Below are 144,179 nucleotides of genomic sequence, written 5' to 3'. Positions count from 1 at the left end.
ACCCAGGGTTTTGGAGCCAAACAGGAAGCGGTGCTTTCTACAAGACAACGAGCTGCGCGGCTTCGCACACCCCTGCGCTGTGGATAATTAAGGAGCTGGCAGTAATTGAAAATATCCCTGCTTCTTTCACAGTAAGTACCTTGCATTACTGGTTGATGTATTGTAGCTACTGACACATGACAGAATAATTTGTCTTTTATTCAGCTCCAACACTGAATTATTGGAAGTTGGAGTTGTCTGTGGCCTAGAGGGAGACATTGTGCCAGTTTCATTTGCTGTTATTGAAGGCAAGAGGTTTATAAAAGTTAATGAAATACAGCCAGCAAAGAGACTGCAGAGGGTCTGAACCTCAGAAGCAGCAGCATACAGATGCCTATTGTTATTACACAAGGCAGCAAAAATGCATCAGTCTTTCTATGCTATGATACCATAGAAAATACTTAACATTTTCATTGAAACTGCTCATTTTCTATCATTTGACTAACCGCACTAGCTGCTCATTCAAGTCATGCATAGCAATGTTACAGAACAGAGACACTGAAATGAAGAAAACAGACCAAAGGTTTTCAATATATTCATGCCTTAAGAGATTAGCTCTCCCAATCCACAACTGCAATTAACTTACTTCAAAAATCTTAAAGATGTGTCCTGCACCATCCAGTTATTAGGGAGATGGTCTTCACCTGATGTGCCACTTGCACATAGACTCAGACTACAAAATGTGCAAATCATTTCTGAAAGAACTTTTTGACAGTTGAAAATTTAATCCTATGTAAGGCATAGAAACTCACACAATCCTAGTATATTATGAAAGGCACTTTGACAGGAAAAAGATTAACATTACTTTAGAGCTCTAACAGTCGAGCCATCGCTGAAGAACTTAACACCTGTTTACATGGCTTGGTTGTGGGGGTTTAAAATAAATCTCACTAATACTTTGAGAAAAATCATGATGCTATTTGCTTTCTGGGATCTAGAAAGAGATTAAAATGTCAAGAAAAGCATCAAGTTTTCTAAGATGCACTATTTACTGATAACGGCTAAATAACTTTCCCTCATTACTAAGGAAAATGATTCTGTAGCAAAATATCCATGGATGTCTGCATAAGCAAGTCTGAGGAACTTTTTTTTTTTTTAAAGCAGTAACATCTTCCACTAGTGTAACTTGAGGAAAGGAATTCTTTGCACTTTTTTCTTTTAAATGAAACAGAGGAAAAAACATTGACCTCGAATGTCCCTTTTATCACAGCATCTCCTTTAGGCTTTGTCATAAACCTCCAAGGTTGCCAGTGCTCTGGAACCAAATTATACTGTACATTGCAACCAGTGTTATTCTGGCTGCTGAACCTTCTTCTGACCTGGGCATGGAGAGATCAGGCTGATTCCAAGATATTTGCTCATTGTCTTTGCTATAAAAACATAGAAGCCTGCCTCTATACCATTGAAGCTGCTGCTTGCACAATGGAGCGGTGACTGAAGTTGTCAGGGAGATCCATTCCTACAACACACTAAACTTTTTTTTTTTTTCCCCACGTGAATGCTACCTCCATGAGCCTTCCTTGTGCTCAGCCTCTTGTGCACTCCTCGTCGCAGAGCTGGACCACTACCTAACCCCTTTTCCATCCCCTGCAGACAGGGCAGCCAATTTTCTAGCGCACAGGGAAGTTGTACGTTACAGTAACTCTTGCTCTGCTTTCCCGACCACCTCAGTAGAAGACATAAATAAAAGCATGGAAATGGCAGGGGACAGGTGTAAGCAGAGAAGAAAAGTATCCCTGATAGGAGGCCAAAGGGGACAATAGAAGAATAACTGTCAGAAAGAACAAACAGAAGGTGGGAGGAAGGGAGGGCATGCACATCGGAGGAGGGGGGGGAAGGAAGTGGCCAAGCAGCACTGCAGGTTAAAGCCTTCCTGCTGCTTTTGATTTCTCTTCAGTTATGAGCAAAGCTTCTCTACAGTTAAAAACCAAGATACCTCAAACTACTACAGAATAAAGTCCTACCCACAAAACCCCTTGAACGTCTCGGTCAACCTTTGGCGACACCTTAGTTCTAGTGCAGTCAGGTACTGCTGCTACAGCATCATCCGGTCAAAAAACCTCGACTCTCGTTCTCTGCCTTTGTTACCAATACCAACAGTTTGATACTTTCAAATATATTTATGGGTCCATTTCAGTCTTCAGTTTTCTCTTCAGCAATAATAGCAGCAAGATATCAAGCGTTATGGGTTTTAACTGGAAGGCTACTGTATATCATAGTAGGCATGCTCTTACCTTCGAAAAATTGGAGACTGTTCCTCACTTGATAACATTAGACCTTAAGTCAGGATGAAAATTTTCATTGCCAAGAATTTCCAAGGCAAAAGCAAGATTTGCAACAAGTTAACAGTACATTAAGAGCTGCAAAAAGAGCTCAGAAGTGAAAATCGTTCTATTGGAACTGACTTTACTTAGAAGCAAATAAAATTTGAAAAATAACTTTACTTTGAATTTGATGTTCTATGAAACTATTTTCTTTCACAGTTATGCTGCGTTTCAGATTCCCTTGGTACATATCAGCTAGTCTTTCCTCTGTTAAAATGTAATCCTACTCCCTCCAAGTAAACCAGATTTTTTCCTCCAGATTAAGCAGAATTGGACCCTTTTAATCACATCACCAAGAGTTAACAATGTATATTAAGCGCTGTTTTTAGAAATAGTTTTGTCAGTCTGTCAGTACATAATAGACTAAATGCTATATAAATCCATGGTAATGATTGTGTTAAACATCTTAATACTCTATATACTCCATTTTCACTATATCGAAGAGTGCTGCATGCATATTTGCTATAAGAGTAAGTGTTCTGCCTGAAGATGCTTGCTAGTTCTCTGCTGGTGGAGAAACATGCTCAGCGAGTCAAACAGGTTTCTGAAAAAATGCTTCTCCTTCAAGTTTAAAGCATTTTCTTGTTCATTCTTCAGTCCTTTGACATACCATCTTTATAAACTATCTGCTTTTATACTGTTCTCTAAACTTCTTCAAGCATTTGAGGGGCTTTGTTTTGTTGTGGGGTTTTTTTTTTTCCCTTCTACATCCCAGTTTTGTCTTACTTGTTCCAAGTTGTCTAGGTTCTCCTTTCTTACATTTTCCCCAGTTTTCTTCTATCCATGGAACCAGACTGTCTTCACATTTTCCAAATGCTACAATAGAAGCTCTGAAATCATGGGAGACTCCTGCACATTCCTTAGGTGCGGAAGCTTTTGTGCAATTGTACTGAATTTTGTTCGCCCTGAATAATACTTTATTAAAAATTCTGTAGGTTAGAACACGCTCAAAGCTGATGTGATACTCATATTTTTTTTTCTGCTAAGCCAAGCACAAATTAACATTGAAATGCTTTTCAGATTATTGAAAAAAATCCAATAGTCTTTCGTGAACAAAACTCACCTTGCAGAACGCTATCATGAAAAAAATCTTCTAGAATTTCCCCCCCGCCCCAGTTTAGCTTTATTTCATAATTAGGAAAAATATATTTCCATAGCATTTTGTTACTTTTTCTAAAACTTACATAGAAAAACATGATATACACATCATCAACCAGACACTACACACCGAATCAACAGTACTTTCTTAGTCTCGCACAAGGGATAAGGTTAATCCTATGTTCCTCATTTAATCTCATACTAAACACTATGCTGATGTGTGACTGGACATCAACAGCAAAACCAGAACAAACCTTACAGGCAAGACAACAAAATAGGCAATAAAACCCCCCTGATGCTTTTATTCAAGCACCCCAGACTCTGGGGCTTCCAAGTAGTTTGCCCATTTCCACCTCTTCCCCCTCCCTTTGTAGGGTGGTGTTTACCTCTAAGAGCGCTTACTACTCTCAGCAGCTAACGCTGACTGACACTTCTCAGGGCTTGCTGTTGACAATAGTTTTGCAAAAGCTAAACTGGTTGGAGTGTAATAGTCCATGCTCGACAAGTGCCTCAGGCCAGTATTTCAGCTGGAAGTTCCAGCTAGAACAGCCTGTCATTTTCAAGAAAGATTATATTTTTCTCTTCACCTTCTTTCCTTTTCTCCCCCACCCTAGAAGACTTTGTTTCATCCATACCGAAATACAGCTATTTTTACTCAGCTATCATCAGATTCCCATAAACACGCACAAGGGACTGGAGTTTGATAGTGTATGGTAAAGGTCACCTGGCCACAGATTAAACTAGTTTTTATGTCTACAACCATTCACCTAAATTCAGAAAAGCTGGATGGTTTTTTGGTTTGTTTGATTAGAAGCCTTAAGTCTACTTCCACTAAGTTCCCAAAGCACTCAGCTTTTTTAAAAAATTAATGTGCACTCGACATACAACATCTCAAAGTTAATCAACATTATTTGCAATTGTTTCTCCGGGGGAAAAGAGGTCTTATAGGAAAAAAAAAAAATAAAATTGTGTATGCTCAATATCATCAGGCAGCATTGCATTTAAGTTGCACAGGTAACACTCTAGTTGATCCTCCCCAGCTAGATACGAGGGTCGGCGTTTCAAAGAGGTGAGCAATGCAGTTCACCTACAGTTCAACATCTCTGTAAGCGACTTGAGTCCTGAAAAAACTCAATGTGTGGAATACAGTCTGAGTAATGCTGCAAAGCAATAGATATTCACAGCTCACTGCTTCTCTTTTCTCTTGTTTCTCCTTTCTTCCATTACTTCCCCCACCCTTTCCCCGCCCTCACCCCTCCACTCATTTCACCCTCCTACAGCATATCCAAGCACAGGGAAGAGCCACGACTGTTAATTCTTGACTAGGAACATGGTTACTCAAATACAGCCTCAGTATCTCTCCCTACTTTTTGGAAAAAATCAGTATTTTAAAATGCAAAGGGACTCAAACCAAAGCATGGGATCACTTGAGACCAGAAGATCTTCTGTTACATTTGACATTTACAAGGCAGAACATAGCTCAGGGTAAAACTAAGTACAAAATGCCTCTTCCCCCCCACCCAGGTAGGCAGATAGCTCATGTTTTAACTCGTAACTTAGAGCCAGGAAATATTCAGTCTAGATAACCGAGAATAAACTTGAGAAAGAGAGTAATCAAGTTTCCAGTTTCTTCAGAAATTTCATATGTTCGTTGCTTCCTGCGGAATTTTTTTTTCTAGTTCATGCTGAAGTTTGGGAATATAGCAAGAGTTGGAAGATAAAACTTAACGAATTACAGATATCTAAAAAAATAATTAAAAGAAAAAATTGAGGAATTAATTTGGTGTTTGGAACAACGTACAGGCAAGATCTCTGGGCTGAACGGTTTCTGAAGATAAAGTTGAGATCAGGTCAGAAATCAAACAGCCAGCAACACTGTTTTCACGGTTAGACTTATGTTCAGCCTGTGGAGAAGTTCCCTCACTGCAGCGGTTTTTGAATGCTTCCACACCTACTCTCTGAAGCAGACACTACCCTTTTAAAAAAACAGCTTTTCTGCAGTCTACTCCTGCATTAATTGTCAGAAAGATTTCTGATTTTCATTAAGGTTTCTCAGAGCAACTGAGTGGACAGTGCCTGAAGAATTTCATTAAGGCTTTGGCATAAGGGAAAAAACAACTGGCATTTAATATTCAATCAAAAATGAAGTGCTAGATTTCTCACTTGTGACATACATTCGTCAAACGTCTGACAAAACACAGCAGGAGAGAAAAGTTTTCAGAAAGAAGACTAAAAGCAATGCTTTTTTTCCCCCCCTTCTTTGCTCATTTAAAAAGTCCCATGCTTTTTAATACGCTATTATAGGCTCACAGTTATCTCTAAGAACTCTTCCCATGGCTATGCATTTGTGCCTGGAACACCTTTCATTCATAATTCAGTGCAGCCAGCCTTAGTGGAAAACTATGTTACCTCTTATCTAACTGATAACAAACAAGATACCAGTTTCCCCTTAAAACTGAAGCAGGCTCATATCTTCTTTTGACAAAAGCTTGTCTGCAGGGCTGGCAGGTGATCTCAGCTGAGACCCAGCAGCACAAGAGTTGGCTACTATCCCGTAATAGAGGAAAAGACAACCAGGTTTACTCCTCCTACAAATTCTGACTATGGCTACATTAGCTAGGAGCAGTTCTGAAAAAAAAAAAAAAAAAAAGAACAAAAACAAAAAAGAAAGAAGAAAAGAGCCTCACTCTTTCAATTAGGAGGTAGTATTTATTATTAGGTCATTAAAGCAAAGGTACTGACACCAACCTAGGACTACCAGAAAACACACTGCATCCTTTCACAATATGTAACATATTTAATTTTTCAGGCATCTTGGACATTTCCAAATGTGTTTGCCCTTCTTTGATTATTTATTATTTGCTGTTGCGGTATTTGCAAAAATTTTTTTAAAAGTTATTTATTGGGCAAACTTTAATGTAAACAAGGAACTCCTAGCACAAACATTTCAGAAGAGCTGAGGTTGCAGACAGAGTCAACTATCCCATCATTGTACAGAATTTGCTTCCAGAAGATGAAGCAACTGAAAGAAAAAAAACGTGCAGCAAGCATGCTTGGAAAACAAGATCTTAGAAGAAACATAAGCTTCTACTGATGAGGCTGCAAAGTAGTCCATACACATTTGCAGAAAAGTCATGAAGAAAGCTGTTCTCCTTTAAACTTTTCATTAAGTGCTCTACCTACTTCAGTTGAAAGCGAGTCTTCCACACTACAATGCACATTAAATTTTCAGTTACTGTAGCTTTTAGACTGCATGTCACAGGAGAGCGTTCTCAGAACTGACATTCTGTATGGCACTGTGTGCATTTATTTTTTATATTAAGCAATTGACAAACACCAATGCACAAGTTTTTAGCCAAATCCACAAGCTGACAATAAAGTGTATCTCCCTGCATGATAGAAACAATTGCCATTTTCAGTTCCACTGGGGCAATTAAGGAAAAATCTTTAGGTTCACCCTTATTTAAGATGGCAAACACTGGAAGTTCTCTCATATGCCTTCCTCTGTTATGGGTATTGCTTAGGCAGTGTGGTCAAAGAGCTGTCGGTTCCCATCAGTGGAGTATTTCCTTTCCGGAGCAAACCAGGCTGCTGCAGTCTACTTGAGCCATCTCCTCTCACCGGGAGAAAGAAGGGAGGGCTCAGAAGGAGACAGAAAAGTTTATTTGCGCAGCTTTCCCAGGCAGGGGATTTGGAACATTTTATCACCACCCATAATTGCTTCAGTTCAGTCAATACTTTTCTATTCTGGCTCTCAGAATCATATCCAAAAGGGAGAAATATGTTTTCTTTAGATAAAGATTCATTTTGCTGTATCAAACCCGGGGCCTCGTCCCAACTGCGCCTAGATCTGAGACTGAACGCAAAGCGGGGTTTGTAACAGGATCTGACCATGGGGAAACCGAGCTGCTTTCAGGGAGACTTGTTAAATTGGGAGAGGTCGTGAGCCTGAGCAGCCCAGATCTTAAGAGGGTCCTCCCCAACATCTTTTGAACTGATTTACAAGTCTGACTTGAAAATTCCCTGACACGTATTTAGAAGGAAGGCAGTAAGCCTTTATGGAATGTGAAACAGCATTAAAAAACCCAGGGCCCAAACATTTCAAGGCTCCAAGATAGTGCTTTCTTGACATAAAAGCAAGTTTCTTGTACTAAAAGCTTTAAAAGCTTGCTGTAATTTTTGCATTAATTCCACCCCCCACCAGTACACACTTCAATGACTCAGCCTCCAACAGTTACTTTGTACTTTAAAGATTGTAACATCAACTTTTTTGGGGAAAGAAAAATATTTTCACAGCCATCATACAAAATATTATGTCTTCCTTGCTACCAATACCAAAATCTTTTTGTCTATGTTTACAAAGGCTAGTTTTCATTTCCTTTCCCCCCCCCTCATTGTTTGTAGTTACAGCATTTGACCTAATTCTTATCACACTGGCTCACAGAAAGATAAAAAAAAAAAAAAATATTCCTAAGCAGACATTTGTATGCCAGTTTGCAGAAAACCCAGAACCTCCTGTAAACAACTTACAAATATTGGCATTAATTAAAGATAACTATGTACCTAAGAGGAAAGGACAGGCAAAAAGTAGGTAAGATGTTACTCAGTTGAGCAGATGCAATTTGCTGGTAAAATAAACACGCACTTTTTAGAGTCATTTAGAAGTGAGCTGCAAAAGCATTCAAGACAACAAGGCGAAAGCATTCAAAGCTGCTTCAGAATTATCTAAATTAGTGGGAAGAGCTTAAAAGTGAAGTATCTAAGAGGTCAACAGTTATTTAACATCATGAGCCTTATCCTTTCTCAAGAACATTTTTTTGGGGGGTGTATGAAAGTATCCCTAAGAAAATATGTTGATGTAACTGTGCGAGTTTACGTGATAGGAACTGAGATGACACCAGGATAAGGTAATTCTTGAAGTAGCAGCAGGGAAGGTCAGCCTGTGACTCTATGGGGCTGCTTTTTAATTTAGGTTCAACCTGAAACACCTGGCCGGCATTCACAAGCATTTAGTCTCTTGCTTTCAAGAGCAGCCCAAGCATTCCAGTATTAAAGTTGAAGATGCCAAACTCAACTTGGGCTGATATACCAAGATATTACACAGTACTACAGATATACATATACATTAAAGTCCTTTCAGTCACTTTCTTCAACTATATTTAATCCAAATACTGAGCATGTACTTCAGGACTGCAGGTATTTTGGAAAAAAAAAAGTAAATTCCCCATTACCAGAAGACAGACAAGAAGACTGCGTTAACTGGGAGGCAGAACCAACTAGACTGTTCAAACACACAAGTTAATGTCATCCTCCTAGTAGATTTGATCCCTCGTGCGTGGATAGCTATATTTCTGACATAGCCGCATGCTACATATGCTACTAAGAGATATGTTGGGGTGCAAAAGCAGGAGCCTACAGCTTCAGCACAAAACCAGAAATCCTGCTTTGGCCCACAGCGAAGCTGACAGCAACGCAGAGAGATAAGACCATACCAACACGGACATCCCCAAAGGACCCTGACTCGCTGTCCCCACAGCCCAGGTTGCCTGGAATCTCTGAAAGCCCCTGAACTATAGTAGCACACAGCTACACCCAGCACAGCCCACTGGAGAGGCTCCGGTACCCTCAGCAGAGAACAATCACTGCAACCCCATAGCAACCCATAACATCTCTTGCTATGAACACGAACAAAACTCATCTACCATGCCAATAAAACACACATACCTCCAGCATTACAAAAGATCCCGGTCATCCTTGTCTCACGTCCAACCAACTCCCACCACGTTCCCTCTAACAAAACTACCACCCTCAACTCCCAGCCCATTTCTAAGAGCCACTCCTAATTGCCTGATCTCCCACAACTGGGGCAGGTAATGAGATTCCCACAGCTGGGGCATATAATTGTCAGGCTCCTCAGCAGCCCTTGCCCAGACTGCTGCTCCTCCTTGTTATAGAGAGGGGAAAACAAACCCACCATGTGATGATCTGCATTATTTGCATTTCAAAATATACCTTAAGCGTATATACCTTCAAAATATACCTCCACTTCCTAAGCGACTTGATCTGGAACAGTCAATGTGCAAAGTCTTCTGCAAATGTGTAGGATCTTTACACTGTGTGTCATGTCAATAAGTGCTGCACCACGTCTGTGCTTTAGGACTGTTTTGCAAGTGGCAACAGCCCTGGTGCTGATTTAATTCAGCTGGTCTGCACACAACAGGCACCACCTTTGATGGGGTTTGTCCAGAGACTCTCAGCCTGTCTGCCTGTACATGGCTCTTTACCACAAAATACAGAAGTTGCACCAGCAATGATATTAACAGGATGATATTGTCTATTTAACAGGAATGACACTGTCTATTTAAAATACTTGTTACACTATCCTCTATTTGAGGGCTTGCTTCTAAATGTTTGTGTCACAAGGGACTATTATTCTCTCTGTGAACACGTATAACTCCCGTAATACTAACTGAGACTACGCTCCATGGTGTCACACTGACACATTCATCAACTATCCATCAGCACAAAAAGGAACTGACTCAGGAGATCAAAACAGAATGCAAATATAAGAATTTTCTAGCTGCTACGAAAGAATAAACATCCCAGAGATAATCCCTCTACCATCCTCTACCCACCTGGGATGTAGTGCAACGTCATAAAATTTACGAGTTTTTGTGGGCAACTTGCCGTTTTCATATGCGGTAAAAACTCAGAGACCTATTTTAGATTAAAGAAGGGAAAAAAGGGAGGGACAGATAACTGTCCCAAAAATGGACTAGCAGCACAGAAATATATTTATCAGTCTCTCAAGTTAAAAAACTGACCAATATCAAAGAATCATAGAATAATTTAGATTAGAAAAGACCCTTAAGATCATCCAGTGCAACTGCTAACCTAACACTGACAAAACCACCACTAAACCATGTCTGTAAGCTCCACATTTACCCATCTCTTAAACGCCTCCAGGGATGGTGATTTGTAAGCAAGTTTTCTATCACTCCTTAAACTTTGTCACAGTTCCTTGCCAACACCCAGCTTCTGAAAACTAGGCATTTCTGTATTGCCTTTGTTGGTCATACCAGCCTTCAGTCTTGAATTTGTCAGAGTACGGTACATACTTGGGTACCTGACTTTGCTCAGTCACCTACATCCCAAACACCACAAGCATCTTTATGGACTTGTATGAAGACACTAAACTGAGCCCAACTTGAGAGCGGGATCCATTTTGACAAAACCCCCAAGTGACCTGGCTGGCAGGGCCTGGCATCCCAAGCTGAGGGAAAAGGCTTGCCAGAAAGGTGCCACATGCCAGCCCGCAGTTTCCCTTTATTGATGACATTTGCCCTTTTTTTTTTGTGACTTCCCTTGTACCTAGGGCATTTATGATGTTGCCCTAAATGTCTTCTTTCAAGCATTATCTGGTGTGATGGGTGTGCTGACGCTGGCTGAGTCTTTGACATCTTAATTTTATATCATAGGCAGTATCACCATTCAAACCGTTTCAGCTTTATTAAATCACAGCTATATATTTAAAATCATATTTCCTAGATTGTTATGTCATAATGTCATTAGTAATAACAATATTTTGAATCTTACTACCTGTAACCTCACCCATATAACCTGGAAATAACAATCATCTCTAATTAAAGCATGGTAGGTGGTGACTGACTGCAAAAGGATTGACAATCCACTCTGAGAAAACCAAAGTCTTCACGCGGCAAAGAGTCTCATAGCTTTAATAGAGAAAGACTGCAGGATTTAGTAGTGTTTTGCACCCTGCAAAACTTAGCATGTTTTGTCCTCTGTGTTTTGCAGTGCTCTGCACATTGGGGAAAAGCAAAATTATTACCTGTTTCCCTAAGTTCCATCTTGAAAATTGGTACTTGAAAGACTAAACAGGATTATATAGGCCAAGATAAACCCAAGAGAACTGTTTTAAGTGAAGGTGAGAAAAATTAGACCCAATTTTGAAGGAAAGATTTACCAAACTTTCAGTCAATGCTTTTCACGGCAATTACTAGCGTAGTTTTTATGAACATCTTTTAAGATTGGTTTCCCTCAAAAGGACGATCCCATTTATTTGGAGATAAAGCTGATGGGATTAAGAATAAATCCACTACTGTGAATAATGCATCATATGATGAGTTATATCGGTTGAGTCTGAGTAACCTCTCTGTTAGAGGTAAATTTAGCACAGGAAATACTGCCTACCCACTTTGCAGAATCAAGTTCAGTTACATTAAATTTAATGTGTTACAGCAGAAAACATCAGGCATGGCTTTTCCAGCAAAACACGAAAAAGAAGATTGCAAGTTATGAATGCTTCACGTAAGTCAAGTTAATTCTAGCATTAAGAACTAGCTTTTTGTCGGTATGATGTACAACAGTTAGATTTCAGTCTGCGCCGCATTGGTTATTCATATATGCAAGGAAACACTCCATTAGTCAGCTCCCAGTAGGCCTCTTGTTTATTCCTGTGTTATAGTATTTTTAACAGCATATTTTTAAGTACAGTTTTCTCTCAGCCTTCGGGAACACCACAATTTGCAAGCAAAGCAGGAGTTTAGGGGTTAACATTGGAGGAAAAGGTACCCCCATTCTAATTGTTAAAGGTGAAGCAAATCCACATTTATCGTATGTTGGTGCTGACACCTAATTTAGGTGCCTCATTATATAATTTATAATATGTAATTTATAATAAATGAATTTTTAATTTATATAGACTCACAGAATCATAGAATTGTCTAGGTTGGAAGGGACCTTGAAGATCATTGAGTCCAACCTAACACTGCCAAAACCACCACTAAACCATGTCCCTCAGTACCACATCTACCCGCCTTTTAAATACCTCCAGGGATGGCAACTCCACCACTTCCCTGGGCAGCCTGTTCCAATGTTTGATAACCCTTTTGGTGAAGAAATTTCTCCTAATATCCAGTCTAACCTCTGATAGAGAGACACGTGGGAGCCATCCCCATGGCGTTTGGGCTGCTGAGGAGAGACCGGGGGCTGCCCCGAGCACAGTGCTCACCTCACCAACCGGGAAGGGGCCGAGGAGCACGGACCAACTGGAGCCGGCCAAAGGAGCTTCTCCTACCAGATGGGGAGGCGAGGACGAGCCCGGCACAGGGCGTCGTGTGGACGAGGTGCTGCCCTCGGCACGTGGCGGCAGGCAGGCCCTTCTCCAGCAGCGCACCGATCCCTCTCCTGGTGCTTGGCCTGGTGAGCACCCGGCGTGGGGCTCTCAAATGGCGGCAGCTCCTCTGTCAAGCCCCACATCCAGTAGGGGAACCAGGAGGGGCTCGGCCCCCCTGACCCATACAGTCAAGGCCCCAGCAAGCACCATCCCCGGGCCTAGGCCCCCGCTGAGGCCTGAGGCCTGCCCTCACCCAAAATAAGTTTGTAAGACATATAAATTCATAACTCATAATGTATAACTATATAGTCAATTTTTAGCTTCTGAAAGGAAGAGTTCATTTACATTATTACTAGGTACCTGAGAAATCAGGAAATTAGCCTGATCTATTTTGACTCAAATTATTTATAGTATTAATAGATGGTGGCACGTTATCTCCTGTGAAATGAAATAGAAGGCAGGATCTAGCACACATGAAAGTGATCTTGTTTAATTCATACAAGCCTATAGGTCTCAGGAACGGGTTTAAGATTTTCTTCATCTAATTTTATATCGCTTCTTCCCATTTTACCGCATTACTGTGCTCAAGGGGCCACAGCCCAGTGAAAAGTGGTTCTGTTTTGTTCACGGCGTTCTGGGCTTAGGGCCAAATGGAGCTGCACAGGTGTAAATAAAGAGCAGAATTTTTTTTTTCCCTGATGTCCCTTGGACATGACTTGGAGCTTAATTCATAAATAAGAGTAGGGAAAAAGCAGGCGTAACTCTTGCCTTATTTAATTCCCCAAGCGACTACTCTATTGTTTAATTACATTATATAATTGCAGATCCTGGAAAAAGACTTCAATTTAGTCCATTTCACAGGATTTTTCGCTATTAAATTTAGATCACTGGCTTGCTAAATACATCCTGTAGTTCTATGGCAAGGAACTGACCGTCTGTTAATCTATTTGCCGTTATAATTATTCTTGTCACTTAGTTTACAGCTTAAACTTTGAACAGATCAATTCGGAACGATACCTGCTCAGAGATCTTTCTGTTAACCAAGTACATGGTTTAGAAGGTCTAGAATATTACTGATGTACGAACCAGCAATTAAGTCCTCACCATATACATACTGGAAGCCACTGACTTATCTTCAGCAGTGGCAGCAGAAGTATGCCGAGCTGTAAGTCTGTGGCACTGCAGAGCCACAAACACTCGCATGTTCCTGAAGACACTGCAAGGTTTTTGAACACGGCACAACCGAGATGGAGTTTTCACCCCGAACACTGATAAACTGTGTCATGGTGGTAAATAGGACGCACAGCATAAATTGACTCCCTCTTGCACAGCTAGGAACCTAGGGGCGTCCTCTGCATAGCAGATGCTCATAAATATTAGAGGAAGTCTTCTCCATTAGAGTATCACACTAAGTGGTATTTCTGCTGCTGAAGAGACGGTGCTTTTAACTTTGTTATTGATGTTTTGTTCAGAGGTTTCCCATTCTGCGTCCTATGTCCTTTGTCATTCACCAATACTTTGGCGTATGAACTAACTGTAAGAACCTGGAGGATATAAATTGGTCCCCGGGGTCTTTCGCTCTTCTGTCTTGCTACTTTTCTAATGAGATCATCTCTTCTGGAGTCCTGACTCCAGGCGGACACAAGAAACTTCCAGTAATTTTAAACCAGAAGTACTAAAATCTTCCAAGAAACTTACTTATTTGAGAATTTGCATCAATTACTACCACCTAAAAGAAGATGAATTAGGGAAGAAATGGCGAACATACATTATGATCCTTTTCCTTGGACAGACTGAATAGTAAATGTCCATATATTTTTCGCAAAGGAAAAAAGGGTATCAGAAGAAACAGGCTTTTTTAGTTTTTTCCTTATAACTCCATAGGAGTTTTCAGTTTCAGAGAACAGCTACTGTTTTTATCGGGAAAAAAAAAAAAAAAAGCAGTTTAAGACCCATCATTCTTTGTCTCTGAGCAATGCATCCTTGTGCCAAGTTCTATCCAAACAAAGGAAGGAAAATATTCTTGTATTTTAGAATTTGCTCATTAAACATAATTATGAGATAGCAGACTCTGAACTTGAGCTACAGAGGAAGCAGAAATGGCTTCAACACCACCCACTGCAGCAATTTTGCTCCATGGGTATTAGTGTAGACAACATGAAAAAAAGTTTAAAAGTTCAGAATTGAACTTTTCTTGCCAAAAGAACTAATTTCACTGTGAGAGCAATTAATCACATTTTCAAAACTGGATCCTGGTCTCTATAGTGGAAAACACTATTGATGTATTCTTTAGCTGACAGGATGCAGTTTGCTTTTTTACATATAGACTCCAGTCAGTCTCTGTTGAAGAGGTACCTGAACTGCCTGGCATAAAAGCATATTCACCGGCTGTAATGCAAGACATCTTCAACTTCATGCAAACTGTTAATATTTAATTTAGGCATGCGTGGTGAGCAAATATGTAAGTGTATTAATTCCTTTGCAGTCTTCTGACATACACAGCAGCTGTGTGATTTGATGATTTGATTTGAATTGATTTTGCTGCTAACTCTGGTGACCTCCAATAAAAAATTGTTGCATTCGCCACAAAGTGATTTATGATGGCAGGACTCTCCATTATATAAATACTTTCCAATGCATTAATCAGAAATCCACTATCTTACTTCATTAAACCAACAAATATAATCAATTCTTATCTGATTTACAGGTTTTTATGTAAGGAAAAAAAGATTCTACTTTTATGCCAAATGGAGTTAAAATGTAGATACAAAATGTCTCTGCCTCGGCGCGTAAGTGCCACTAATCAAAATCAGAGTCCGTGTTCAAGATTTTAGCTCCGATCAAACTCTGGGTTGCACATTACAAGAATTAAATGCGGTACTTCAGCACTCAGAGCTAAACATGCATATGCATGCTTTGTTAATAAACAGGGCTGAACATTAACACTCTGCCCTTTTGTAGGTAAATAGCCACCCTAGTTTAATCACAATGGAAAATTAAAGGCATGGCTTAAATACAAGCATTGTACAAATGACATCAGGAGCAAAGTCTTTACTAGCAATACATTAGTAACATGCCTCTTATTTCGAAACATTCTGAAGCACTTTACTATTTGTCTGCACGTGCTTGTGCATGCTGATAAGTGCACGTTAAAAGTATTATATACGGGAATCGCTTCAATCACATCTGAAACATAGATATAGAGTTTTCTTCCTATACATATGGAGACAGAGAATAACACATTTTCAGAAGTAATGCATTTTTTTATTTAGAAAGATAGATGTGCTACTGAATCTATGGCTCCTTATTACAACACAAAGTCAATAAAAAGAGCTCTCATCCAACTACTGTGCGAGCCATCGATAATTCTGCCAGAACCACTGAACACTGCTTTGCCTGGAGTGTCCCTCTGGCCCATTTATTTGGATAATAATTTTGAAGTAAAATTTGGGAGATGGGGGGTATTTGGTCATTTTTTCAACATTGACCCTAGACCCTTGTGTTTAAAGTGTGGGGAACAATGAAGTTTTTAAAAACCTAAAGCAGAAAATGAAAATTATTCTATGTTTTCCATGCCTGAGTGATTTACTTATTGAGATGCTGTAAAGAGGTGAGTAGGAGCGGGATAGTTTCCCAGCGTGTGCTCTGTCTTTGGCAGCTGTGCTTTACAAAGAAATGAGTGAAATCGATGCTCTCATCAGTGCTTATCAATATCTAAAGGGCGGGTGTCAAGAGGATGGGGCCAGACTCTTTTCAGTGGTGCCCGGTGACAGGATAAGGGGCAACAGGCACAAACTGGAACACGGGAAATTCCACCCCAACATGAGGAAAAACTTCTTTACTTTGAGGGTGACAGAGCACTGGAACAGGCTGCCCAGAGAGGGTGTGGAGTCTCCTTCTCTGGAGATATTCCAAACCCGCCTGGATGCATTCCTGTCCAGCCTGCTCTGGGTGACCCTGCTCTGGGCAGGGGGTTGGACGAGATCATCTCCAGAGGGCCCTTCCACCCCCAACCATTCCATGATTCTGTGAAATCATCTCACCCCTCTGGAGATTTCCTCCAGGTTCATCAATAGAAGGAGACACTTTCTTGAGGAGCACCTTCACCATGACTAAACTCAGCATCTCCCGTAATTTGCTCTCAGTAACTGTGCGCTAGACAGCCTTATTTCAGGGGGCTGCTTCTTTAGTGTGTTGGCCGTGTTGGATTCCTTTAGGCAGTCAGCCAAATACCATGTTCCTGCAGTACTCAGCTGATGCTCACATCTCTCAGAGATATATAGCATGGGCACATCTTCACTGTAACCTTGTACTGTCTAGAAAGCCTACACAACCTGCACGGGCTCTGAATGCTAACACAAGGGCCCACTACCCAAACACAAGGCACTGTAGAGTCTAAGTCCTTTTTAAGATTCCATGCAAAGATGAATGATTAATAGCAAATCCAAGTCACGCTCGAGATTCTGCTGCTGATGCACATACACCTCCCACTCTCCATACTGAGCATGGCCCCAGTGTAAGAGAGGGTCTTGCCTGCTGCTGTGAGGGCTCTACATTTCTGTGACATTAATTGCATATATGCAAAGAGCATAGCACGTAAAAACGTGTGTAAGCCTAGTACAGTGGGCAGGTGCTGGCTGTATGCACACCTGCATCAGGCTCAGCAGGAATCACCTATTTGACTTTCAGCAACAAAAAAACATTCAGCCATCAACATCTGAGCTGAAGGAACAGCTCATGTAGCTAGCAATTGCTGGCGTTCCTGTTCTTTGTGGGCCCAGGTTAGACAGCAGTGGGAGACTATTATCAACAGACTGTTAGCATTACATTTAATTTGCTAGACACGTTATTTTTGAGCATTTAGGACTCGCAACACTTTCCACGGTACTTTTTTTTCTGTAATGAACTGTAGCACCCTATATAGATACCTGAAATATCACAGGACAGACATAGGAGTGAATTTCTTTTTCAGCCCCTCAAGGTACAGCAGTAACTCTGCTCAGGAAATAACAAGCCCCACTCTCTCTGAAGCAAAACATCTAATCTTGATCACAAAGTCCGTGCCCTGCACCACTAATTGAAAATCCAGGAAATATCTGATAGCTGGGAAGGCACAAAACCAGAACTCTTTGTGGTATTTACGAACTGTGCCTTCGGTTTCTGTTCTCTCTTCCTATGATGCAACAACAGGAGGAAAAGGATAAAAATAGTTGTATCAAAGGATTTTTCATTTCAGAAAGGGTGCATTATTGTCCTTACTAAAGGAATTCAAAGCATTTTCGATTCACCTAGACAGTTCAAGGATATGCACACCTACCACACCTATGGACTTTTTCCCGTTGGTATATTTTTATTAACCGGTGGAACGTTGGTCTATCTTCCAGGAGTTCCTAAACACTAAATTGCTGCTTCTGGAATTAGAGTTTCTTTTATACATACTAAAGAGGCTCCTTGCTAATGTTCCACTGATTCCAAGGCACCTACAGAATCCCATGGCAATATACTATGAAGCCATCTTCACAAAGATACAGTTAAGAAAGACACCAGATGAAAACACAGACGAAACCTGACTTACAAAACCAGAGTCCTTTGGAAGGCGATATTTTGCCTAGGCAAAGGGTTATTCAGCCTGATGCCCTGTCAGAGGATTTTCCTGTAAGACTATTATTTTTACGGTAACTTCATGTACAGAGTGTGTAATACATAGGTCAAAATTATTGTTTCATCTTTTCTTATGTGTGTCTCTATCCTTTTGACCCCCATTGAGCCATGGCACTATAGCTTCCACATTCTGCAGTGTCACACAGTAGGTGTCGAGGTGGGACAGAGATCAATGACACTCTCTTGATTACAAGGCACTTGAGGAGTGGATCAGGTTTTGTAAGGGCTGACATCTGCAGAGATATCAAGTCAGAACAGGAATTTACTCTTAATTTGGCATCCCCAACTTTGCAATTTAGCCTTAGTGCTGAACAGTTAAAATGAAAAGCAATGACATAAACAGTCCCCAAGGCTCTTTAAGCTGAGGCTGACCAGCTGTTTCAAACAAAGCTGCTCAATGGGCAGAGGGTAAAGAAAAAGGGAGAGGTTTTTAACTGCCACAAAATGCCTCGATTGTTGCTCGTCTGGCTTTCTTTTTCACTGATGAAAATCTGTACTTGAGGGTAACAAGTACTGCAGAGCTAAGTACAGGGCACTTGGCTGCCTTTCTAAGGGCAATGGCGGACGCGAATTAGATAGACTTGGGTTACAGAAACCCTGTTTTGAGAGTCCACTTTTGGCTATGCACATGCTGCAAAATGGAACTCACAAAAAAATAAATCTTCTAAAGATCTTCGTTAGAGAAAAGAACAAGAGGTTGTATGTATTTTCAATAAGATGAAGGCTTACTTCAAAGGTCTCGCCCATCTCGCCACTTGCATCCCAGTAATAGGTATCTTTGGGTGTCTTTATATATATACATAGAGGGGTGTGTATATATACATCTATATGCCTTCCTCATCTTTTCAGGGTAGGTAAGCCACTTAGCATGTCCTTAAAACGCCCTAGCAAAATATTGCAATAAAACGGGTAGTAAAGAAATTTGAAGTCAGTTGCAAAAAAGCAATGATTCATTGTGGGACTATGTGGGTAGCTTACCTTAGCAGGTACAGTACTATTACAGAGAAAGAAATGGCATTTTGAAACTATAATCCACACGCCTTCTTCAAAGGAAATAGTCGGGGTACAAAGAAAATACCCCAATGAATAATGAACCTCCGATTAGTGCAGTGTGCCTTGCATTTAGATGTTTGGCTAAAAAGATGAAATGATCACCTCCTTTGGTGGAGATCTTTTAGCACAGTGCTATAAAAAATCAAACAGAAGAAACTTCTTGGTGACCTAATAGTAACTTGTAGGTGAGCCTTATTTAAATGATATTTTGCTATGTGAAATGTATGTTTCTAGGTACTGTCTACAGACTTTTCTTTCAAATATCTTTTCTCCACCTTTTTCTATTTTCTACAAATGATTTTGTCCTCAGAATGAAGCGAGACCATTTATCTATTAGTTTCAGGCTTATCACATGAAATTAAGCACCAGAATGCTCAGTAATTAGAAATCACCTCACCCTGGAAAATGGGATAATGACAGAGTCCTTGAAATCAACGAAGGTTAAAGTTGCATGTTTATAATAACGTTTCTATAAACCCAAGATAAGATGTTGATTAGGATATTATATCAGCTACATAACAATTAAAAGTTATATTTAATCCTGCGGGGAGAGTTTATTTTGAGCACTGCATGACCTCACAAACGTATCCAGCAAATAAACCCCCTACTTTGATGCCAAAGATAACAAATACTGCACTTTGTTCAAACTTGTCCTATGTCCACACACTCCTCACAGCTAATCGTTCAGGGACATTAACTCCATGTGAGGTATTACTGAAAATAAGGAACAGTCTGCAGAAAATCGACAAGCCCAGAGTTTTTTCTCACAGGAACGTATAGAAGAGCCACACGTCAGCCAAAGCACAGGCAGAAGTTCCTAATAGAATAGCTACAAATTGTATGTAGGTCAGTTTTGGATCTACTGATTATTAAAACAAATAGATCTATTCTTCCCTTGTCCCCTCTGACTGAGAGGCTGCCTGACAGATTTTTAACAACCAAAGTCTACTTCAAAATTTAGAGGAATCTGGGCAACCTCATCTCCAGCATCTTTTCCCAAGAAACCTGACATATATAATCCTCAACAGTGAAAAAGTATGGACAAAGATGTCTGTTCTCTAGAGCATCAGATAATGGCTATTTCCTACCAAAATATGATTAGCCACATCAGCCTTAGACTGTTAATCTATATTCTATGCAGAAGTCATCACCAGGACTTCTATTTAGTTATTACTGAATAACATGATATAAAGAGTAGTCACAAGGAGCTAAAAAAAACCCCAAACCCCCCAAATTTACACATTTTGCTACCCAGTCTTAGGTATAGATTGCTCATGGCCTTTGTGCAGTGATGAAGACTTTGAGAAACAACAGTTCTCTTCCTGACCAGGGACCTCATAGTACTTGCCTATCTCCAGAACAATGGCCAGGAGAAGGAGAAAGAGAAGTCATGACTCCGTATGCCTCTGCCCGTTGCAAAGGGACAGAACACAATGCAGGCCTGGACACACTCCGTGCATAAAGATCTTCTTGCCAAGACACAACTTCTTTCCAAATTCCTTGAGGTCCCTTAATCCCTGACGGGGACACTTACTAGGACAAGGAAGGGAGAAACGTTGATCTCTTTTCTTCATAAATTTCCTTAAAGGTTAGCTGCTGTCAAAAAAGCAAAAATCCTCCAGAAAAAAAGATTTTCAAACTGACGTGATCTTGTGTCGAATTTCAAGCCAAAATATATGCCCCGGAATAAGCAAAAGGCAGCTCCTGAAAGTCAAGCTGGTGTGGCAGTAGTCTAGGCAATAAGGTTACAGTTATTGCTACAGGAATCAAAAAAAACCACTTGGTACAATTTAGAAGGTATTTCAACAGCTTTTGAGTTCATTTAGGAAAACCAAGCTATTTCCACAGATAAACTAGACCAACTTTAAAGCTCTAAAAGCATCTCCCTGACATTTTTTCTCCATCCTGATAAAAAAAATCCCTGGGTTACATTTGCAAATTAGATTAAGTTTTTTAATTAAACATTATAGTGAGTAATTTCTATGTAAACTTGGCAGAACTTTTAACTCTGAAGGCACATAAGGCATCAGAACCAACAAACAAGGGAAGGACTGAGTCAAGAACCTTAAATGCTGCAGATCTATAAATTACCGAACCTGTCAGATAAGAAAATACTGTAGCCTAATCTTTATGAAAAATGCCAGATGATAATTCTTTCCAGCGCAGAATAAGTCTGTTATTATGCCTTGTTTATGATTTTTAAGCCAGGGCTCATCTGTGCTTCTAAAGTGAATGTAACTCAACACTTGCAGCTAGAAATAGGGAAAGTTTCTATGTTGTGCATATTTCTATACCAGAAAATAAACAACCAAACATTCCTTTCTCAAACATACTGAGGGGAAGGTTATATTGTCTAAACAACAGCTTTAGACCCAGACAGATAAAATCAAAATAAAACACATTTGTTATTTTTTTCCGCTTAGCCTTATTATCGGGGTAATAACAAGATCCATTCTCTCAAATAAGTCAAAGCAGCAGCCTCATTCCTTGTGTTTTTCTGCTTTCGTTGGGTGGTAAGTTGGCAGCATCAATTGTATTAGAGTTTCTGTCAGCACCCACATTAAATATGTTTCTTTACGGGAGAAATCACATTCCAGCCTACTCTGGACATCTAAATTTATATCTTTCATCACATCCAGATTGAAATCCAGCTACCACCTGGATTCCTGTAGGGTTTATTTAGTGAAATGCTCAGAATACTTCTGTTCGAAATACCAAACTAAAAATTAACTGAAGTTTATATTTAGGCGGAACAGCCACTAAACCACAGACACTTTCTTCTTCTATCTTTCTGCTTTTTTGTATTGTTAGAGCAGATTCCCATAATGCAAATCAGAATTTGATACATCCCGTGCTTTTTTGATATTACTTTATGCTGTGTTTATTTTCCCTTGTTTTACAAGTTTAGAATGCCTTAGTGGTACTGCAGCCTCCTGCGCTGCTTTCCATAAATTTCTATGAACTTTAGAAACAAGATACATGAATTTCCACAGGGTCTTCTGGGATTTTCCTATGTATTAACTGGAGAGTTTAAGACTAGCCTTCCAGCTGAGGGTTAAATTTCCTGATGTCCGTAGAGTCTCTGTTCTGGCTTATTGCCTCATTCTAGGGAAAAATAAACTGGCTTTATGGGCAGAGGACCTCATGGAAGAGGCACTGATTCCTGCTTGATCTCTGCCCCTCACACCTCTGTGAGTGTTTTTGGATACAGGTGGTTTTACAAACCAGAAACCAAAGGTAGTTTAGACGTAGCTCTGCGGTCTGCGCAGAAAAGCATTCAAAAATTTAGATCTGCATCAGAAAATATGTGGGCTTTATTTCTACAGAAATCTAGACAGCAAGCTTACAAGAAACTTCCTCATCACTAAATATTCAGTCTTGCCTTGCTCTTGGTAGGGAGGAAGCTGGAGGAGGACTCCATCTATCCGGGGTGCCACATTCTTTCCCTTCTAGGTAAGACTGAAATCAGTAAGCACGCTTACAGAAATGCTGATTTTTTTCTTTTTAAGTTATTCGTATGCTTCAGAATGATTCTGGTTTCTAATTTTACTCACAAGGTATGACTGGTTTTATTTTTCTTGTCTTTCATTATTGCGACTAGAGCATAAACATCGTAAAACTAATTCACGCAGCATTCTGGGCAGGGTACTTTTTTTTTTCTTCTGGCAAATAGTTGTGGTTTCTGCTGAAACCGAGTGACACTGAAACACTGTCATCTAATCACTTTGAAAAATGCTGTACATCTTCCTTTAGAGTACAATTGTGTTTACGGATCTACAAGCAACAGGACCCATTATGACAAAATTGTATTAACTCCTGTATAACATGTTAATTTGGAACTGAGATCAATAGCTTCGGTAAAGTGCACCGTTGCAAAAATAATCAGATTCCGAGACATTAAGCAATGGGGAAGTTACTTTATCATTCTGCAAGTGAGTGAAAAAAAAATTACTACTTGGAGTCTTAAAAGTATGCTCAATAGTTTGCATTTGAGTTTTGTGAGCTCCAGATTTTAGCCATAGTTCTCTCTTTGGCTTTGTGTCCTTTAATAATATTAGAACACTGTGGGATCAGATTTAATCTTTTTCAGTAAGTAACTAGTTATGATCAGACCCTGCTCTTTGGGCTTTAGGAAGCAAATATATACCAGACACATGCCTACAGCAGTCTGAGGTCTATATATTGCATTTCACAATAGGCCATTACTGATTTTTATTCTGCTGTATTCAACATTTCTACGTCATTGCAGATGCCATTTATTCTTCAACTTCAGCAAAGTTATCTCATTTATCTGATATAGCCACAATCATTAACCACAATTATACAATGACACCTAAATCAGCCCCGAAAGGAAAGTCTTGCTGTGTATGGTTTGTTTGATGATTATTTTTTTTTTAGGTTTTTGTAAGATAAGACACTGTCAAAACGCTTTGACAAAGCCATGACCGGACTGAAACTAAGGTGTAAATTCTGTTCTTGTGAAACTCTACAACCTTATTAAAATTCCATCTGAAAGGTAAAATTAAGCACATGCTTAACTTCAAACATTTAAATAGACTTGTTCTGCTGAACTGAGGTCTAAAGCTCCCTCTTTATAATGGACAACATAATTTAACTTTAAACTCAGAATCACTATGAACGAGCTAATGCAGAAATCAATGCTAAAACCTAATGGAAAGCGAGAACATTTGAAGTTTCATTTTTTCTTTTGTTTCCTTTGAATATAATTATGCTCTTTTAGTACTGTTTTTCCTCAGTCCTCTCCGCCTACTATGTCATAATTATAAACCCACATTTTAGAACACTAATTAAGAACATATTCACAGCAAGAACAGTGGATGGGTGGACAGAGAGAAAGTGTTCAAGCACCAGAGAGCAAATTAATACCCGTGAAAAAGAAACAAAAACAGGAGGGAGGAAAGGAAAGGGAGAGAAAAGACAGCTTGCTATGTGCCAGTAAATAAAGGAAAACTGAAAATTACATTCTCAGATGTATACCTATAGCCTTTTCTGTCAGCATTGCACCACTATTACTGTCACGTGATTGAACATTAGATATACGTCTTGGAGTTTAGAAAATTTTATGTAAGCATCTAGGAAAAAAATTAAGCAACCCCCTCTGAGCTTCACCCATAAAAGTGCTGCGGTATCTGTTTTTGCCGAATAATAGGGTATTAAAGCATCCCTGGAAACGCCTGTTTACCTGCTAAATGGATGTGCGCAGTCCTAAGTGGAGATACAAATCCTCCAGGATCAGCGTTTCAGGTGTAATTTTAGGTGACGTTCGACAACAGTCCAGTGTGGCCGGGCAGAAGCCCAGTTGCATTGAGGAGGCTGAAGAGATGCAGGAGACTGAATACTTTTTTCCTGTTGTAAGGTCAAGAACCAGAACGTTTAATGTAAGAACAAATATTGTAGGTAGGCAATACATCTTAATCATTGCAAACAAGACAGCCATTTATAAGTAATTATGATTAAAAAAAAAAAAGAAAAAATATAGTCTTTCAATTATCACAGAATCTTCAGAGTTGGAAGGGACCTCTAGAGATCATCTAAGTCCAACTCCCCTGCTAGAGCAGGATTGCCTAGAGCACATCCCTCAGGGCTGCATCCAGGCGAGTCTTGAAAATCTCCAGAGTAGGGGACTCCACAACCTCCCTGGGCAGCCTGTTCCAGTGCTCCGTCACCCTCACTGTAAAGAAGTTTTTCCGTGTATTTGAATGGAACTTCCTATGTTCCAACTCGTGCCCATTGCCCCTCGATCTGTCACTGGGAACCATTGAAGAGTCTGGCACCATCCTCCTTCAACCCACCCTTTAGATACTTGTATGCCATAATAAGGTCTCCCCTCAGCCTTCTCTTCTCCAGGCTAAAGAGTCCCAGCTCTCTCAGCCTTTCCTCACAAGGGAGATGCTCCAGTCCCTTGGTCATCTTAGTTGCCCTTCGCTGGACTCGCTCCAGCAGTTCCCTTGTCCCTCTTGAGCTGGGGAGCCCAGAACTGGATGCAGTATTCCAGTTGTGGCCTCACCAGTGCAGAGTAGAGGGGAAGAATGACCTCCCTCGACCTACTGGCCACGGTCTTCCCTATGCAGCCCAGGATGCCATTGGCCTTTTTGGCAACAAGGGCACATTGTTGGCTCATGGATAATTTACTGTCTACCAGGACCCCCAGATGCTTCTCCTCAGAACTACTTCCCAGCAGGTCCACCCCTAACCTATACTGGTGCTTAGCATTCTTCCTCCCCAGGTGCAGGACCTTGCACTTGGTTTTGTTGAACCTCATTAGGTTCTTCTCTGCCCAGCTCTCCAGCCTGTCCAGGTCACGCTGGATGGCAGCACGGCCCTCTGGAGTGTCAGCCACCCCTCCCAGCTTGGTATCCTCAGCAAACTTGCTGAGGATACACTCTGTCCCATCATCCAGGTCATTAATGAATATACTGAACAAAATTATCTTCTAGAACACTTGCTCTGAAGTTTTATTTATGGACAAAGATATTTGTATTCAGGTATGTTGATTTGCTAACATGGGATGAGACCGCTGCATCAGGTGGTTATGAATATTTGGTTAATTGAAATATAAAAATGTGATGAAGATCAGGAAATAAAGAACAACCCCATTTTATCCTATTTGATTTCAAGTCTTTTCTTAGCCTGTTCAAAAATATGACATACCATATTCTAGACACCCATGTAATCCAGGAGACTTGAGCTCAGTCTTTGTTTCACGTGGGATTTAGAGGTGGAAACCAACATTTTGTTAAAATTTAAGTGCCTGGGAAAACAGCTAAAAGCCAAGAATCGTATATATCGTAGAAACAGTGGCGCTCTGTTCAAACTCAACAAAGTCAAGTTAACAGGCACTGTAAAAACGTTATTGTTATTCCAAATGCTTTTGAAGTCTCCAAAACAGTTTCATAGTGACCATCACAAGTTTATTAGCTGTAAGAAGATGAAACGGAAGGTCAATACTTAGCGGATTATGCATGAGAGATTATGAATATGACAAGGCGAGTTTTTACACACCTTTAGGGACCTATGTATGAGAGCAATTATAGAAGGCATCACCACCAGAAAACACAGATGCAAAGGACAGTATGCTGTAAAAGGTGTTAAAATGCTCCCTGAAAAAGTATTGACTTTTTGGGTTTGGGTTAGCAGTTTACCTAAATGCTAAAGCTGTGAGCTATCAGCAAACCCTTCCACTTAGCTCTCTGGGTCTAAGGTTGCTTTAAAATAGTGGTGCAGCTTAAATAACAAAATCCGTTCAGCTGGAGCTGTGTCCCTAGCTGGAATTAAAGCTAGAGGAAGCAGTTTTACTTGAGGCCCATTTTGTCCTAGAAAAGTTAATGAGTAAATTCCCTTTAGGGTAATGACACCTATAGGTTGAGCAGAGTAATAGACCCTACTGCATACTCTTCTAGCCAAACAGACCAGTAATAAGCTTCCCAAGGAACACCAAACCACAGAAGAGACCCTTGCAATGAAAACACAGCCCTCCTTACTGACGCTCAGCATTTTCCACACCGCACTGATATCTTCACGTTCATTTTACAAGAACTAAGGCTGTCTGCAGCAAGGGATGGTTTTGAGTCCCCGAAACTTTGACACCCAATTTGTGAGATGTTGTAGAGGCCGTTCAAAAGTGCGAGTGTCCATTCCCTGAAAACCAGCTACTTTGAAAATGCTGTAAGTTGAGAAGCCACCACAAGTGCCTTAAAACTTGAGGTAGCTACGCTTTATTTAGTTTCTAGTCATGAATGTGAAAGATAAAGTTTTTCCAATCTTTACATTTTTTTTGCAGATATATTGGCAGTAAACTTTTTATATGCTAAGCCTGACTCTGGAAAGCATGTGGAATACAGAAATTAGCAAAACAACCAACCTTGATTTACTTCACATGTAAGCTGTACCAAGTACAGGGGTGAGTCACGCAGCTGTGAAGACGCAGCATGGCTCTATAATCTTTCCAGGCTCTTTGCAGGAGATACCAAGGAGCTCAATTTGAAGTTAGATATTTGGTATTCAGTCTTCTTTCTGGATAATGAAATTTAAAGAAAGTTAGTTTAATTCCTTGGCTTCAGATTATTCACAAGCAACCAATATTCAACACGAAGTACATTTTGATCAAACATTTGGTGCTCCTGATGTGGGTTCCTTCCTGATTGTATGCAAGTTCTTAGAAAACCAGAGTCCTGATGTTTGCATTCACAATTCCAAATTTAATTGCTGTAACTGTTCTGCAATTGTTGCTTTAAACCGTCTGGTTTGACTAATGCTCATTGCCCAGCTCATAATCCCACTAGATGAACTAACACAGTTGACTCAAATATGAAAGAATTTGGTGATGGAGGGTGAGGGACATAAAATACCCTCCATCAATTCTGATGACAGGTTTCTACAATAAAAGTCCAAGGGTCATATTCACCAGGGTTGGCACAGAAAATCACATTCGACAGCTCCAAGGATAGATTCATCTCTGAGAGGAAATTCCCTTCTACCTGTACTCCACCTTCCTGCTTACCCTGTTTCCCACTTGTGAGCGCACACTTTGCTCAGAAAAAAAACATACCCAACTGGCGTGCCCTGTGGCAGCTGTGTCAACGCGACGGCTCCTTCTCACATCTGGGACAGCAGCAGCTTCTCAGCCTAATGTTTTTCAATACTGTTTCTACCTTTTTTTCCTTCTACCTTTCCTTTCATTTGGAGACTTCCAGTACAAACATGACTCTGGCTAGCTGGTGGAAAGGTGAAATATATCATTAAGTTAGTTTTGCTGTACAGAAGTAAACCACAATTCCCTAATTGTAACTCTTCGAACATGCAAGTAAAGTAGAATAATTTGGAATCAGGATCTTTTCTTTTTCTTTTCTTTTTTTCCCCTCTCTCTCCATTGTGTGTTATTGATAGGTGAAAGGCTAATTTAGTCTCAAGAGCGTTCTGTGTCCACCCCAACTATTTCACTTCAATACATAACCTTGCTGTGAATACATTTTAATTAGTGATTTCGTACTTCGAATTGCACAGTTGTAATACAGTAGGCGTGAGGATCTATTGAAATAATATAAAAAAAGGCATAATTATTTTCAAAAGCTCTGTTGGAATAGTGCAGGTAAAAAATTCCCCTGCTGGTGCCTGTTTTCTGTGTCCAATGTATCATTAGCACTTCACATTCTTCCTGCATTCATAAAAGGGTAGATGCTTGGACTTCAGGTTGTACAGGATGCCCCCACAGCCCCAGAGACTTTTCATTCTGTTGTTTGCTGTTGCTTGCTGAGACCATTGTAATGAAGACAAGATTTTGACTTCATTTGATAATTTGGGTCTAATTGACTGAAAGATATCACTAAGAAAAACGGAAGCAAAACTAAGAGATTCAGAAGGATTTTCAGAACTCTATGGGCCTGGCCTGGGAACTTTTAATGCAATGTGGAATAAAATAAAAGTAGGGCCCAGGAACAAAACATCAAAACCTTGTCATACTGTTGAAGGCATGCTGACAGCGGAAGAGTTTTGAGTAGCAGTGAAAGAAAAATCTTTAAAAACCATAAGCTCATTTCAGCACCAAATCTAAACTCACAAACAAGATGCTGGGTTTCAGCCTAGAAGAAAATTAAAGGGGGTGACAATGTATAACGTGATTAAATGAGGCATTAGTTACATTTACTAGGAATGCTGTTCAATTAATTTGGCCGTTGCTCTCAGGACACACACTGCAGCACGGAACAAAAAGACTGATAAAGGCCAAATGGATTTTTAAACACTACATTGAGTTGCATTTGATGTGCTAGTTCCCTTGAAGGAACTTTTTTTTTTTTCTTTTGCAAAATTATCATGTTTAAGAAAACTACCAGAAATTCACTGGCACGTCAATGAAAACAAGTAAGTGTTCTTAAAATGTAGGCAATTTACACCTACTTACAGTGACTATAGTTAAGGAACACATACATATAAAGCTGTCATATCTGCTCCCTTCAACTCCCTCACAATGTTGATGTGGCCATCTTGGCAAGTTTTCTGACCCGCACCTGATCTGAACGAGTAGATGAGATATTAGGAAGAAATTTTTCACTATGAGGGTGGTGAGCCCCTGGCCCAGGTTGCCCAGAGAAGCTGTGGCTGCCCCATTCCTGGAGGGGTTCAAGGCCAGGTCAGACAGGGCTTGGAGTAACCTGGGCTGGTGGGAGGTGTCCCTGCCCAGGGCAGGGGGTTGGAACTAGATGGTCTTTAAGGTCCCTTCCAACCCAAACCATTCTGTGATTCTACGATAAGTAGCTGTAAAACTTGGATCCAGTCCATGTCTCAAGCCTGGACCCTTCTCCGACACAAACGCTGAAGTCTCAATCAGCTATTGAGCATGATGGTGGTTCAGATCTGCCATCTGTGCAGCTCTGCTCGCCCTACGGAGGGAGCACACCAGTCCTCAGGCTCTGCTCAGCACTGGGCTTGAAGCGGCAGCTGTCACTTAATGTAGTGTGGTAGCATCCCATAGAATGCAGCTGGCTGTAGTAATGTCTTAGCCGGTGGCGTGATTGTTTTGTCACAGAGATACTGTGTTGATAGCTCCAGTGAAGTACCTAACAACAGACAACGGGGAGAGAAAAGCTTATGGTCTCAAAACAAATTCATAGGGAAAGCGGCAAAATGGGAGTGTTGATATTCCATTTGAAATTTTACTAGTTCAGAAAACCAGACTTTTAAACCCTTGTAAAATTACAGATTACAAAAGCAATTTACTGAATTGGCCATGCCTTTAAATGCATCTCTCACTGAAAAGGCTTGACAATGTCTCTGCTTACACATCCTGTTGCAGTGCAGACCCGGCATCTGCTTTATTCGTCCCTCATTTGTATTCACTGTTTCACGATTGCTCCTGACCAGTTCTTAAACTTCTTAAATCTTAAACACCAGGGTCTCAAATGAGAGGAGCCTGGCTTCCAGGGAGAAGGAGCTTACTTCTGTGTAGCCTCCTCAGGCAAGCACAGCAGCATCCCTCCCTGTGGCAGCATATTGCTGCTAATTAATTACCTATACGTTGCTCTAGGCCGGAAGGCGCTTTCATCAAGAGGACCAAACAAGTAGTAGTTTTGTTTCCAGAGAAACCTCAAGGAATAATTATATACAGTAGGTGTCATGAGATCACTTGCCTGAATTCATCAATATTAAGGGCCTCCAAAGAGGGGAAGTAAGGTTGGAACATGAGGTCACCTGAAAGACAACAGCCCTCTACAGCCTGGGGTCAAAAACAGGGGGAAAGGCAAAAATTTAAAAGGAATCCCAAGCATGAATGTTTAGTTGGTGATGGAAGAAATTAAGACTGAGGTGTATTTTTGTGGGCTTTTCTATGGGATGCTTGGGAAGAAATCTGAGAAACCTGCATAAACTTGAAAGGAGCACATAAGAATGTAACAAGACAGTAGAGAGTTTAAGGACTAGGGAGGGGTGGATGAAGAGATAAGATATAAAGGTCACTGTGCAAGGACCTCAAATTCTGTATTGTGTGCATTCTTGACTATCCAAGTTTTAAAAGGGGAAAGAAGTACGTTGATGTTACAAAGTGGAACGGAGTCTGGTCTGTTTTGTGCAGATAAAGCCTACAAAATGTTGTGTATCACTGAGGAAAACAAAGCACAAAAGAAAGTCCTTCTGGGAGAAATACAGATTGAAATCAAGAAATAAACAGGAAATAACAACGTTTACTCACACTTGCTGCCTTGCAGTTGCTGGAAATTGAACATCTTGGATGCGTCTATCCGCACTGGGCAAATAATTGCCGTTTACTGTCCTAGGGGAAAGTCTGGAAAGTACAGGGAAATCAAAATCCCTGAGGCATATCCTTCCTTCTCATAAAGTACAGCCAACGAAGCTATGATCACTTAGAACACCTGATGATATGCCTCCCCTAGTAACCAAGCTTCCACTTTTCCCAGATACGGCAATCTTAAAAATAGAAGAGCAGGAAAATTGTCCATTCCATTTATACTGCTAAAATCTGAGTTAGAACAGATACTTATCCCCCAGGAAAATGGTTTCCGTTAATATTGTGAGGGATTCACCCTTGGGAAGCATGTGTGCACTCCACAAAGCTGTTCAAGAAAAGGCAGAGGGACACACTGCCTTTTTTTCCACCTCCCACTCCCTTCTTCATTTGGCTCGCTGTGCATATTAGGAGTAAAAGAGAGAGGCCGGGTTTTACTCCTGCCTGACTTCTTCAGTTTTCCAGAGATGAGCAACTACCCAAGACTGCACACCGATCTTGGGTCACAGCACACCCTGGTCCTATATAAAAATTACTCCCCTTCTCCTTGCACTTCATCAGTGGAATAAGTAGACGATGGTCCCGTGTGGTTGAACACAAGGAAGGCAGGTTGGGGAAGTGCTCTCTGCATTAGCACAGCTAGCCTTTGTGAGTCTCCAAATTAGGATGCAGAAGAAGAACGCAGTCTCTGCCTTAGCCAAATGTAAAGGGAACCTTTCTGCATATTTTTGATGTGATCTTATCAGCAGACAGCTTTTTCTTTTCAGTACAATAAATCCTTGTAATTCCACAGTACAGAAATCTGACAATACAGAAAGTAATCTTTATGATGGCTAAAAGTCTTTGCACAGCATATATTGCAGCTTACGATAATTATTTATTACTGGTGTTACCATTACTGAGTGCTTAATGCACTTGTGGCCAGTGGGCAGAAAATAAGCAATACCCGGTGACAAGAGCAAGAATGCACTTCTTCTCATGGCAAGTAACTTTTTAAAGTTCCTGTCAGGCTGTAATATTTTTTCTGCTCCATGCAAGAGTATTAAAATAAAAACTTTGGATATATAAATCAGAGTAGGGTGAGTTCACTTCTGTGCCAAGAGGGAGCCAAATGAATCCTATAGATGTTAAAGCTGAGAGGGGCCTCCTAGATCATCTTGTTCTCCCTCCCTTCCCATTGCTGTTAACAACTGCTGGTGGCGCAGGAGCAGAATCTTAAATAGCAAAAATCCTGAGCTCTGCCCTCCGGCTGCTTATCAGTGCATTAACGTTTTCTACAAAATATTTACTACAGCTTTATTTTTCTATACCTTTCTATTTTCTCACATACCCTATCTAATATTCACATCATCGCCTCCGCAGAGATGGTGAACTTTCTCTAAGTAAGTTATTCCACTGTAAGACTGACCTTCCCTTAAGAGTGCCTTTTCCTCCTAATGCATAAAATGAATTTTCTTTTTTCTAGTTTCAGTTCATTACATCTTTTAAGTACTCGATAATTCCTCACCATCTTTATTGTCACTATAGTTAGATGTTTATAGACAAGTACATCTCTTCCTTATTGCTTCAATATGGAAGCATGGAAGTGACAGCCACATGATAAACAGCAAATCTGCTGGAAAAACTGAGAAATCACGTGGGAGAAGACTTTCAAAGGCATAAAGAGGAATTAATAATCCCAAGTGCAAGCATGTGTGTATGCACACAGGTGTGTAAAAGAGAAAGGAAAAAGAGAACAGATTTTCGGCACGACTAATATTCCTCCGTAAGGAATGGTTCTTTTAAGGTGTTTTGAGAGCAGTGAGATGGATCTATCAGTAAGCAATTTTATTTATTTTCACTTCACAGCAACCATCAATCTGGAGATGAAATAAGGCACAGGAGGGGATCCTGTCCACCTATTTACCATTAGGCATTGCATAATAATACTCCATGTTTTCTGCGTTTAGCTGCGCAAGCCTTAAACAACAGGATTTCCTTGCTTGTCTGAGCCCGTGGTTGAGCCCCAGGGCTCCAGAAGAGCGGATCAGGATGATCTGGCAGAGTGCCACCACGACCCATGTCGTGGAAGCTATGCCGTGCTTCCTCACCTGGCTGAACCAGCACCAGAGATGTGCAGCCGTTTGTTACAAGCTTCATCCCCTTGACCCTTGTGCCTTCTTCAGCTCAAGTCTTCTACTGTCATTTCCCCTAAAAGGGTTATTGGAAACGTCCTTGAAAGGAATCTATCATGACAATTTTATGCTCATAGCTGACTGTGCTTCCTGGATTTCCAAAGGGTGATCCTTCTTTTCCATATTTCTTACCTCACCAATATGCTTATTAAAGCTTTTGAATATCTTTAGAACATTTGCCTAGTATTGACTTTCTGCTTTCTGAATACCACAGTACTTGCCTAGCGCTCTTGTGATATATCATGTGAATACAGGCTATTTTTTCCTATTATGCAAATATTATTTTTTTTACTGAGAGTTTCATCTGTTTTCACATATATTAAAGGGTATAACAGCTATTACTGTTATCAGTAGCTGCAACATGCTTATATCCTGAAACAAATAATGTTAACGCTGGTGGTATAAGCTTAGTAAAAGATATTATATGTAAAAACTCTTGGAAAAACACTGAGGCTAGTTGATTCCTCAGACTGACCGAATTAAATACTGGCGAATACGACGTTTTACCCACTATAAAAACTACACAGGATGGTCTCACATTGGTTTTCAGTTTAGTTCAGGCCTGTTTTTTTCAGAAAAGGCTTTTTTTGCTATGGTTCAAAGTACCACAGAGTAAGTGCAGAGACGGTAGCATAGCAACCACAAAAAAGTAAGTTTAAACACTGAGAAAATGAGCTTTTTGCTTTCTAATAGCAGAGCTTTCATGTTCATATCTTCTTGCTGGGTTTGAAACACCTGTTTCTATTTCAGCTGACTTTGTTTGCTTCATTCTTTCAGTACAGAAAGCTGTGTGGCTGTCCTGAATTACAATTAAGTAAGCCTGTTTTCAGTGAATATTCTCCGGTCATCAACAAAAAGTGAAGAGAATTTTGAATGGTGAGGAATTAATTTAGTTTTCAAATTAAATTCGCACTTCCTTGAAATGGAAGTGGGTTTTGGTATGAAACAGAATTGGTTCTTACAATGGGCATGAGAATAAACCTACTTTTGGCCGCTGACTCAAGAAAATTTTAGTGATAACATCAAATAAATCCAAGCAATAGCCGCTGTGATTTTTTTAAATCCGTTTGAAGGCTGTGTGCCCTGTCTGCACAATAATGTGAACCCTGTCTGGACAGCTGAGGGACTTAGAGTTCCGTGCTTTGGCACGTCATTGACTTTTCCTGTTTACCTGAACCGAGTTTAAGGCTGTGACTTACCTCAGATTTGCATCTTTGTTTTACAAGTTCTTGGTGTCTGGAAAAGCGTATGTGAAATGCTGACTTAAATAGCATCTCCTGCTCGTAATGTCTCCTCTGCACGCCTGTGTAGCCACCTAACAAGAAAAGCAGTGGAGAATAATCAATGAGGACTTTTAAACGGTTTCTGTTTTGAACCTTTACTTAGTTATCTTGAATCCTTTTGCATTCTCTATTATATTTTTAATTAGGGTACTTTTTCCTGCTAATATTTTAACTGCAACAGACACAAACGATCTTTGAATTGTGGAAACTGTATCAGACCAGGTGCACCCTCAAACTGTGATTTATCCTGAAACGACACGATTTCTACTGAACTGGAATCTCACTATCCCCACACTGCAGCTAATGACAGGCAATCTTTTGGTCAGGTTTATCTGTATTTTCACCCATTCTCCCTTCCAAGCTGTCAGGTGCCCAAACATACACTAGAAGGCCCCTAAACCTATAGTAGAAAAAAAAAATTATAGTTCCAAATATGCTATTGCAGATTCTGCAGTTGTGCTGGGTTGCTTCCAGTACATTTAAAGTATTCTGATGTATCTGTGTTCAAATTACGTGATTTTTGGCCGCTTCTGTTTTCCCTGCTAGTGTGGGAATGCATGAGGTGGAAGGGACGTGTTCATTGAAGCTGGATCTCTGTCAGACATATTGCGGTGCTTATGAAAGGCAAAGATTAGGATAAAAAGGCAGGAAATGAGCGAACAGACCTCCCGGTTGTTAACGTGATGGCTTCGCTTGTCTATGACCTGGAAGGCTTCCAGCCACCAGCGTTTTAGATGAAAGGGTGAAGAGCTGACAGCTTGCTGTACTTGACCCTGCGCAATTTCCCTACCACCTGCAGGGTCCCAGCTGGGGTGGAGGGTGCTTAGGATCGCCCCGGGACAGTCACATCCCAATGTCCCCTGTGCCAGCGGGGCCAGAGATGCAACACAAGGGTGCGGGGACAGATGGGTTTCTTCTTCTGGCAAGGCCATGAGGCACAACGGAAAGCTTCTGCAATGCCCCCAAAATGAGTTTTTGCCTCCAGACTTGGACAGAATGAAAATAATTCCCTATTCTTACACCATAAATACAAATATTACACTTTCTCTCCAATTTTTCCAGCCCTGATTTTGCATGAAAAGCAAGTCAAAGTGAGCAGTTCTTAAAGAGATTTTTACCCCCTCATTTCAAAGCAGAAACCTACTATGACTTAACAAAAAAACCAACCCGAAACTCATAACTTCGGTGAATCTTTTGCATGACTAAACTTCTAGGATGCACTTGACTATGTGGTTTTCCATTACTAACCCAATCTCTCTTTAAGTTTTCCTCTTCCAACTATAATTCTGTTGGCAGCATTTCAGTTGTTGTAGAAGTAATGCAATAAGACTTCACAAGCTGTGCAAAGCCTTTAAAATTATGGAGCTTTACAATGGACCTAAAATTCTTATGTCCATGTTACAGCGGGATTATCTAAAGCCCAGAGGTTATGCAAATCGGCTATAGTTATGCAGAACAGAGCTCTGAAGAAAATACTAATATCCTAACCCCACACCTCATTCATATCCAATGGAAGACAGATCCACTGCCATAATTAGTGCTCTTATTTATGACTTACATAATTTTTAAATACATTCTATTGACACATCTTCATTTTCCACATACGTTTTGCACTGGAATGTCATTACTGATGACTTATTAGCAGTAGAATAACATCAATGAAAAGAACAACACTGTTGGAGAATTATTGATTATTGAATAACACACTTAAAAAATGTGAAGTATCCATGTTTCTTCACAAGTGAATTAGAGACGGTAGTTGTTCTATAGTTAAACCTGAAGTTTCCTATTATAATATTCATTTATTTATTTATTTTTCAAATAAATCTGTCTTGGAAAAATGACTAGCTGGATTAGCTGGAATTTACTAAAATCTGCATTCTGACAAAAAAATGGAACAATTTCATATATTTATATAATCTTTGGGATTTTCTCATAGATCATTACATTTTCCAGGCAACTCTTAGAAGAGGGAGAAAGGGAAGAGTCTCAGAAAGTCAGTACAGCCCAGCCTAAAGTAGGAAGGGAAAGGTTGACTAGAGTCCATTAAAGCAGAATCTCAGACAGAAAAATCCAAACCAGTTGACCCTTTTTGATTCTTGTCTCATTTAGCAAATCAGGAGTACAGAACGGAGGAAAAAGGAAATTGAGAGATTTTGTACAACAGGAAGCTCTCTGTTCTTTTTCTCTCCCATGACTAAACGCTAAAACTACCTGTTGCTCCGTGGTAATGTGTATTTCTGTCAACACCATGTTTGAATCCAGTGCGGTCAGATACAATTCTATTAGTGACACTACATTTGAAATGTCAGGCCTGAATTTAGCCCTAAATAGAACAGAAATTGTACTCACAAAGCAAATATTAAGCTTCATTCTTTCTCATCCTCCCTTTCAGTAGCCTATGTGGCCATAAAAACATGTAATTCTAGAAAAACCTCAAATAAATTTATTGGAATTCATTTTTTAATTGTTATTTTTGATCTAATGTATGTATTCTTATATTTCCCAATACAGACGGATGACAGGAAATATTTTTTTATTATATTTATAAAAGTTGAAACCGTTTGAACTATTTAACCAGTGCGTTAGCGCTGATTGCACTAAACACCATTAGTATTTATTGAATAGAGCCCCCCTTATAAATTTTCCCCGAACTAATTATGAGATTTTTGTCCCTTTTCTGGCCCAAGTTACGTAGGACTTGCTGCTCTTCCTGTATCTGTCAGCGGACTGCTCTTTCCCCCGACAGTGCCTCTGTCTCCCAACATCGTGTGGAGTGCCCTACCTGAGGGCCACATCATCTACGATGAGCTCTACCTCTTTACGGTCAATTCTCATACAACATTCTGCGTTCAGTCTGCACCTCCTGCCCATCTTCAATGAGCTATGGCATCCAGTAGGATCATACCACAGATGCCTAAAATACCCTTTCTGTTCTTTGTTTTGCGGTGGTCCTCTGGCACATGGAAAGAGGCTTAATTCACATCCCTATAGGGGCGGTGAAACATATGCAATGGGCAGAAGAACTGCTTTTCTATCTGTTCCTCTTGGTTGCTTTTCTTTCCTACTTTGTGAAGATTTCTGAGATGACAGCAATGAGAAATGACTGTACACCTCCCCAGAACACTTATGTTGGTAAACATTTAGTGAAACAAGTAGTGCCTCAATGTGCCTCAGTGAGGCAACTTAAGCCTCACTGACTGAACTCCAGGGTTGAGTATAGCATTTACAGTGGGGCCTGTCATTAGTATCACTACTGGAATATAAATCAAAAAAGAAGAATGTAACCATCACTGCACGTATACAGCTTAGGTGGGAATACACGTATTTATTTCACATTTAGCTAACACAATCTGCAGTAGTCCCAAATTCTGATACCTGCGTTTGCATCTGAGAAGCATCTTTTTCCTGGAAGGGCTCTTTTTGGGCATATCCACACTAGGACCACAGGGTGCCTTCCCTACCTTGCAGCTCAGCTGCATCATGCAGTGACCACCTTCTCCCCCCTCCATACACACACGCTATGAGCTCAACTGCAAGCCAACTCGTAAGCAGAGATGGGGAAGCAACCCAGCAAACTCCAACAGGCTTTTCTATCCAGATGATCACAGGACCTTGAGGTGAGGTATAGTCACCTCAGGTGTTAGACTCAGCCAGCGGCTTTAGTCTTTGAAGGAGCTACATGCTAACATTAATAAAAATACAGAATCCTGGCCCTAAGTGACCTACGCCCATTTCAAAGAAGACATCTCATTTTCTGCCTAAAGTCAGTCAAGTGCAGTCTTAGGCAAATATTTCTCATTAAACTAACTTCATTTTTAATTGAGGTTTGAAGGTAAACAGTATACTACTCAGAGCAATAATTATTACTGTTTAATTCAGGTGGCCTTCATCAATGCATCAACCAATATGATTTCAGTCAAAATCTGGGAACTTATCACCTCTTGAGACTTAATCAGAGTCATCTCGAATCCGACTGAATCATTTAAGGACACGTGTGAAGGGGTTTTCTTCATGTGAATTTTATTGTCATTGCCTGAAACAATATTACCTGAAACATTGGGGACACTTAATACTTTCTAGTTGTAGACATATAACTGTGAGGCTCATGCTCCCCTCAAAGGGGCAATTGCCTCTCCAATCACTATAGATGAACTTAGACGCCCCATACCCTCCAGCGTAGAGAATGTGAGCAACTCCTTGTGACACAACTCTACGGTAGCAACCGTGAAGCAGGTGAATAAGGATAGGAGAAAAATTTAGTACATGAGGTTATTTTAAAGGCATATGGACCTTTCCACGCTTCAACTACCCAGGAGGCTGAGAAAGATTGAAGTCCAGGGCCTTCTGCTGACAACACATCAAAATCAGAGAAGCACAAAAGTAAATTAAAACATTATGATAGGTTCACCCATGCATTCCATAGGAAAAAAATACCAGACACAATACAGAAATGCAGATACTTTCACTGTACCAAAGACACCTCTCTCTACAAATCCTATTCCCAGGACCGACAACACAAACCTGCGTCCTTTTTCTTAGGGGTTTGTTCAATCAACTTTAATAAAAGACAGCACTTACTGTGATTCAGTTACTGAATAGAAAATTGTAAGCTAAAATGTGACGGTTTTTCCATTACAACCTACAATTAGGGAATCTACAAAATTAATTTCCTTCACCTTTAACGAGGTTCTGTTATGTGGTTTGGTGTGCATTATTGTGTGTATTAGTCATAGCCTGACTGAAGGGAAATGCAGCATCAAATTTATTGTAACAGCAATTTTCCTTAAAGTATATTAGCAGAGATGAATTGGCAGACCCCTAAAACATGGCTTAAACCTATCTTTTATACAATATTGCCCTCTATGGGAGCACAAGATGTAACAGATTTGAAATAAGCATGCTGCTGTTCTTTTGTCTTATTAATTTTGTTTAGTATATCTACTTTCTTAAAACGCTTTTCTTTTTAACTTAAAAGCTCTATGCCAGCACGAAAATCAACCTATCACTCTCTCATAATTTAATCTATTTCTTTTGAGCCTACATTTCATATTGTAACAAATGTATCTACTACTGGTGTTTAGCTTTTATATGATAATTTCAGTTCACAGAGTCACTGCTCAAAGTGTGTATGCCTTTCTGCCATGTTTTTTTAAAAAAACCAAACACTTCAACCAAAACGCACACAACCCAGCAGTCACATCAGTGGTATAAATACACAAACAACATTTTGAATTTTATTTCTAGAGTGCCCAGAAGTCCTCAGAGAGCAAAGAGGCAACTCCAAAACATCACTGTAGACAGAAACAGATGCATTCAAATGTAACCTGTTGAGCACTAGTGGCACGAGAAGAGAACAAATGGTTCTTTTCCCAAAGGTTTTGTTTTGTTTGTGGGTTTTTTTTCAAAAAAAAAAAAAAAAAAGCCCCAACACATTCCGTCTGCTGCCCTCCTGATTTTCTAAGAGAGCAGTGCTGAAAGTCTGTAAGTAATTCCCACCACAGAAAAATGAATCAATAGCAGTGAGACATTAAAAGCATTTCTGTAGCTTATTAACTCTATTCTTCTTACAGACATTGCAGAGAGATTTCACATTTCTAAAGTCAGTGCAATGTAAATATAAAATCATGATCTTGGTATCCTTTGTCAGAGTACAACTTCTTGAAGTACGTTAGCCTCCCTTTTGCTGAACCCAGGTTTCTGGGGGGTTTTCATAATGTTGAGACAAAGCACAGTTTCGTTAGTCCCAACACAGATCTCAGAGGCAATACTTGTATTTCCGTTTTAGCGTGGTGTGTCATGTTTCATGGTTTGGGGTAGCTTTCGTGAACATTGCAGTTCGGCACAGAATGTTGCGCCCCACGAGAGAAACGAAGACATCACTCCTGGTGTACCAGTATAAGCCAGAGCTTCTGCCAGACTGGAGAGGACGCCGAAATTCCGGCATAGTTTTTAAAGTTACGATACTGAAAATGTTCCTGTAACGAACAGCTAGAGCTTATAGTAACATAAAAACGTTGGACCCAGAGTACTTACTTTCCTTACACAACTAATCCCACCGAAGCTAACAGAGGTACTCATCGTAGGGAGAAGAACATGTTCGCACACCTAGACAACCACAATTCCGTAAAACAAAAGGCTGTACAACACGGTACAGAAACCTTTCAAGTGTAGAACGTTATGTACCCAATAATCACTAGGAGGAAATCAATTTTCTTAAAAGAGGGAAGACCAAGTCCCTCCAAGTACCACGGACCAGTTTGCAAAGGAGAGGGGCACAGAAGAGAACAGAAACTGATTTACAAAAGCTTCATTCGACATCAAGATTTCCCACGCTAGCCGGAGCATTAGCAGAAGTAGCTCGTAAGCATAAGGCCTCCTCCTATAGGACTAGATGAAGCAGAAAACAAATTATAATGGGATTATATAAAAGAAATTTGCTAAGAGGTGAAACAAAACACTCTGTACAACAGGATCCATTTATTACAGCAATGCCAGAATACCAGTTTGAAAGTGTTTTAGTAATGGATTTTTCACTTTAAAAAACCCTCAAAGTTTTAAATTAGGGTATATAAAAAGCTATGCTTGTGAGAGCTAACCTAGGAAAAAGTCATCCTTAGAATGTAATGGAAGCTTGATATCTAGAAGGGAAGGACAGAAAAGTAAAAAGAGAAACATAAATGTTCTTTGTAGTTCCTCCTTTGAAAATATCATTCCTAGTTTCACCTTTTATTCAGAAGGAGATTAGAGTATTTAAAGAGCCTCTGTAGACGTGTTAAAGGGGACTCCCATTGGAGCCATGGTCTAATTAAGCTACTTTACGAATCACACCACAGTCTGAATAACTCAAATTAAAAAAATATTTAAAAATCACCTAATACATTAAACCAGGTGTTCAAGCTTCTTAATTTTTAACAATAAAAGAAGAAATGCTTAGTTTTAAGATTTGTATGCTATCACTTAGTAGTATGGATGACGTTCTTTGTGATAATGGCTTTGCCAACAGTTGGTTTGGATTCCTCTTCATTAGAAGCTACCTTCCTCTAGGCATCTTACCAGCCCTACTACTATGTCACTGTTTATACTGTTTGTTCTCTTGCATGAGCTGTTAACTATTGGATCCTCAAAGAATTTATTTGAGGTAATGACTTGCTGATTTATCCATCAGGAAAACAACATACTGCAGTGAGACAACCCCATTACTCTCTCTTTACTTAAAAAGCCACCAAGGCTCAGATATGCAGCTGGCACATGACAAGCGAATGTTGATATTATACAGAGATAATTGTTCTCATGGTCCCAAGTGTTGTGATAGAGGAACAAGAATGAATTACCTCTTTCTTTCACAAAATAATACCATAATTTGTTAGATAATTACTCCTTAAAATGCAATGGGAGAAGAGAAAAGGATATATATTACTCCCCAATGGCCAAGTTACATACCTTTCCTTTGAGCACATTCTGGTTTCCTCCTTTATTTCTATTTTTTCCAAAAATAGCCCCACTAAGCTTGGACTGGGAGAAAGCAGAAAGGCTTAAAGGACCTCAGCAGAAGAACGATGCAGCAGGGACCAGTCTCTCCACACCAGCAGCGTTGCTCTGTCTCTTGGATTGGCTTCTTCCCCTGCTGGAGGCAGAGACAACTGGCCATTTTTTGCCCATTTCTCATTGCAGTGCACTCTCTGTGAGTCAAGGGGAATTATGTGAAGACCTCTGATGAAGAGACTTCGTGAGTCACACGGGAGAAAGAAACACAATAAATGGTTCTTCATACTTCCACAGAAAGGGGAAATGGGAGCGCAATCGGAGTTTCTAGATCAACAAATGTCCATATTTGCGACAGTTTGCAATGCAGTGGAGGTAGCAGCAAGCGTCTCTGAGCGAGGCAGTCATTGGATGAATTGGACCTGCATTTAGCCTAGTTTTTGTGAGGATTTACAAATATAGACTGACTTGCTTATTGGCAGGGAGGTCACAAGAACAGCGTTCATGGAAACAGACCAAATGAGAAACAGCTCCCGTACACTGCCAAGGTGTTACAGCTGCAAACACAACTCACAAGGGGGGCTGAGCAGAATATAAACCCTCTCTGGTGCTTTAGCCTCTCCTGCTGAATGAAAGCATGGTTTGGGAAAAAGATCTTTTGTTCCTAAGTTCTAGTCCTACCTCCCAGGAGCTTTCTGATGACTTCAGGCCAAAGCTGAACCCAGGGGGATTCCATAGGGAAAACTGTGGGAAAGCGCCCAAAAGGCTTTATGGATACACAAAGCCATGTTTCTCTCACACAACATAAACCCTTGTCTCCGTAAACTGATAACTCAGGAAGTAGTGACACAGATCAGGCTTTGGATTAAGCAGAAGAAACTCATTTTTTGCTTTGATAGTATCTTGATAACAGTACTTAAGAGATCAGAGTTTGTATTTTTACAGTTGAGTAAGCACTTAAGACATAAAATAGTAATGTAATTAGAGATGTGGAGCTGCTCTAATGCTAGATGTTAATGAATGTATGTTGGTTTAACAGATATTTCAACATTAGTTTATATCAACACGCTCTCAGAAACTAATATATCCGAAAACTTACAGGAACAAAAACACACTAAGGCATCAAAGTTATTTTACAAAGGAATAAAAATTGAAGATAAAGGTCATTACAGAACTGGTATGCACTGATTTGCCTTTATCATTTGCAGAAGAAGTGTGTCCAACCATAAACAGGGGAGGATAATAGAAGCTGAATAGAAACTGTACAGCTGGAGAAAGTCAGCAGTCAGGGAATCTAGTTGATGGGTTTTGATTTTTTTTTTGTTTGTAGGACTTTGCATCATTTTTGCTGTTGATGTTGTTTCCAATCAGTGCTTCGTGCTTAAGTGGACTACACATTCTCCACTGTCATCTGGGAAATAAGAATAACCTGTGACAAGGCAGGCACTTTCAGTAGAAGACATGAATGCCATAACTGAGTTGTGATGCATGAAACTCGGCTCCGAGTGTATCTATATTTCATCCCTACATTTCTGAGCATATAAAACCTCTAACACATTTTGAGTCAGAGCCAAAATATTCAGATTAAAAAAACCTGACAACTTATTGAGACATCAAAAAAACCAAACAGACTTTTCTTAATGAAATATATGTTTGAATACTCTAAAAAAAGCACATTCTGCTATGCCTTTATGTTTCTTGCACTTTTGATGTGAGTGTAATTAAATTCTGCATATCTTGAGGAGCTGCTAGAGAATTAGAGGCTAATCTATAACTCTTATAAGTTGTCATAGTTCTTCTGAAATCAATGGATGTTTCCACAATTTACATCAGCTGAGGAACTGCTCTGCATGTTTAATTAAAGACACACTTGTTTAATTATAGGGAAGTTCATAAGAAGTCTCCACAGCTTAAAGAAAAGCTGATCCTTTCAGCAATAGTAATTTTTTGTTCTTTGAAACTCATCATGAACTTAAGTGTCAAAAGCCACCTTTCTTTCAATAAAGACCATAGAGGTATGTTTGGCTGAAAGAGACAGTTATATGAATTGTAGTCAACTTAATTTTGAAGTGTGGCCTTCATGCTGCAAGGTAGTTTTTGAGAGGAGACGTAGGGAGTACCTATTAAAGTGTCATCAGAGCACTGTAACAACAGGTGAGAAAACCGGGGGCAGTCAGAGAAAACAAAAGCTTGATAAAACTACAACAGAACATCAATCCAAATATTTCAGTGAAAGTTTTCAAATAATCTGGAAGAGCGAACCAGGGAGATACCATATATTATACGCGTTAATTTCTGAAAGTATTTGTCTGCTCTGTAACATCTTTCTAAGCACAGAACTGCAGGAATTGTTTTTCTACCTCATAACGTGCTGTGAAGATAAATACATCAAAGATAGGTGTGCAGACATTGTAGCGATAGTATACTACTTAGAATAGATAACTGTAAGCATTAGAGTCCAGATTTAAGCTTCTAAATAGAAGGATGCTGAATTTTCAGCAGTTGCCTTTTGTCTAAGTGCAGATGCCCCTTTTAAAAAAAAAAAACCCGACAAAGTCTGTTAACTTACACAGTGCTAAGCAGAGAGTCCATGTGAAAGCACTAGGTTTAGAAAAGTAAAGCATTTGTATGTCTTGTAATGTGTGTAAGCTCTGAGAAAATTTGGACAGAACAAAGTAACACTTTCTTCCACTAGCAAGTTTGAAGTAAAAAAAACAGCAAAACAAAACCAAAACAAACAACAAAACAACGAAAAGAACACAACAAACCAAAAAAACCCAACAAACCCACAGTTACAAAACCAAAAAGTCATTGTTTTGGAAAGGTAATACAAGTTTTGGGCAAAGTACTGGCAGGTTTCATCTATAACCTTTGAACCACTGAGATACGAGGGCTGGGCAGTTGTGATCACCTACCTATACAAGGGGTAAATAAATCACATCAGTATTAACTAATAAAGAATTTAAGACAGCTAATGCAAAACCTGCGCTGCAGAGAAGATCCAAAAAAACACACACCCTGTGGCAAGGATTTCAACATAAATGTGGTACCTCATTAATATGTCGATTACTAGAATTTCCCTTATTTTACTGTTTCTCCCCATCCATACTTCATTTCTGTTTCTTGATGTCCTATCTTCTTTCTTGTATATTTTTCCCTAAAGCAGAGCATTAGAATAATATCTCGATTGGAAGGACATTCTAGGCAACTCGGATGCATTTGCGTCCGAGCAAGAAGAGTTCAATTCTCACAACTACCCAAAGGAGGGAGAAGTGAAAATTCAAATCGTACTGTCTTTTTCCCAAGGGTTAGCATGTTCTTTTTGTTACATAAAGAAAGTTGAAGCAATTCTACCAACTGCTTTCCACACATTTCTAAGAAGGGCAGACCCTGGCATAGTAAGTCGCCTGATCCTCCACTTAAAATGAATCGCTAACAGATACGGAGGCAGCGTGAACCAACAGCCATGCTTCTTCATGTTGAATTCATCTAGTGTGGCACGCTCTTAAGCCAAGGATTTAAGTTCAAAGAGTGACTTTAGCAGCTGAATTAAAATACACTCCCAAGGGTATGCGTAACCACTTGGCCACTGGCCCGCCCTGGGAACATCTGCGGCAGCAGCTTCAAAAGGGCAGAATGTTGCTCCCACCACATCTGGCGTCAGCCGTGGGCCGTCCTGCAGCACATTCCCACCCCGTGGCCAAATCCTTCCGCTCACAGGCACGTCTCTAGTGCTTAAAGTACAGCTAGGAGTCAAGAATACGGGTAGAAAGAGGAACAAAACAACTGGGCTCTTTCTTTTTGCACCAGCAGATTAGTAATAGGAAGCTCTCGCATTTTTTGCGGTTTTTGACCAGTGGCACCAGAAGTCTTCCTCGTGTTGGGAAAAGACTCTCTCGCTTGATTTGGAGGTTTCAGTTTACAGCCTAACTTAAGTTCTGACGTTCACACAGGATGCAAGGAGGCACCCGCTCATCACCCAGTTGCAGTGGGAACCCAACACCGAACCTTTGCAACAGTCTTTGGAAAAAAAAAGCCCAAATCCACAGCCAGCCAAAGGTGTAAGGCATTTTTAGAAGACCCCAGCGAGTGCTCTGTAATTAGAAATTGCAGGAAACGACTCAGACATACTTCGAGTTTTAATTTTCCCTCAGTTTCTAATTTAGCCAGAAGGAATAAATTAGTCCCCAGTTAGGAATATCTACCATCTTTGAAACTTGGATATTCACAGAGAGCAAATAGCTCTTCATGTAGAAGGTCCCAGCTGAAGGATGTAAATGGTAAACTGCATGGAACACCATTTATTTACCCTATTTTGGAAACACAAAAGGTTGAGCTGACCCTCCTATGATTCAAATCTGAGTTTACAGCGTCATTCATCATCTCAGAATGGGTTTGTTCCAGTCTCCTTGAACAAAACTATTTTCTCCTCACATTTGCTGCACAGAATTGGCTGAATTTCAATTCCAAGGTGTATCGTACAAAGAACAGTTTTGGAGTGAAAGGTGTCAAGCTGGCAAAAATTGAAAATTAGATTGGTATAAAATCTAATTTTTTTAATATAGGAAGTGTTTATTTTTTCCTCTGTAATATAATTTAAAGTCGCATAACAATCATGTTTCTTGGCTATGGAAGTAGATTTCATCTCTAGCTGGATGAGATAAAGGATTTTAATAAGAAATTATGCGACATATAGATGGAATTTGTGTCCCATACAGTAGGAAAATACTTTGCACCTCTGAGCGCCTCTGTTTGCTGGTATCTGTTTGCTGGTATCTACCCAGAGGTCGTGTCAGCGAGATCATTTCTAACCAACTTGCTGGGCGACCTCTGCTTGATTTTGGTCATGCATTAAAAAAAAACATCTTCTGTTGTACCAGGTGATCTTATCAGTGACCTAACAAGAGTAGGAACCAAAAAGTCTTCAAGTATTGCCATTTTCTTGAGCCTCCTTTAGCACCTGGGGATGGTGTGGGGGGCTGGGGGCTCAAGTGTTCTCCTGCTGGAAAATGACTCTTGCAACTTTTCCTTTTTCCCAGGGTTTCAGTTGCAGACTCCAGGTGTAAAATCAGAAGCTGAAAGTGGCCTTTTCCTCCCGCATTTTGAGTGGGCGGGCAGGAGGGGAGGTGGTCCAACTGCACAATGACAGATTATGCAAATCCTCCCGGAGCATCTAATCAATCACGGCAGTGGGAGAGGAATGCAGCTCATCTCCGAATTAGCCTCCGTCGCTGCGTCCTCCTGGCGTGAAGCATCTCCCCCCTCGGCTGGAATGACATCAGAGCAGCTCCGAGTCCTTGAAAGTCTGGGGGTTGATTAGCTGGAGGAATTGGCCGCTTCTGCCAATCACCACCCTGCAAAGCCGCCTCGATACTCTTGTAGATACAAGGGAGAGGGAGGCTGACTACAGCAAACAGGAGGCACGGCGGCGGCACCGGCAGTAGTAACAGGAGCAGCTGGTATTCGGGTGATTAAATAGTTCTCGCAGCCTTTTTGCTGTAGCCTGGCTGCTCCCCGGTGTAATCCCCATGTCCAAGAAGGAAGCTGCATTTTTAACGGTGTGCTGAACAGAGGTTTGAATCATTCCAGCTGGCTGCTTGTTTTGAAAAGGACAGTCTGTGTATAAATGAGATGTGACTGTGCTGGTAGAGTTCAGTTGCTGGGGCTGGAGCAAGAGGAACCTTCCCGGGATGCCGCTCAGACAGCTGCTATCAATTGAAAAACTCTCCCTAGTTTACCTGGAGCCATGTGAAGAGATTTGAATAGCAGATGTCTCTTTCCCGCACGCTAGGAAGAGAAATTCTTCACTAGGTAAGCTATTGTTCAGCTTCTGCACATATTGCTACATTAGCCTATACTTCTGGGTGGGTATTCATACGACTATATAGACTGTGCCTGTACTCAGAGGCAAGAAAACAGTTTCTCAGCCGCTATAAATATCCACATGGTGTGTAAAATTGTATGCCTACAACCTAATTATGTACAGTAAGTACTTCAGAAAGCTGCTTAGAGACTGGCGTTCAAAGGATTATTTGAAAGTTTGGGATAGTCTGTGCCATGTTTGCATGTAAGTGCCCTCGATGTAAACGGATGCGCGCCCTCCAAGGGGAAACAGTCGTCTGACTAAATATATGAAAGATCACAGAAGTTAGAGCATGGGAAGTTATGGGAGGATAAAAGCGGATAAGGTTGCAATTCTTCTTAGTCTCCTCTGTATACTTTGCTTTTATTTGCTACCATCTAGCAAAGTTAAGCAAAACTAGTGTATTAAAATGACAATGTGAAAGCTTTCCATGCATATATAGTAAACATGCACTATTTAAAGTAAGACTAATCGTACTGCGGGGAAACCAAGCCCTGCAGATCTGCTCTCTTACAGTGGTTTGATATCCAAACAACATCCGTCAGCAACATTATTTTTTTTTAAAACAGCATGATCATTCATAGTGTGGAAGCAAGGATCTTTTCGGGTAGTAAGAGGTAAACTGAAGAAATCAGCGTTTGCTCTTCACAGGACTACAGAGTCAGAGCCCAGTGTTTTTATCTTACAGCTGACACACCAGCTCCGAGTCATTGCTGCTGGGAATAAACACTCAAAGGAGAAATGTTCAGAGGTGAATAAAAGTCTCTTCCTACAAGCACTACACTAATGTAACCACACATACATACAAAACGCACACTCATTAAGTTCTCTTTTCCCCAGGGAATTTACCGTATCATTTTTTAACTAACTTCTACAGCTCTTAATCGCATCGATTGGACCCTCCCTCCCTGTGAATAAATGCTGCAGAATCTGGCCTACCCGTGTAGCAGGTTATTCTGCCTTTTCTACCTCTGACTGTTATCAGAGCAAAAGATAAAAAGAGAAATAAGTAATTTGCACCTTGTTTCTTCAGTAGTTTTTAATTACGATCCACCTGCTAGAAGACGTTCAGGTGGTAGAAGAATAGCAGACTCTCCTTGTTCCTAAAGTTTAAAGAGTTGGTGATGTTGCCAGGTGCTTCCCTGTCTTACCCCATTATATCTGTATACTTTCATCACACACATTTTACCGTCAGCCAGGCTGCACTGTCTGACTTGCTTTCTGAAATGCGGCTCTAAAGAAGCGGAGGGAGGCGAGGGGGGGAAATGCCAAGTCGCATTTAACTAAGGAAATTCTTGGCTTCCAGTTTTCTTCTGAACCTTATAAATTCAAATAATATGCTCTGCTCAATTAGATTAGATGTTCCTAATGGCATTGCTCTGTGCATAAGTTTAAGATTGTGTATTAGTTTTTCTGCCATTTCCTCAGAACATGGCCATTTTTTTTGATTCATAATAAATGCCTAATGCCTGAAAGCCTCAGAAATGAAAGCAGGAGTATCTTAATGTCTTGTTGACACCACTGTTTTCTGTGAGGCTGGAGAAATGCTCCTCTAACTTTCATTTTATTGGAGTAAATCAAATCCAAAGGATTAGATTGAAGCACACAGCAGGATGATCGAGTGACTGACCACTTGCATACGCACACATATATATACAGACCCCCCCCCCCATACACTTCCATTTCAGTCCGATCACCCTGTTAACTCACACTATAAAGTTCTGGAAGTCCTATTAAAACTTTATGGATGTTTAGAGGTTGTGATATCTGCTATATTGCTCTTTGCAATGGCACTGATCAAACTTAGCTGATGTGGCAGCATGCAGGGAAATATGAGCTTCTCTAGAGTTCAACTATCATTCAGTGTAAGTGGGAGAAAAATATGCTAATAGTCAAGATTTTTTTTTTTTAAGGCTTACAGTGCAGGAACTATCTCAGAGGTATAATGGGATACTTTAAGGAAAACATGGCCACACATTGCAAACCCAGGGTAACATACCAATCAAAGAAAATGCTGATGAGTTATGAGTAGTTGTGACTGACTTTTCAGTTAGATAAACAAAAAATTTCATTTAACCATATGCCATCAGAAAAAGATTAGTTTCTAATTTTATTTTTCTACAAGCAATAAGGGAAAGAATATAATGATCTTTAACCAAAAAAAAACTGAGATCATTTCTGTTCCAAATCTGATTTAGCCCACAAACAATTTTGATTTGACTGCCTCTAAGACCATAGGGCTGAGCTTCAGCTGCATGTATACACTAATGTTTGCTTGGCAAAGCTTTCTTAATGCTTCAGCTTCCTAGATGCATCCAAGAAAATGCTTTCCATACCTGCAAAATGGGCTTTTCTGAACAAAGCAAACCCTGCGCTAAGAGCAGCAAAGCATTTCAAGCCAGGGCCTGTGTGGCTGGAGGACAGGATAACTCAGAATTGTGCGGAAAGCTGCTATTTCCCCACCCTGTGGAGTCATTTCAGGAACAGGGCACTGAGCTTAAGATGAGCCAAGGGCTCTCCACACTTTCCAAGGTGAGGGGAGCCTGGGTTTGAAATCATTTGCAAGGATTAAGGAATACAGTGTAAAGTGGCAGTTCAGCAGGTCCCTTGTTCTCAGGCCTGGGATGCAGTTGAGGACCATTAGGGCAGGTTGAGGGGCTGGACTATGGGAGAAGGAGGGTCTCTGTGATGGAGAATGCTTGGAACTTAAAAGTGTCCTGTCTCACATTTTGAGAAAGGCTGAAGAATGCTTATATCACAGCAACAACTCTACTGCTACTATTGAGATGCTGAAGCAATGCCCCTCATGAAGCACAAGCTACAAACGCAGAATATGTCTAATTCAACATTTCAATTAGGAAAATTGAGCTATGAAAAAAAAATAAAAATCAGGTGCTGTGAAAAAATGAAAACCATGTACGTCAATCCAAAACACTTATTACAACTACTGTCAGTAATAATTACAATGAAGTCACAGATTCTTCTGAAATTAACAGTTGCTATAGAAAACTAATAATATTTTATCTAAACAGTAATGCCACCAGAATACATGGCAACAGCACAGCAGTGTAGAAACCATGTCAGTATTTCATGAGGAAAACACATTGGCACCAGAAATAATGTATTTAAACTCAATTCTGAAAGGCGCAGAGAAGTATTTAAAACCTATTTCCTTCCCTCTGGCTACAGGAAGGGTCACAACTGCTTTCCCCAAGTGCAGACAACTGGAGCAAATTAATCCTGCCTCTTCTGCTGTAAGGATGGGTTCTGCAGAGCCAGAGCAGAGAGAAGTAGAAGCCAGGGCAGGGTGGGCTTCTTTCATGAGAAAATAAGCAAAAAGAAAGGGGTTCCCTTCTTCTTCCTTGGAAGCTGATGAAATAAGAACTGTACTTGGCTTAGTTAGCTTGGGTGAGGGAAAACCTGCTGAATCTCTGGTGTGCTTTTCACAACCTAGGGAAGTCTTTGTTTTCCCTGCTTCTTCATGTCATGTGGAGGCTACCATGCAAGTTTTCCTTCCTCCCCCAAAACATGCTAAGACAAGGTATTCCATAGCACAGCCCTAAAGCAGACAGCATCACACAGACAGCAATTTAAAATCTGTACACGTACAGCTGCCGATGCGTTTGTCCCAGACCACGGTACAGCTAAACTCACAGAGTGTACACTTTTGCACCCAAAGCTGCTGGTGCAGAATTTTGGCTAGGACAATCTTGGAACTCCAGAGTTAGTCCTTAAGCAGCCGCTGGATGAAAGGAACATCTGCCATCCTGCCACAGCCCACAAGAGCCCTGCAAAATGCACACACAGCTAATGAATCTACAGCCATAGAGTTTTACTAAGGGCTGGACTTAAATCTCCCGTACGTATGTATCATCAGCAGACACACAGCAGACAGAATATTGTGAACAGGCTCTTCCCTGAGCAGAGCTGTGCATGAAACGAATCCTCCTGAAGGACTATCCACAGCTACTTATTTCAACCCGCACTCTGCCAGGCTTCCACTGAAAGGATTGCATTTAGCTTTTAGTGTATAAATAAGTGTTCTGATAAATAATTAATAGTCGCTGCTGGCCATAAAAGAGGCGACTGTTTGGAAAGTTAAAACAGTCTGTCATGAAATATGCACCCACCTCTACGTTCTAGTTTCAGGGGATGTTTTATCCAACATCCTCTCCTTCTTCACGGGACTGTATTTTGCAAGAAGGCCAGAGCTCAACTTGGAGAGCCTCAGGGCATTCTTTGAATTTATTCTTTCTCACTGGGATACTTATCACCCCCTAAACCGCCAGAGGGGAGGGCAGGTGGTCAGTGATTCACACAGAAATTTTTGGAAATGAGAGGAAAATGCAGTAGTGTCTAGGCTTCTGGGTAAGATACAGAAATTACACTTACTGGCCACTTTTGATGCTAAAGCTCTCATAGTTTGTTGTTTGTTTGGTTTTTTTTTTAAATTTTAACAAAAGCAGGGCCATCTGCTTTGACACTTTTGCCAGACTACCTGCCTAAATAGCTGGTATTCTGGACTAGGGCATTTTTATTCATTGCTAGTCAGTAGACTGTATTTGTTGTGCCGTTTTAAGTGGTTTCACTGTTCTACCCACACAGGATTTGCACTGTTAAGGGTGGAACCATGCATGCCCACACAGTCTGCAATCCCTTCCTCCACAGGGCACTCTACAAGCCAGTACTCACTGTTGGCAACTCAGGGTCCAGGTTTGTTCTGAATTGATTGAGCAACCATTCCTCCTTCTAAAGCAGTGATTCTGGAGCTTCATCTTTTAACACAACATCGACTGAGTCTTGTTTCCCCATACCTTACAATTTCTAAACTACCTGCAGGGGTGCACGTTACTATAAGTTGTACCTGAAAAATCACAATTAAAGATCATCACACCTCCGTGGTACATACTGTCCACACGACAAGCAAAGCGAGCAGTGCATGACTCAAAACACTTGACAGTCTCAGACTCACACGAGACTAACTCTTCATCAGCTTTGGACGTAGCAAGATCTACCTGCCAGCAGGAATCTGCAGCAGTCATTCTGCATATTCAGATTTTTAACTAAAATACTTCTGAAAAGGCTTTCTCCTCCATGGAAGATATTTAGGTTCAGCCAGAAAATTAAATACCTGTTTATATATTGTCTGAACCAGAACTTTATGGATTACAGTGTATCATTGTGACAACTAATGAGACATAATTTTGTTGGCTTGTAAGCCTCTTCCATAAACCAGAAAGCCAGGCTGGACTTCCTCTTCCAGGATGCATCCTGGAGATGCATATTGGAAAACACAATATAGGTGTGCACCCAGTCCACTGGAGAGAACAGGAACGGAAAGAAACGTTAACTAATTCTAACCTGGTGCAGGGGCAGTATGTTCAGAAAGATCTTTGACAACCAGTAAGATTTTTTTTTTTTCTATTCCACACATAACCCCCTCTCTTCTTCCAAAACTAAGTTAATGCCTCAGTAATTCAATAAGCAGAGATTTTTCACAAAAACAACAGGTTAATCAAAGCCCTCGCTATTCTATCACATAGCTCTAATGGTATTAGTTCTAGTTCCAGTCTCTGAGCTTAGCGTGACTCAACAAAAAAATCCCTTGAATTCCCAAGTAGGACCCTTATCCTACTAGTGGCATTTCTAAATTGAACTTTATCTAGACAGAACAAAGAATAGTTCTTTTGAAAGAAAACATTTGTTTATATTTTGAACCAAAAGAAAAACAGTATCTATAGGTCATAGATGACACACCAGAAATCTCTAAAGAGATCTTTCACTTGACTGACAAAGTGGCTTCTCTCAGAGAAACCTCGTAAAATAGTGGCAGAAATAAACACGAAGGACAACCAGGGTATTAAGAAGAAGAAAGCAAGCACTGCAAATACATTTGACTGCATATGAAAGTATGAATTTTGCACTAGCTTTCTTAAATGCACTGTTTGCAATATCTATGCTATATAAGTTTGAACCAAATATGAATCATCTTTGAACATTCTACAGCTAATGCCCGTGTAAAGGTAGAAAAGGGTATTGTTCCCACAGCACAGATAGAAAAACTGAAATACTGAAGAAAAAAATAATCAGTGTCCTCCAGAGAGCAACGCATGATGTTGGTGGCAGAAAGAGAACTCAAAGTTTCAGTTCCCTGCCTCATCATCTCATCACAAGGCATTTTTCCTCTTCATAGGCAAACAATACCCATCCAATCATTTAAAAACAAAAAGAAGTTGAATTTGTATTAATATCTTCCATAAAACTTCCTTGAACTCTCTTGTCTGCTTGGCAGCCTCTGAAATACTTAAATACATGAAAGTGAGATATAGTCTGTTGGATACTGTAGTATTTTTAGTACATGATGAAGTTTGTCTAGATTAGTTTTATTGACAATGGTAGTATGTGCAGCCATAGCTGGTTCCCACAAAAAGCTAATCTTTCCAGTTTTAAAGAACTCCTAATAAGACCTAGAATTTTCTGAAGGACTGCCTGGAACCTAGTCTAGGACTGAGACTAGCCTAAGCAATTTAAATATATATAGAAAGGACAGGAGAGACATTATAAACTTAACTCCTTGCCCCCAAAACCGTCATGTGATAAAGCAGTGACAAATGCAAGTATTTTATGAGCAAGGTGGAAGTGACTGTTTGAATTTTCCTTTTTAAAACAATGCCATTTGGGAGTTCAAGAAGCACACACACACACAAAGAGGCACGCGGAGGGTCCCCTCTCTTCATTCACTCTGCTCACCTTACTTTGCTTGAAAGCCATTACGGCTATTTGCTGGCTAACACCTGCCGGGTTGTCACCAGCCCTGGTGGCTTAGACAACGCTGTAAGCCCACACACCTGCTCTGATCAGAGGTTGCTGGGACCAAATTCACTCGCTATGTATTCTATCAAATCTTCTCAACGATAACAAAACCCTTCACCCAATGAGGATGAAGATGGGGAGAGGGGATACCAGTAGAATTTACTTAAAAAATAAATATAGGGAAGCTGTTATAATGAGAGTTAATGTACCCAAAGCTTGAAAATGCTCTCTTGCTGGCTGGAACCTGGCTTGAGTAAACTCAGAATAAACCTCTGTTTAAATTCCATGCGGTAAACGTGCTGCTCTAAGGATTTAGGTACAAAATCTTTGTTATCTGAGTTTAAATAGACTTCCTTTGCAGTAGTAATAGATCATTACTATGTGACAGCAGTAGTCTCTCTGAAATAAGTTAGTGGCCTCCTTTTAATTCCTAGCACAGATGTGACCACATCAGACTTTCTCACAACTAGTCTCTGTGACAGGATACAGACACCACAAAACATGTTATTCAGTGAAATATGTTGTCATTGATATAAGAGACATTTTAATCATCTTGTATGGTGGCAAACATTTTTAGGTCCCATAAAAGCAATAGGAAGACAGAAAGCGCGGGAAACCATTAGCTACTAAAAAAAAAAAAAAGTATAAAGACCAAAGAGTTTTGCTTCTAATAAGCTATTCCAGAGCCTGTCCCTATGTCTTGTAGGCAAAGGGCCTTTTAATTAAAAAGGGAGCTTTTAATCTTTTTTTTTCCTATAAGAAACCTCCAAAAAGTAAAGTTTCAATAGCTATCCAGAAAATCTATAATCGTTGGTAAATTTTCAGAATAGATTCAGGGAATCTGCAGTTATTTGGATGCTAATAGAACTAGAAAAAGATTTTTTTTTTTTTTTAAAGCCTTAGCTTTTATATATGATCAAACAAGATGTACAGAGTTTGACTATTGCACTGATTGACTTTAAGGAGCTCTAGTTAGGCAGCCATTATATTGCACAAATGTCTCTCAACTGAATTCACAACACAAATCATTCTATTGAAACTGGATTGCTAATTGACAGCCTTATAAAACTAGAAAACAGTAACAGAATAGATAGACTGTAATAAAACATCTGATACAGCATCTCACAAAAGTTTTATTTGAAAAGTTAAATGAATTCAAATTGGCTTCCATTGAAGCATTAAACTATGAATTGAAAAGTGATGAAAAGCCATTAACCAAGTGAGATCAGAAGATTTGTTGCATCAGGTCAGGAGGAATGTTTTTCCTGAGGCAGCCTGCAAACGTGTGAAGCCTGCTTTTATTCACCAGCTTCATTCAAAGGGACTGGGGCAATCATAGGATGTTCATTACACCTGCACTCTCCGTTAATCCCACTGGGAAAGCAAAACATCAGCTCCAAGGACTCAATCCTGTAGGTCACACACAACTTTGTACCATGGGAATCTCTGCTACGTTTTCAGCCACAAGTTTCTGCCATGACATTTTGGCTCTGTCATTGTGGCTTAAGCAGTAAGCTTCTGACGTTCAGATCATCTCTCAAAACTTCTTTTCATCTTTGGTAGTTCAGTTACTTTTCTACAGATGTCATGAGGGCTGTAAAGACACCGACCTGTTGAAGGACATCATGCAAGAGCAAGGGGCAATTGCTTCCAGCTCAGCCACGACTAGTCTGCCAAATGACCTTGGAAAAGTCAGGCCTGTACCCAAGAATAATGCTATTCAGCTTTTCAGAATTTTTGGTGAGTTACGGGTGAAAAGTGATAGATATCATTACCATCACTCAGGCAAAATGGACACATTTATTGGAAAACATCATTTAGACAATACATTTATTATTATTTCTTTATTTTAAGTCTGGACACAAAGCTAAGGTGTTTTTCCTGATGACATCAAGATACTATGTATATTTTGGTGTAAAGCGGATATTTTGATATCGCTATGCAACATTTTCGCCACATATGGAGCTGCACAAAGGATGAATGTGGTCATTAACACCTATGTGTTGCAATGGTGACTAGAGCCACTCTGTCAAGAAACAAGAAATATATATAGGTTCTCTCTTCATGCCTGGTCCTCCTAAGACTACGTAAATTATTACTGATTTCTAAGAGCTTCCACACCTGACGCTCAAGAAAAATCAGCAGTCAGTGATTTCTGAGGAAATCATTACAACTACATATGTTCAAAAATACTGAAGTGTTACAGACTGATAAATTGCAGGAAAGGTCACTGAAACATCACAGATGGGATATTTACGTGCATTTATAGGTGGTCCAAATGACCAAGGGACTGTTAGAAGTTAATGGGTCAGGAGAAAGAAGTATTGAGACTGAACATTAGGCAACATTCACCAGAAGTGTGATCTGATTAAGTCTTAGAATAAACTGCTACCAGAAGTTAAGCAACACGAAGTGTCAAATATGGGCTGGGGAATCAAAGGCAGCAATAATTCTGTGAGGGAGGTTTTGCAGAAAGAACAGTACCTTCCTTATAGTCTCATTAGTTCACATTTTTAAAAGCGTCCCACTGATTCACGTAGAATATCTTTGTGGGGGGTCTCATCAGCAGAGATTATAGTTACCTATCTAAAAGCATCAACAAGAAAAAAAACCCAAACACTTGGTGAGTCAGCAGCTTCAGACCACAGATGCATTAATGAGAATAAAATATGTTTGCTTACATGCTGTTATGACAGTACATCTATCATGCGAGTTCAAGGAAGTGGGACTGGTGGCAAGTCAGTGGTGGCTATCTGCACGCTTTCAGAAGTATTAAAGGAATAGAAATAATTATTACAAGGCTTTCTCTAATCACAATTCCCCTACTCAGTCAAAAGACAAGTAAAACACTGAAAACAAAGAAAACCACTCTAATAGTATGCTTCAAATCACACTTGAAAATACAAACCATGATAAAAACAGGTCAACTTTGATGGTCCTGGAGCGAGACAAACTGTTAGCTTTGAATGAATCTGTCTGCACCAATCAGATGTTATCAGTTTATCGAGAGTGAAGAGTTTACAGAATTCCTAAGTACCTTTACACCATGTTTCCCAACTATCTTATATACAGAGTAAGAGGTGTGGGGGTGTGAGCATATGTCCACATGTGTGAGAATATGTGTATGTGTAAAACCTACCTCCAAGTATGCCTTTAGCTGCCTTTCCTCCAGGAAGCCTTTTTTCTTCAAAGCTCCAAGTTCTGAAATCACCTGGAAAAGTTTAAATCCAAAGAAAGATAAAAGTCAAAAAGGTTGAATAGCTAGCTTCCAAGTATTGCTTCACGCATAAGATCGTGCCAGCTTTCACTGAGTGCACAAGGTGAGGTATTTCAAACACTTCGCTTTATATTCATTATCGACTTCAATCTCTGGCAACATTTAGCTTTCTGGAATCACAGAAGATGATATGTGCACTATAGACTGATCAAATTGCTGAAAACAATGAAAAAATGTTTTAACTTACAGATGATTATGCACTGAAAACAAAAGAGGCGAAAGACCTGAACAGCCTCTCCAGTCAGAAATTATAAGAGAGAGTTAGAACAAAGTTAGACAACTTGCAACAGCTTTTACCAGCTGTTACCTTATCCTAGGTAAAAGAGTTTTCTAAAACCTTGCAGTAAGCTGTGAGCAGCTGGCATCAGCACCCTTCATGCGCAAAGCCACATTTATCAACACAAAACACATTGCAACTTTGTTAACCTTGAAAAAGAAAAAAGTTACTTTCAAGAAGCACCCAAATTGCACAAGCTCAGTAAAGAAGTCACCTGGAAATTTTTCTGAGATAAAAAAAAAAAGCTGTTTTCTCCTCTGCAGTGAACAGAAACCCTGAACATTTCCTAATGGTCAACAGGAGTCATTTTTCACTCAAACCAGTTTGCTTGTTTCTGTATTGAATGAGCACTCATATGCAAGGAGCAGCAAGTTGGTATCATGGATCATCGGGCTGCTAATAAATGGCAGGAGTCATACAAGCTTAGAAAGGAAGGAAAAAAAGGAAAGAGTTTACATTACTTTTTTTTTTGCCTAAAGGAAAGCTCTATATATAGAAAATAAAGACATTCTGACTTCTGATTTATGCTGGAATCAGATGAGAGGAAACCTCTGGCCTGCCTCCAGAGGAATTACCCATAGAGCGTTCCCCTCTGCTACAGACAGACAACCAGAGATGACCGTATTGCAAAGGATCAACAAGCATCCTGCTCCTTTCCTCAGTGCTGTAATCAGCTCCAGGCTCCTAACCTGCTGCAGATAGGAAGTCTATTGGCTCAATCCTTAAGATGGATAAACACAACTGTTTGCTTAACATCAAGATCCCTGCTTTCCAGACGCTGAATTAGACCAGAGATCCATAGCCTACCTACAAGGAGGGGTAAGGGCAGGAGAAGAGCTCACAACAGCCCTGCGAGGCTGTGATGTTCCTGCTGGTAGCCTACACACTGAGAACTCACCACTGTCCTCCTGCCACATATCATCTATTTCTGATGGAAGGCAGCAGCCCCCCCCTCTTAATGGGGTTTTCCCTGTTTACTCAGGCAATAACATCATTATTTCAGGTATCCCTCATTAGCAATTAACATATTTGCAATATGTAATTGCCTTCTGTAACATCTGTATTCCCCGCACTGGTTAATTGCGCCAAATTTGGTCAAGACACTTGTTAAATCACTAAGCCCCATAAGAAAGTTTGCATACAGGAACCAGACCATGAGAGAATCAGCTTTAATTCCTGATGAGATGTTAACACATGGTATTAATAAGAGCCTGCTTCTCTTCACTATTGTGTGATCAGTTTTAAATAGTTGAATCCTAATCTCCCAATCAATCATCTTCCAAATCAGTATGCTGTAATCATCAATCAAAAGCATTTTTCTGGGGAAGCAGGAAGTACTATTTAGCAACGAGGTAGCAGTTTTTAAACCTCTGTTTTTCTTTGGCTGCCTGAATTAAAGAAAAATTATAGTTCCTGCAGATGGCTATGGCATCACAATGGAGTTATATTGCAGCGTTCTGCCCTTTCTGGGGAAGGCCCCATGTCTAGGAAGTCAGCTGAACGCACGATGACCAACTCTGGATGAATGTAACCTGGATTCCTTGATCAGATGTACCCAGCTTTGGGCTTTACACCTGAAGAGTCAATGAATGCTGACCAGTGACAATAGAACACAGGAACTCAAACACCGGCTACTAAAAAGAAACTACATTTGTTAATGTTAATTAAGAAACACAGCCTATTTTCATGTTTTTCAAATTAATATAGCACAGAAATACTCCAAAGATATTTGAATTTCTGAGCGAATATAAAGCCGTTGAACTTTAAGGGGGAGAGTTTCAGAGGCACAAACGGCACTTAACTTCCAATTATGCCTTGGAAAATGTCCCACTAATGGCTAATACAGCTGATTTATTTTCATAAACTTTAATTACTTCACACTTCTTTTTTTTCACCGAACAGTATAATCAGTTCAACAGTGCGGTTCAAACACTATGCTCAAACTAAAAAGATCTGCTCCATTGCCAGGTTTCCATATGCAAGTTCAAATTCTTTATCAATTCTAATATTTAGACATCCAGGTAAGTTTGAATATTTGCACTTGTTATAACATCTGCGTACAACAACAGATGCACTAGTTTACATTAAATTGATTACTAATATTTTAACTAGAAGAGATTTTACAAATGTTATTTGGATCATATAATTTGTGATAAAGACAATATTTTTGTTTTAGCTAATATAAAGTCAGGGCCTTCTCATATTTTAGTAATATGAGCAATAGTAGCAGCAAATATCTGGCTCATGAAGTGTTATCATTTTGATAGCTTGCAATACCAGTACCTGGGAGATCCAGCAGGACAGAACAGTGAGGAAAAAACATGCAATTTTAGGTCTCCTTGCATGTTGCTCCCTTGTGCTACAGGTGTAGGCTGAGACATTTGGCAAGTATTCAGTGTGATTTAGTGGCAGATGTCCTACAGCAGAAGTCATGGCTTTTATTTATTTTTAAATATAAGGGTCTTAATTAAGGTGTTTTATCTGCCCTGAGGATTTCCAAGACCCTGCTCTGAGGCGAGGTTAGAGCAGGTGCTGCCTGCTAAAAAGCAAGAAAATATTGCCCTCTAGTGCTGAAAACGAGCAGAGAATGCAGAGTCCAAGAAGGATTTTAATTATTGTTTCCAAGATACCTGCCTATCTCATGCTAACAAAACTACAGCTTGTTTTGTGGGCAGATTACCCACCCAGTGAGGCTGCCCGTCCCACGGAGAGCAATTCTCCTGATCCCATAAACCCTCAGAGTCGGGCTGAGTGACTCGTCAATGTCACCAAAACTGGAACACAGCCTCGCAGAGGATGCTTCACTTGATCCAGTTTTATCTTTTGATAAAAATCTTAATTGGAGGTTCAATAAGAAGCGAGATCCCAGCAAGCAGAGAGAACTACAGAACAAGGAAAGCACCAGAGGGGGGCAAATACACCTACAATTATCAGGATGATTTCGAGTTCCTACTGATAGCTGTGATTTCTTTTCTATTTCTTCTGTCATACATAAGACATTATTAAATACATATTTTTTTCTCATTTCTGTTCACTTCTTTCCATGGATAAAGTACCCTCACTCAACATGAGCAAGCAGACCTGTTATTTAACAATTACTCCAGCACTCTGTTCATTGCTTGCAGTGGAGTACTCTAATACTAGGACAGTGGTGTACAAGGCACTTAAAGCAAAATTAAAAACTTTTCACTTGCATTTTTAAGATCCTGAACTGACACAATCAAAAGGTTGTCGCAACTCAGGTTTGCGGCGTTCCGGTGTCAGAACTGAGGTAAAATGACACCAGAAGAGCCCAAACAACAATTAACATTTACTAACCAAGCTAACCTTGCTGAAGTTGAAGCAAGCTTACGAATGCGAGCTTTGCATCGTGTCATCGAGCTGCCGTTTCGGAAAAATGAGGTAGTCAGAGAGAGAAAAAACAGAGAAAAGGAAAAGAGACAGAAACGTCTCACCCTTCGCGGACCCAGCCCACAAAATGGCGGCCGGTCCCGGTGAGCGCGTGAGGCGGCCCCTCCCCTGGGCTTCTATAGGCGGCCGGTCTCCCCCCCCCGCGAAGCCTCAGGTAAATTGTCACGCGCAGTTCTTTCTGGAACGTTCTGGAAGCTGGGCGGGCTTGGGGTGGTCACGCCGGAGTCCTGGGTGACAGTCACTCGGTGAGGACCTGAGGTAAGGAAGCCGGCCCGGGAAAGCGCTGCCTCCCTGAGGCGTCCGGTCCCCTCCCCGGAGCGGGGCCGGTGCCACCGCGTCCTCAGCCGCGGGGCCGCTCCGCGCCGACCGCAACCTGTCGACACTCTTCAGGCAGTGTTTGAGGTATTTTTTGTTAGTCTGGGCCTCTACAGAGGTTCCTTAGAACCGTATACCCAAATTGTAAAATATACTGCTAGGCAAATTTCTTTAATACCTTTCTTAGAAGCGTTTCCCAGTTTGAGGTGTAAAGCTTAAGGTGAATGGTTTTCAGAGTGAAAACCTCAGAAGTGTAATCGGAGTTAATGGAGGAGGGCACATCAGCTGACAAGTATCTAACTGGAAAGAGTGTTTTTTCCTTGTAGTTCAAAAATCAGCCATTGTTTACAGTCTCGCATTGTTCTGATAGGTAAACAATATACATAATTTAGAAAGATGCCATAGGTTTAGTTACTTTTAATTGCCTCAGAGTCATATGGTTTCTTGTTACCAATGGTAATTTTTCATGAATTTAGGTAGAAACACCGGGACTTGCCCAAGGGCTTCAGAGGTGGCCAGGCTGTGAGGTTTAAGCACCTGCTACTTCAGCCCAGCAGGGACAGGCTGAAGTCCCGGTCCTTTAGCTGGAGGCATTGTGCCCAGGGCACATACCTATGTGCCCATCCACAGAGAGATCCATGTCCTCAAAAAGACACACTTAGACTTTATACCCTAAGAATACGGGAGAGCTGTTTAATGCAGCTTATCTTAACACATCAAGAAAGCAAGTGACACTGAGTGCTCCTTGAACTGTTCATAAACTTCCCTCTTAACTCAGATTACCAGTATCAATCACCGTCTTTAGCAACGTGTGTTTTTAATTGCTTTATGGATTTTATTTTATTTACTCTCCTTTTGCTTCTTGTTGCAGATCATGTTGAGAGTCCTCTTCATTGATTATTGGCAGCTGCTGCATTCTGAGAAAACCTCTTTCAATTTAGCTTTCCAGATCCTTTGACTTCCTGCTCCAACAGCTTTATAACCTCCCCAACAGGTTCATAAATGCACTGCAATGGTCACATGAATGTCTTGGGAGGGGAATCGGCACCTCTGCATCTCCTCATTCCTATGGCACTTTAGGGAGGGAGAACAAAAAAAAATAAACAACAGCAAGTCCAACAGAAGTTGGACGTCCTGCAAAAGATGAATCTAATTGTGAAGCTCCGCAGAAGTTTCAGAACGCTGGTCATTCTCCTGGCAACCTTCTGCTTGGCAAGTATTGTCATTTCTGCCTATTACCTCTACACCGGCTACAAGCAGGAAATGGCCCTTGTGGAAACCACCGGAGAAGCGGAGTGTGAAGACCTCAAGTTTCTACCGTACAGGTCTGTGGAGCTGAAAACAGCTAAGCCAATTGATCCATCTAAAACTGATCCCACTGTCCTCCTGTTTGTGGAAAGCCAGTACTCCCAACTGGGGCAAGACATCATAGCCATCCTTGAGTCCAGCAGATTTCAGTATCACATGGTCATCGCGCCAGCTAAGGGAGATATTCCCCCTCTCACAGACAATGGAAGAGGAAAATACACGATTGTTATATATGAGAATATTTTAAAGTATGTATCCATGGACTCATGGAATAGAGAGCTTCTGGAAAAATACTGTGTGGAATACAGTGTTAGCATAATTGGTTTTCATAAAGCCAACGAGAACAGCGTCCCAAGTACAAAATTGAAAGGATTGCCGTTACATCTTTACAATAACGTCGCCCTCAAAGACTGTGTGGTAAACGCTCAGTCTCCCTTGCTGCGCATTACCAAAGCACCAAGGGTTGAGAAGGGTCCGCTGCCTGGTGAAGACTGGTCAGTTTTCCAGTTTAACCATTCCACCTATCAACCTGTGCTTTTAACTGAACTGCAGACCTCTAGACCACCCCCCGCGGCATTGCCAAAGGCTGCTCTGTATGCAACTGTCATCCAAGACTTGGGGCTTCATGATGGGATTCAGAGAGTCCTCTTTGGAAACAACCTGACCTTCTGGTTGCACAAACTGATCTTTATTGATGCTATCTCCTTCCTGTCAGGGAAGAAGCTCACGCTGTCCTTGGATAGGTACATTCTGGTTGACATAGATGACATCTTTGTTGGGAAGGAGGGAACCAGGATGAATGTCAATGATGTGAAGGTAAGGCAAGAATTGGGGTATACCATCCCAGATACATATACGTGCGAAGAACGGGTATTTAAAAAAAAAAAAAAAAAAAAAAAAAAAAAAAAAACAAAACTTGGAAAAGCTGGCAGGCTCCATTTCCTAGTAAAGGCTGAAAGTGCACAAGTGTGGCTAGCAGATACAGAAACCATAACCTGAGATTACTTTAAGAGTCTGTTTACCCACATGCATGGAGATGCTTTTATGTATGTGTATATAGGTTGATACATAGAGATGGCCTCATACAGTAATGCATACAGGGAACGTACAGGCTGCCTCTTGCTTACATAGGTTCTGCTCCAGGGCTTCACCCAGAGCACCTGGGTAGCAAAGGAGACTTTATTCCTCACATAACAGAGATCTTTTTTTAAACTAAATAGAAGGAAGGATCACTGTTTTTGAGCAAGTTTGCTGCTGAGATGTCTGAATTTTTTAGGTAAGAACCTATGTTTTATACTGCGTTAACTTGTTTTTCCCTATGCGCGTACAGACGTGCACACGTGTATGTGACACATATATATAATACCATTTAGAGGCATTTTCTGCATTCTTTCTTTCGCTATTTCTGAAGAGTAGACAGAGCGATAGAAGATGGTTACCTTTTTAAATCTCACATAACTATCACTATATTTAAAAAAAGCAAAAGGGAAAAAAAGCCTGGAAAAGTTACAGGCACTTTTTGACTTAGAAGAATTAGCAGGATAATTTTAATTAGCAGACTGTCAGATAAGCATTTAAAGTTACCAGTGACAGGATGGAAGCATAGCGTACACTTCAGCAAATGACATAACTATCTGATATGGTGAAAAGTCCACAGACTGTACTTCGGGGGCTCTTTTAAAGCTGTTTTCATAGTCTGTGGTATCCAGGGACACCATTACATTTGTTCAGAGTAATTTTCAAAGATATGTGCAACTTGGAAAGAATAGACAGAGCTCATAGCATGACAGTTACTTCCTTGCAGTTTTCAACATGTGGGAATTGTCAGATTTAGAAATTAATTGAAGTTTCTGAGCATGCAACATCACATTCTCAGACCTTTATTCTGGAGGGTTTTTTTTCCTGTAAACACCCCAATGCTTTCATGAGCAATAAGTGAGCCTTTTGTTTACAAATGTGGATTTCTGTTTTGTTTCTTAACTCTTATTTCCATTTCTACAACTTAAGTATTCATCTGCCTTCTCATCCAGCTCATTAAGAGAGGTATCGAAGTACCCAGCAAAAGCAGTAGCGTCATATACAATTAAAACAATTTTGCACATCAGTACAGTCTGGATAATTCTATTAGCTAAACCAGGCATATGAATGCTCATCAGGGCTGATTTCTAGCACCAGGCACTCCAAGTGCCTGGCGTCTTGAGACGTGAGCGCTGTGCACAAGTGCTCTCTCTCCGGAAATATATGGTAAAATGCTCTGAGAGGGGGCTTATATACAAGAGGAAATTAACTGAAAAGGCAATTGTGGAACAAGTTTTTCTGCAGTAGCTTTCTGCCTGCACATTTTTGAGAGCGTCTTTTGCTGATGTAGTTTGCTCCACTAAGGAAGTCTATTATTTTACATTGGTTAAAGAGCACCTATTACTATAAAAGAGTGTCCACACAGAGTCACTTGGAAATTCAAATCATACTTTTGACTGGAATAATCTCACTCAGCAGAAAAACCCCAAGTCACCTCCTTTATTATCCAGCCATTGACAACATTACTAAGCAAACCTTTCCACCTGTGGTTGGCAGAGCAGCCATGCTTCATTGCTCATTATAGGAGACACGGCAGAAAACTCCAAATCCAGGGGCTTGAGTAGGAGCTGGATGGCAGAACACTAGCTGTTAAAAGCATTCAGCATCACTTTTATATGCTGCACAGATATACCCGTCCAAAAACCCAGCAGTACACACTGCTGCATATCTTGAAAATAACAAGAGAAAACATCTGTTAGGATTCAGACTTTTTTTTAGATGGCTTCTTAAAGGAATGTGTGGTGAGTCGTCTTTTTCTGGATCACGTTTGAGTTAAGGTATGAAGGGAAGCTTTCATTCTTCCCACATTTCTCCCATCCTAATTTAGGAGCTCAGTTCCATCACAAAACCACCAATAGTGCCACTCATGGGATAAATCCACTCTTCAACTCAAGCAAGAGATCATGCCAAAAACACCAACCACAGGGAGAAGTCTTTTGCAGGCAGAGGCTCAGAACCAACCTTCACATTGAGTGCTCTTTTGGAGACAATAAAAAGTTTACCTCCCTTTTAGGGAATGTTCACATGTACATCAACTCTGCGACTTGACCATCCATTGATATTCTGCCCTGAACATCAGGGGTTTCATTTCAAATCAGTTACCCAGTACAGATTTGCTCCTCAGGGTATTTCACAAACACTTGCTACACAAAATCAGTCCATTCTTATAGGATGGACATTCCCAGAATACATTAACATTTAAAACAGGATGCTTGCTAATGAACATAACACTGAAATCGGAGTGTACTTTGGTTAGTTTACAGTAAAGGATAATTACAGCCAGTTAGAGAACAATCTCCCAAGTCACTTGGGGAAGGAGGCAATTAAGAACCAGTGGGCCTGCCTTAAGGCAGCTTCTTTGCTTGAAAGGCAAAAATAGCAAAGGGAGACAGTATTTAGGAGGCTGATGTTTAAGCCACATCAAAGTGTTGCCATGCATTTTGAAGCAGCGTCTGTGGCAGAGAGGGTTGTGTTTTCATGGCAGGTGAGAGGCTGTTCGTGACACATGAAGGCACCATGAGGTTTAGAGGCAGGTAATGTTTGTCCTGTAGAGCTGTGATAATGTGTAAGTGTGGGTGGCTCTGATATCTAGAGGGATTAGCACAGGCTCCGTGTGTTGTTCTACAAGAACGTAGCAGAACTTGGACCATCTTCTTTCTTTCCTGAAATGCATTTTCCAGGCATAGTTAGGACCAAAAAAAAAGCCAACCAAAAAACACCCACCAAAAACCAAACAATCCCCCCAGTCCACATTTATAATGCCATACATCTTAAAAGTCACTTCATCCTGTTCCCTGCAACACTCGTTTAAAATATCAGCATCACCAATAAAAAAGAAAGTATTTGTTATTTATACAGTGCTTTCAAAAACAAGAGGACCATATAAAGCAGGGCTTGTAATGAAAATTTCTCAGCGCAGTACAATCCACTGCGTTACACCACATCACTACTTCTCCAGTTCTTGGCATTTGTCACTGCAAACAGCATGGGTTCACTTTGCAGAGTTACACAGACTCTGTCAGGCTTTCCTAAGGCGCGCTGCGCACCCGTGTCCCTTGGGAATGCTTTCACACATGCCAGATTCCCAGGCGCACGCAAAAATCTGCAAATGAACAGTTACACACCTCCTAAACTGTCTGAAAAACACAGCTAAATAACATCACTCTTATAGCTCTTAGGCACTTCCTTCCAGTGACCAGACGTACAATAACTGCCAACCCAAAGGACACACGACTTGAAATGAGTCTTCTGATAACAGTATTTGTATGTAACAATAAAAAGACAAGTAACTCTGTTCCTGTGTAATTACTTCCTGCAACTCAAAACGTTTTTATCCCCTCACAAAGCCATTTCTCAATTAGGCACTTCAGGGATATATATATATAGTTTCTAGAAAGTGTGGTATCAGCTAGAGGAACAGAGATTAGAGAACGGAGTTATTATGGGCTCTGTTTACCACAAAAGATCTCCTAGTCCCTTGTATTATAGAAGTTGTGCAAGGTCATATGTGGCTAAGTAATTAAACAGGAACTCAGCAGAGCCACAGAAAGCTATTTTCCCAAGCTTTGCAGAGATCTATCTTGAGCCTAGCAAGCCTCCGCAAATGAATTTCTCCCTTGCCCTCCTGCTAATGTATTATCTCACTGCTTGATTTTAGAAGGCAAAAGATTCAAGAATTCATCAGTTAATTTGCAGAATTACTGATTTCGTGTACTTGCAAATTATATTGGTTCTCAGCCACACAAGTCATCCAGGATCACTGGCGTTAGTGATTTAGCAAAAAAACCTAGAAATGTCTGGTTATGTTGTGTCTAGGATGGCCATACAGAGAGAAAAAGAAACTATAAAGGTTTTGCGTTAACTGCACAAGCACCCAAACAGAGGTGCATTACTCAAACAGGTAGTAAGAACTTGCTAAAGTCATCTTTTTTTTTTTTCCTCTGTTGATATAGTATGAGCTAGTAAAATATTTACTCACCCAGGAAGAGCTCAATACAGTGACCATGGCTTTTTCAGCATCTTTCACAAATACACTTTCTGTTATTAACTCAAAAAATCCTGCAAGATCACAATACAAACTAAGGCTCTTACTCTTTAAGAAATAACAAAATAAATCAAAAAACATTAGCCTTTTGCTTTCTACCCTCCTCTTAAACTCTTGCACTGCAGCACAGCTTCCCTTCTAGAGTCTTCTTCCAGGTGGACCCTCTCAGGAGCCACCTGCTTCCCTCTCTTCCCCCACTCTCCCAGCTGGAGCTGATAATCAAAGAGAAATTGCTGATCCCGGCACTATTGTTCTCTAAAAACTACACTTCCCTTTTCTGTATTCCCTCTAATTGCTGCTGTAAGGACAGGAGGATCCTTGTGCTTTCTGAGATACCATAAAGTGATGGAGCAATGTTTGGGAATGTCATTTGTGTTACTGTTGACTGCAAAACCTCCTTCTCCTTGCAGCACCGAATAGCCATCTGCGTTCTACTCCCTTCTTCTGCTCTAAGCTTCAGTCCACTTACTTCAGTGGAAATACGTTAGTCTCTGACACCTCCTCACTTCCACAAGTCTGCGCTTTGTCTTTGACCTTCACCATCATTAAAATGCCTTGAACACCTGAAGGCTGTGATTTCCTGCTCATTTTAAGTATTTTAAAGGCAAGAATTCATGTTGGAGTTGCATCTTTTCTGATAATTCCAAATTCAAGAGTACTGGCTCAGCAGGAGGCTGAGGTCAATAACTGAATCTCTCCAGTTTATGCTTTTTTCTGATCTTTCTGCAAGAACAATTGCTTTCAGGTGGAATAATTAGAAATGTCTGCGCCACATCATCAGGCATGGCAGAAGCATAGTCAGCACAAAGCTGCGGGTGGGCACAGGGTGGGTAAAGCTCTCCGTCTGGCTGTGTGCAAAGTCTAAATGCCCTTTGAAAGAAGGAATTTAATAAACTGTTGTAGACTAATGATTGTTCCTGCTTCAGTTCTGCTGGGATGCCTCACCTGTCATGCTCTTTGGAGTTGGTGGTATGGACCCCAAGCCAGGCGTGTGGATGAGGAAGCTCTGTTTAACAACAGACAAGAACACATTTCTGCATCCCTTTGCAGAATTTGGCAGCTGGAGTCACAAAATACGCCAGTTTTCTGTATAAATTTGCCAGCAGTGGTCACAACCTGAATTAAGAGTCAAGGAGGATTATAATGGATACTTGGATTTCTGACTCAGGTTTCTGAAGGGTTTCTCTGGATGCTCTACTCTCTTGTATCCGTCCTACGCTCACATCCTACCGTAGGGAAGATTATGATGGAAGTTACAGCAGCCCAGTACCTCAGTCTGCATCCAATTGCTTCCAGATGTATCAGTCCCCAAAATCCCCAGTGCTTGAGCAAAAGTTGAAACTCCTGGTGCTATAAATAGCAACTAGAAGGAAATCTTTTGTTATTGTTCATTCATCTGCGTCTTTTTCTTTCAGCAGAAGCTGCAAACTGCAATCACTTTTGCTGATAATGTAAGATACAATAGTCATCCCTACAGCCTTTTTATAATAATAGACTCCTGTCAGTAAAGTAACCACACCAATGGACAATACAGCGAGAAACTAAAACCTGAAGATGTATGAGCCTAGGAAGCTAGAGGAGACAGCCAAGCATTAGTCATTACAGGCTGCGTTGCCCTCGTGTCACCTTTTAAAGCACTTGAGAGTGGCAGCGAACAGCACAATGAAGCAAAATTCTGGAGTTCCCACTTTTGGATGGTCTTAAAGCCTTTAAAAATGAATTTAAAAAGCAGCTGAGAAGTCATTAGAAGAAAAATTTAATAATCAGACAATCTTTTTAAAAATGGGAGTGTCTACTCCATTCTGCTTCATCAGAGATGACAGTTCATTCAATATTTTCCTTGTTCGGGTCTCTTGAATCACCCAATTCTTTCTGCAATTACTTGAGTGGTGAATACTGCTCAAGTGCCTTGTCAAGCTCCATCACACAAAACGTTCCATACTTTTTTGTTTCAGTAAAGCCTGTTCTTTCATTCAGAATTTCAGTACTGCTGTAGTTAAAAAACACAATTCCTTTGCCATCAGTAAAAAATTTATTTTTCTCCTTGGCAGCCTGGCAGATCAACTGTCTATCCTGCCTGAATTCTAATAGATCTGGGGTTCTCTCATCTGCGAGGTTACCCACTGAAGAGATGGTAGAACTTGACACTGTTTTATACGGTGCTACCAGAACACAAATTCTAGCGGCTCTAATTTTCTAGCTCTTTCATTTCATTAGTTTAGGTAATTATGTTTCTTCCACGTGTCCCACACATTAAAGGGGTACCTCTATCACAAATCTAATCAAGATTTTCCTGAATGTTTGAAAAATCACTCGGTTTTCTTCTGTCCCAAAGGGCACGCTGTCTTGTTTGTCTGCAGGGTTACAAGACTCCAGGCAGTGCAATTTCATCTTGTTTGTACAAGCACCACAGAATTATCATGAATCTGAATGGGTTTTTTTCCCAAGAAAAGAGGTTTAATCTATTACAAAACAAGCAAATGAATTAAAAAAAACCAGAGAAAAATCTTCCTTCATTCTTCTGGCTTTTTAACTGGCTGTAAGAACTCAATAGAACTTAATTTTGAAAAAGATTAATAATTCTGAAATTTTAAAAAACAGCACAAAGCCTTTTAACATATAGAAGAGGCAGAGTTTTTTAGTTACTGGTCTAATTCAGAAATATCTAATGCTCACATCCTGTGCTCAGCATCGCTGTCTTGTGAGACATACCTTTGTTTACATGTCCACTAATTTCCTGGATTTGTACTGATATCTTGAATTCTTTCTCCAAAATAATTCTGAAGTCATAGGTTGTATCACGCTGGAGTATATTTCCAGGACATAATGTGGCACTCTATTTAATTTGGCTTCATTTAATTTAATTTAAATCATTTTCATAACATTTAGGAAATCTGTAGGAATCCAAACCCATGGCTGCTTTATATCAGCCTTTCAAGAGGCCTACGTGAACCTGAGTTTTAAAACAATGCATATTAGTTTAAAAGGAGCCATAACAATTGCTTCCTATATAGCAAAATAACACTTTATGAAACGATCAAATACCTTTCCAAAAAGGCTAGCCAATGCAGACTTAGAGAGCAGTCATAATTATTGCCTTAAAAGCATCAATGCAGCCATAAACACATTACTGTGAATGCCATACATAATGCAGTTACTTTAGTAGCAGTCTTGCTTAAGTAACTTTAAATATGCCTTTGTCATCCAAGTGTGAGCAGAAGAAACAACACTTAGAGCAAAAGCTCAATTTAGTATCATTAGCATTATTCAAATGATTTGAAAATGGCAGTGCTCAGAAAAAGGTGAATAGATGGAAGGATGAACAAACAGGTGAGATAACAGAGAAAATCTCAAAGAGAAAAGGAGAACTTTGAAACTTAAAATATTTAGCAATAATTAACTGGGCATTTTCTGCCCACCCCTGTGTCATAATGTAGTATGAAAATAACTCTTCATCTATGCTTGGTTTCAAATTCTTAGACAGATCGATCGATCGGTCAATCTATCCATATACCTATATACACATACATTCACACAAATTATATCAAATCTTATGATCTTCTTTGTCTCTTCTATGAATGTGGCCATAGACCACTTCAATTAATACTTCTAATGTTGTATGTCTCCACCTGTCTTCTTTCCATACAGGTAGATAAATGTCTTTTAGGTAAAAGTTACCGAATTCCAGCTTATGTAGAGGGCAGAATAAGAGTCTAGAAAGAGCTGCACCTCAAACACTGGGCTTGGTGTCCCTCTAAAGTGCAAAATTACTTTCCAGTAGATAGACGCTGTTTATTAATTATCATTCCTGAAGGTAAACATCACATTGCAGCACGTGGAACTTCAAAACCAGTAAATTGTAAGCAGATTACAATGCCTTTGTTCAAAATCTAGGATGTGACCATTGCTTCTAGTGAGCTGTGCATTCATCTATGGGAAGATTTGGGCTTTCCCCAAAGGGCTGGACAATTTTCATCAGGGGTTCCTTTTCCTCTGGACATACACAGAGTCCAAATACTTTTGCAGAGGCATAAGAACAAATGACCTTCTGACTCCATCGTTCAACATGAGTCATGCATAGCTTGGAATTGTTAGAATGAGTCATATATTGCTTTCAGCAGTTTGTCGGAGAATAGTGCTTTGCATACAAACACATTGATTTCGTCTGGAGAAATTCACTTCGCAAGAAACTACTTTATTTAGGAAATTTCATATGGTCTGTGTGTAGCTACTTTAATAAATAAACAAAGAAAAAGAATGATTTCATTGAACATTTGAAATTGTGACAGTTGGATACAGTTATTTCACTGCTGAGGGGGATGTCTGTGCATCAGAGAGTTTATTGAGGTTTTTTTGCAATGATCATAAGCACACACACAAAGAATCAAATTTGATGAGAAAATCATCCTGCCTTTTATGTTTATGTCACCAGATAATATTCTGGTGACAGGCCAAGCAAAAGAAGATAAAATCATGCAAAGCATTCGGGGTTTGCTGTGAGAGCACGAGTTGTAATAAAACACGCATTGTGGTTTTCCATCAGATACCGACTAGCTAGACCTGATGGTCAGTTTTTGACCTGTGACTATTGGCATGGCAACTCTCCAACCCTTTGCGGAGACACAAATCAAGGCTCTCCAGTTTAAAACCAAGAGCACCAATGGGAAGTGATGGGTAAACCCACTTCACACAAAGACCTGGTGTTTAATGGATCTCTTGGGAAGGTCTGGTTGTTACACCTATTATAGCTTCTGCCAGCTTCTGTGAATAGGTACACATCTGGGATTCTTGGGCACCGAACAGTTTCTATCAGTCTCTTGCTTTATACCAGACCCTGTGGCAATGCAGTATCGCTAGGACTTGCAAAGGGTGATGGTAAGAAACTGCAGATGGTTGACGCCCCAGATGCCAGTCTCCAGAATAAGGTTAACATCTGTGCACCAGCAGTACTGAATGCTGATCCATCCGTCTGTATTGTCAAGTTCCAGTACACGTTATAGTTTGAGCTAATTCTAGGGTTTTCTATGTCATTGCTAAGATATATAGCAGGCTGAACCAGATATATGTGGGAGATCCCCTTGTTCTCCATTACCGTGGCCCATGCTACAGGTGCATGCCAGTGACAGTGTCCCAAGAGGAAAGGTCGCATGTTCTCCATGCTCAGAAAGCAGGGCAGTGCTTGCAGCCGTAAGTAGCCACAAGAGACTCTTTTTCGGTTGCCTCCGTTGTCTCCATATTAGAGTTGATTGGGAATATTTGTACCAAGATACGTGACAGTGCTGATGTTATTTGGGGCTAGCAGTTTGCAGCACCCATGAAACTTCACCCATGCTCACATGAACTTACAAAACAGTGAAAATGTGGACACTGTAGTGCTGGGAAGTTCCTGAAAAACTTTCCCTTTCCATAGGCTCCCAGAGCCCCTGTGCTTAGGAATTTTATGAGATCACTTTGTGGTTTTTGCTGTGTGCTGCATGCATGCCTGGAAGCACCCGCTGGGGGTTAGATGTTAACACATCCCCCCTCTTCGCTCTACAGGACACCCCAACTCCATTTGCAGAGATCACAGTTTGCTGCCCCACTCTTTCAAACTCTCTCACAGAGGGGCTTTCCCTTCTTTCATGCATTTTTTCCGCCAGTACAGGTTCCTCATTCGCCAGGTCGGGTGAGCTCCCGTTTATTTATTGCCGCACACATGGTAGCAGAAACAAGGTTCTCCAGTAAATCCCACCACTGCTTCATTGCCAGCCTATTCTCAATTTGGTAGCAGGATGCCAACATCAGTTTTAGCTTACCCTTCATTTCCATTTTGTGGCCTTTAATGTCTTATCCATACATTTATTAGCACTGCTGTCTACACATCCCTTTTACAGCACCTGTTCCGAATGCACAGTGGAACCCTTTCCGAGTGATGTACGTGGATGCAGCATAGTTTTGTGTACAACCGTAATCATTTTCTGCAGGCAGCAAACACAATTACTGCATAAATACGGGAGGTGAGAGGAATAAAACTTTGTTCCTTATGGGCCAAACACACAAGGCAGTGCTTCTATGGAGATTTTCTTAGAGATAAGCAAAAGTAATTTGAGGACTACTGCCCATAGAGCATCATCACCCACAGAGAGTAAGCCACACATTACGTTTTTATTTTGACAGCAACCTTTTATTCTGGAAACATTGTCCTAATAACATAATACTTCTCCTTAAAATTAGTCTTCTATCTGTGCCAGAATATGCAGTGGTCCTAAAATCAAGTTTTCTAACTCTATCAGATTCATCTGCATAGGACCTTACAGTATAAGTGTCTTTTCATTTATTAAAATCATATTTCTTTCACATTCTTGCTTTTAGTATTGAATATGACATCGTAAAAAAAACCTCTCTAGTTCTACAATAGGTACATAAAAAATATTTTTATTGCTATTAATACATTTCTCCAAAGAAAGCATGAAAGAATTTTTCGGTCTCATGGGCAATTATATTACTATAATACAAGACTATCTGGTGATTTGTACACGTCATTTCATGTGGACAAAATTTCTAAATTTGTTATGGAAATATTAAATATAATAAATTATAGAATCACAGAATGGTAGGGGATGGAAGGGACGTTTAGAGATCATCTAGTCTAATTTCAATGCTTACAATATTTTATACAGAATATTTTATAAAAGTTAGGAATTTCAAGAAATGTCAGGATGAAAACAAAACTTTTTTAAAATATTAATAGAATTTAATTTTCAAAATTAACAAGAAAATGAAAGTATAAGTTATTCATAATTTCCTGCAAACCAGTGTATTAGTAAAAACACTGGAGCTTTCTGAACAGTGTTTTTGTTCATTAGGATTTGATTTATTGCAACACATTGCATATATTAAAGTTTTCTGATTTAAAACTCCAGCATTTATCATTGATTAGTATAGCATAAAAGAAAAAGCTCTTGTATTTCCAGTTAAGCTTAGCACAGAAAGACTAACTAAGGCCACGTGGTGTCCTTCAGATCTGAGAGTTTCTTTCAGAACGACTTTGCCTGTTTGGAGTCCAGAGTTTGTCTTACCCAGGTCTGTTGTCCAAGGTCATTGAGCTCAAAACTGTTGTTCTGTGGATAAGTTAAAGTACACGTGGATGCAGCTTGGGAAAAAAAAAAGTAGTTTCAGCAAGTTGAAATTCTTGAAGTTGAGTGAAAATCTTACTTTTTTTCTTCCCTTGTTTTTTGTGAGACAGGGTCTCCTAAATCCTGGATTCCTTTAAAAAAATAAATCTCCTTTTTGTTTAATTATCAGTAAGATTTATGACAAGCTAGGGAAGGTTAGAGTCACCTATTCCTTTCTGAGGCCACTAAATTTGAGCAGTAAAGCCATTATCCTGCTTCTGGCTCATTTTAGAGAAGCAGAACCAATGACTGGCTAGTTTAATTTTCACCTGAAAGAAACCAATGCCTCTCCATCCCCAAACATACTCTATTAGCAAAACATCACCTCAGTGTTAATTTTTCATGTTTTCTTGAGGAAATAAAGCCACAGATGAATAATTTTTTTCCCCCTCCAGGAGCACAAATTATAAACACCTTTTACCAGGCTGCGACAGTTTCCCTATCTATAAACTGACTCTTTTCTATGTTTTTGTTCTTTCTTCACATTACCAGCACTCTCTTAATCAGCTGTCCACATTTTCATTCAGACAGCACCCAAACAGAAGTGGGATCTGTGGCACAGTACACACTCAGCTTCTCTAGCACATGACATCCATGCTATTTTTAACACTTCTGATTGGAGAAGACTGAATTAGTTATCTGGGAGAGTTTAATTTTTTCAATTGATGTAGTCATTTAATCGGTATTTTTGCACTATTTTTTTTAAAATCACTAATTAAATATATTAAAACTAGTACCTACTTCCCAATACTTTCTGACCAAGGTATGATGGAATTAAAGAATTAGAGACTAGGATTTTATCTTTCCTTCCTTCCAGCTTGTTTAGCCATATATCCTTGAACTAAATGGGTGAAAAATGCTTCCAAAATGGCAAAGTGGCAAGGCAGGGGAAAATGAAGTTCATATTCTTGTTACTCAATCAACTTGGACTGCTCCAGTGAAACAGTTTCCCATGGCAAAATGTTGATTTATTAAATGCAGAATGTTCCACCGGAATGTGATTTAAACAAAATTATATTCTGCCAGCTCGTCTGCTCTGGCAGGCTGAGGGAAAAGTGGACAGTTTGAAGAATATTAAAAAAAAATCCAAAAGATCATAATTAAATGTAGCTTTGGAATTGCTGATCTTCCAGAAATTAAAAAATGCAAATAATTCACACTCTGCTGAGAGAATTTTTTAATATGAGAATATCCCAGGAAATGCATATTTCAGGTTTTTACTGCCTCTTCATTTTATGTAAAAGCCAGAATTATTAATGTAACTTTTACATTACATGTTAAATCTAAAATATCAACATTTAAGCAATTTCTAAAAGTTGTCTCAATATTACAGTTGAACTGCCTCAATAGCATCAAAGCCGTGGGCTTCAAGGACCTATGTTTTTCACCCCAAAACATCAGACCTTCAAGTAAGGGCTGTATAAAGAATGCTTGAATTCACATTTTTGACAGCATACCGTATTTGCTTGCCTTCCCCGAAACTCATGAAATATTGGCTCTTAAAACTGTCAGTTCTTGAAAGCGCAAGTGCTTTTTTGGTTGAGATCCAATTGTTTTAACAGGGTAAAGCTCGGTATAATTCTCCATTCCCTGGGTTTTTAAACTCCGCAGAAGTCTGTGGGTCTGTACATTAGCCGGCTCATTAATAGGTAGATACAATGCCAAGATCAGGATCATTTTAGTTTTGATATTGATTTCAATATTGGGGGGGTTTGGCATCAAAAGTATTCTCGGCAAGAGCAGCTCCAACTGTGATCTCAGGGCTTTGGAGAGGGGGGAGGCCACAGCTGGCCACCTCTGGGGTGACTAGCAGCATGGTGGAGAGCAGAAGAACGTGGGAGAGAAGCCCAAGGGATGAGGATCAAAGTGGACTCTGGATCAGGGCTATTTTCCAGGGCTATTAGCCTAAGGGCTATACAGACTGAAGACCTCCTTTGTAATAATATTTACTGTAGGTTTTTCAACAAATTAGCACAAATGTTTGGAAATTGATTGAATATATTGAATATATTCATTGAATATACATGGGTAAATAAGCATTAATCTATATGTATCTATAATTAATAGAGACTAAATAGTCTATAATCATATTAATTTATTGAATCTTTAATAGGGCTCCAGGCATAAGTGTGAACTGATGAGGCTATGCTCTGCATGGTTAATAATAACATATTTCTTTAAAAAAAATAGGTTCAGCTGCAGAATGTGAATTCTTTAATAAAAAAGCTCTGCATGTGTCTTCCTAGTAACATATCCCAAGATTTATGTGCATCGTAAACAAATATGTCTGTGGTATTATAAAGTGTAATTCCACTGTATTTGTTATTAGGAAAGGGAATAAGGTTTCCCATATGCTTTCACTATTATTTCTCTTGTAACTGGGAACACGCTGCCAGTACATTATCAGGAAATAAAAAGTACCCGTCGCTGCTGTAAATATTGCAAGGTGGGTGTTATGGAGCAGCTCGGTGGTAAAGACCAGCAGGGATTTATTCTCAGCCTTCAGGCAGCAGGTATGTCCCAAAGCTCCACAGCAAGAGGCAAAGCCTCGGACTAGGTGACACCTTGTAATTTGTTTGCTTAATGTGAGGAAACGTTTTGAGGTGACGAGACACACATTGATTTCAGGGGTTTAGGATGATGACGAAGGGTGGCTTAGAAATTTCCAAAGATCAGGATCTCGGCTGAGACTTGAATATAAAATTACCTACGCTCAACTTAACTCTTTGTCTCTCCTGAAGGGTAAGCGGAAATTCCCTTCTCTTCTCTCTCATGTGTTCATAGCTGATAATACAGTGGACTAAGCCATAGGGGAAAAGAAACTGTCTTTAGAAAAAGGAGTTTATTAATCTTTCACCATTATTTTATGGTTTACGCTGGGGGCACGGCCGACCAGCCCCTGTGTATTGCACTGGGCTTTCTCTGAAGGCAATACAAAGTCCGTCCATGGACATGAGGGTACAACAGGGCAGCGCGATGCTGGTTGAATGCCCTTTGAGGGCTCACCAGGCTAGAGTAAAATCACTTGAAACCATTTAACTGACTAAATGTGACTGTTAAAACCAGTCTTCTAATATTCTTCTGCCTGAATATTCTTCTGAACTGATGAAACCCAGCTGATATTCATCACAGAAATATTCTGTGTTTAGCAATTCCAGTGGTGGTTGCTGGCGCTATAGCCTCAGACGGCGAAGGTTTGAGGTGGGCTACACCCCAGCAGAGGAGAGAGGGGACAAAGAAGGGGGAATTTAGAGCCCATAGAAGAGCTTGAGGAATAAGGAAGGTTTTCCACAATGGAAAAATACCACCTATCTTTTAGCTAATTCTTATCTTACAGTTGCAAATTCTTTTCGGGATGTGAATGTACACTTTGTCAAACAATGCCATTTGGGTAGCAGAGCACTAGCCAAGTAAAACCTATCAGAACAATCCAGTATTTATGATTTTAAACAGATATTCCCATATAAAATAAAATTATGGCACTCCCCCACACCTAGGAGAGTAATAGAACCTCACACTTCAGAAATGAGTGGAAATTTAGTGTAACACCTATAATTAAAAGGTTGATACTTTGCTGAACATTTTTCTCAGTTTAATGATCCTAAGTTATATGGATTCATACTTTAAACTACAGGTTGCTACCCAGTTTTCTATGGGAATATTTCGAGAGAAAAGTACTACCTATAATGACTAAGATAAAAAAGCAACTAGATTTAAAAGTTAACTGGCTCAGTAATGCCACTTTCTGCCTGCCACCAAAATGTATGTGAATGGCTTTGAAATAGGAATATTTTTTTTAGACAAAAACCAAAACAAACATCCCCCCCAACCTTTCTGCGCATCTTTTGTTTTCTGAGATAATACTATGCAAGCATTTAATGTGCAGGTGAGCTTAGCTTTCGTCACTGTTCTTAAGAGCTAGAAACTTATTCACCGTAAAGATTGACAGCTGGTGTTCTCATATACGTGAGAGCAGAGAAAAACCAAAAATTTCAACTATTGTGAAACTTACCAAAGGATCACAAACATTAGAAACACTGATTTTCCCTGTATTATTATTGTCATCAAACATCATTACGCTTGGAAGACATACCCTTCTTCTAGGGTGTGGGCTGAATCTTTCACCAATAATTATTCCCTGTGGAAGGCTCTGTATACCACAGGAATGTGTTCTCAGGCAAATGATAAGTTGGGGAAGAGAAAAAGAAATCTCAAAATTATGTTCCCGTTCTCTTCCAAGCAGCCAAGAAAACAGGTCGTAAAAGACATCAGTAAACACTTTCTGATTAAAAATGCGTGCTAGAAATGTTTACTCTCCCTTCCAAATAAGTCACTTTGTGTACTTACGGCATAGCACAGCATTCGCCCTGTGTAGCTTAGAAAATCAGGAATGAGGAGCTTGAAGAGGACGCAAGCATACCTTTCTAACAGGAAATACTTTGCAGATGCACAGTGCTTGGGGAAATTCAATGCATCCCAATCAAAAAAGGTTGTTTGTCAGAAGCAGTTTTAGAAGCCCTGGGGATAAGTCATCCCTGTCAGGAATGATTTAGTGGTATCTAGAAAGGGATGAGCTCTATCAAACGGTAGGAAATTCACCCAAAACCTCTTTTTCTCTCTGGTAGCTGAAGTTGCCTGCCAGACCTCCCACCGGTGGGGCAAGGGAGCAGCTATTATCCTTGCTCGGGGTCTTTTTCAGAGCCTGACAAGCCAGACGTTTCTTTTCCCTGCTCAGGGAGCTTGGGATAGGCTGGCTTGCCATGAGCACCTACACAAGGTTAAGCTGGGAAGGCCAGAGGGGACCATTGGGCTAATTTGGTTTGACATCCTAAATAGCAGAGGGCGTAGAAACTCATCCAGCGATCTGGGCACCCAGCTTCATCTGTCACAACCAGCAGGAGCCTGGACTTCTCTGCTGTCTCTGGATCTGCCTTGGGTTGTGGTGCCAGGTAGAAGGGCTCCCTGTTATCAGAAGTTTCCTTCCTAGGAAGTCACTGGAAGGGATGAAAGGCTTCTTCATACTTCTCGACAATTTCATCGTACCACTTGAATTTCTCAAGGGTACAGGTTTGAGGTTTTTTCAAGTCTGTAATCTAGAGTGTTCTGAAGAAGGGCAGTACTTACGTTTTGCTCTGAGTATAATTTTCCCACTTTTTGGAAAGGTGCGGTGATACTTTTTAACGATACAGCTATGACCTGAAGCATTTCCTCTGGCTCTTAGAGAGATTTGTTCTCAATTTTACCTAAAATCACTTAGTTTTATGAAAAAGTAACCTACTGGAACCTCTGAAATGGTTGATTTCAAGTTTTTCAGGCTCATTTGGTGATCTGGCTTGATTTTCTTGGAGAATGTACTGGCCTTTGATGTTTCTACTCAAGAGAATTGAGTAAAAACTTAGCACGGGCCTTGCCATTTTGCTTTGGATCTTCCAGCTTCTTTCTCTGGACAACTTACTATGCTGTCTTCAAGCTAGAAAAGGATAATAAAGCAGTGGTAAGCAGGAGAATTTTCTGGGACAGAGGGATTTTGAACCGGTCCTCGAGGACAAAACAGGCCTTAACTCCCACTACTCTAAACTTGAAGGACGCGGGGGTGGCAGAAGCAATCTGACCTCTGGTAAGAGAGGTGAGCGTGGTGTAAAGCAAGAACATTTGCCTTGCAATTCCCTTTTCATTTTACAGAAACTTCCAATGCCAGTTAACAAACACGATCAAAACACTGAAGTGAGCTCCCTAGATAATCCAAGACGGCATCACGAAGAAGGAAGAAGGGTCAAAAAAGTTAAGCTCTGCTAGACAAGTATCAAGCATCTCAAAAATATTAAAAAGCAACACTTAATCCTAGTGATTTTTAAAGCACATCCTTACGCATCAAGATTTTGCAAACTCAATTTTTCAGAATAACTGACGAAGACATAGAAGTCTCCACAGCACCACCAGGGAAGGCTGCGTGATAAAAGTTTCCTAGCGAGCTATCCTATTTTTTGAGAACAAAGAAAAATGTTGCAGAGGTTTCTGTGAACCTACTCAATTTTAGGGACTCCAGTTCTAGCACAGTTACACTTTATACAGAATGCAGCCAGATCTTTGATTGCAATCTATTGAGGATAGAAGGGGACCTATGAAACTAACAGACTGATTAAATGTAATTTGGGCTTTCTGTAAAACAGGCATTCCTAGGTCATTGGAAGTAAATGGAAAGGAGACTGTATGTCGATTCACCATCCCTGGAGGTATTTAAAAGACAGGCAGATACGGTGCTCAGGGACATGGTTTAGTGGTGGACTTGGCAGTGTTGGGTTAATGGTCGGACTGACTGGTCTTGAGGGTCTTCGCCACCCTAAATAGTTCTAGGATTCTGTGGTGCTCCTCGGGATCCATTTAACTTAGATTCCCTGGTTTCTGACTTTTAGGGAGAGGGTAAGCAATGGACAGACTTGCCAAGGGGAAAAGAAAATAACAAACCACAGACACAACTGGTGTATAGGTGCTAGAAGTGATGGGAAAAGTACGCAGAAACTATTTGAGATTTCCATTTAGAAGCGGTTACAAGGAAAAATAGCAACTAACAATGAGAAAGACAACAAAATTGGAAAAGTCTGCACACTGAGCATAAAGAGTTCAAAAATATCTGTTCTCAGATAAAAAAGCGCCGAGGGGAACCATGTTTCTCCTCTGCCCTTCTGCATTTGGGTATTTTGGACATTCCCCATTTTTTAGCACCGACAGCAGGAACAGGAACGGAGAAATTAGCAACTGCTGTGGCTTCCTTGCCCCCCCCCCCCCCCCCCCCCCCCCCGAAAGCTTTAGAAGTGGTACCCTCTCAAAGCCACTGGTTATATCCATCCCCATGCAAACACGCCCATGCTGAAAACTGAAGGACAGACCTGAATTTTGAATATATCACTTCTGTTCCAATCTCTACTTTGTGACTGAATGTGTGTTTAAAAAAATAAAAGCTTAATTCCACCACAAAGCATAAACATCAGTTTTTAAGCAGTAAATTTGAAGTAGAAATTTGAGATTGCTGGTAGGAGTTCAGGATTTTGAGATAAATGTCCATGATGAGAATTTTAAGGAATTTTTATTTTTATGACAAGTTACTGACGTAAATAATTTCCAAGGGCAGTAAAGGAACAGAAAACCCACTCTGATTAAACCTTAGTACATCCAAATCCATAAATTAAAGAAGATAAATAAGGTAGCCTCCATTAGTCCAGCCCTTAAATAATTTATAACAACTGAGTGCCCACATATAGCAGGTTGGGGGTTTTTTATTGTTAGGGGTTTTTTTTGCTTAAAGAAGCAATTCTGACAAGAAAGAAAGGCAGCGTATACAACTAAAAGAATGTAGTTATTACTCTTACTTGTCCTTTGCTGTGAATCTGTATTGTAGCAAAGAAGGGGAGACTTTGATCCTTTTTTGGCACAGCCCAAACATTACTTGAGAGGAATTGTAAATGCCACTCTCTGTGTTTTACTGTTAGTGACATACAGCACAATGACCGACACCAATGTGGTTTGCTGCAACAGGATCACGATCACTGAACATGAATTTTGCATTAAAATACTATTTTAAATCTTGATGTTGTCCCTTTAAAGCCTCAAGATGGTTTTCCTGTTCAATACTTATTTTAGGGGGTTTTTTTTTGGCGATTAATCAGAGCTAGATGATGCCTCTGACTTTCTGGCCTCTCTCATGCTAGCACTCCAGCAGAATTACAGAAAGACAAACTCCGCCTGCCTCGTGCAGATGCGGGTACGGGACAAGATGCAAGAAGCATCACCTTATCTTTCCTCCGTGTGCCTGTTGTACTGGCCAAGCAGAACTACAACCATAGGGAGCGTGGGAGCATAGAGTGACCTGGGAGAAGATGGGGGAGCTATTTAAATTAGACTAAGCATTCCTGATCATGTTGTTTGTTTTAAAAACTGGACCAAAAATCCTTCATCTACAGCTGGCAGATTACCTTCTCCTGATTCTCAAGCCTAAATAGCCTCATGAGACCCTACCTGGAGTACTGGTGTCCCCCAACAAAAGCAGGACACGGACCTTCCAACCCAAACCATTCTACGATTCTGTGATTCTCTTGTTGAAAATGCTTCAACTTTTGAAAAATCAGAATTGATAAGAAATAAGTCCCTTCGCTGCCCTGCTTCAAAGTGCCACCGGCTCCTGTCCCTGCAACTTGTGGGAAGGGACTTTGGTCAGCAGTGGGGCTAGTGCCAGCTGGCTCTTCCCCAGCCACACGGAATCACCACCCGTTCTTAGCTTGGGCACGTGCTGCTTTTTCCCCTTCCAGGATTTGTCAGCAGATTTGGTCAGGATTCCTAAAAAAGCCTTCAGAATCAGTAGTGATTTGTATTAAAGACCCTCAGTGATTTCCAAATAGGCTGTAAATCTTTTGAGCAGACAGTGCCGACACAGAGCAGTGATCACTGCTAGCAGGTGACCACTGCAGCCATACCCTGCTCTGACAGTACCAGCAGCAGGTCCTGTGGACGCTTGCTCACCACCATCCCTAATGCCTTCCGCCTTCCCCAGCCAGATCCTGCTGGAGAATTGGAAGCAATCTATCTCATTGACTCATCTGTGTGGTGCTGGTTAAAATAAATCCTGCTTATTAGTAATGTGCTTTATTTGTAATTTATGCTTTTTGCCCTGTTAGACTGTCCCCTTGCTCTTCATTTGGGCTTTCTGTGGCTGGATCTTCTAAGAAGTACAAGACTGTGGCTATGAATTCCTTTCTCCAAGAAGAGAGACTGAATAATTACCACGGTTATTTATATACGTGCACCCACACATGTGCAGTTGGTCAAGGTGCTCTCGCTGCCGGGTTATCTGTGTCACTGTCATAGCATCATCTCTCCCATAATACTTAACCAAAAGCCGCCTTCTGAGTTTTCAAGTGATGTTGTTAGCCAGTTAGCCATGAGTAGCTACTAAATTTGGTGCAATATCACCCCATTCATCCCATTCAGCTGAAACTAGATGAACCTTTACCGGAACAGATGCGTTCCTCTGTGCTGAATTAAATGCAGTTAGGCTCCTGACAATTTTCTGACTTAAGGATGGAGTTATGAAATAGCAGCAGAAGTAGATCTGATAAATTGGGTATCCCACTCATAAAGGAAAAATAAATTCTTCTGTTTGCAATAAACATATTACATATGAGTGCAAAACATGACTTTTTTTCTTGCTCCAAATAAACCCACATATCCTCTCAGACCTCACACTAAGACAGTTACTCAAGGGAAATGCTGAACAGGCTCAAGTAATAGCTCTATAATAAAAAAAAAAAATAGATCTGCAGCCAGAGCTGGCTGTGTTCAGCACCATCAGAGACCTTCCTATTAATTCTTTATATGGCACTATAGATTAGCATAGTACTTCACAGAAATAAATACAAAAAGAAGTGAGGTCCCGTATCTCAGGAAGGCAGAGCAATGGACGAAGCCCTGCTTGCCTCGCTGGGAGCAATGAGGGGTCTGCGGCGAGCACGGGGAATGACACCATTTGTATAACGCACCGGGTGAAAAGCATCTTAAGAGGGAATGTACATCTGTGAGGGTTGACAGTTGCCCATTGATCAGGTGCCTGGTTAACAGCTATTCAAATCAGTTTTGGCATAGGGTAAATCGTACGAGTGATTTCAAAATCCCATTAAGGATTTGACTAACTTTAAGCCCTCTACTGCTTTCAAAATCTAGCCAATAAGTCAATAATGTGAAAATTCTTTATAATTCCTACACTATAGTATTATTATATTGTTATATTGTTGTTTTGTTATAAGCTTGTGAAGTGGGCTGAAATCCTCACCACACAGAAATCAATGACTCGGCTTCACTGGGTTTATAAATTCCTCACCAAGTTGTGTTTTAAGAAGTGCAGATACCGCTGATTTGACTGTCCCCCTTATGGCAGAAATTTGCGCTCAACGCCAAAAGCTGGAACCTGGAGTCCTGGTCTTGCAGTGATCCTGTCGCTTATGTCAGGCCAGACATCATCACTTTTTTAAAAAAAATTCAGTTTTCCTATCAGAACAACAGTGACTAGCTATTTCGCACCATGCTTATAATAGTTACTGTGATTGTTATTCTTTCATGGTAATCCTATGAAGATTGCATTGGCTTTGAAGATTGCCAGGACCGCAGCAGGCATCATCAGATTTTTTTCCTAGCATAGATCTCAGGGATTGGAAGAGGCAATCAAAAATCACATCCTGACAGCAACTGCTTGCAGTGGAAAGAAACATGGCTGAAAATATTCTTTGCTTTTTTTTTCTCTACAAATCTTCAGCTGGAAATCAAGACCAGAACTACCACTTTGTAGTCTTCCAGCTTTCCACAGACCACCATCAAATTGCTGCACGGAACACCTTAGGAATGAACCTCAGTGCTATATAACTGCAAAAGCATTAAGGACAGATGTTAGGAACAAAAATGAATAGATGCATTGAAAGACTTCTTGGTATCAATAACAAGTATGTACCATAGAAGCCTGAGAAAACTGTCTTGAAGTGAAAAATACAGGGAAAATTTTCATCAAATCTTAAAATAATTTTGGTTGGAAGGGACATCTGGAGGTGATATAGTCCAAGCCCCTGCTCAGAGCAAAGGTAACTTCAAAGTTACATCAGATCATATCTCAAAGGACAGAGATTCCCCAGCAACCTGTCCAGGGAAAAAATCCTGTTTACTAAGCAGTGTATATAAACATCACATACAGAAAATTTACTGTAAGGAATATCTATGTTTATATAGTTGCACATATTTTATATCTACAGTACATATAAATAAATAGTAATATGCGTATAGTGATCATATATATATCTTATGCACGCACGCGAAAGAAGGAAAAAACATGCAGGAGTGGAATCGGTACCCAGCACTAGGATCCATTCCCAAATGAATGATGACTTTGAGTAATGGCAAGTTAGCCCATTTTTGACAGGATTCTCAGTCATATCCCTCAGATGGTGATGGGGCAACGTAACCTTGGCCATGTAGCCCTGGGATGCCAGTCACTGGCACATCCTCCCGTGCCAGAAGCACTTCCTAGAATGAGTCTGTGGAAATAAAATAATTCATGATGACAGCAAATTATAGATACACTGAAAAGCAGAAATACCTAACTTCCCCTCCTTCCCTTGAACTCCTTCCAAACTGCATGAAGAACTAGATCCTTTCTTTCTCATTTGTCTTCCACCTTGTGCAGTCCTCATGGACAGGCTATGTAGTAACTTGGGATCGTGTTTCCTTGGGAAGCTCTAGCTAGTGGAATGCCCCAGAGGCTGAGAGACCCTGGGGCACCCTCGCCACAGAGGTCCCTGCCACAGAGACAGGAACCTTCAAGATCTTGAGGTTTTTGCTGGTTCCCAAAATTCACATTCACAGTATTGCCCCTGGAAGGCCACACAAATGACTAGGAGCCCAAATGAAATGCTGGGCTTCCTGCTCCACATTGGGATAACGTTGGGTCCTGCAAATCTTGGGTCCCTCCTAGGCTTCTCCTGATGCTCTCAGACATGTTCACAACTTCTGGGAAGGTCCCTGAAACACTTCCAAGAGCGAGGAATTTGGTTCAGTTTTGCAGAAATAATGTTTAGAGCTGTTGTAAGGACATTTTGACAATTTCAGTTTGCATGCTAAACAATGTCTGTTTCACAAACTGTTGGGATTTTCCTCCAAAACCAGATTTTAAGTTTTCACCAGCTGCTCTCACAGACAGTGATCTCTTATTTCCCAAATACCTTTTTTCCTGTCTCTAACACTATTGCCTGCAATGTGAGCAGCTTCTCAAATCAGAGGCCCGTGAACTGACAGTCGTTAGCCTGTCTTTAAGATGGTAACCAGGTATAAAATGCTAGAGAAAGGACAAAGATTTGTGTATTAATTCCTGTAATTAATCCTTTTTTGGTTTGACTAAAGTTTCCACTCTCTATTTTAAAAGAAAGGGATCACCAATCCCCTTTACATGCATTTGCAGACGCGCAAACACATGACTGCGTATACCCCTGCCTCACTACAAACAGCCCCCAATATTGATCACATTTGCCTCACTTTCCCTGATGAGAAACACGAGATTAGTTTTTGTTGGCTCAATTAATCTGGCATCTGTCCTCTGCACCCTACAAATCATTGCACATGCAAAGAAGGGCTCATGCTTTAGCAGTAGCATTGATCCACGTAGACCTTTGGGTTAGGAGTAAAGCCTCTTTAATTACTTTGGCTGACTTTCAGGGTTTCCTTTTTTTTAAAAAAAAAAAAAACACGGCTTGGGAAGACTAGTACCACGTTTTAGCATTGTTATCACTTAGCCTAGATTTGGAGTTCTGGTCCCCAGAGAAACACCTTCTACCTCAGCCTGGCCTGCCCATGCTTCGCATCAAAATCAGAAAAAGTCGTTCTTCTACCTTCTCTAAGGATTTGATAACCTCTACACTTCCCTTAGCCAGAGGTGTTTTGACCTTTAATTAAAAGGAAAATTTGTTGTCTTCCATTCAGAAGGCAGCAAATAATGAACTCATTAAAATGAGGTTAGTGTTTAGGCCTTAGAGCAATAAGAGCCGAAGTCTCATTAGCAGCTAACAATCCAGAACATAGCCCATAAATAAACCTAATATGGCAGAGCAAAATGCCTTGGTGCATTAAATTTGAGCAGAATCAAATGTTTACAGTCAATGATGTCTGGGGCATGAAGTTTTAATGTACTTAATAAAGGAAAGCAAATTGCTTCCTATTAGGCATGAAATGTTACTGCAGAAATTGCCCCAAAAAGTTTATTATGTAAATGAAGGATAGAGTTATAATTAACAAGGACATAGCGGGAAAATATCACTTCTTCTTAATAGATGCACCAATTATGAAGAATAAAGACACGGCAACTTCAAATCTACAAAAGGTAATTATATGGATTAATGTAAAAGACTGCTGAATGTAAATGCAATATATAGAAGAAACCATATCTTGTGGATGTCACAGAGAGAAGCCTCATTTAAAAAGCAAAGAATCAATTAATAAGATGAAAGTTTTGAGAGATTCCAGGCAATTAGGGTTTTGTATTTGAAAGAACAGCTTGGATTGACTCTTACAAGAATGCACTTTGCTTAGCCTGCTGAAGTTGTGGGTAGCACCTACCATTCTCCCTCAGTGAAGGCAGTCAAGTTCCCACGTTAGAATACAACAGGGAGCGGGATGGGAGAGGGACCCATGAGTCCCCAGGGAAGGAGGGCTGCTGGGGACAGCACAGGAGGACCAGGCAGAGTGTGAATAGCTGTGTTCACACCTGGCGTTGAGTAGGATTTCCAGCTGTTAAAATACAATAGCCCTTCTCTGTCCTGCAAAACCCTTCAAAATAAAATACATACGTTCCGCATCGCACGGCGGCTGTGTAAGTCCCAGAAAGTTTTTGGCAGTGGATGCCAGGGATGCACAGTTTGTCCACCATGCACCATCCAGGAGCCAGAGCACTGGTCGAGGGACGTGATTCTGCCCCTCTGCTCTCCTCTCTTGAGACACGCCCCCCCTGCATTACTGTGTCCAGCTTTGAAGTCCTCAGCACAGGAAGGACGTGGACCTCTTGGAGCGGGTCCATAGGACACCACAAAGATGATCCAAGGGCCGGAGCACCTCTGCTGTGAGGACAGGCTGAGAGTTGGGGTTGTTCAGCCTGGAGAAAAGAAGATGCCGAGAAGACCTTAGACAGGCACACAGGAAAGATGGGAAGGGACTTTTTACAAGGGCATGTAGTGATAGGACGAGGGGTAATGGCTTCAAACTGGAAGAGGGTGGATTTAGATTAGATATCAGGAAGACATTTTTCACTGTGAGTGTGGTGAGATACCGGAAGAGGTTGCCCAAAGAAGCTGTGGCTGCCCCATCCCTGGAGGGGTTCAAGGCCAGGCTGGACGGGGCTTTGAGCAACCCAGTCTAGTGGAAGGTGTCCCAGCCCATGGCAGGGGGCTTGGAACTGGATGATCTTTAAGGTCCCTTCCAACCCAAACCTTTCTATGATTCTGTGACTGCCTGAGCAGCAGCGTTGGCAACTACCCTCACAAACAGGCAAAGAAGCAGGGATTTACCCACCTGGGAGAGTGCAAGAAGGGCGATGGAAGAAAGTTCTCTGTTCTTCTCCTGCTGCGGCACTTTTCTATGCGGCATGCTGTTAAGGTCTATACCTACAGGAAACAAAAGTTCTCATTATTTACTGTGCAAAATTATCAGTGAAGGCAGTAGCATTAGCAATTTTCTTTGAATATATATTTATTAGAAATAGGGAAGGTAGGCCCTGATCACCTAAACTGAGATTGGTTTTTTTATATTAAGTATGGCGAAGATGTTACCCTTCCCCCGTACAAACAGACAAGTAGTGACAAACTAAGTTTGGACTGACTTAGCTGACAGTATCTTCTTAGTATTAAAATTTGGTGAAGTCATGAAAAGGAAGTTTAGCTGCATATTATATAAATTAATATGCATATATGGAAATTGCAATAAAAAAAGTCTTTAGGACCAAGCCAAATCCAGTTTGAGTGACAGATTTGCCCTTTAGACAGAGAAAAATGCTTGACACACTGCAGGTTACAGGATTTACATCTTAATCCTCGCTCTGTGTTTTTAATGAGACCTCGCTGGGCTGGAAGGTTTTTGCCTATCCCGCAGTTCTGTCATCTTCTTGAGACATGAGTGTGAGGGAAATCAGAGAGAAAAACCAAAGCGATATAATGATGTTTGTTTCATATACATTCTTATACTGCACGTTAAGTGATGATAATTTCTCAAGATGTTCTTTCTAGAAAGGAAAATTGAATTGATTTTGCTTGGCCCATCAGTTTTTCTCAACATATATAAAATGCTCTAGATACCTTGGAAAATTATGTTCTAAAATATAATGACTCAGATTCTATGCTTGTGACTTTAATGGTATCAATTTAGTGCCAGTTTTCACCAACTGGGGATTTCCCTCAATATCTTAGCTAACCAGGGTGTTGATCTCTAAGGTTTTACATTGTAGTGAATATTTAGTTGTTATATATTATGTAAATATAGTCCCACATGTGAAATTGTCACAGGATTGAAATAATCAACTTATTTAATGTCTGGCAAGATAGGCAGGAAACCATACTGCTATTTTAATATTTAACACTAAAGCACAAGATTTACTGTCATTACATGACTTTATTTCCTTTAGCGAGGAAGGGAATTTGCTTGGTGACTGTTGTATCTGATAACCACTCTCTTTGCTTTCCACCTTCCTTAGCACCCAATAAATGTTTCTGTTTTAAAAAATGAAGGCAGATGCACACTGTCTAACAGTCTTTTGTGTTACACTCCCGAATTCCCTGGCACCTGAACGATGCCTCTATGGAAGGTGGCTGTTAGCAAATGAGGCTTGAGAAGGGGCTTTTGGTCTAACACGCGCAGTGCCCAAAAATCTGTGTAATTAGGAGGGAGTCAGGAACTTGAAAAAGTCAACGTCCTATAGCAAACGCTGATGGTAACTGACAGTACCTTCCAGCCCATTTTAGTGCAAAGGAAACATGATAAAACATGAGACCACAGAAACCTGACCTGCTTGGTTCTGCTCTGGACTAGGGTTGCACACCATCCGGCTGCATCTCAGCTGCTTAAACCCCGGTTTCATCATTTGCGCTGGACTGGCGATACTTTTGGTTTATGGTCACAATTAAGAGTTTGGTGTTGTTTTTTAAATTAGACCAGTGGGTTGAGCAAAAAGGTAAAACTATTTTCCTGTAATGTTGTGTGAAATTATTAATGACCATACAAAATGTAATTTTTTCAAATGAAAGGAAACATTAGCTGGACTCGGACTGTGTGTAAACCACTGCATTCATTTTGTCTTTGAGCCGTGCAAGAACGTGAACATTTGATCAATAGAAATGTTATTAATAGGTAACAGGAAAAGTCATCGAGAGCCACATAATGGAGATGTGGAAAATTGATGAAAATAGAGCTTATAACCCATTCGACATTGGCAAGAGCAGTAGGGAGATACATGCACTATCCATCTCACATATGTAGCACGTCTAAATTATGTGGGCTGGTGATGGAAAGCGGACTGATATTTGTGCAGCGAGGACTATCGGTAGAAGCAGTGCAGAGTTGACAACTAACGGTAAACGTAGGCAGCTCATGCAGGCTGAGCCATCTTTTCTCTAGTGGTTGCAAATAAGTCCAAGAAAAAATGGGTAGGTGACCAAGATGACACCTCTTGCTTCTAGAAGCAATACCCTTTTCCTCCATTTCATTTAGACTGGTCTTATCTTTTGCTTGGAGGAGGGAATAAAAATAAACAGGGATTTAATTTCTGACACAGACAACGCTTCTACCATAGGTCAAAACTGGAGTTTTGCTCATTCACACTTAAGCCTGAATCGGGTATTCAGATATAATCAAAAATGTTTCCACAGGTAAGTAAATCCCCGTGCCTCCACATGTGGATGGGAAGTTGTATTCCTAATTCTGCTTTGGGTTTTAAGCACATTTCATCAAGCTTCATTAATAAGCTGAAGCATGGATGACTTAGTGGTTTTGTATAGTGCTGCCTCTGAATGGCCGGATCAAAGTCCTGCCATTGGTCACTGCACACAATGTATAGTATCTTGGTCCAAGTTACAGAACCATCACCTGCTTTGGTACTTAGGTACTATTACTAGCATTGCTAGACCATCAGACTCGGATGGAACAAATTAAGCTCACTGTAATAGTCTTATAGAAAGAATAAGCCCGAGACAAAACATGAAACATTTAACAGGATCTTCTTTTTTGTATCTCCTCAGTTGGAGACAACTTTTAAAAATGAGGCATTCCAAAAATTAATAATCATTTTTCTAAATGCATGTTAATTTCTTATTTATTTCAGGCTTTACTAGAGACTCAAAATTTACTGCGCACTCAGGTTGCAAATTTTACCTTCAACCTTGGATTTTCAGGAAAATTTTACCACACAGGTAAGAAGGAACTTCATGCTCTCAGGTAGCTGCAGTTAAATAGGTGACAGGGTTTTAAACCTAGCTTTAAACATGCCCTTTTTTAAATAACATGTTGACTCGGTGGAGCAGTGGGAAATACATGCTCCACCATTTTAACATCCAGTGTCTAATTCAGTGTCCAAAGATACGCTGTGGATGAACTCAGGAACACCTAGATGCCCTTGGTGCTTTTCTGAAAGATGTGTGGTAGTAAATCTCAGGGTTATAAAGGAGGCAAAGTAGCTGCTAAGATCTCTATAATTCCACAAAAGACAGGAAAGCACAGAAGACATACTAAAGTTTTTTCCAGGATGATGTGTATGATGAAATATACAGACTGGAAAACTCGTATGTCAAAACCTCTGAAGGGGCAGAGGTGTTTGAATGGGATGCACGAGATTTTGTTATGGCTGTGAAGGTAATCTATCTCAGTGGTCTGCAAATCAGGAAGGATGATAAAAGAAAAACAAGATGGAAATAAATCTGTATTGAAACCCTGCTCCTTTCACACTCCGTGTAGTAACAGGTGCACACTTTCACTGTGTTTCTGTGGAAGATCTTTTACATCTCCTCGTGACTCCTTTCTCTCTTTTGCTACATTTCTTCACAGTATGATGGGCCCTCCCCTTTTTTTTTTTTATCCCCTCTTCATTTGCCTTCTCCTTAATACGTCACTGCAATTCCCCTCAGGCTTCCCTCAGCTGTCACTGAGCCGTGTTGCTCCCTAGTACAGCTAAGGCAAAAAAAGCCAAGTTCAGCGACTCCCTTCAAAGGAGACGCCTCCTGTCCTTCTCCATTCCAAACCCTGTACCCATCCCACCTTTGAAGACCAGCTCCAAAATCCTCAGCTCTCAACCCATCCAGCCACATTTAGTGACACTGAGTGATGCTAGGGAGGCCGAGAAGCTTATCTATCTGGAGCAGAGGAGGGGGCATTAGAGCAGCAAGAGGATGGGAGGGGAAGTTTAAAAGCTGGAAACGATGCAGTCCCAACTGTCACGGGCCGTGAGGTAGCTGTGGAGTAAGGCACATCACCCCCCTCAGTGCGGGCGTTTTGATCGCCAGTATTTGAACACCAAACAGATGAGCTTACCCAGCTCTTATGTCTCCGTTTCACCACCTGTTAGGAGAATACAGAGGTCCCTGGGAGAAAGGGAGATGAGGAAGAATCTGAGGGATGAGAAGACAGAAGGAAACCAAAATTATGTATTTGTATCACTGTCTCTTTCAAAGTCCAGGCTGTTTTCCCTTGTGCAAGCACATAACGCTAAGCAACTGCTGCCCAGGAAACCTTACAGCCTAAAGATACAGGCTGGAGAGCTTGAGAAAAATGAGAGGTAGAGAGAGATGGAATTACTTGCCTGGAGTCATATAACAAGCCAGTGGCCGACCTGTGATTAGAGAGCAACTTCGGAGACAAAACTTCAGTATTCTCCTCACTTCATCTTGACCTGCCTGTGTCGTTATTCCTTCTGGAGATTAATTGGACACACACGTAATACAGCAAAATAAACAAAAAGTAGCCCAAGGCTCTGAGCCACTCTAAAATAGGATGCTGCTTGGTTGTGGCCATTTACACAGTAAAGCTTGTATCAGTCATTACGCTGCAGAGAAAGGTAATTCAAGGAGGGGAGGAGGTGGAGAAAGAGATAATTTATTATAACTACTATGATGTACTGAACAGTGGCTAGCACAAAACATGCAGCCTTTCTACAAAATGAAACCCCTGACCTGCCAATACATTTTCTCTTCCTTCATCCCAGCAGCCTCCACATTGTTGTCACAGGTTTTCTTGCCCAGCTGACATAATGCTGACCAATTTGAGATTTGCTACTGCTGTAGAGAGAGAAAATAGTAGAATGTGCATGTGTGCCTGTCCTTCTAAGGCTCTCAAGGCTTACAAAAATAGCACAGAACTACTTAATGAGTTGAAGCATGTCATTGCCTCCATTAAGGGACCTGCTGCTGCCTGTACTCAGCGATGCATCTGATTTTTTAAGTGAACGCTTCATTTACGGGTTGTTGGTGGCATTTTGTCATATCAGCTTAGGGGAAGGGTTTCAAAGTATTCTCCGTGCAATATACGCTTTATTGACTCGTTATAAATAGAACATGGAAAGGTATTCTTTAATTACGGTGAAAGTGGCTTGTTCACCCAGAGGGGCTTTTAGCATCAGATATTCAACATGTTTTATTAGCGCACTGCCACTGCTGTGCCTCGTTGACTTCCTTAATGTGTGCTTTTGCTCTCCTTTCCAAAACCTGGATAATTTTAAAACTACAGGAGGGAGATGAGCGTGAGAACGCATTGGCAGATTAAACAGTGATACGTTTTCATCAAAAGATGTTGCTGACATCTGTACTACAAATACCAATTCTAGTTGGTGTGCCTGTGCGCGAGTACAATAGCTGACACATCAGCCTCACTGCTCATCATCTCGCCGCCACCACCACCATTGCCTTCTGGGGCACTGGTAAACTATGCACTGTAGAGATAACGCTATTAGCAAAAAATTACACAGTTGTGCAAACACTTTCTACTTGTTCATGCTGTGGCAATAGAAATTAAGATGTTCTCAGGATTTGCATTTAAGATTTATAAGATGATTGATAGCAACTTCAGGCTTAGTTTGAGTTTTGAGCTCGAAAGAGACCTCTAAATTATGACTGTACTTTTAAAATATGAGATTATTTATTATGCACAAACAAACTTTGAATTATTACCTACCTGTGTAAAGTGCATGCTGCATCTCAAAGCAGATACATGTTCACTGCCTTCGTTGTAGGTCTACTGCATTTTTCAGATTTCACATTAAAATAAAGATAGAAAGTTACATAAAGAATGTTGATTGTAGAAGAAATTAAAACCTCAAAATCCTATCCCTTGTTTTGCCTCCAATACTCTAACATAAGGGATTGGGCAAAAGTATTCCAACAATAGAAGCACTCACCAAATGATCCATTTCTTTTGCACCTCTTTGCATGAGATTTTTTAGAAATAACGCTACTTAAGAACTTATAAAATCAAACAACACTCTTTTTAAAGGCTTGAAAGTTGTGCTCAAAAGCAACACCACCACCAAATGTTAAACTTCCAGCTTTTCTGTTTCAGGTCTGCCATTACAGGGTGGGGGACTTTTTGTTTAAACTAGAAAGTGTCATGCTTTATCTTATTTGATTTTTGTTAGGGTAAGAACTAGGGCGAAGTTTGATTAGTTGTACCTAAATTTACACAGAAATTAGTAGGAAAAAATAGGATTTTAAAACACAGTTTTTAAAAATGAAATTATTTCAAGAACCGTACCGTACTTCAAATGTTAATATGGCACTAAATTATACTTTGACCTAAGGCTTATGTCAGATGATTGTAGTTCTTGATATATTTCAAATATCCACCTTTTTCCTCTTCGTCCCTACCTTCAGTTTTCTACCTTTAGGGTACCAAAGAGATCTTCAGATGGCTTCACAAACTCCTATTCCTTTCTCTCCTGCCCTATTTTGAAAGCCTGTGTTAGGTTTCTTCCCCCAATCACATTTCCCTCGCGTGTGACCGCAAGTGAACCACATACCCCCAAAACCAAGACAGCGGTCATTGAACAGATGCAGCGTGCAGAAGTTTTGCACGAAGGAGCAGACATTCAGAGAAGGAGCAGCCATCGGTCCTTTCTTTTCACTAAGGAATTACCTAGAAAACAAGGTTGTTTTCTCTTTCCAGCAGCACTCCCATCAGCAGGAGCAACTTTCTAAGGGCTTGCAGAGTGCTGCAAAGGAGGGGAGTGAAGTGATTCGGTGACACCAGGAGAAAGTTTCAAAGTAATGCTCTCCTTGTGTAGTGGCGTTCTTCAAAAAACACTGCAGAAGTGCAAAGTAAAAATAAAGAGCTGAAGTGCGTGCACCGAACAGCCATCTCTCTATGTTCCTGCCTCGTGCCACAAAAGTAAACAGTGACATCCATGAAGCACTTTCTTCCAGTGAGTTTTGCAAAACATCGGAAGGCTTGTGGGAAGAAAAGATATCTACGTTTGCATCAGTAGACTGATTTTGACAATTATTTCTTTGACTGATGCTAAATAAAAGCATTTTAATGGTAAAGGCACAAGAAGGAAGGCTGCTATTAAACTGAATATTATTGAGTAATTTGGGGGTGAAGTTACTGAAATGCAACTTTGCCTTTCCAATTTGAAAAAGCACTGCAGACACACGTCTGCAAATGGTGGAAGCAGCATTGTATCATTTCTCAAATGGAAGGTTTTCTTTCTTATAACCACACATGCTTGCTTCTGCCTGAAGCAGATGCTCTTCACTAACACAGGAGTTTTTATTGTTTTTACTTCAAGATTAAACCTGGCAAAAACTGAACGCCGAACCATAGGAAAAAACATTTGGAACCCCTTTGCCATTACAGCTTCATGTTTTCCACCTAATTATATTTTGAAACGATTGCAAACTTGCTTCATACTTTACCAGAAATTGCCAGATTTCAGTTTACCGAGGCTAATAATGAAGTAGCTATAAGTGGGGAGGGGGAGTTGGCAAGACTCTGACGCACAGCTCTCAGTGATGCCACCTTGGCCAGCTACAACCACGCCGGACCAAAGCAGGTGGTTAGAAGTCCATCCAGTCTCCATCTTCATGGGGAGCAGGAACTTTTAAATACTCCTAGTGCATTAAATCGCACGATAATCAGCCCTTGAAAACTAATTCTTGTTAGAATCGCTGTCAGTTAACAGCATGGCAGAAATGGAAAGGGAGAGCTACGATCCATGGCGATTCACCTCACTCTTTTTGTGATATGGCAGAGCCTGTCTGCAGCACAGGGAGACATCCAGGCCAAGGACATTAGGTTTTATGGCAGCCTATTCTGTGTTTAAAGACCAATTATGGACATTTCTGCTCTTGCTTTTCTGTTACCTTTTTTTTTTTTCTTTCTTTCTTTTGCAGGGACTGAAGAGGAAGATGAAGGCGATGACCTGCTGTTGAGATCTGTGGATGAGTTTTGGTGGTTCCCCCATATGTGGAGTCACATGCAGCCTCACCTCTTCCACAATGAGTCATCACTGGTGGAGCAGATGATCCTCAACAAAGAATTTGCAATAGTGAGTAAAAGTTACCAAAGGATTCACTAGGATACTTCTGCTATGCTTTCCAAGCTGTTCTTATGTTTACCTATATTACAGAATCATAGAGTAGATTGATTTGGGTTGGAAGAGACCTTAAAGATCATCTAGTTCCAAACCCCCCTGCCACGGGCAGGGAAATTATACTTGTGTGTATATATCTATTTACATAGATATGCAAATAAGGCAGCAAGATTGGAAACTCATCCCAAAAGAAAAGCCTTTCTGTGACTCAAACTTGGGCTGAATTTTGTCTTAGCCTTTTTCAGTGACACGGGCTTTCTGGAAAGCAAGCAGCCCTTCACCCACCTTCACCTTGTGAGACCATAGGGACAAGAAGCAGTGAAATCTCAGCAGGTATCAGCTGGCCTTTTCAGCTTTAGAAAGGGGTTTATAGCAAGGTTATCAGCTTCCTGAAGTCTGGTGCAAACATCCTCAATAGGGGAGGGAGAAAGTTGCAGTGAACCCTAAACGTTGTGTATGGTTTGTGAGGCATCTTGAAGCTAGTGATGCAAATAAGAGGAGCTGCTGGATTTCACTGTGCTTTTTTTAGATAACCTGCTTGAAAATATGCTTTTTACATAGCTAACCTGTTGCTAATATTTGTAGATAATGATGTTTCATTTTTGCTCATTTGTGTTGTTAACTTAGAAGAGCTATCCTCCCAGCATTGCCCAGAGTACTTGTAATCCAAGGTCAGGTGGAAACCATTTAGAGTCCTTGCAGGCTAATGCCACTTGCTTCTCAAGCACGACAAAGAAAACCCGAAATCTATAAATGCTCGCTTTGGAAAAGGCACTGTGTGGTCTTTGACAAGGTGCAGAAGTGCCAAGCTCCTCAAAAGAGCAGAGTGACACGGTGGGTCTTTCTCTGCTGCTCAGGGAACCCAAGTCTCAGCCCTCTGCAGCTCAGAAAGGCCAGCTAGCAGCTGCCCCTTCCTCCCATCCCTCACAGGAGCCGAGGAGCATCAGGAAACCGGCAGAAGCAGATACCTGAACAAGCAGTTGGAAGCAAATTATTCCCTTGTTTACGAAAATATTTTCCTAACAACCTTTAAAGAAAATTCATTAAAAATGGCTTAACGGTTTACTCTTCTTGCCAGACTTCCCCCCATCCCATCTCCTGCTTGGCAGGGTGTTAGGACAGAGGCATTTTGGATGACTTGTTTTCCTTTCTACAGTGCTGCTTTACTGTCACAGCCTTCATTCCTGGTCGTGCCTTTTGTGTAGCCTGGCCCGGAGACCCAAATATATTTGAGATTTTAAATGCAAGAGTAATTTTTTTAAGTAATCTGTATCTCAAAAATACATGGTCAGCTCATCTTTAAACCTATGGGGAAATTCTTCAAGTATATTCAGGAAACATGAAGTCCTCTGGGTCAAACTGCCTTTAGGAGTAAAATTTATAACATAGCCTGAAAACAGGTCTTGTAATAGAATCTGTTTGCAGCTTCAACTACAAAAAGATAAAGCCCATGTCCCTATCCTCACTGAAGGGTAGAGACTCCTTAGGGTGCCTATAAATAAGGAGATGATGTCAGTGAAAAGCTGCTGTTATTACAGTTTTATTTCCTGCTAACATTTGGACAGGGCTTGTACCGACCTCTTAACCTTGAATCCATACGAGCTGTACAATTTACTTACGAGAACATTTCTTTTCAAAAGGCTTCCTGTGAAATCCTCTCTGTGGGAGAAATTTATCTTCCCGATATGACAACCTTCCTGATAGCTATCAGAGAGGTCCCAGCCATGACTTCAGAGCAGTTTTGTGTCCTCCCCTGCTTTCTCATCCTCAGAATCGTATCTTACTTGGGAAGGGAACTCCTTGTTCTGCAGCTGCGCTTCCGCAACTTCTCCAAAGTTAAAGGAAACCCCTTTTCATTATTGTTTGACTTCACGGTGTGAATCCAAATTTAAATTGGAGATCTAAAGCAATACATAGAAGATCTGCTTGATGTCATACATGTTTTATTTGTGCTCTAACATCTTTAGTATTATACTCAGGGGAACACAGCTTGATGCTGATGCCATTTTCTCTTGCATTTCCCATTTATTGACCGTATCTCCCCACCTCCTGTTTTAGCTGCTGATAAAGACGACACTTTTTAAAGATGACCTTCTTCTGTTTTACACAGATACATCCATACATTTATGATGCCCTAAAAAATGTGGGCTTACAATTGCAGCCTGCCTCAAACAGCTGTATCACAAAATACATGTAGAAATCTGATACCTAAACAATTTGTATACATACAACTAATTGCTAATTAGGTATCTAATTGCCTTGATTTGAGTGCTGATACCTCTGCGTATCTAGGGCTTAGTAAAATCAACAGTCTTTAACGGATTCCCTTACACATGAATTGCTTGTGAACCAGGAGACAGCCTTTAACAAGAGCCCCCCAAATTATTGTATTTTATGTGTCACAGATATTTGTCGTTTCTAGTGTTTCATGCCTAGTCGGTGAGAGTAAGACACTTTCTCACATCTTCCGTAAACGTTATTGCCCCGCTGCTCTGGATCCAGCAGGCAGTGTGGAAAGTTTTGCCTGGCAAAATCCTCGTGCACGTGTGCCTGAGCGATGGGCCCCTCAGTTCCCCCCATCCATAGCCCCATTCCCACCACCCTCCCTGCCAAATCTCTTCTCGAGCGCTCACGATAGCCTCACGGGAACAAGAGCCAGAGATGTTAACTGTGGTAAAGTAAGTTGCAGTCTACCCAGAACTTTGCTATCCCAGTGTCATCTTATTTATGTAAATATGGATGGTATGCCCCAGAGTCTGGCGAAGGAAAAGGCAAATGACATTTATTTTGATTATCAGTTGGGTTTAACTTGATCATGTTTTCTAAGGTTCTTTTCTATCAGAGGATCCCAAAATCCTTTAAAGACACCAGTGGATTAAGCCTTGGATTAAATTTTGCAAACTGATAATATCTCAAGTATTATTCTCCTTGGTTATGGGCAATGCAGTTGATACACAGAGGTAAACAAATTGCCCAAGCAGAAGTCTCTGATAGTACATATTCCAAAAATAAAACAAACCAACTTTTCACTGCCATCCTTTAATCACAAGATATACTTCCTCCTCCCTTTTGTACATCCTCATCTGACACAACCAAGTAGAATATATTTAATCCAAAGCTTGTAGCTTTGAATTAGCTAGGAAAAAACAAATTTTTCCCCTCGATTTGTTTGCTTACTGATTATCTTCTGTGCTCATTTGTGAGCACACGTGCCCAAAGCACGGTAGATAGGGCAAAAACTATCATCGACTGTAAAAAGGTAGCTGTGATCTGATACGAGGAAGTGAGAGAGAGAGACATAAACACGAAACAAAGAAATCAGTTCGGAGATACGCATATACAAAACAAAGAAATCAATTCAGAGCCTGTCTAGTAACGCTCCTTGGCTTCAATCTCCGGTTTATAAACCAGCTACAGATGCACATTAGCACTTCCTCTGCCTAAAGCTTTTGAGCTGCCCAAACCACAAAGAAACCACGATCTTTTAATATACCAATTAAATACCAAGAATATGAAGACCAGTGACCACATATCAAAGGCAAAGTAGCTACATGTGATGAAGAGAAAGTCTAATTTGTCGCATTACTGATATCTGTAGTAAACGTCGGGAAGGAGAGATGCCCTCTAGAGATTGCCTGTGAAAATGTTCTGTAAATGTTCTGCATATATAGGATGACATTGTCCTTTGCAGACAGGATGAGATTTATTCTACCTAACCGTAAGGTCCTTCTTCATTAGTGCTTTTGTCCGCACCAGGAGCGTGCTTTGACAGCACATCTCTAAGGCTGCCTCTACATTCTCAGCTTTATTTGGTACCACGCACGTGCAGAGTCTACACGTTTCCTAGTCACGTATAGCTTCCTCAGCGCTGGACTGCCTTTCTGCATTTCCCATCCTCAGAAACCTAAGATTTAGATCTCACATCTTCTCTGCCTCTCGGTAGTCTGCTACAGTGTGAAGCATGCCTAGAACAGGAGTCGTAGTGAAAGCTGCGAGACTCCTATGCAAGACTGGTGAAAAGCTGGCTTTGCCCGTGTCCCTGTCAGTCCTGGATCTGATACCGACACCAGCAAATCCGCTTCGTTAAGACCCCTTGTACTCTCTGCTTGGCGCGTTGTACAGCCACGTGGCAAGGAAGGACACCACAGAGATGAAAGAAACAACGGAGAAAGCAAATACCACCACACAGAGCCCTATATCTCAATGACAGCCACCTCTCATTTGCCGAACCGTATTGTCTAGCTAGAGAGCTTTTAAGCAGATTTTAAAGTTTAGAATTTAACTAAAAGCAATTGAAAGCTGAAATATTTATTCAATAAAAATTATCCAGAAACATAAACCTTGAGAACAAAAATCATGTGTCCGTAAAGGATAAAATAACAACATTTTTGTGAGTGCTGACAAGCAAGGTGGTAGCAAATTCATTTGCCAAATAAGAGAAACTTTACTAAGGAAAGTTATAGGAAAAGTTATAGTTACAGTTAAAGTTATAGTTACAGGAAATCTCACCCATGTGCAGCAATATACAAAATATATCTCAGTACTAAAAATATGCAAAGCTTACGTAAATCTTTTAACGTTGGAAGGTAACATCTTAAAAAGTACTAAATTTACTCTATCACCTACTGTTGGACAAAGTCAAGAAGTTTAGCAAACTTATCTGAGGTTGTAGTGTTAACTTTCTCATCTAATAAAAGTCTGTACACCAAAGGGAATGCTGCAGTTCAACTGATTGTGTGAAAAGATCTACAGTAGACATACGATTTAATAAATTAAAAGGTTGCTTTTTTATTCTTTCTCTAACTAGCCAATACTAGGTGTTTCTGTAAAACAAATCACCGGTGATCTTTAAGAACCAGAATGCCAGTTGTGTTAAAACAGTTTTAGGATTTGTTTCATTTTATTTCTTACTGTGTTTTAACGAGGACATGTAATATTTCATGCAATAAAAAACTGGGGGTTTTCTGTTGGACAAGATCCTGCTAATGTAAATAGTCAGTCTTCCATACGATGTTTTTTATTCAAATTTCCAACATCTGCTGATGGAAAAATTGCTGTGGGAATGCAACTTCGTTGAGAATATACCTCCTTCTGGAGGGCAGTGCTCATTCTGCATTACCTGCCCTTTCTTTAGTCGAGGGTATTTTTGCAAACACACAGCACTTGCTGACTCACGGCAAACACAGCTCCTTTCTATACAAATAGGAAGGTCAAGAGAGGTTATTAGTTTCAAGCAAATCTTCCCTTGCTGGAGTGAAGCTGATAATTGAGAGAGATAAGCAGCCTTGGCAGATTGCTTCAGCCTTTCAGCTCACCTGTAGAAGTACCAGTCCCACGCCTGGGCTGTGGACGAGGTAACTTTGGAGGGTGGCCTGGTTTGAAGCATCTGTCTGCCGCTGGCCAGATGTGCGGGCCAGATGCAGGCATGGGAGGCAGGGTTACTTTGAGGTAACCTGAGGTATTCTGAGCACGCATCCCCCTTGCTCACTGCTGTCTGGAGGACGTGAGGTATGCTTCTGGAGAGCATCCTCTTGTCTGGTCCAGCCCTTAAACAGTCTGACCGCTCCCCCACGGCACCATCATGCAAACCAATGCATGGGAAATAACGACAACTCTCAGGGAATTTTCTGCCAAAAATGCAACAGCTGTTTTAATTGTCTCCCCCCCATCTAACAGATTATAACATTGATTCTCCTTTGACATTGAACGCATCCACCGCTGCAGCTTCAGCTTCCGCTGTCAATTAAGTTAGAATTGAAAGTCTCTTAAGGCACAAGTGAAGCAGGAATACAAATTTAACCTGCCCAAAATTAATGGCTCTGGGGTCCCAGCTTAAGCGTGTGAAGGACCGTAACGCTGCAACTGTAACGTAACAAAAAGGGCCGGAAGTTTTCCAAACCGGACGAACACACCCCCAAAGTTTATAAACAAATTTTGAAATTAAAAAAATAAATCAGTGGAAATCTTGAATATAAAAATAACCTAATAAAATCTTGTAGGAAATTGTTCCTTAGAATATATAAGAAAATATACTCACTACAGGCTTCTCCCATTTTGCCCAACAGCTTAGATTCAAATGTATACTCCTCCTTTAAGACATTAGTTCTCAATCCCAAACTAAATTTAATAACAAAATGAGAGGAAAAAAGGAAACAGAGCAACAGAAACCACTAAAAGAGTAAAATATTTCATTTACCCAAGGAAACTGAACATGGAACCGACCAAAGAAAATCTGATTATTTCTTAGTTGTTTCTTCTAAAAGTCATATTGGGTTTCTGAGTGACTGACATGTGGTTATGTGATGAACTATGCAGTGTGCAGGTTTTATTCAGAGGCTAATTAGCTTTTTATATTGAGAACTTATGAAAAGATGCCTTATTTTATTTGTGAATGGCACATTACCATTTCACCATTCTGTTGCTATGGCAATACCAGCAGCAAATAGTAAGCAGATAAACAGTATTTTGCATGTATTCATCCAGGTACCTACTTTTGGACATGCAGAGCAGTGTTCATTATCTAGCTCAGGACACTTTTGTCTGTATACTCCCTAACACAGGTTTGGGGAAGGTTTGCAGGTTCAAGTTAATACAGTATATTTAAGTTAACACAACGTATTTTACAGTGTGAGCATCATAGACTCCTCAGTAATAAATGGCCAGATTTTTCAGAAACCTTTAGATACAGCTTTTTCCTTGGCAAAAAAATAGTGGAGAGTGATTCAACACTTATTATTATAGATCTGTTCCTCATTTCACCCTTAAACTGACTCATGCCTTTCAGCTAGGTAACAACATTAATATGCAGCAATTACATTTTGCTCTCAGTAGATTACAAAATAGTAAGTTTGGGTTTCTTTTTTTCAAGACTGGACAGCAACCTAAGATCTTTACTGATAAGGAATGGATAATTTTAAGTGGTTGCATTATGTGATGTATGAACAAGTGTTCCCCACAGATTTAACTTAATTTTTGTCAAAGAACCAAAAGCCTTTCCTTGCAAAGTACTTAAAAATGCCCAGCACAACCTGCTGTTCCTGGAATTAAAGTAATCAACAGTTCTTGGATAATGTGGGCAAGAGGAAGGACAAAAAAAAAAAAAAAAAGTCATCATCTCACATTTTAGCCGTTGCGCTCTGAACATCAGTTTTATATGAAGAGAAAACAGTTGATGCATCCTGTACGATGGGGAGTAAAATAATTTCAGTAAACCCCCGGAGCGCGGGAAGGGATGCGGCAAGAGCCAGAGCAGCAGGACACCCTGCAACCTGGAGATGCCGTGGGAGAGCTGAAAAGGGCTTTTTCTGGAACTGCTGCTGGAACTGAGCCTGGGCAGGAGAAGAAGCAGAACGCAAATTTCTTTCTGCCAGGAGCTGATAAACGCCGGATGCGTTTCTGAACAGTCACTCAAACCGATGAAACTAATTACCTCATTTTCACATGTATAGCTTACACTTCAAATAATTTGCTCTCTTTTAAATATATCCCGGTCTATAGATGTGGTTATCGGGCCTCATCATCAGATGGGGTTTTCAGACAGCCCACGCTAAGTCGGGAGCGGGAGGGATGAGGAGCAGAACAAAGGCAAGAGAGCGTCAGGAGTGAAGGGAACATGCCCAGCACGCTCGCAGTTAAGCTTCTTCCTTAATTCCTTCTGCCTGCACATTAACTACCTCATTGTGCCAGCGGAAGATATTTTCAAGATAACCTATAGATTATATTCATGAAAATGCACATATTTCCTCATAGAAACGGAGCTGAATAAATATTTATGAAATGAAAAATATGTCCGTCAAAGTCCAGCTTGTTTTGCTGCTGCCTTAATACCATGGAAAAAATATAAGCCAAGTCAGAACCTATGGGGGATATTTATTTATTTATTTATTTATTCATTAAACCAGGAAGGAATCTTGCTATCATTTCAGAAATAGGAAGCAAAAAATCCCACGTATGTCACTGCAACATTTTCTTTTCCCCCCATCTGTTTACTGCTCTAATGCTGTTTGGTAGCTTAGTAAATATGCAGCATCAGCTTGCCGCATTACCTTTAAAAAGAACCAAACAGGTAGGATGCATATTAAAATACATGTAATATGTAATGAATAGGCAGGCAAATCTATTCCATATAACAGTGTACGTAATCCAAGAGGATTATTTATCACTCTCCAGTTATCAGACTGTAATTCCACTTCCCCTCACCTCCCCTCCATTTTTAGCTTGTGCTACATACAAATAGGTACAAGTCTGTCGAAGGACAACAGCTTCCCCAATGCTGCCGTCTGCAGAAAAAATAAGCTTTGAATAATTCCACCTTCTTTTTCTGTTCCTAAATCTATTCCCCCCTCTGCTGTGTTGCAGGAGCATGGCATACCGACTGACATGGGGTACGCGGTGGCTCCGCACCACTCCGGGGTCTACCCGGTCCACATCCAGCTCTACGAGGCCTGGAAGAAAGTCTGGCGCATCCGAGTGACCAGCACAGAAGAATACCCACACCTGAAACCTGCACGGTACAGACGGGGCTTCATCCACAATGGCATCATGGTACACTGCATTTCCATGCTTCATAGCAATTGTACTTTAAGTGACTGAAAAATACGCTATTTTTACCAATGCTTCGAGTTTTACAGCAATCATTAAAATTCTCTGTGATCGAGGATTTGTAAGGATGCCAAAATAGTGCACTTGTTATGCAGCCAGGTTTTTTTTAATAAAAAAAAAGAGTCACACAAACCCAGGCAACTGCAAATATAATCCTCAGAAACTAAATGTACTTGTAGTCCCATCAACTATCGACACATACTTTGAAATTCATTAAACTGCCTAAGACCTATGTTTTGAGCTCAGGTTCATCTTTATGCATGAAAGGAGTAGAAATCCACCACCTGGGAAGGTGAGCAGGTGTAAGTAATCTCCTCCAGCAAGCGTGACACTGCTCTGAGGCCCAGGTTTCCTTCCAAACTTTGCTTCCGAAACTCCCAGAGCCAGGGTCCGGACACGTGCCCGACTCTTCCCAACCACACGCTTGTGCGAGGAGAGAAAAGGTTCCTCACATATACACTTCACTGAGGGAAGGGCAGGAAAAGGTATAAAATTATTTGGCCTGTCTCACCAGCCAGCTGCAACCCTATAGATAGTTGAAACACAGAAACTGAATATGCACAAGTCAGACGTATTTCAAAGGCAGGTCCCAGGATGCTTTAAAGTCCCAGCTGACTTGAATGTTGCATGTAAAGTCAAAATTGCCATCCCCTAAACAAGACAAAAGGAACGTCTTAATCAAAACCAAGAAGTTACTGCACGGAGTCCAATTACTACTGGAATAGACTCCATTTCAGCTGTGCATTTACACATGTATTAAAATGCTCTGCTGAATGTCGGTGTTATTTGTTGCTTTAACTGAGTAGGAAAGCGACAACACTGACTGGAGGGAAACGAAATATCCAATATCCAAACGCCCTGACAATTGTTGTCTCTACCGCAGTACCTAGCTAGTAATGTAACTAAACCGTCTTGTTCTCCAGGATGAGTTTGTGTTCGCACGCCGGCGATGGCTGGTTTCCGACACGCAGCCTCTTGATTTATGAGGGGACAGGGAGCCAACCTCAGGCTGCTCTCACACGAGCATCCCACCGGTCCTGAACACGTTTCACAACCAGGAATGAGGGGCTCAGTATGGTTTTCGGGACCGAGGAATGTATAAAACAACAGGTCTTTTGTGGTCCACAGCCTCGAATACAAATTTGGTGTCTCAAGAACAGTAAGATTAATTGCCTGAGATAGCGAAGATGGCCAGGAAGCACTATATATCTGCTAATAAACTAACCTTGCTAAGGGAAGAGAGGTTTGGCTTTTTGTTTTCCTCCTCTTCCAAATGCCAGGAAACAAACCGTTATTATGAGTGTCTGAGCTGAATAAAGCGGGACTGCAGGAAAGCTCAGCCCATGTGTGTCGCAGCTTTTCAGAGCTGGAAATCTCCACATCTGCCAGATCGCGCTTGCTTACCACCAGAGTACAGAAGGCAGAAAGGAGCCCATAAATAAGCACGCCAGAGCGGAGAGGCAGAAAGGGTTGCTGGTTTATTTCTTGGAGTTGCTGGAGGGATTCGGGTGGCTGTGCCAGGGTAAATTTGCAGAAAAATTTAGTGTCACAACAGCGCTGTTATTTTGTTCTCAGGTGCTCCCTCGACAGACCTGTGGCCTTTTCACCCATACTATTTTTTACAAGGAATATCCTGGGGGTCCTCAGGAGCTCGACAAAAGTATCCGAGGAGGTGAACTCTTCCTCACTATTCTCCTGAATCCCGTAGGTACCTCCTTTTGCTATTTTTTGACTAACGGGGAGGAGGGAGGGAGGGAGGAAGGGATGGAGATCAGTTTTCTTTGACCTTGTTTGGAAAATAAAAATCAAGACCCCTTGCTCAGAGGTAATAAGCAGTTTAAGAGGAAAGGAGCAAAGTGCCTTCCGCTAATTTCTAACTACAACTCTATGCAACAAGTTACTGGAAAATGTATTAGTTTCAGCTCTGTGCTGTTTCCCAACCTGAAGCCGGGTCCCCGTGAGAGAAGAGTGCGCTGACTTGCCTAACTGAGACTGAAAGGAACCAGCGAGGGTAGAAAAAACTCGGTGATCTTATCCCGCTTTTCCTTTTTTCCATAAGCTTGGCTCCTCAGGCACGCCTGATATAGCTCGATAGAAACCTCAGAGCTCAGCCCTGATACATTCCCCCACCACTGGTTCTTAAAAATAGATTTTGTGCAGCTAAAGAATACCCCAAGCAGTACATAGCCTTCTATTGAACATTTTTGCTTTGCTCAGTGCTGCGTTTCTTCTTTTCTGTCAACGTTACATGAACCATTAACTGTACGTATGTACGTATGTGTGCATATACAAACAACCTATGTATGTATAAACACACACATATTTATGGTTTAAACAAAAGCGACACAGATTTTAAGGGCAATTTGCAGAGCTACCATGAAATTTTCTCTTATCTAATAAAGCGGTCTGAACTGCGCTGTGCTAATATACACCTATGACAACGCGATGTAGGTGGGTGCGTAGGTGCAGTTGGGCTTCACAAGGACCAAGGAGGAAAGCTACCTAAGTGCAAATACCGTATTTTGAAGTCACAGTTCTCTCGCCTGTGAACAACAGCGTGGTGCCATTTAAGACAGCAGCCTAGAGGTCGAAGGAAGAAGGACAAGAACCAAAAAAATAATCATATATCAAGTATCTTTTTGCCATTGTCTTCCCTTCTTCCCATTCCACCCAAACAAGCAGCACTACTCACAAGATAAATGTCCTGGGTCTTGCCAGGTGGCCTGATTTTCAGTGCTTTTAAATTGCGGTACTCGTTGACTTCTCTGCAGTTAAAGAAACTTCAGGTGGAGCTAACTCCCAAATCCGGGTCACTTTTTATTTAGAGACCTAAATATAGATTTTGGTATTATATAATTAGGTGAAAATTTTGGCTGGGGAGCTAAGTTGGCATCCGAGTCAAAGATTCAGTCGTCTTAAAGAAACGTGACATTTCTGTTCGGAATTTTTCTGTACCATACACATGACATTTAATTTGAGAATAAAAAATATCCCTGTTCTTTATCCCCCTTCTCCATTACGTGCAGTTCTCCCAGGCTGGCTTTTCTTCCTGTAGTTTCCTTAAGTGTAACTTGCCTCATCACTGTCTTGGGATGCTGCTGGAATTTATCCTTAGCTTTACTATACTTTGATCAATACCTCTGCACCTTTCACTTACCTGAAGATTTAGGCAGTGCAGCAGTCTGTAGCAGAGTATATCCTTACTCCATAAGAGACGCTTAGAATAGCCCCAGTTCCTCAATCACCACACCCAAGCCTCTGAGCATGCTCAGGCCACCCTGATTTCCTACCTTACAATTCATCTTTTCTCTAATTTCAGGTTTTTCTTCCTTACTGACACAGCAAATGAGCAAGAAGGCAAAAGCTCACAGTTGCTTATTAGCAATTTCAGCCTTGGGATCTTTTAAACAAACGTGTCCAAATGTTCTTTCCAAAGACAGGCTGACGCTAAGGGGAAGGGTAGCTCTTCAGTTAGTCTAAAAATTATTTTCAAGGCTATTATTGAACCCTGAATGAAATCACATAGGCCTGTGCCACCACATATTACTCTCCAGAACTCATTAACCTGGGCTCTCCAGGCAGCTCCCAAGCAGGACCAACCTTGGAAGCGCTGGAGCATCTTCCTTCTGGGAGCTGTAGCACTCGTGCTGGCCCCACAGGAGGTTTCCCCCAGCTGGGTCCAATTGCTTCCCCCAGGAAAGGGCCAAATCCCTCCCTGGGTGGGTCCTGCAGCACAGACAGGTGCTCCTGGTGCCCAGCTGAGCGTGACACAGAGAATATTAAGAGAAGCAGTTCTACCATCTGCCTCTTAGGTTTCAGGAGTGATACAGCACAGGACCTTGCCTAGGAAGGCAATTTGTAATGGCAGGCAAAGCATTCCAGATGTAATCATAGAATGGTTTGGGTTGGAAGGGACCTTAAAGATCATTAGTTCCAACCCCCTGCCATGGGCAGGGACACCTCCCACTAGATCAGGTTGCTCAGAGCCCCGTCCAGCCTGGCCTGATCATGCACCTGCGATGTTCATGACAGAGCTAGAAGACCATCTTCCAAAGAAAAGGGGGGAAAAAAAAGATTTTCTTTTATTTTCTTCAGTACATGAAGTCATTGTTTTGACCAAGCTATGTTCTAATAACTTGAGAGCGCAATATGTATTATTGGGTGGTATTTGAAAAGAACAGCAGTTCTATACTGTTAATGTTTGATTCCCTTCTCCCATTTTTATGATTTTCTACCTTTACCTCATCAAAACTGATATTTTACTGAGCTAAGCAGCACAAGTGAAATACTGACATGCACTTCCCTAACTCTGAGTTAAGTATGAATCTGTTCCAATATAAGTGCTTATTCAGACAGGAAGAAATATAATTTAATCATGTGTGAGCTGAAGTAAGATATACCGCGGAACCTCACCATCATTCAAGTCAGGTTGGTGCACTACCCTATGAAATATGCACCGACTGACAACAGTAAAAGCAAAAATCTAGCCTTACCTCAGAAGGAAACTGGTGTGAGTAGGAAACAAAATCATCTATGTTCATATACCCTTTTTTCTTTTTTTTAAATACCAAGTTTGGACAGCACACAAATGAACAAATGGGAAGACCTTTCTTTTATTCATTGTAAGAGAAGGTGTAGTGTTTTGGTGGTTAATTTGAAAAAGTTTACAGATTAGCATATAAAATACACGGTGTCTTGTTAAAAGGATCGACAGAGTGCATATTTCGCTGGCCAATTGCAAATCCAGTTGAATTTGAATAACGTCACTGGCATTGGCATGAGTTATGTTCCTACAGCGAGAGGAAAGGGGAACCTGTTCTGGAGGGTGAAGGTGGTATAAAACTATTTCTGCTTGCAGAAAGAGAATGGATGCATGTGCACTCGCACAGCACTGCCAGGCTACCATGACAACTGAAGTTATATATAAATTATGTGTGTTACTACCATAAAAGATCACATTCCAGAGTCCTGGATTGGGTTAGAAATCTCCTTATATAGCTAGTTATCTGCCCTGTGGTGTTGTTTGTTACCCCGGCCTGGTTCGACAAAGCACAGGAGCAACAACAAAACACCAAACAAAAAAAGGAATATCTGGTTTCACAGAGCCCTTTCTACAACTACAGTAGATTATCACTCTGTTACCATTTTATGAGGTGCCTTCTTGATCATCAGGTAGGCTAGAAGTTAGAAGAGGGTTTCTGAGCAGGTTTATTTGTGGTCGTTGCCCGTCTGTCTTGTTTCTGTGGAGGTTTTTTTTTGTTCCCTTTGCCAGTTTTCACATTGGTATGTTTCTGTAGATGATCCTAACAATAGTTGGGCAACAGTTCCAAGTTAGATGTGACATATAACAACATTTTGGCTTTAGATGCTTGGAAATCTATACGCTTCGCTTATAAAAACAAACCGACCCATAAATAATCGATAATAACAAAAACTATAGTGAGCTGTGCCATTCACTGACATCTTCCCAAAGCAGCTATGGTGAAGGCTGGTGTCCCACACATTGCACAAGTGTCTATTTGCTCCTGGCTTCTCTTTCAGAGGCAGCTATCTAGTTTGTGCCTTGATTAAAATCAGCACGCCACCACCTTTTGCTGTGGATTACAGCTATTTAGCTGTCTAAAAACAAACTGAAAGTCAGTTATTTCTGGCCTTCTAACTTTGGATGTCAGAGGCGAAGAAACAGAAATCTGAAAGTCTGTGAATAAGTGGTGACACCAGCTATTCCGAAGAGGCGCAGATGCACAATAAGTGGATGAATAAACTTTAGCATGAATAGCAGCCAAGGCACAACAGAACAAAATTCAACGTCAACGCCAGCTTCTAGGAGGACTTCTGCCTGCTTTTCAACCCCATAGCCAGCGGTCTAACGCTCTCCCTGCATTGGCATCGATACATTTAACAGGTCAATCACATCGAACTGGAACAGCCCCCAGATTTTTAACTTGGTTAAAAACCAAGTAATAGCTCATGGTTCTTCTCATTGCATGGGCATGGCATCTGCATTGCAATCCTGCTTTCTTCAGGAAAACACCTCGCCTGGATGTAGACCAGGGTTTCCAGGCACAGATCAGTGACTTGGTTTGTAGTTGTGTTTTTAACGGGACCTTAGCAGCAAAGATGGGTTGTAAAGGCACAGAGAAGTTCCTGTTTCCGTAGGCTGTTATGACGGCCATTTATAATCTTTTATCCCATCCCCCCAAACAAGTGCAAGTAGGAACACAATTTAAATAATCAAGTTCTGATTAAACATTTTTTTCAATTAGTTTGATTACCGAAGCACATTTCAAGAATAATTAAATGTGGGGAAGCAAATTTACTAAATAGGAATAATGTATCAAATAGGAAGAATTTATTTACAACTAATTTAGGGTCAGACCACAACTCTCTTAATGATAATGATGGGCAGTATGATTGACATCGCATTACATGGACTGCAATGCGCTTTCTTCTGTGAGTGTATATTCCATGTACTTCACATGCGAGAAGTTCACAAAGCGTCCTCAGCAGGGAGCAGGTGGGAGATAATGAAGTTTTTGCAGATGAGGAACCTGCAACTAAACCTTGCAAAAGGCAAGAGCTGAATATCTGCTAGCCCTTCCTAACTTTAGAACGTGCCACCAAGGAAGGCTGTTGGCAGATTCTCTTTTATCCCCTCCTGAGCCTTTGACAAGCAAGTGGTTTACAGAAACCCTCTCCATTACTCAGATTGGAGGTAGCAATTTCAGCAAATATAAATAAATATTAAGCTCGTATACCAAAAATGTCTGCACTTCCACGAAGCAACACCACATAGATGGTTAAATTAGAAAATGCCCCAGTGACATTGCATTAGGGTAAAGAGTTTGCTGAGAGATTGTCAAGGGGATCTTCCGATGGAGTTGTTTTTTTAAATAGCTTCTACTGAATACTCAATGGCTCAGAGAGATATTTTTGCTTTCTAATTTATGAATCCTAAAGATGAGTCATGTCTGGCAGAGATGATTTAGTAGTATGCAGAGGAAGGAGATAAATTCCACCAAGACAGACAGAAATCAAACCAACTTTCCTCTGAGTTTTAATGAGGGTTACAAGAATCCCAGCCAGACCTTTCCAGGATCCGGCTAATGCAGGAGGCTGCTCGAGTCTAGAGTTTGGGGTTATTCTTTGCGTAAACGCTTCAAAGCAAAGCTCATTAAAGTTAGTGGAAAAAATCTCAGCGAACAGACTGGGTTTGAAATACACCTAAATAAGTGCAACTCTTTCAAACGGCATCAATCCACCTCCTCTCTGAAGGGTTTCATTCATTTGGAGGCTTAGAACAATAACAAGGAACTTCAGATGTATTTACAAATAAGAAATACGCACACGGTTTGGGATGGAAAATGAGACGTTACTTTGGCTGTTGGATTTTTCCTTTCCTATTTGATACAAGAAAAGCAACGAAACATTCAACCAAAATATGTTTTTCTCCCTTGCTAGACCAAAGCTAGATGTTATGTCGTTATTATTATGGATGTTATTTACTTTGTGGTTTGACAAACAACATCAAAAAAATCAGTTATTCACTAAATCCTAATTAGGACAGAACTAAAAGTCATAGCATTAGCACTTTCACGGCAGTGGTTAACGTAAAGCAGCAAAACCGCCACAATCAGTAGAAATAAGCAAGGGAAGAGGACAAAAAAAAAGAGAGAGACCTCTACAACTTCAATCAAAAATGTAAAAAAAGTTTTACAAAACTGCTTTTGTACCTAATCTAATTTTGATAATAAAACAAAACTTCCCACAAGAATAAGATTCTTACCACTGCGCTGCAACAGCATGTATGTCTGTATTAATTGTAGTTAGATCTTAAAAACAAGGAATTACGTTGCTACTCAAGATATATCTTCAAAGCCAGGAATTTAATACCAAAGAGGATCAGACAAGAAGAGTGCCGTGTCCTTAATCTGAACATAACACTAGGCAGCTACACAAATGGGATAGAAAATTCTCTGGCTCTGACCGGCATTCTAGTGACCCAGTCCCTTGTGAGTAAATATTTAGGTTTCTCTGCAGGTGTACAGCATTCCACTGCTTCAACAGGAAAACAAAGTCAACTTAAGACTTTCATAAGTTTATTTACTTTTTAAGCCATTTCAAACAGCATCATTTCCTTTTCTCTTCCTAAACCTCGCCAGTTCTTTACAACCTTTTTGCAGTGCTTTGAGGTGCTTTCAAAGGTACTTTTTAAAAAATGTTTGCTTCATTGGGTCACATAACAATAAAAAAAATTTATAGCATTTCAAGGGGTTCAACATTTCAGTCATTTTCAGCATTTTTTTTCTCATTCTACTTCTCATTATTTACATAGCTTAATTGCCCTTAGAATAACTTTATCCATTCCCAGAACATATTTGTAAAATCCCCCTTCCTCTTTGTTCACTGCAGCAGTGCTGCGCCATATTCCTTTTCTTTCCCCTGTTTTTATTTTTTAAATACCTTCCCATCAAACCCTAACCAACTTTACGTGTGCTCTTGTCTTTGATATACCCAGTAGAGAAAGGCAAATTAATTGGCATTAACATCAACCTGCATTAAGGTACCTTGTTTCTTTTGAAAGAGACCTTTGGTATCAATCAGAGCAACAGATTTTCTAAGGGACGCTCACAGTCACATCACCCGCTGGCGTGAACAAAGACGGAGCATGAGGTGGAGCAAGCAAATGGGATGAACAGAGCAGATCCCTTGCTTTGCTTCCAAATGCAAACCCTGAACATTTATAATTAAAGAATAATGTTCATAACATACAGTTCCCAAACTGAAATACTTTCAGCGGCAAAAAGCAGGTTTCTCATCAGAAAAGTTAGGGAACTCTGTTGGAGTTGAAACTTAGGGAGGATTTTCCACATCCAAGTGTCAGGCTCAAAACTAAGTGGGTTCAGTCCCTGTTCTCTGACCGTTGCCCTTCATTCAGTCTCCTGAGAAATGCTCTGACATATTTAAAGCCTGCTTTTACAAACTGTTCTATAGATCACATCTTCAGCATGCGCAAGGTCTTCCGGTATCTGTTTTCTAGCTCCTCTCCTTTACTCCCCTGCTTCACAGACGATAAAGAACAGTCATAAACATTTAACAGCCCAGATAAGCTAATAAATACAGCCCTAAATATTATCGCCCCTACAAACAAGAGGGAGAGAGTAATTTCTCCTAAAAAAAAAAAAAAAAAAAAAACTCTTTAAACCAGAGAGCTTTTTATTAAGCCAGCAAGTGACAGCACAAAAGGCGCCTCAGCCGAACACTAAAGCAAAAATAAGAGCATCAGGCTTGGAGAAGAACCAGCAAGACCCACTTGCTTAGTTGAGGAGTCACTTAATCGGATTTACTTGCCAGTCGGAAACCTAATATGAGACCCCCACCATCTCAAGACATTCCGACCCCTGTCCTGGGTCACGGCTGGACACAGTGAATTAAGATTTTCTGTTGCCTGAACCCAGAAGGGCAGATGTCCCTAGACAGGTGGTTAAATTGAAGATCTCTGCCAAGGAGCAGATTCTTACTTATATCCCATGTCTTAATTCACGAGTTGCTTCTCTTTGCCTATTCTTCCTTCCTTTTCCTCCTTGTTAGACACATGAACCTGGCTGGGCTAACTCTTGCTTTCCCCTTCTTCTCACGGAGTGTTTTAATTCAGTCTCCCACTGTCTCCTTTTCATAGTTCCACAATAAAGAAGTTTCAGAAGCCATTCCTGCATTTTGTTTTCATATATATAAATTTCTCTACTCTAGATTTATACCTGCATCACCCCATAGTATCTAGAGACACATGCATACCCTGCACAAAATGGGTTTTGTCCGCAAAGCCAACAAAATAAGACATCTTTGCAACTCACAGATCAAGCCATTTTTCAAGTTAAAAAAAGAAAAGCAGCAGAAAGAGGGAAAAGTTAAACACTTCTTTAAACTCCTCTTCCTACTTCAATCAAACATCCCTAAGCAGCTTTAACCTGAGATGAAATGTGGCGTATGAAATTCAGGCAGATTAGCTCCTTTTGTGGGAATTTGGTTGTTGAGAGTGGAATCAGACTTCTGATTGAAAGGTAACTTTGAACTCAACTCAGCAGCTACAGACAGTCCATAATAAGGTACATTATTATTCTAACTTAGAACAAGGTGTGATCACGCTTGCAGAGATCGGCAAATTCTTTGTAGGTGTCATGGGACACTTTTCATTTTGAAGGCCACTTAAATGCATTTACATTTTTAAACTCTCACCGTAACTAAAGGGTTATTGTTCTTTTCCAGCCTGTTAGATCTAGATTCCGCACGTCCCGCATGTGCCATACTTTGAACATTTTGTTCTTGTTTCCTGCTCTCACTCATCACAAAAACAGATGAGAATCACACATTATTGCTTCAAAATATGAAAAGTAAATGCAGAGAGGGGTTAATTTATACCTTCCATAAGAGGTTTGGGAGTGTTATTATGAAACATCTCGAGTGTTAATAATATTTTTCTTTTTATTTGCTTTGTTTCTCTGAGCATTGCTGTAGAAAGAATAAAAAATAACCTTGGGCATTGTAGGAAATACACTGCAATCCAAAAGTAATTCATAACGCAGTTCTACTAAGGGCCCTGTGAATAGAGCATCTCAGCATATTTCAGGAACATGAAAAAGAAAGCAAGCAACCTCCCCGCTACAAAAATGTCAATACTCGTTGAGCCATAATTAGCAGGCTATCGCCTGTAGGGACAGGCTTGTCCCTCTCCAACACGGGAAGAGGGATATGTTCATTCTGCCAAATTAAAAGGGGGTTTTGCTATTAAGCAGCTACGTCAGAATTCATCTTAATGGTCACAAACATACCAAATGAAATGAAAAAAGAGGGTGAGTTGGGCCTTATTCTTCTTTGTACAGGGGCCATTAACCTGCCAGAGGAATGTAAAGAACCATTTTACTGCGTCTAAGCGAAGGTCACAGCGAAGCACAAGGCAGTGTCCAGATGCTCGTCCCTGTAGAGAGGAGCACGGGGCTGCTGTCCCAGGGGCATCCAGCCAGCGCTGCTGGGGCAGGGAGCGTAACTGCAGAACTCAGTCATTAGCTTTTGCCTGAGGAAAAGGGAAGTATCTCCTCTTTATTCGGAAAAAGACTTGCATCCCACGCACGCTGGGCATCATAAACACTTCTGTTTTCTTCCTGCCACAACACGTATTCAGGTTCAATACAACCCATACACATTTGAAAGATAGCACACTACAGAAGTGCCTGTATCTACAGCACAATCGCCCCTTCCCCTAAAGATATTTCCTTCTGCAACTAGAAGTCCTGTGAGCACTGATAACACGATAGAAATATTATAATACAAACGGAAAATTTGAAGCCACTTTTATCTTCCAACTCCAGGTGTTTGATTAAATCCACTCCAACCTTGCTCAGGCTTTCAAATCTTTTTTCCCCTCTTTGTAAATCATTCTTTTCTCCTTCATGCCACATGGCTACCCCAGCTGCAAAGAGCTGGTACAGGAGAATATTATCCCATGGAAACTCAAGCCTTCAGCAGCATATTTAGAAACTAATTAGCTTGAAACTCAAAGCATGAAGAAAATACTACAAGGCTAACACATCTCCTTTCTTTCTTTCTTTCATGCCGTTTTCCTTCTTTATGAAAGCTGCTACTCCAACACCATGTGTTTTGGTACTTTATCAGAATTACTTCCCAGCAAGTTAGGTGATGGCAGAAATAGTAATAAATGACTGGGTGTCAACAAGAGGGTTATTGGGTAAAGAGAAAAAGAATCTGTTACCTTCAAGCACACACCATACAATAATTTATTAAACTGTCAGGAGCAAGCCTTTAAGGTAAAAATGAGCTGACTCAGAATTCTCTGATTATTGAAAATGAATCCTTAATAGAAGTAAATGGACAAGAACAAAATTTCCTTGCTATGTTCGCCATTCAAAATTAATTGGAAAGTGGCTGATTTGAGAATATTATATCCTCTAGTGAACTGAAAATGCTGTATTTTTTTTTCCTCTGAAACCAAGAGTGGAGAATTAAATTAACTCTGAGGTTTGTTTGCTCAGAGTAGGCCACCAAAATGGATTAATTAATCATCATTTATGAATACTCTGTAACATAGAGCAGTCAGCTCTTCATAAAACTGCTAAAATAGCAACATGACAGTAGAACAGTTATAAAAACAAATGGTACATTTCCTGCATCTCCAGTCTATATCAACTTGCCTGGCATTCCTTTCTTTGCAGTCTGAGAGAAGGGATCCTGGTGAAAACTCTTGTTCAGTGTTTATAAAAGGGCTCAGTTTAAACGGGATGATTCATAGTTGCTGTACGACTCTGTGTGCGGCACAAGGTCCTGGGCAGTGATTTCCACAGGGAACGTCAGTATTGCTCTGGGAGACTTTACCTTCCTCTACCCGGAGACTATGAAGTGCCACATTAATGATAATAGACATAATTCATTCCATCATTCAGAAACCAGTTAGAACCAGATCTTACTTAAGCGTATCTATAAATGTCAGAGAAACAGCCATTTATGGACGCTTTTCCAAACTAATAACCATTTTGACCATTATTTGCCATTAGCAGATACGTGAGCACTTTTCTCCCAAAGGTCAGCCGGCTCAAAGGATTGTGTTTTAACTCATTGATTGGAAGGGTAAACAGAGAGAAAAATGATTGAAGATCCAGTTTAAAAAAATAAAAGCACTGTCACTAGGGCAGGCTCTTACTGAACTTACTGAAGTCCTGCTGAAGCAAATAGAGCAGTTGCATCTTGGCCCGGTGTATTGAACTGTGGTCTGAAATACCGGGATTCCTCTATGGGTATTAATGCGTCGTTTCTTAAGATGGTCAGTTCACCAAACTTGAGGTCCATATTCGTTTCAGGACTAGTTTCTTCCTGCCTAGAAATATTGTCTTCCCTGGAACCTTCCAGAGTAGCCAAGGGACATCTCCAAGCTGTGAGGGGACGACATTCATTTAACCCCAGGTCATTGCAGGGGAGGGAAATTTGACGGAGCATTCCCCGGTGACCCGCAGTGTCTATGCGGAGAGACTCAAGTCAAGCACAAAGCTTGGCTCAAACACAGCGTTCATAAATATTTATTACCACTGTGATTAGCTGTTTGGCAGCCTGGCCACTGCTGGCTCCCCTGGTTGAATGCTGTCTAGCTGTTTTCACAGATTCCTGAGTGGCAGAGTCTCCTCCTCTTACCCAAGAATCACAGCTATGCAGGTGCTACACGAGTAGAGCAAACGCTCTTTAATTGGATCTCATCGTATCCTCTGCGGTCCGCATAACTGAGGTTTAATGTTGCTTAAAACATAAGCAACGTATTTAGATTTCTTCGAAGTAATGAGAGCCCTGTTTATTTCCATTAAAATAAAAGTCAAACGGGAAGACATTTTCTGACTATTTTCCACTCACACAAATAAGAGGCCCCATAAGATATTCTGGAAATTCTGGAAAACTAATTAGTTTTGCTACAGAGATATTTAATCTGTGCTATAAAGTGATCCCTCCTGGATTATGTGCAAGAGCTACATGCTACTCAAACATGTCATTATTTAATTAGGTATTAGGCATTTATCAACAGGCACGCACAAATAAGAAAGCAGAGCTGACCCTTCCCTAGAAATAAGGCCAAGGAGCAGGAAAGCTTGAGGAGGGCAAAAGCAGCAGAGCCTGCAGGCGGATTGATGGTGATGGCTCCAGCCTGAGCCCTCCGACATCATCTGTCATCTCCCCACACACACGCGTGAGCAATGCCCCCACACGGGATGCTGACTCCACAACTTCCCCGGGCAGTCCGTTCCAATGCTTGACAACCCTTTCAGTGAAGAAATTTCTCCTAATATCCAATCTAAACCTCCCCTGACACAACTTGAGGCTGTTTCCCCTCATCCCATCACTTGGTACTTGTCACCTCGCTACGCCCTCCTTTCAGGTAGTTGTAGAGAGGTATGAGGTCTCCCTTCAGCCTCCGTTTCTCCAGGCTGAACAACCCCAGTTCCCTCACCCGCTCCTCACAAGACTTGTTCTCCAGACCCCTCACCAGCTCCGTTGCCCCCTCTCTGGATCCTGACTGGCGCTTCTGTAGTCAGGGGCCCAAACAATCGGTGCTGTTGTTATTTCACTTCCACAGACCCGAAAGCAAAAATTTTACTTTACCTACGTATACAGGGGAGGCAGAGTGTATTATTTAGAATAATTTTTGCCTTTTTCCGTGCTGTGATAAATACAAGGCTTGTGAGGCAAGCCTCATGGTGTCCTAGGGGACACCATTCAAAGACACTGCAGAAGACCTTGGCCTGGTGCTGGCCCCCGGTGGTCATTCACCCATCAGCTCAGGCCAGCCCTCCTGCTGCCGTGGCAGTACTGTCAGGACAATATATGCAACGTTAAGAACAGTAAGGGAGAATTATCATTATTTCAGTGCAGTAACAGAGAAAGCTTCACGATTTTCTATAGATGCAGCCAGATGTAATTTGGTATCATAAACCGATGGCCAAGGAATACTCACATTCTTCATCGGCACAAAGTAATTGAAGCTGAACTGATTTTTATCTGCAGAGGATTATGACTAAAGAGGTCGACAGCCTCGACCAGTATTTTGTAGTTGCTTGACAGAATTAACAAGGAGCGAGCGATATATACCGTCAAGGCAAAGGGTTATTGATAGCTATCTCCTTACACAAACTCCTGTGATCATCTTTGAAAACTGAAGACCAAAACCATCTGAGACTTCTCAGAGCTGTGTCTTTGATGATGCTTTTGTTATTCTGTCAGAAATGGTTGGTGTACAAATCTGACTTAACCCAAATCCATTTTCACCTTCTTCATTTGTGTGATTTTAAATTGGGTTTACTGTCGAGTCTGAACTGAATAGGTTGATTATTTTTTTAGAGGAAGTTTATAGTCTAAGGAAGCCTTTTCAATGAGAAAACACAGGTGGCAACAAAACAAATTCTTGTATCATGAATTTCACTTAAAAAAGAAAATACGTGCTTATAACAGGAGGGTTGAATTGCTCTAGACTTCTGCAAAGACTTCATGGAGCCCATAGACGTAACTGGTAGGACCGCGTTCACAGAAGTCATTAAACCTTGGCCACAATTAGATGTACTGCCGATCGCTTATACAAGTGTGACAAATGAACAGACATAAAAAAATCCATTTAGTTTTTCCACCCTAATGCAGCTACACACTGATTGCATAAAGTCATCAACAGCAGCAGTTATTTTTTCACAGGCTCTGAAAGCATGCCCTAATGGTAAAAAAAAAAAAAAAAAAAAAAAATCCACTTTTTTTTAATTGCAGGCTTTAAAAAAAAAAAACAAACAACAAACTAATGGAGTGGAACTTCCTAACTAGCTTTCTTCATATAGGACCTGACTTGTCGGGGATACCAAAGATGTATATAACACAGGAAACAGTTGCTGTGTTGGAATGTGGTCATGATTTAGCCTTTATTTTAAAAGTGAGACTTGGGTAGATATTAGAAAATAAAAAACAGACATAGCAACTTGATTCTCATAGGGAAAGGAACAACACACAGGATTTTTCTGTCAATAATAAAGAATTCATTTAATCGTACCAACTAAATAATGCAAAAGTAGAAAGCGTTCCTGGGTAAATGAGAAACAATTTCGCTCTTTGAATAGGGAATGTTAAAACAACATAGATACCCTACAACATTCGTAGAGCTGTCCCAAGGCCACGTAGCACCACTGATCGACAGCAGCTTCCCCTCCCATCGCCGGGAGCACTTTGGGTGGAATACAGACACTCTAATGAATATGGGCACGGGAAATAAAACGTCATTCAACGGTTTTCTTTCCCCTTCAATCAAAGACAAAAATGTTTCTTTCCAAACACTGCCTTTGTTGCTTTCTTTAGAGGTATCATGTTTGGAAAATATTTGATTATGCTGTCAAGAATGCTAAAATATAGAAAGATGTGCAGAGCGGAAATAGAGTAAAAGTAAAAAAAGCGATTTTCAGGCATATAAATGATTTTGCTTCAGTAGCAGGAGGGTCATGAATATGAATAGCGCTGAATTCTAGAGAAACAATTTGTCATTATTAAAATTAGTGCTTTGTCAACACAAAAATCTCACTCCCAGCTTCCTTTTTGTGCTGCTGCACAAACAGCTGCATTAAGGGCCCACGCGTTCTGGGATTCATTATCAGTGAATGGGGCTCTGGCTCATAAGGTACAAGAAAAGTCTGTAATCCATAATAGGAGGCTGTCAGGATGTGAAATATATTAAACACTCGAAACTGAAAGAGGTATTTCTGTGGTCAGCCTAGCATAGAGCTACTTGGTATTAGTAAATGGACACTTGACAGTTTTGCATTTCTCAGCCATGACATCCCATTTACACATTCAGAAATACAACATGCTGCCATCTAGATCCAATTATGAGAGTTTGCTCTTGGAGCAACTGTACAGCATTTTTCGGAGCACAATGGAAATAGACAGAATAGCAAAATTCATTTTTTTCTGGGAAACATTCATGCAAGAGAGGAAGGGAGAAGAGCAGTAAATATGCCAGCACGTTTCTACAAGAACAGGATGCCTGCACCATATATTTCCCAACACGTCTTTGTTTTGCGCGAGGTTGAGCTATACCCCTGGTTTATTTTGCATGCATTAATTCCCCCTTTCTTGCAAATTTTATTTAAGAGGTGCAGAAGCAAGGAAAAAAGTTGTTAAAGGCAGCGAACAAGTTCCCCTTAGAGGAACAGGATTCACATGTGAGACCTGTCTCTATTCCTGGGCTTCCCAGCCATTGCTGGAAAGGGACAAAGGACGAGCAGGAGGAAAGGACCTAAAAGGGAACATTGATCCCATTCCATTATTGAATGGCTGAGGGGATGAGGTGGAGCACGTTCGTACATAAGTTTTGTAATTGTTTTTTTCATTGCAAGCGCTAGATCGATGGACAGGCAGAGTTTCAAATATCAACATAGAGGTATCAGCCAATATTGGATTCCCAATATCGGATAGCCATCCTTGAGACTGGCCGGGCACACCAGTGAGACTGGTCGGGTTACACTTCGGCTGGAAGCCGGAGCACTGACAGTCCTTTTTCCGTGAATCTCCGTCCTAGCATGTAGGCGTATGTTATTCTCAAGGAGAAACCAGAAGCTTTGTGGTAATTTCATAATCGTTTTAATTGTCTAGGATAGATGGCAAGGGCGGTGGTGGCTATGGAGCACGGGCTCCTGGGGAACAGAGAGGAAGCAGCCATATTTAATATCAGCTCCTGTACAAATCGACACAACTGCAGATTTCACTCAGGCTGGAGGGATTCGCACCAGCTGAGGGTGGGATGTACCCTCGGTCATCCAAAGGCACAGCTTTGAAGTGAAACATCAAACATTTCTGCACTCAAAGCTGCGTGTACAGCATAAGCTAAATTCTGCAGTAAACAAATGCCCACACGGGAAGGATAGAGTTTTAAAAGCAAATGCGTCCTCATTTTGGAAGTCCCTTTACCCTTTGAGACCTTCAGGATGTTTATGTTCCTAGTGGTCATGTATAGTAAGGAATTTAAGCCTCTGGAAGCATAGCCAAGCGGCTAACGGGATCTTCGTAGCTACGTGGCTACTGCTAGCATGACGTGCGTCACCCAGCCAGTCTGAAAATCCCACCGGAGTTCAACATTTCTTGAAAACTTCCCTTTAAAGCTACGTCCACCCTGCAGGATCTGCAGTGGTTTGCAGTTCTCTGGGATGATTCTCCCCAAACAAACGAATAGGATTTCCAGTCTCAGGGTAGACTAGCACCCTAGTGCCCTCCAGAGATGTATAGCTAACCTTCATCCAAAAGCAAGTGCTTTTAGTTAAGATTGTGCTTAAGAGTAGATAAACCTCTGTATTCTGCATTAATAGGTACACAGGGCTGTGCATCTGGAGAAAGTTACCTCTGAGTACAGAATGCAGTTTCAGGGCACTACAAGCAGATCTAGCATGGTTTATATTCCAATAAATTTGAAAGCAGCCCTTTATTTTTCTCTACTAATCTAGATGTCATTTTATATATATAACACAAGCACCTGTATACAAACATCGCATATAGAGAATACGCCGTGTGTCTAAAATTTCTGGATACAATTGATTTTTAAAAGCCCTGGAAACAAGAACCAGACAGTAAAACCGTGTGGTGGTGCTGTCATTAGTTTACAAGCAATCTCATAAGGGTGACCAGTTCACGTTTGTTAGTAAGTCACTAACTAAATATTATGGTTTAGGAGCAGAGGAGCTGGTAAACAGCCAGATGCAGGATATAGCTTGTGTTAGATTCTGTCAGGTGGAGGAATCGTAAAATACCCTTCCTTTCCCCCTGCCCACCCAGCCTAATGGAATTAATACGATTCATCAGCCAGATGGCACATTAACTGCACAGGTGCTTTGAGAAATTTAGGACCACTGTTCTCCTCCCACCTCTTTCTTTTGAGAAGAGAAATTGCAGACCATTGTGGGTATCTCTGAAATGTTAATACAGAGCAGGCAACAGAAACCAGGAGAAAAAAAAAAAAAAAGCCCATTACAACAGTAAGATCAGAATTTCCACCGTCTGTGGGGCACAGCTCTCCATTCATTCCCATTTAATATAGATAGAAATAAGATGCTCCTAGAAGGGCTGCATGGGTCGCCCTAGGGAGAGGAGATTAATTCTTTGCAAATCACACCATCCCTCTGCGCCTCAGTTTTGTCATGAGCAAAACATAAATCTCAGAATTCTCTTCTTTTTTGTGCAAGACTTCGAAAGCCATAGCTAAAAACCCATAGATGTTTCTTACAATAAAATGAGGGGTTAAAAATACAATTAAAAAGTGTGTTTCTGTAAAAAAAGGACCCTGGGTATAAAAGAGAGAAAGTGATTTTGAGAAAAATGTATTACGGGGTATTAGAGGGAGGCAGCGGCTGAGATCTAGATCAGAGGGTGGATGGCAGAAAGAGAGAAAAAAGCAAAAAGAAAGTTTTCCTACCTACACCTTCACCATTCTCGTCCCTTTGCGCCTCTCAAATTATGAGTGATCACAGCAATGGGGACGGAGGGAGAGATAAATTGCCCGAGCTAATAAGACACCGCATGGGTACAAACCACCGCATCATTTGAACACCACCATCCTGCGAAGAGTCTGTGTTCTGGCACCAAAGCAGCACACAACCCACCTCGCTTCCCGTGGCGCGTTGGCTAGAGATCGTATAGTGACAGCAAGGGATTTTACTTGGTGACTCGCTGCGCATCCGTGGAACACGCCTTGCTTGTGCCAGTTTAACCTTAAGAGTAATGCCAGCCAGCCAGAGCCCTTTCCCCAGCCTCGGGAATTTGAAACTATTTATTGCCTTTGTAGCGCTCTGTTGCGCAGAGCGGCATCCTGCCTCCCTCCTAAAAGCATTTTCCTCACCTTGATGAAGTGCTGCCGGCTGGTGAGTCTCAGTCTCTGTGCTGTAGCTTCCTTTTTGTCCTAGAAGGTATGACAACAAAGCTCTTTCTCTTTTATCCACCAACTTTGCTGAGAGTGCCGTGGGAGGGGACACTCCTTGATTTGCACCCATTTCTTCACTCTTGCCCTCCAAGCTGGTTCTGAAGCCTTTTTGGGTCCACCAAAACAGCACAGCAAAGCAGCGCGACAGCGTTGTGTGTGTCCCGGCACCAGCATCGTGCTATTTCAGCACATTTCTAGGCTATTGCATTTTCTATGGATTGATTCATCAGCATGAAAACAAACTTTTGTGTGCATCCCTGCTGTAAACACGAACAGTTAAGACCCGTCTCCTTTTGTCTCAACTGATACGGAGATAAAGCAAAGAATTAGTTATAGTTTTATCCCATGCATAATGCATCATATTTAGGGTTTTTTCCACTTCAAAAAAGATCAATGGAGCAAAAGAAGTCAAGAGAGATGTCCAAGATCTTTTGACTTCATAAAGAGTGATCAATTGGATCTTTTGGATTGGAGTGCAGCCTAATGAAACTCTTAAAATAAGCTAATACCTATCTCCTATAAGTATCTTTTTACATGTAAAACTCATTCAAAATCAAGTGTAAAAAAAAGGCAAAAAGAGCAAGTAGATCTGCTTGCATACTTTATTTGCTACAATAATATTAAATTGCTGCAATAATATTAAATGTCATTGACAGACCCTTTAGCACTTATCAAAAAAACACTTCAGAGACAAAATTATATTCTCTATCAACATTTTTTAGAAGTGTTTTCCTTTTCAGCATTTTAAACTAGTTTGCAGGAAGCGCATGTCGCATTTTGAGGAGCTGAACTCTAAACTGGAAAGGATACGTTTGCGTTGGGGTTTCTGGAGTGGGGAGGAGGAGGTCAGTAGGCTGGAAACCCAAAGAAGAAGATTCATTACCTTGCTTCTAAGTTTCTGGGCTACTGCACGCGGGCATGCACAAAGACCAGGGCAATTTTAGTGTTCTCTCCAGTTACGTCAAACACTTTCAGTCATAAAATGCACGGGCGCTGGAATCCGCGCAGTCAAGCCGACAGAAAAAAAGATCTTGTACAGCTGCCAGTCTCGGCTCAACAGGGGCTCAGAACAGAATAAAAGCGAAGAATAAATTACCTTTTGTGAAATAAAGTGGGCACAGCGCAAACACACTGCAGATGGGCCATAAGGGACACTTTCTCCTAAGTTCCATCCATCTTCACCTTACAGGAGTACTAAAAGCCTTATCAATAATTTAACAAACTAATGGACATGTTTGTAAACATTGTGGGCTGATGCTTAAAGAAGCACCACGTTGGCAGAGCAAGCTGGTGAAAGTGGAAAGCTTGTGGCTTTTTCTTCTGTGGTTAATTGAAAGCCAGGCCAGCGTGGTGCGCGACGGACGCAGTATTTTTGTCAGCAGCAGAGCTCAAAACCGGGACCACAAAACAGCAACGTACGAAAGGGCAGACTTCATCTTTGGGTGGGAGCAGCGGTTGGTTTTTAAATACCTCCAGGGATGGTGCCTCAACCACTTCCCTGGGCAGCCTGTTCCAGTGCTTGATAACCCTTTTGGTGAAGAAATTTTTCCTAACATCCATCCTAAACCTTCCCTGGTGCAACTCGAGGCTGTTTCCTCTTGTTCCATCACCTGTTACTTGGAAGAAGAGACTGACCCCCAGCTTGCTACAACCTCCTTTCAGGTAGTCGTAGGGAGCAATAAGGTCTCCCCTCAGCCTCCTACACCTTGGCATCTCCGGCATATCTAACGTACACAGCCTAAACATTGTCCCCCACGTCTGGGTTGTGCAAGACATCACTCAGACTACAACCAGCTTCCCTCGAGACACGGGGAGAAAAAAGCCTAACTGACCTGAGCGCCCACCCAGGGTGCTGGAGACCCAGATCTCCTGCTGCAGCTCTCAAAGGAGGAAGGTGCCGATGCTGCCTCCTCTCTGCTACCTGCACATCCCTTTATAAGCTCACAGTTGTGCTGGCAATCCCCATTCCTAATCATCCGAAAAGAGATCACCTGGATGTAGATACCTATCTGTAAAGCAAGCAGTTTACCTGGGAATTAAACTGCTAAACTTACCACCACCATATTGCGAAGTTCGCTGTAACCAACATTATACCTCTAATTTTTGACTTGGCGTCGAGGCCTCCTTGAGGCATGATGCTGTTATTGAGAAGTGCACTGCCTGACATGCTTTCCTGTTTATTTGCTATGGTCACGTTAGTTAATTTGTACTTTGTGTGATCTGCTGCATATTATCAATTGTCAGCTTCAGAGGTGGTGCTGAAAAAGAAGAAAATATACGCTGTTCAGTTACCACTATGATGTTATTTCTTGATAACACTGTAATTAAATTCCATTGTCGTTGCGCGTGCTATCTTAGGCCAATGTACTGAGTAAAACAGCCAAGTAACAGCACTCATTTTGATACCCTGCAGGTATTTAAAGATGGGTGGACATGGTGCTGAGGGACATGGTTTAGTGGTGGGTTTGGCAGTGCTGGGTTAATGGTTGGACTCCATGATCTTAAAGATCCCTTCCAACATAGACGAGTCTATGATTTATGATTCTGTGATTCTCTTATTCTATGATTTGACCCTCACAGAGAGGCTAGGAAGTGCAACTAGTTTAACTTTGTCATCGTCTTCTTTCAGGTTTGGAGGCGGGGGGGGGGTGGAGATGGTTTGGTAAAGCTCCCGGGAGCCCCCATGCCTGCCCTTCCAGCCAGAAGCTGCCATCTCCTGATGTCCAGCCCCTGAAAGGTTTCTCTTGCCTCCTAGATCAGCATCTTCATGACCCATTTGTCTAATTACGGGAACGACCGCCTGGGCTTATACACCTTTGCGAATCTGGCCAACTTCGTTAAGAGCTCGACCAACCTGAAACTGCAGACGCTGCCCCCAGTTCAGCTGGCTCAGAAGTACTTTGAGCTCTTCCCGGAGCAGACGGACCCTCTTTGGCAGGTAATGTCGCATCCTCTTCCTCCTCCAGTTGCAATCCGCTTGTTGAAATAAGAATCTTTTTCTATGAATATAAAAATAAAAAATCCCCACTTCACATTCAGATACGTTATTTCTTCCTGCACGCTGCCTTAGATTATTCAAGTTTTCTTGAGGGACCAGTGTTTTTGACTAGAAATGGATTAGCTTCTGCTTACGCCAAACCAGGCACGCTAAAAGCAATTAGTGCCGTTTATGTGAGAGAAAGCTTCCCTTCCCATCCCTCCTGTCTGTAGCTTTGCCAATGTATCACGTTGTGTTAACTGATACTGGTAAGATGCCCGCAGACAGCTGGCAGCGAGAACTATCTCAGGGCAAACGATGCAGATTCATTGCACCCTTTCAGGGAGGAACTGGTAATGTTGGATCACAGCTATGAGGAGGATTTCCCACCATCTGAACCCCATTCAATGAAATAGCGAGGAAAAGGGAAATCAGGAGGGGTCAGCGCAGCAAACACAGAAATGGGCAGCGATTTTAAGAGTGGAAGAGGGTTTCTGCACAGATTCACTGTTCTCTGTCCCTGTTTCAAACGCACAATAGCGCTGCTTGTAATCTCAACGCTGTAATTTCCTAATCATTGTTACGCATATCTGGGTCTTCTCTTATTCAGAACATGCTGTGCCACGCTGTGCTTTTAGCTATGCAGGCATAAATCCAGAGTGACGCCATGGGGATCTGTGCAGTTACTTTGCCTTACACTGGCAAAAAGGAGAAGGAAATTTCCCTATTATTTTTGGCCCAGATCTTCTTGGCAAAAGAAGTATACATCTATAACATTTCCATTGAGTTTAGCAGAGCCGCAGTGATTCACATCAGTTAATGATTTTCTCCATTATATTTTGTTAACTTTATTCACCAGCAAACTGTATCTTCTGTTACCAGCCAAATACTACGCAAAAGCAGTATCTGTACGGTAACTGCTTTAAAGAGCAGTCAGTCCTAACCTTTTCTGTAGGGTCTTCTGTTCACACGTTTTTATTTTGCATTCATAAGTAGCAGAAAGGTAAGGAGATGAATAATACCCCACATTTCTATTTTGTCCTTCCTTTCGGGTTCTTACATAAATTAAAATTGGCGCTAAGTCCTGTGCATCTGAAACCGTTTTGTCACCTAAGAAAGTAATGCCTTGAAGCTATTCAAACAGAGGTTTCCATTTTAACCTCAAATGAAAACTTGATTAAATCAATGTTTTAATCTTTTTTTCCTTCTTTTTTTTTTTCTTTTCTTTTTTTCTAACGACTGAACTTAATCCTCAGTCATGCAAAACCATTACATACACATTGAATTTTAGTCAAAGGGACCACATACATGCCTGCCTATGTGCCTGTGGACTCTGAGTTTATTAAATGAGCCTGACTAACGGAGAGAAGGAAAAGCAGTAGTCTCACAGGGTGTGGATTTTGACACCAGTCCTTCCACGATTTGCACAACTGTGTAGCGTTACTGGCTTCACTGGGATCCCTGGAAGGAGTTTGGTCCCTGCGTACCAGATCCGTACCAGAGTGCTCAATATCTGTCAAGAGTGAATTCGTATGAGGAAATGTGGGATTTTACTGTTTAGTGTAAGGCTCTGGCATGAGTGCATAACATTTAGATCCTGCAAAGACTCGGGTGCATGCATACATTTAGGAGACCCCCAGCATGATCTTCTTTTCTTCTTCAGAATCCGTGTGACGATAAACGACACAGGGATATTTGGTCCAGAGACAAAACTTGTGACCACCTACCCAAATTTCTTGTGATAGGACCTCAGAAAACAGGTAAGAAGTCATGAATTTGTAAGCGAAGCCAGCCCCGCCACCACCCAATTTTGTACCTGTGTATTTGTGTCCTGTAAAGTGAAGCCAGCTCCCTGCTATAGAGATGGTGGCTCCCCATCCCTACGGGATTCAGACAGTAACTCCTTCACTTCACAGAAGGGGACAACTATAGTAAAATTGCATTCATTCACCATTCAAAAACCCCCTATGCTGTCAGGCTGCCCTATGTTAAGATTATTAAGTTCTTTGAGAAATTACTCAAACATCGTCTGAGCCCCTACTTGACAATAAATGTATTTACCACCTTGCTGGCCTCTGAGGCTCTCAGGGCATTATTTGAATTAAGCCCCATATTCCCACTCCCAAGATAGCTCTTGCTGTTGTGGACATATTACACAAAGTGGATGCTGAGGCAGGGAAATGAATGACTAATCCAAGATCACACAGAAACTCTGCGACAGTGACAAAGAGACGGCAGGTCTTGATTCATAGTCGGATGATAGCTTGCATAGCAGCAAATCATTGAAGAGCAAGTTTAAAGACACATTCTCCAAAATTTCATTTACTACCATAGATCATTTCCAGTTGTTTTTGTCAAAAAAAAAAATCCAAAAAAGTACTGTTACTGGCACTTCAAAGCATACTTATTACATTCGGGTTTGTTAGCGTTGAAGTAGACAATTTATTCCTCAATAGCAGACCCCCAGGAAAAACGCACAGAGGACAGAGGTGCAGGTCTGGGAGCAACAAAAGCACAGTCCCGTAATTAGCGCTTTCAAAAGGTTTTGTGCGACGTAAATAGTTTCAAAACAAACGTGTTCAGGCCAAATTCCCTCACTGGTTAAATACACAGTCAAGCAAGCAATGTTGTGAACAGCAATATCGCTCTTGCATCAGAGGGCAGAATTCAGAGTTTGGAAATGGGAAAAGTTCGCTGAGTGGAGAAATCCGCATGTGTTCCCCCCTCCCTCTGAAAGCCCCTTGTGCTTACCCAGGCCTTTCATCAGTAGGCAACTTTCTCATAAAAGCTAACCTCATTTTCCTGTACATCTCAGCGTGCATTGATGTAAAGTACTTTCTTGAATGAATAAAGTCAAAGGTTTGGTTTTTTCTGTTTCCTAACGGCATCTCTTTTTGTTGTAGGAACAACAGCGCTTTATTTATTTCTTCTGATGCATCCTTCCATTATCAGTAATCTCCCTAGTCCAAAAACTTTTGAAGAAGTTCAGTTCTTCAACGGAAACAACTACCACAAGGGAATTGACTGGTAAGAAGACTAACAGGAAAAGAAGTGTGCATTATTAATACATGGTAAATCACAGTGGAACAATTACAGCAGCATGTATGACATCGACATAATTACTGGATGAATTTGTTACGCTTGGCATTATCAGACAGAAAGAGAAACTGATTTGTAATGATGGGTCATTTAATCAAGTCCTCAATTTTGTTTAGATATTACAGTAACAAATTTCTTATTTTTTCATGCATTTTAATACAATAGCCAGCTCTGTTACGATCTCTGTCTTCATGCTGAATAGAACCTCTGACTTTTCATAACCGTTATCTATACTGAATTACACTCTTTTTCTTCAAAAGCGGCTTTTCATGAAGTAAGATTCAATTCGTGTCTTCATGAGGAAAAAAAGCCACTGTAAAGCATTTCAGCTGCTATTCCTATCGCAACTTTAAATATTGCTTTTACTTCTTTTTTGCGTAAGAAAAGCATTTTTGTAAGGCTTTCGTTTCCACGGGGAACAGCAGTTCTCATCCTTGTGTGAAAACTGAAATACAAGACAAACATCACACGAGACCGAGACAGATTAATCTGGAGCGGTTTCCCTTGCCCCCGCACAGCCTGGAGAGCGTGCGGAGCAAACGAGGCCGACCGATAAAAGCAGGCTCTCCCCGCAACTACGACCAGCTTCTCGGTTCAAGGTGTCACGAAAAATAAAGGGAAAGAAAAGCGTGGCGTTTTTCTTCACCCAAAAATGCCTGCGGAACAATTTCAGCCTTCTGCTTTGTTTGAATTCTTCGCCCTTTCAGTTGAACCTTCTGTTTCACTTACTTAGAATCCATTTTAAGTGGAAAAGACCATTCAAAGCCAAAATTCAGATCTGGCATTCCGAAAACGTCTGAAAGAAAAGATTTGTCAGTTCCAAAATGAAAATCTCAACAATGTTAAAATTAAATGGTTGACATTTTGAAACTTTTCCCATTTTTTTCTGCAGCTAAAGCTGAACTCACTCCAAACTGGTGAAAGATATCCCTTTGACATTGAACCTATTAGCAAAAATTCCATCCATCAAAGGAAAAAAACCTAATTACCTGACTTCATGGAGGCTTTAGCTATTACCAGCACCATGTAAGAGCCCCCTATTCCAGTTCCGGAGTGAGCTGAGAAATTCAGTTTTCCTTCCTGCGAATTATGTCTGAAAAATTCACCTTTTCACCTACCATGAAATAGGAAGCACAGGGATGTGTCCCTTTTGTGATCCTGCTAATTTCAACAAGTTTCTTCACCTCCCAGGTACATGGATTTCTTCCCTACTCCTTCCAACATCACCACCGACCTCCTCTTTGAGAAAAGTGCCAACTATTTCCATTCTGAGGAAGCTCCCAAGCGAGCTGCTTCCCTCATCCCCAAGGCCAAGATCATCACCATCCTCATCGACCCATCCGATCGGGCGTATTCCTGGTACCAGGTACGGACCTTGCCTTTGAGAAACGGACAGTGAAATCCATGGCAGGGGATGATGGCCAACATCAGTGGGAATTTGTGTCCTTGAGCAAGAATGGGATTTATCGCAAAGCATTTGCACTCTGTAGAAGCGGAAGGCTGCTGCGTGCCAGCTTTTGCAGTTGGCACCTGTGACACCAGTGTCATAAACGATGAAACTTCTCAGCACAGAGCTGCCACCAGCTGTAAACAAACAGTTTAATCTCAATTACAGCTGACACGGCATGGAGGAAAAGCAGCATTCCTCGCCCAGGGAGATACACAGGGGAAAAGGAGCATGGCCTAGCTAGAAAATCAGAGCTCTTGATGCTGAGAATGCGGAACCTCATCCCATCCTCCAGCGTGTAGGCGCTGTGCAAATATATGCAGTGTCTTCTAGAGTTTCCAAGGAGTTAAAAAGAGCTGTGTCTGGAGAGTTGTTGTGGGGTTTTTTTTCTCTCCTTGGAAACAAAAGAAAGCCTGTTGTTTTTCTGAGGAAATTCCAGGATGCTCTTTCTTGCCTTTTACTGAGCCCACACCTTTCCATAAAAAGTCTGCACTATTTAAAAAAAACCCCACCTACCTTTAGAGAGACGTTTAAGCATGCATGTAAAATATGGTGTAGTCATACAGATGAAGAAAATACTAAAAGCAGTGTTACACAGACACAAATTACTAATGTTGCAATAAGGATAAAATACACCATTTGTGGTACTGTTTTTATGAGTTCTGCGAGAAATAAAACATGGCCTAGGGCTGCAGTTTGCACCTTTTTAATATCTCATTTGCACCTTTACAACTGCCGATGTGAGATGCAAAGTGAAAAAAAAAAAGCAGTAAAAAAAAAATTGTGCCTACTTTGGCAGAATTTGGATCCTGGTCCCCCCTTGGCTCCTACCCAGCAGAAGTGGCACTGGTGGGGACCCGAGGGGCTGCTGAGGCTGCAGCCCTCCCGACAGCTCTCGGGAGGCTTACAGCTTAATCTTCAGCATCCTTGTGATACGTGTCTAAATATCTCCCATTAGCATCAGCGATCCCACGAGGACCCCGCTGCCCTGAAATTCAATTTTTACGAAGTCATAACGTCCAGCCATTGGGCACCCTCGGAGATAAGGACTCTCCAGAAGAGATGCCTGACCCCCGGATGGTACGCTGTCCACATCGAAAGATGGTTAACTCACTACCCTGCTTCACAGGTAATTTCCAACCTGTTGTTTCACCGAGCTCATCGATTCTCGGGAAGTCCCAAAATGAGTATGGCCTCATCATTAGAAGTGATGAGATATTTCCCACTGGAACTCTTAGCTCTTAGGAAATGCGGATTTGACAAAATCAGGCTATTTGGCAGAAGTCTCTTGATTTTTCTGTCTTTTGATGGAAAAGATGCAACAGGAAAATGCTATGAACTGTGGCCACATGGGCTTGATGGGGGAGTTTGGGGGTTCGTTTCAGGATCATCCAAGGTTGCCAAGGCTTCTGGGTCCCAAGAAACAAGCAGCTGCAACATGAGACGACGTGGGAAGGTTTGACAAATTAATTTAGGAAATGCCAGGGCTTTTTCTAAAAAGAAACATCATTACGCTTCCCACTCACTCCCTTTCATAGAAAATTTCACAATTGTTTGATCCTGATAAAGAATTAGCCTTTCTCAGTCTTAGAACAGTAATTCTTTCTTTTGCCCCATCTTCCTTCAGATATTTTATTGAATCCTCTTTTATAATCTTTCCCATGAAAAATTTACATAAACACATCGACCTAAAGAATATTCCCATTACTAAAAAAAATGATTTACAGATATTAACCTAAAGCAGACATTTTAGTACTGCAAAATATTTTGCCCGTGGACGTGGTCCATAGCTCAGTTATTATGTGTATTTACCGTAAGAAGAAGTTGTAAAAGGGTATTTAATGAGCAAGAATAACAAACAAGTATCTCCAGAGATTGCTCTACGTGGGACAGAATTTTGCTGAAAGGAGGCAGAACTGAGTGTTGCCGATTTAGTCGGTGATCTGGAAAAACAAAACAAAATAGAAGCTCCGTCTTTTTTGCAGTCCTCACTTGTTCTTTTTATACAGTCTCAGCTATACGACAAAGAGGAGAAGCGGGTCAATCCCATTTCCAGGAGAAAGGAGAAAGTCTCAGTTAGTCATTTACTTTCTCCTTTCATCTCTAGCCTTTCTGCTCTTTCATAAATGGGGAAGGAGCACCGCCTCCAGCAGCTGAGCTTGCAGCAAGGGCATTCCCAGGCAGTGTTGGCCTAGGAGCACACAGGGCACATCTCCTCATCAGCCGCCACCTCCCAACTTAGTCCTCCAAAGGAGAAGGGGCTGTCCTGGCAAATTTGGGGCCCGCAAAGGGTGCCCAACATCCCATGCCCTGTTACCTGTGCTCCTTCTCTGCCCTCACTCGGGGCTGCTCACGCCTTTCACGCACCAGGGGATGTTTAGGATGGGTATTAGGAAGATTTTCTTCACTGAAAAGGGTTACTAAACATCGGAACAAGCTGCCCGGGGAAGTGGTGGAGTCGCCGTCCCTGGAGGTATTTAAAAGTCGGGCAGACGTGGTGCCGAGGGACATGGGTTAGCGGTGGTTTTGGCAGTGTTGGGTTAATGGTTGGACTCGATGATCTTAAAGGTCCCTTCCGATCTAGAGAATTCTATGATTCGCCTGACGTAGCAAAGAGCGAGTACGGCCCTCTTATTAAACATTCAGGGGCACATTGACATATTTCTTGTAAAACCGGTAACCGCTCATGTTTCATAGTTAGAGTGATTAATTTTACAAGATCCACAACAAAATGCACTCATTCTTAATAAGGTGCACACAGAGAGTGCACTCACAGTGCTTACTAATGGGCACTCAGTAGTACGCATTCACTCGGCCTGTGCACTCCAAAACTTAATAATTCATAATAAGCCTTCACCATAAATATAAGACACGTCTGCCCAGAATAGTTATTAGTAATACTGCTTGAGATTCCACGAGACTTTTGAGACATTGTCTTAGCATTTGTTTGCTTGTGGACATCAATGTAACTTCACATCACATCAATCTTTAATTAAAAATAAAACAGAAAAACCCCTTTGCTAACAATTCTGCAAGCCTATATGGTTGATAGGCTGATGGTAAGTTTCAGATAAATTGCCACAATATCACATTTAAACGTGTAATTGTATAGTTTCTGAACATCTAATTTTAAGGTCTGTATGAGCTTTTTGTTATTTTTCTTATGCCATGACAGATTTTCTACGGACACGTTGTAAACTTCAATAATATTTTTACATTCCTTATCGCTTTTTCTCCGAATTCTGTGAGACTGGGCTTTGGCTTGTGCGATTTAACTCTTGCATTTGAACAATGTGCACGCACAGCGTTCCAAGGTGCCCGCCTACAGAAATTCAACATACCAGAGTAAAAAGTAAATTGAAAAAGAAGTTCATCCACGTGGTTGTAATTAGCACTGTACAAAGTCACGGGCTAATTTAGATCCATGTTGTCACAGAAGGGAAATAAAGTCATTCTTTGGTTAACTTCAGTCCTGTTTGTAAACAGCTAGCATATTTACCCCTACAGTTGCTAATTATTGATGGACAGCAGCTAAGAAGTGACCCAGCTACTGTGATGGATGAAGTGCAGAAGTTTCTTGGAGTCTCTCCTCATTATAATTACTCTGAAGCTCTAACGTGAGTCTATTCCTTTATTATCTGCCCTATGGGACCATGGTCTACATCCCCTCCTACCGATATCGCTTGATCGTTAATTACAAACAAAGAAAAAACATATTACAACAATGATAATTTTGCAGAGCTTGGGGTTTTCTTAAAGTGATGTTTAACACGCATCCATTTTTCCCTTAACTTGCGTACATATAAGACATTATAGAATTTAATTGCACGATGGCATACATTTCCACATGCAAACTCCACTTTGCACAACATACAGAACCAATCACTGTGCGGTATTTTTATTAGATGCAGAACAAAGGCCCAGATTCATGTTAAAAAAAAAAAAAATCCCTGCTCAGTTTGAGTGTTCGATCAGAGATGCCCAGGACCTGTTTTCTCAGGGTACCTAGTTTTGCTCTCATCGCTCCACTGTTTAAAATGTACGTTCAGCTGATGTGAGTTGTGCATGTAAGAGCTCAGCAGACATTTGCTGATCGGGCTGTTGGACCTTGCGATGGTCTCTCAAAGCTGAAAACCACTTGGGTGTGAAAGGTTTAGCTTAATTTATCACGTTCGTATAGGAGTCTAATGACAGCGACTGGGTTAGGAGCACTCAGTATGATAAGATTCATCTGGTCGTGTGGTTTCTTTGATTGTTTGCTTTTAACGTGGACCAAATATACCCTTCTCTAATCCCATTTTCGTAGATGGTTGAGCCAATTCTGACAAGCTTTTACCTGGTAGTAGCCGGACACATGGCATAGAAGAATTCAGTCTGTACACTTAAAGTTTGGTAAACTTATAAGCTCCTAATAGTAGATGCCCAAATCAAGGTCCCCTGAACTTAGGGAAAGCCCTTTGATTGACTTCCCACAGCCTTTGGTTGGGATCTAGCAAAGGCAGCGGGGATGAGCCCGGATCACATTTCTCATCCTCGCTGCCCGGAGGGTGAGGTTTTCCCCGTCCAAGGGGATTAATGGCCTGTGTGACACTCTCTCTCTGCCATTTTTTGATTCCCCACAGGGAGGCAGAGGCTCTGCAGGGGCGGGAGTGGGCTGAATTTCTCTCTCCCTTCTTAGTCCAGCAGAAAATGGTAAGAAGCTTTTTGCACTGAGCCTCTCCGTATGAGGAGCATCGTTTCATTACAGCCAGAAGCGCTGGGCTGGGAGAGCCCCAGGACACCTGTGGGCTGAGAAGAAGGTTTTTTCCAATTCGGTGTGCAAGCACGAGCCTGCACATGGGGTGGGAAGTAGAAAAGCCTGAACCTCACCTTCCCTGCAGGCTGGTACCAGGAAAACCACGGGAAAATGAGACCATGGACTTTCCACCCAGCAACAGTGCCTCCTTGCTGCTTAGGATTACTGTTTAATGTTTTCTTCTTTGGGAGGCTTATGGTTATTTATATAGTAAGTATAAAGTGAGAGTGGAGTGCTTTTTGCTCTTTTGGTCTTAAAAATGTTGCTTTGCCAAAATCTTTTTCTAGAGGAAAAAATTGGAGTTCCAGAATGTAATTTTTTAAGTCATTGCTTTCCAAAGCAGATGAAATACAGGAGGAGCTGGAATACACGGCTCAGCCACTGATGTTTGAACAACTGCTGCCGCACATCTGCAGTGCCTTCTGCTAGGTTTTTAAAAATACACACCCACATACATATATCTTCCTTTCTGTAACTAAATTAAAGTTAACGGAGTCACACACCAGGAAAAAATTTGGCCTCTTATATGTGCTTGGACAGGAAAAAGGGATTGTAAACAGATCTATAAAATTATGCAATCACCGTTTAGAGGCATCGAGAATGCAAATATGCTGTGGAAGCACACGCTTCTCTACGGATTTCGGAAGGAAGGGAAACATGCATTAAAGAATGTAGTTGCTTTATGGTAGGACTGCCAAAGTAAAAAAGATTGCACAGGATCGTTCCTAGTCATTACTGCCTAATAACTGTATACCGCACATTTTTAAAGTTGTCACAAAGCAGCCCAAGGACCCAGTCCTGCAAACACTAGCGAGCAACAAGTCCATCACCCTGAGTAATTACATGAACGTCTTGTAGGAGAGGAAAATGAACCCAGGCAGAAGGAAGGTACTGATCTGAGCCACGGCAAGAGAGCAGAGGGGACACAGCGGCAGGGCTCGGGCATCTGGAGAGAAGCGCACATCGCGCTGGGTTAGTAAGAGCCACGGCTGAGATGGGCAACTAGGCCATCGCTTCTGGCACACACTGCTAAAGAGGACCTAAATTCAGACTAGATACAAGGAAGGCATTTTTTACCCTGAGGGTGGCGAGACACTGGCCCAGGTTGCCCAGAGAGGTGGTGGATGCCCCATCCCTGGTGACATTCAAGGCCAGGTTGGACGGGGCTCTGAGCAACGATGTCCCTGCCCGTGGCAGGGGGGTTGGACTAGATGGCCTTTAAAGGTCCCTTCCAACCCAAACTGTTCTATGATGCTGTGATTCCCTGACCTGCAGTTTTTATTAGAGTAGTGGAAACAAAGGGGGAAAAATCAACTGATGTTGCGAGGGTGCTGACTTCCCGAGAGGTGGGGTGGGGGTGCGCGTGTCCAGCTTCAGCCCTTCATCTGCCACAGGCGTACTCTGCAAGGGAAGAGAAGATAACCTGGAGCAAGGGTTTCCACTGACTGCTTTAAAAAGCTCACTTGTAACATTAGCCTTAAGGCTATCACTGCTTTTAAATAAATACTTCCGCTGTGCCCAGTGATGGTTTCAGGGGTCCTGAGAGTTTCGTGATCCTGAACGCAATGGGGTGAATTCAGCCCGAGCTGTCTTACCCTCTTTTTCCCCTACCCAAATTTGCAGATCCTCTTAATAATGTTCAATATGCTCCTTCTGAGGCGGAAATATTGTTTGGGGCATAGTTTTGCAGTTTTACCCAGATCACTCTATTGCTGCTTCTCTTGGGAAATTAGTTCAAGCCGGCTAAAGCGCTTCTCCATGCAATGAGCAGATGGGAAAGGCTAAAGTAGAAACGAATCTATCATCGATATGCCCATTTAATCAATGATTTATTTACTTTTAATTGATACAGCTACTGAGGCAATTTAGGAAGCAAGGGTCAGGCCTGCAATAATAGGCTGGGCAAGAAAAAAAAAAAATCACGAAGGTCGACCCTTCTCCAGAAATGAGCTCTCTTATGTACAGCAGGAAATTACAGGTGCGCCCGTGTCGTACGGATAGACCCAGGGCAAAAAGGGAGTCTGTAACTAATTAACTCCCTGCTCCAGCCCATTATACTTCATCCTTTTCAAACATCTGCTGAATAGCAGAAATGCGAAGCTTTTCAATGTTTTATGCACGCTGCAAGTCCCACAGCAATAAATTCCAAACTTAACTCTGCGTCTTGTTCATTCCTTAGTGAGTACGTGTTTTAAAGCCTTAATCTAAAATTCCTATATCTTTGAATTTTAGACATCAAAATCAAATTGCGTATTTCAGATAAGACTGCTAAGACAGTGTTTATGCTATGATGCCAGCTTTGGAATGAAAATGATATTTAGATCTAACGATACGGAACAACCAACGTCTCAGTTGCAGTTAAATTATCACCAGCCAACCAGCGGTTCTTCCAGTAGACCCGAACGCTGCTCATTTCACTCAAAAATCAACATAAACCATTCTAGTGTTATATTTCTCGTTGTTCCGTAGTCGTGCAACAGTCACTTTTCTGTATAAATCGAGTCTGTGCCTGTTGGAGTCAGCAAATAGATCCGCTTGCCCTTTTTAACCCCTCTCACCTTGACGGTGTCGACCTGCGATAACATCAGCTCCGACTGGCCATGTGGAGGGAGAGCTTCCCTTCAGCACAGCCGGTGACGTCCTGGAGAATACGGCCCATCGAATTCCCATAAAGGAGCCAATTAGTAATTTTTTCAATGAAACGTTCTTTGTTCAAGCGGCAGTTGATCAAAATGTTAGCGTCCTGCTGCAGGGATACACGGAGCAGTTTGACATAAATACGATCTCTGACCAAAACCAGAGAATAAAACGTGAGGCACGGTCTGGAGTGGGCTCGTGTAAGATCCTTGAGACTCAGGACCTCGACCGGCATCCTCTAGATCAAGGCTTGAAACTTGTACCCTGGATGCTGGACAAGCAGAATAAAAATTAGCCTCTGTAGGTAAAGCGCAACATGAAAAAACTGTTTGCCTTGAGCAAGAAGCACTCCCAAGGCAAATTTGTAGAAAAAAGAAATCCCCAGAAGTTTCACAAGAGCGGAAAGCTGTTTCCCACTCTGTCCTCAGTATTTTGGTCATCTAGAGAGATGTGTGCAGCAATAATTGTTGGCTAACACTGAAGTCTCGGTAGCTGAGAGATTCTTCCGTTGTGAGGTCTTTCAAAAAATATATTCCTCTACAGGTTTGACCCTCAGAAAGGCTTTTGGTGCCAGTTACTGGAAGGAGGGAAAACAAAGTGCCTGGGAAAAAGCAAAGGTCGAAAATATCCACCAATGGACCAAGAGGTAAGGGCTTTCTGGAGATCTAAGTTAACATCTTTTAATATTCACCCTCTGTTTGACTCCCAAAATAAACACACTGATTATTTTTTATTATTATTTTCGCTGGCTTGATGTTTTTAAAAACCAGACGCTTTTAATGAGCTTTGAATGACAGGAGATGAATTGCCCCTTCTTAGGAGCCCCTCTCTGGGAGTGGTGCGCAGCTCCTGGGCAGGAGCCCCCGCTGAAATCTGCCGTCGGGTGGGTTCCTACTTTGACTGTTGTTTTTCTCTTTTCTCACCCTTCTCAGTCTCGAGCGTTTCTGTCGAGCTACTACAGAGACCACAACGTGGAGTTGTCCAAGCTGCTGCACAGGCTGGGGCAGCCCCTGCCCTCCTGGCTGAGACAGGAGCTGCAGAAGGTCAGGTAGCACCCAAGGGCGGGGGACCCGCCTGAGGACGATTCTCCTTCACCGTCAAACCCCCTGCTTCTCCGACTCACTTGTGATCGTCAGTAGAGGACCTCATGAATAACGCTCTTTCTAGTAAAAAAGAAAAAAAAAAAACCAACAACAAAACACCCAAAAGAATAAAAAAAGCCAAACCCGACAACTGTTTTTATGCACGCGCTGACAGCTATTAGCATCGACCCCTTTTGTCAGCTTCCAGGAAATAATTCGGAGCTACGTGGCATTACTCTTTATCCAGACCGGGATTCCTGCGTAGCCCAGTTCCTCTGTTCACCAGGAAGAACCAGAAACTGTGTGTAGGACGGATTGACTTCAGTGTACGTGACGAATTGCAGTCTGTCAGGACACGGGCAAAGGATGGGAACATCTCTCGCTGGACCGTGAGGTTGGTCGTCCCCTGGGGTTTTTCCACATTTCTTTTCGCTGTTTTTTCCCCCAACCCTGCAAGTTTTCCTATGGCTTCACAGAGGGAGGTTCAGCACTTTGCAGTTGGGATCCATGGTGGTTATGACACATGTAGTATTAGGTATTAGTACAGATATAGCTATTAACAGATCTCGATGCCTGTCTTTCGGACATGGATGCTTTGCCACCCTGATAAGGTTTTTCACCGCATCCGTTGGGTTCCTGCAGCAGCTGTGACAGAGCTCCGAGATGTGAAATCCTTCAAATATTTTGCCGTAACGCCATACGACTCCTTCAAACACTATCAAAACCTTTTAAAATCTAAGCAGGCCGTGCAAGCAGCGTACCGACAATAACCTAATATCGACAATTTTGTTTCGATCTGGAAAGCGATGTTTTTGCTCCGAAGCTTTCAAAGTAAGAGATTGGGTTAGTCATTTAGGAGCTCGGCCTGCAAGCTATTACAGAAAAAAAAAAAACTTTAATAACCAAAAGTATTTTTTAAGGTTTTGGAAAAAAAACCCTACAGTCTGTTGAAGGATAAATTATTTCTGTAGACTTTAATGGAGTTGAAAGGACAAGCATATCCACGATATATCGCATACACATGCACGACGCATATGTTTTTGTGCCTGCTATCTACCTACTGTATATCTAGATCAAACATAACGCTTAAATAGCTACTTTTTTGTGCCCATAGGTAAACAAAAGGGTGGTTTACAAAAAAATAGGGTATTATGAACTGTGCTTTTTTTCTCCGATTCGTGCGGACAAGGTTGACGAGACCAGGCAGAAACTCGCTGGGAAATTTAAGCTGAGGGAACAAACAGCATTTAGGCATTTTAGCCTTCTAACACTTTTTCTCAAGAAAACCAAAGCTGGCAAAGCTTTGCTACGTGTGCTTTATGCAGCACAAAATGGAGTAGGTTTGAGTTTTCACACTTCCCCGTCTTAGTCCCTCGGCACAAGCCATTCCAGGTGCCGCAGAGGCTTTGTGCTTTCCCCTCCCCACGAGTTTGGTCCTTACCTCCTAGCTCAGGAGACAGAACTGGAGGTTGGGGTTGCGCCATGAATGCGGACCAGTGAGAGTTAGCCGCGGGGAGCACAAATCAGACCATATTATGGACTGTGGTGTTCGAAACCACTTGAATTAATTTGGGCTTCCAGCCAGTTGATACACGCAGCTACCTATCTTAGCATTTCCAGACTCTTAAATCACGAGAGGGTCCACCAAGCTCTTGACGCTACCTTATTTTGGACTGATAAATCCAGCGCTTCCCAGAGCGAGCCTGGTGCCACCTGTCCTGCTCCCAGCTCGGCAGGAGCTAACTGGCTGGTGAGTGTCCTCTGGCACCACCTGGCCTCCACCGCTTCCCTCCACCGCTACCCGTCTGAACGTGCCCGGCTGCTTCTTCCCTCCCCACCGTTCCAGCCCCTTTCTCGGTCCCAGCACTGCCTTGGTCCAGGTCCCTCATCCATGCAAGGAGCCGGCACTGCCCTCCTTGGGAGAGGTAGCTCCTCCAGGAGAGGCTGAGGTGCCCCCAGCACCAAGTCCTTGCGTGGGCCCTTACGCTCCGGCTCTCCACCTCAGCCCTCGCTCCTTCTGCAGGAGGACCCACAGCAGGAGCGGGAATAGGATAAGGATCCCACCGTGAGATCCCAGCCCCGCCAGTGCTGCACTAACCTACGCACACAAGGACGAACACGCAGGAAAGCCCAAAAGACAAGCGTTTGCCCAGTGTTTGCTTTCAAATATCGAAATGGCGTGCGTCTCACAGAAGTGAGACGTCTATTTTATAGGTGATGAAGGGAAATAGCGCTTCTAGGACACCATTCATCTCATCACCAAGCAGGCTTCTTAAACGCGCGAGATTAATCTTGCCTCTTCCTCTCTATTGATTGTAAAAGGACAATAGACGACGCGTGCAGAGGGAGAGCTCAGCTGCGTAGGTCTAAAA

The 144,179-nt window shown here is 41.1% G+C and overlaps 1 protein-coding gene across 1 annotated transcript; it reads left to right on the top strand.

The window, feature by feature from the left end:
• The first annotated feature begins 33,852 nt into the window (after positions 1-33,852).
• Positions 33,853-142,555, top strand: LOC128910514 (bifunctional heparan sulfate N-deacetylase/N-sulfotransferase 4). The gene is made up of 15 exons (XM_054203847.1): positions 33,853-34,116; positions 47,048-47,819; positions 62,836-64,088; positions 92,434-92,521; positions 97,484-97,638; positions 106,042-106,227; positions 107,860-107,988; positions 128,526-128,708; positions 130,411-130,507; positions 131,651-131,774; positions 133,038-133,212; positions 134,252-134,422; positions 136,801-136,910; positions 141,269-141,371; positions 141,658-142,555. Exons 3-15 carry the CDS (start codon positions 63,108-63,110, stop codon positions 141,775-141,777), a joined length of 2,622 nt encoding a protein of 873 aa, XP_054059822.1. The 5' UTR covers positions 33,853-34,116; positions 47,048-47,819; positions 62,836-63,107; the 3' UTR covers positions 141,778-142,555.
• The last annotated feature ends 1,624 nt before the right edge of the window (positions 142,556-144,179 follow it).

Source organism: Rissa tridactyla, chromosome 5 (assembly GCF_028500815.1).
Source record: "Rissa tridactyla isolate bRisTri1 chromosome 5, bRisTri1.patW.cur.20221130, whole genome shotgun sequence".
Classification (NCBI taxonomy): Eukaryota; Metazoa; Chordata; class Aves; order Charadriiformes; family Laridae; genus Rissa; species Rissa tridactyla.
This window is presented reverse-complemented; position numbering and strand designations above follow the sequence as displayed.

Coding starts and splice junctions, on each gene's coding strand:
- LOC128910514 (XM_054203847.1), top strand. CDS start 63,108: ATGAATCTAATTGTGAAGCTCCGCAGAAGTTTCAGAACGCTGGTCATT. Junction 131,775..133,037: donor TACCACAAGGGAATTGACTG/GTAAGAAGACTA, acceptor TTCACCTCCCAG/GTACATGGATTTCTTCCCTA. Junction 141,372..141,657: donor ATCCACCAATGGACCAAGAG/GTAAGGGCTTTC, acceptor CACCCTTCTCAG/TCTCGAGCGTTTCTGTCGAG.